We start from the raw sequence: 144179 nt of genomic DNA on the forward strand, positions 1-144179 counted from the left end.
GGTACCGCCCTGAGATCAAACCCCCCCACACCCCCGCACTTTAGGGGACCCCATCCCAACACTCCCCGTAAGATGAGGAATCGGTGAGGCCCCTTCCTAGACCATGCTCCAGGTACCAGAGATCCTGGTGCTCTGCATGGGCTTCTTCCCTGCATCCTTTTTGGACCGTGCTTGTCAGGGTGTATACCCCAGGTCCAGGATGCGATGGAGGGAAGCTTCTCAAGGTGTGGGAGGGCGCCTAGGAGGGGACGAGGAGGGCTGGACACAGGCCGGGAACCTTGAGGAGGCCAAGATTTCTAAATATGAGCCCGGCTTTCCAGGCTTACGTTTCTCTAAGGCACCTGAAAGGGTGATGTTGGTGAAGTAGGAGGCTGGGGACATGTGAGCAAAGATGGCCTGACTCAGACCGTGTGGCATCTCAGATGGAGAGGGTGCAGGTGGGTAAAGAGCTGTCCCTACACCCCCTCTAAGAAGAGAAAGATGGTGCACCTGGATGGTTTAGTAGGTAGAGTGTGCAATTCTTGATCTCGAGATTCTGAATTCAAGCCCCATGTTGGGCAGAGTTTACTGAAAAAAATAAATAGATAAAATAAGAGGAGAAAGCCGATACTTATTCTGTGGATCTCCCCAGGGACTGCAAGAAGCCAGGACTGGCCAACCAGCACCCCAGGGAGAAAGCTTTGCACACGGTGCACTCTGTTCCAGGCCAGCAACCACCACTGCCAGATGGTGGCCTAGGGTGGAAAATGAAGTTAATTATGGATTTGTGTTATTCACAGTTATTTGTATGACCTGTTTTTCCAAATCTGTCATTATGTGTATTTGTCAACCAGGAAGACCCATCATCCTTTTCTAGTTTGACGTGTAACTCTTAGATATTCACACATGGGGTAATGGGGTGGCCTTGTGACCTGCTTCTCTAGGCATAGCCTCCAAGAGGCCGAGTCCTAGAAGAAACACACTTAGCTTAGCTCCACGTCCAGCACCGAAGTGGGAGGGGAGGTAGCTAAATAATACCAAATGGAGACAGAGATTTGGGCATACAGATCTAGGACTGGCCTAAGAGCCAAGAGGCCCCGGTGCTGGGACAGTGTAATCAGAGGCAAATGGCAGTAACCCACCTGGAATGGATGCATCAGACCGGCAGATGCTCAGTGGGTACCAGGTGAGAGACCAGGTGAGAGCAGCAACCTGCAAGAGAGACCTCATCAACCGCCAGGAGGCACATACATCGGGGATAGCAAGGAGCAGGAGAAGCGGCCACTGATCCCGGCCAAGACTGAAACGGTCAGTTGACGTAATTTAAATGGCCCCACCCCTGAGCCTGCCCTACCCGGAGAGCCAAAGTTACCGGCAAATGAAGCCCGGGTCCGTTTGAGAAAATGCATGTTTTCTTTGCACATCTGAGCATTGACTGCATTTGCAACCCTATTACTACACACAAAGACAGTATCAACTTTTGGGGCTGGGAGTGAAGATCACATTGTTGAAACATGCTGAGCTTACTGTCGACTCAAACCCCTATCTTTTTTAGGGGCACCTGGCGGGCTCAGTCAGAGGAGCATGTGACTCTTGACCTCAGGGTTGTGAGTTTGAGCCCCGCGTTGAGTGTAGAGATTACTTCAATTAAAAACAAAAACAAAAACCTGTCTTTTAAAAATGATATTTGCCATTACTTATGGGGTTCTCATTTGCTTCTCCTGCCCAAGCTGCTGATTCTGCATCAGTGACTGGTTCTCAAACTTGACAGCGCAGCAGAACCACTCAGAGGGCTTGTTAAAAGAGAGAGAGCCACTCCTCCCCACCCCACCCCCCTTCTGATGCTGTAGGTCTCAAGTGGGACCAGAGGATTCGCATTTCTAAAAGTTCCTAGATGATGCCAATGCTCCTGTCTGTAGGCCACACACTTTTAAAACTATTGCTAAAAGCCTACGTTAATGGAGAAACATTATTCTGATTTCACTCTCAAAGACATGAAAAATTAGCCTTGACTGATACAGCACAAATCAACCTCCCCCAGACTTGGCAGGGCTTGTTGACTACACGTGTTGTTTATCAACAAGGGAACGCCAATTTTTTTCATATGCAGAATGGGAAAACTTTAATACTGATAATATCCAGTGTTGCAGAGGATATGAGGAAGAGGTATTCCAATCTCCTGTGGGTGAGCTTATGAATGGCTACCCTCTTCTTGGATCCAATTAAATAGTAACTACCAGTACTATTTTTTTTTTCTTTGGTGCCGGAACCTGGCAACTACCAATACTTTTCAAGTACACATCCTTTAATCCAGAAATTGCCTGCTAGAAATCCCACAGGAAAACATATATGATGTTCACAGCAACACTTGTAAGTTGGAAATAATCAAATGTCCCTGAATGAGAAATATTAAAATCGGTACCAAGAGTCATAAAAGTAAAAGGTATTACCTGAATGATTCTTCTTCTATGCATGTCTCTATAATTTAACCACTGAATAATTTTCTACAGTATGTTCTGTAGCAGAAAGGAAAATACTCTGTAGCAGAGTATCACTTGTGGATATTCTCGTGTGGAAGTCAGCTGCTGAAATTCAAATGCAAGATGAAAATCCATTAACATTCGAGCGAGTGACTTCTGTACTTTATCAAATTGATTCCTTCAGTGATTTTCTTTCACTCCTCAGGGACTTCATAAAGCCCTACCCAACTCCTGGCTTGCACATCTGGTTTACAGGAAAGCAAAAGGGGCTTGGCGTTCCTCTAGTGAATTTTACATGCCTTTCATGTTCCCACAGACGCTTTTAAAAACTTTTTGAAATGTTTAGGGACTCACAGTAGGTTGTGAGTGAACTATGAAGAGGCCCCGTGCACCCATCACCCAGCTTCGTCAATGGTGTAGAACGGCAGTGCCTCATATCAGTTCAGGGAATCCCACGTACACTTTTAATGGCAACCCTTAGTCAAAGCCTTGGGAGCCTCAATGAAAAGTTATTAGAACTGAACATCTGGAAAAATGTGACAATGGGCAAGAGGACGCATACCTCCGTCAAAGGAATGCCACGGGTTGGAGGGGGTGGGCAGAATCCCTGTCCTGGAGATGGAAAGCTCCGCCACAAACTTTATGTATGTTAGAAACTACACCTATCTCTGTCTTACGTGGATATAGGATACGTTCTAGAGATAGATACATTCCTATCTAAGAATATGGTATGTCTATGATCTTGCATGAGATCTTTCATCTTGGGCCTCAGATTTATAGTTTGTAAAATGAGGGTGAGGAATGAAGCCACTAAGGTCTTCTCCAATGCCACAGTTCTGAATTACGAGAGGTATTTTATAATCAGAAGATTATTTTCTGATACTTAAAATCTCAGTGTCAAGGTAGAAGCATGTCCCAGCACAATCTCTGAAAGACATGTCTTTTTCGGAAAAGCTATCAGAATTTAAAATGTGCATACTCTGCCCCAGCCATTCCACATCCATAAATTTAGCTTCAAGAGTCACCCAAGTAGGCGATGATACATTTCAAGGATCTTGCAACAGTATTTTTGTAATTGTGAGAAATAAGATACTCATCATGATACATTTATGCCACATAATGCTAATATTGGTTATTAGCAATTACTACTATAACACCACCGCTGAAAACAAAGCATGGATATTGAAAGACATTTATAATGTATCACTGAATGGAAATAAGTTGCAATACCCAATACATACCTCATGTTTATATGTCGATCCATATGTAACTCTGTAAGTATGTATGTAGTGTTGGAATGACCAGTGCTTAAATATACAGATACATAAACATACACGTGTATGGAGAGAGATGAAAGGATTGAGGATTTACACAACAGTGGTGATTATTAACTTCAGGAATTATAGGATCGGGGGTGGGGTGGGGTGAGGACTACCACTGTTTTTCGTATTTTTTAAATTAAAAGAATAAATGTTCATTGTAACAAAGAAAAAAAAGTTCGAAATGAAAGAAGCTATAAATTCTTTAACAATATATGTAGATATCCAAGTAATCAATCACTGGTCAGTCCCATACCATTTACTTTAAAATTTATCTTCTCGGGGTGCCCGGCTGGCTTAGTGGGTAGAGCGTGCGAACTCTTGATCTTGGGGTTTTGAGTTTGAGCCCCACATTGGGTGTAGAGATTACTTAAAAATAAAATCTTTTAAAAAATAAGAAAAAAATTTCATCTTCTCATTGAATTGAGACGCTGCCTTTACAGTATGACTACCATTGGGTCTATTCCTGTAATTTCTCCTCTGTCCTGCCTATTCATGTGCCAATACCAAACTTTTAATTATGGAGGATTTAATAAGAGTGTGTTTTAATGTCTGCTAGGGCTAGTCCCTCTCTTTTTTTTCAGTTTCCATAGCTTTTCTGGGATGTTCTCTCAAACAGAAGCAAACATGATCATTTTTATTGGGAGAAAAACATGTTTTCATGTTGAGTCTTCTTAAGAATAGGATACATCTTTTTAAATTGTTGAAGTCTAATTTTCGATCAAAAGTGTATTTTTTAGTTTTCCTCATAGGGGCACCTGGCTGGCTCAGTTGGGAGAACGTGTGACTGCTGACCTCGGGTTCGTGAGTTTGAGCCCCACGTTGGGCGTAGAGATTGAAAATAAACTTTAAAAAAGGTTTACACGTTTCTTTTTGTAATCACAAAAGGGGTCTTCTCTTCAACGGCACCTTCTAACTAGGTTTGTATATTTATAAAGTCTTTTATCCTTTTTAGTAAACATTTTTATTGAACTGTGATTATACATACAGAAAAGTGCACAAACCGGCAAGTATACAGCTTGGTAAGTAGTCATAGAATGAAGGCACCGATGTAACCAGCACCACGGAAGCTGCCTTGCACTCTTCCCGGGCTTGTTGAGCTAAAGAAGCCAGATGAAAAATACCGTACATGATTCCACTTATATAAAGTTTAAAAACAGACAAAACGATGGTGATTTAGTCATGATAGTGCTTACCTTTGTGGAGGGGGTAGTGACTGAAAGGGGATGCTGATTTTTGACACCTATAAAGTTTGCCTGTTCTGAACTTCATTTAAATGGAATCAGAGTTATATACACTCCTTTATGCCTGCTGAGTGCTGAAACTTATATCCAAGTATGATATTTGAATGTAGATTTGTAATTGCCACTTTAGTAAGTTCTCTTATAGTTTTTCAACAAATTTCTTCAGGTTTTCCAAATGTAAATGTGTATCTGCAAATAACCTCCTCCTGTCCATGAAATTCACATGGCTTTGTTTTGTCAAACTGCATTGGCTAAAACCAACACAATGTAAGTGGTAGAGAGAGATAGGGGCATGTCTTGTTTCACTTTGTGGAAGCCTCTTTTGTTTTGACATTAAGATGCTGGCGTTTGGGCTGAGGTACAATGTGAATGAATTACTCATCAGTTTCTGTTTTCCGAGTACATTCAGCATGAACTGAATGCTCAATTCCATCAAATGTCTTTTCTGAAAAATGGAATGAGTTTCTCCTTAACTCTTTTAATATGATGGATTGTCAACGATAGAATTATCCTTGCATTCCTATAATAAACCCAACTTTGTCATGATTTATTACCTTTTAAAAGTGCTGTTGGGAGTGTTTGCTAATAAACTGTTAAGGTTTTTGCATTGATATTTGTGAGTGGTCTATAATTTTCTCTTTGCTACAATCTTTTTTTCAGTTTTGGAAATGCTAATGTATTCACTTTATAAAATCAATTCAGAAGTCTTAAAAAAATTTTTTTTGGCACTTTGAGGTTCAGGATTCTTTTTCTAGCTTCTGGAATTGTATCAACATTGGGATTATTTAATCCTAAAGGTTTAGCAGAAATCCCCTGAAATCATCAAGGCCTGACACTTTTTTGGTAAGAAGTCCTTTATTAGTTTCTTCTATGGTAATTGGTTTGTTCTAAATTTCTGTGTCTATGAGGGTAAATCCTGGCAATCTGCATATTTCTAATTATATAAAATTAGTCTTATAATTTTGAAAAATTTCCTGTTTTGTGGTTATTTCTCCAGTTGTCATTTCAATGTGTATTTCTGCATCCTCCCTTTTTTCTTGGAAGGGGTTCGCTGGTGGTTTGTGTTTTTAAGTTCCCTCCCGCTCTCCCTTTTTACGAATTCCTTCCTTCAGTTTTCTTCTGGTTTGCTTTTTTCCTCCAGTTTTTAAGGCTTGGTTGTATAATTTTCAGCTTCTCCCATTTTTAATGATACAGTTCTAAATACTATAAATTTCCTGTCATAACTGTTTTTTAAAAAAATATTGAGGCCTTCATCAGTCTTGTGGTCGTATCTTTTTGGTGTGCTCTCACCATCTTTGGGGATGCTGGCTTGCTGCTTCTCTTAATTCTTCTAACTTCTCAATGAGATTTGATTGTAATCCTTCTCACAGCTTTGTTTTGTTTTTTTCTTTGGAAGAGCGTTTTCCTGTACTTTTTTAGGAGGGGCGTGTTCTACGATGACTTTTTTTAGCTCCACTGCCCTAAAGCTCCATTTTCATTTTGACAGTGGTTGACAGGACATCACTACTGACCTTCCTTCCCAGCCTTTACCTGGACTTTCTCTTCTCTTTGCCCTACCATACCTGTCCTGTCAAGCTGGAATCCTAATTCTAGCAGTTTCTCCTCAGTGCTAGGCTCTGGACACATACAGCACTGGGCCCAGACTACGTACGTTAGCACACTCGGCAGACCTTGGTGCATTGCTGTGACACTCACCTGCAAATGGAACCTGTCGAAGCCTGCACAGTTGCAGCTTCTGTTGACTGGCCCCCTGCCAGGCGGCTGAGAAACGGGGGGCTGTCAGAAACACAGCTGCCTGCTCTCCCCGTTCCCACAGATGCTGAAACTACGTCGGCCAGTCGTCTTCCTTCCTTCCTTACTTGCACTTTGAAGTTCATGAGGACAACGGTCATCTAGTTTTGTAGAACAGGGTCTGGGGCTACCCTGGTTACTCTGTATTCTTACTGGAAGGTTCAGAAAGTACACTATTGCCGTCATCATCCCCGAGCTTAACCCCTGTGGGATCTCTATTACAGAAGAGAGATTTTAATAATCATTTTTATGATGGTTAGGACAGAAATTATAATTAGGAATTTACTGTATTTCAGGTACTATGTCAAGTGCTTTATATGCATTATCTCATTTCATCCTTGAATAACCTCAGGAGTTAGCCCTCCCTCCCTGATTTTATGGATGGGGAAGTTAGGGTCCAAGATTACAGTGCTGAACTTGCAGACCTGGGATTTAAACTCAAGTCCTCAGACTCCAGAGCACCTCCTTACTTAACAGACTCTCAAATACTAGCAGGTCCGACCGTTTCCAAACCTCTATGTGAACTGAAATGAAATATTAACTATTTAAAGATCTGATAAAAATGTATACATATTACAGGTCAAATCTAAAAATACTGTAGATGATGAATACACTGAACTGTGTTGTATGACCTGATTAATCTTGTTTTCAGGCAGATGCTCAAAAAAAAGCTTCTCGTACTAACTTCTGAAAAATACCATAATGAGGGTGGGGGCAGAACACAGAGTTATTTGAGATTTTGGACTTCCCACTTCCCTGCTCATTATAATATCACTGCCAAAGAATAAGTATGTGAAATATTACTTATAATTTAGTTTATTAATAAATACTGCTCTTGTAAATAACTGTTTAGAAACAAGAGTCGTCTCTCTGCAGGTCCCTGGCCTGTGTTTTGGTCAGCACGTCACGATGGAAGGTGAACACTCACTGGGCCACAAGATTTCATAAAAAGGGCCCTCACACGTGTACTGTTTAGAATCATATTGTAATTTATAATTTTATGCTATTAAATTATACAAGTGAGTTAGGAAATATTTCTTAATAGTTTTATGAAATACTTTTAAACTTGGAGTTCTCTTCCACTTACGGATACGGTTACTATTATTACTAACTTTCTTACCTTCTAACTGCTAGTGGCAATTCAGGAAAAACAATCTGGGTTTTTTATAATCGCTCTAAAGCCATTCCATATATGCTATTTTAACTCCTGATGTCTAGGAAGTGACTTAGTTTGAGATAGGGATGTCTTAATTTGCCAGGATTTAAATAGAAGCAACTAAAATAACTCATTGAAAGATAACATCTGCTTTTAAGCTTGTATTTTCCCCCACAATCAGAAAACGGATTTTATTTCTAATTAAAAAAATAATAAAGTTGACTTGGGCAAGAGGAGTTTTAAAACTAAGGATGCCAACAACAAATGAATCATTTCTCCAAGCACATACCAGATTTCCCTTTGGAAGGACCATCATTTAAGGGCATTTTCTCCTCAAATTTAGGAAATTAAAATTTAAATATTATAATTCCTAAACAGTAATACTAGTAATTTTTTATACTGATAGTTGTGTAGAATAATTCAACATTTATTATCACCAAGACTTTAACTTTAACCTATCTCCTTCAGTGAAGAGATTTTCTTCTCCATTTCAGTACTTGTCTCACATCTTTGAACGTCATTCCAACAACAGTGATGGATGTGATTTATTGATAAATTGGTTACTAATGAAGATGAGTTTTTACACGATTTCCTTTACAGTTAGCTAGTTCACAGAATGAACAAAACAAGAAGAACAAAAGCGACACCCCAGTCTTTAACCCCTAAACAGAACATTTCCCTTCCACTTACCTGAAAATATAAAAATATAAATGACCATGTATGGAGCTGCACCATTAAATTTACTTTAGTGGTTCTGGTTTTTTACTGAGAGTTTTACTTATTTACTTTGAAAAAATTAGAAAATTGTCATTTTGAAATCAGAACCACTAACACACTCTGGAGGCAACAAACTAAAAAAAAACCAATAGCTAAAAATAACTCCCTTATAAAAGTACAATTTACAGTATCACATATTTCAGAAAAATAAACCAAACCACTCAATGTCTTTCCTTCTAGATGACTATTTTCTCCCCAGAAAGAAGAAAAAGCAACTAATGAAATTAAAATCAAACACAACTGTTATTCACCCTCACAACATCTAAATAAGTGACCCACACAGCACAAAACTTTCTCATTCACAATCACATACAGTTAAATTATTTTTCCCTCAATTACATAATAGTCTTCTTAAATCAATGTCCCTTTAGAAAATTACTGTATTAGTTAAGCCTAGTCATCCTTGCTATGAAGTTAATTTCATTTATGTAGGCCTCATAAGTTTAACTGGCACACTTAATAAGACAAAGTAAGTCATTCTTCTGTTTAAAAATTATGGAATCATCTGTTTTCAAAGAAGAATCCTAAATACTTAATTCATTAAAGCAATTTCCTACCATCAGCTATCAAGCTTTTTAAATGATCACTAAGTGTTCACCCAAGGATTATCGATGCTATGTGAACTGTAAACTTGTTTTGAAGATTTGTGTCCATTTTACAGTATGATACAATTCGTAGAGTTTTTTAAAAATATAACCTACATACATATAGTTAATTTGCCCCAAAGAACTTCTTAGAAATACAGTAGAAACATTTAAGAACCACAACAGAGTCCACTGTGGTTCAGACTTCAACAAAGATTTTCTTGAAACCCAGTACAAAGGTTACTGGCTCAAGACCATATTCCAAAGTGACATCGGCACGAGATTTGATTGTGAGACTACCTCTTAAAAAAAGAGCACATTGGTTATACATGGCTTTTAACCTTGAGCTACAGTTATGCTACAAACCCCCCCCCCGCCCCCGACCTAAGTGAAGTCAGTCATGTGGAGATGTGCACATTCTCTGGGCACTGTTTAGAGTCCTTGGTTTTCCAGCTCTGATGGAGATCTCGAAGGCGTTCAGAAGTCCGTGTGCTTACATTCAGGGCAGGATGAACTTTACAAATTCCACTTTCCTCCATTAGTGACAGGCCACAGATCCCAAAGTATGCATGCAAAGCATCTGAAAACGAGGTATTTTTTTTTTTTTTATCATAACAGGCATTCTTATTTGTACATGCTGCAAAGTACTATAGCTACATATCTATTAGTCCAGCACATTAAAATTAAATTTAGAAAAATGTTAAATACAGGTTTTGAAACATGTGCTTTCTCAAAAAGTCTTTGTCAAAACACCAATTAAAAAAACCCAGATGATCAAAATCAGGTATTTTATCAAAGAAAATATCATTAACAAAGGAAAACAGTTCTCAAATGAAAAGGTGACATTCCCAACATCCTCTGTGATTAAAAAAACAAAGTAGAGTAGCAGTAATACAAGACCTCTCACTTAGGGGGTTTCCCCTTTGCTTCCCACCGAATACAGAAATAAGGGGCTTTAGCTCTGTATCATAAAAGGAAAAATTTTCCTGAAAAATGAAAATAAACCTCTGACTCTAAGTAGCAATACCCCTCCCCACTAAGTTTTACCTCTGACATTTCCGTAACCAATACTACCACAGTACTGTGTTCAGTGAAAGATGCCTAAACAGAATAATCTGCTGTGGAATGCTGTACCAAATTTAGTTTTCCTATTTAGGGGAATGTCAATCATCCAAAAAATGTCTGACCTGACAGTAAAAACAAACTCACATTCTCTGTGGCTATAAATACCATAACCTTTCTTCTATACTGGCCTCCCTACTATTTCCCGTCTTTTGGGGGCAGCGACCCTCTTCCATTCAAGTGGCCACAGGAATCACATGGCTGTTGCCTGCTGGACAGCCTTATACGGACTCTGAAGAGCTCAGAGATCTGCAGTTATGGGCATACTACAAAAAAACAGATTTTGTAGCCATCAGGCATTTTTCCTATTTTTGTACTGGCCATCATTTATGGCCTCAAGAGCTACTGAAGTTCAGAACACCTTACTGACTCAAACTTTTTCAGAAGTATTAGAAAGTTTTACTTACATGAGTATCAACTACTTTTCAAAACAGAGGGACAGATAGTTGTGCTTACTCAAGATTATTTCTGAAAATGTTATCTCACTAGTGGAGGCCCATGTCAATCTCCTTTCATGTCTTCTCAAGAGAATGCTTAGGTTTCTTCTGGCTCACTTTTCTCTCATTTTCAGACCACAAAAAATAAATTTAATTTCCCCTGTACTATGAAATTTTCCTTGTAGTTATTCTAAAATTACAGAAAGCACAAACCAACATTATATTTTATTGACTAGAAATTAGGAAACTTTTCTAGGAAAAAATGCAACTGAAAGAGACATAAAATCCATCCAGGATAACATAAAATAGGATCTTCTACTTTCCACGTAATGGAAAAATAAAACATTTTTTTCTCAGCTTTCTGTAAAAGTCAATGAACCAGAACTTAATTGTTTCAAACCTCAAAGCTTTTTTTAAAAACTTATCTGTAGGTATATTCAAGCATATCAAATGCTGAAATATATAGTTTCTTCATAATAAAAGTTCATTAGTTTCTTAAGTTTCTTCTGTAAATGTATATAAAAATGCTTTGTGTCAAATCTGCTACTAAATTAACCAAGAATATGCTAATTTTAAAGACTCTTTTTTTTTTTTAAAGATTTATTTATTTGAGAGAGCGAGAATGAGAGAGAGAGTACATGAGAGGGGGGGAGGGTTAGAGGGAGAAGCAGGCTCCTCGCTGATCAGGGAGCCCGATGCGGGACTCGATCCAGGGACTCCAGGATCATGACCTGAGCCGAAGGCAGTCGCTTAACCAACTGAGCCACCCAGGTGCCCCTAATTTTAAAGACTCTTAAAAAATGATTTTCCCAAAGGCCCTATTAAACAGGTCTTTCCACATAAATTCAATTTATGATACACAGATTTTTCTATGCTCTGCAGTTTACAGGTTCTGAAGACATTTTACCATATCTGTAAAAAGTATTATATCCAAGTATTTACCCAAATATTAAAGTTAGCAACTAAGTGCTAGAAAATACCTTCAAGAATTAAAAAAAAAAAAATCTATTCTGGGGCGCCTAGGTGGCTCAGTTGGTTAAGCATCCAACTCTTGATTTTGGCTCAGGTCATAGTCTCAGGGGTTGTGAGATCGAGCCCCTGGCGAGCTCCACACTCAGCGGGGAGTCTGCTTGAAGAGTCTCTCCCTCTGCCCTCCCCCCATTCACGCTTGCTCACTAAGGCAAATAAATAGATCTTAAAAAAAAAAATCTACTGTAAATACTCAAAATGTATTTCAAGTATGTTTATGCCAGACATGCTTTCCAAGATATTGTCATTTCCTTATTCCCATTTGTTAAAATGTACATTTGTTAAAATAGTACAAGCTCTGATGAAAAATAATGTCATCAAGACAATTCTCAGTTTTCTTGAGGTACTGCTCTAACATTTATAGCTATGGTTACACATACCAAAATTTTAAAATATTATTTTGCTTTAGAAATTAGAACATAAAAAAAAAACCAGAAAGAACTCCAACAACTCAACAGAAAAAACAACAAGCAACCCAACTGAAAAAGGGGCAAAGGATCTGAATAGCTCTTTCTCCAAAGAAGATATACAAAAGGCCAACCAGTGCATGAAAAGATGCTTGACATCAATAACCATGAGGGAAATGCAAATTAAAGCCATAGTGAGATACTATGTCACTCTTGCTAGAATGGCCATAATCAAAAGAATAAGCGATAACAAACGCCGGCGTGTAAGTGGAAAAGGGAACCCTTGTACACGGCTGGTGGGAATGTAAACTGGCACAGCCCTTATGGAAAAAAGTATGGAGAAGCCTCAAAAAATTAAAAATGGAACTACCATACGATCCAGTAATATCCCCAAAGGAAACGAAAACACTACCTTGGTATCTATACCTCCATGTTCACAGAATTATGTACAATAGCCAAGATACAGACACAACCTAAATGTCCACCGATGGATGAATGGATAAAGAATCTGTGGTATCTGCATACACAATGGAACATGATTCGGCCATAAAGATGAGGAAATCCTACTATTTGCAACAACATGGATGGACCTTGAAGGTGTAATGCTAAGTGAAGTAAGTCAGGCAAAGACAAATACTGTGTGATCTCACTTACATGTGGAATCTAAAAAACAAAAACAAAAAACCAAACTCATAGAAAAAAAGAGATTGGACCTGTGCTTAGGAGGGACAGGGGTGGGCAGGGGAGGGGGAATTGGAAGAAGGGGGTCAAAAGGAACAAACTGCCACTAATAAGTAAGTACTGGAGATGTAAGACACAACACAAGGACTTCAGCTCACCCTGCTGTACGACATACAGGAAACGTGTTCAGACAGTTCACCCTAAGACTGCTCATCACAAACATAAATTGTTTGCCCTTTACCATCTTCTTTTCTTCTGTATCTCTATGAGAAGGTGGGTGCTAGCTGAGCCTACTCTGGCAGTCATTTCATTATAGATGTGCACCAAACCATCACGCCGTATGCCTTCAACTTACACAGTGATGTAGGGTCAATGATTTCTCAATAAAACTAGAAAAAATATTCTTTGGCTTTAGAAATTAAAAGCATTAAAGAGGAGAAAATACATTTACAGTACAATACAATATTTATCGAAAAAATCCATTTACAAGTGGACAGGCACAGTTCAAACCTGTGTGGTTCAAGGATCAACTGTACTTACTAAATCCAAGAATCTTTTGTTCTTTACTTCTCTGCCACTCCTGAGTTTGGAAAACAATGAATATCACATTGTCTGAATCTATGTGGCTCCTGAGTTTTAGACAGTGAATGTTAAGAGTTCAGATAGCAAAGTACCCATCTAAAAAAATTAACCTGAATCTGATGAAATTCAGAGAACAAGGGTATGGACAGTGAGGGACAGCTACCTTCAGAACTAGAGATATTTGATGTAATGGCTTCTGAACACAGTAAGAACAGGTCCCTTCTGGACTTGGTAATTCATTCTACTTGGCTCTAGCGACAGCTAATAATCCTAAAGATTCTGGATGGACCAAATGATTCTCTATTTTGGACAGGGCCCATTGAGACCATCTGCCTCACTGCCTCAAATGAAATAAAACACTGGTAAGTGAAATATATGGAAAACAAGGCATACTATAGCAATACATCTTGATAATCCAACCCTTCCTTTATACCCCTCAACATGCTAAATTTCCCCTAAACTTAAACAATTTACCTTTTTAAAAAACATATTAAGTTTACAACTGTAGCCGAATTTCCTCCTATGCCCTTTCTGACAAAGATGCCTAAGGGTCTACTCAAGAAATAGAGTTGTTCTAGATTCATACAAAAAATAAATTACCTGGATGACTATCTGGCCACTTGGCAAATCCCCCTACTAGGCGATCTTGAGTTGATAAGATGTAATTTCTATTTTTCTCAAAGTTGGTGTATTGAAAAATTTTCAGAAGCTGAAATGACAGGACAAATATAAATTTACTGACATCAAACTTTCATATTGACCTTTGGCTCAATTTTCAGATATACATCAATTAAATATGCTTTTCTGTAGCTAAGGCTCTCAAAGCAAGCCTCTGGAGACCTGAGCACTTAGAATCAGTCAACCACATTATTATCATTTTTGTCATCTGATCACAACTACTCTCCTTTCCTTGACCTACTCACTACTTCCCTCTTCTGAACCACGCCCAACTAATCTCTTTGCATCACATTTAGCTAGGTTCAAAACACAACTCTGCCAATCTGTTCAACTTAATCAGTCATTTTTAAAAAGGACAATTTTATCTATCTATATTCTAATTCTTATTATAGGCTTTTGAACTATTACTTACAAACCGTTAGTAACTTGAACCAAAAATATTTCAAAAAAAAAAACCAACAAAAATTATTAACCAGATGACAGTTTTGAGACTAGTAAAAAAAATTGTAGCTCTTTAATCAGGAAAGGTAAAAGGTGAGACAAGTATACTTTTAGCATAAAAAACTATGTAGCTTTAAGATTTAGGACATATGTTTATTCTCTCTCTCAAGATCCCATTAAATAGAAAAAATAAAGAATAACTCAAACTATGAAAGGGTGTTGGGGAGGGGTGGAGCAGCAGACAAGAGAGTTCAAAAAATTTCTGTTAAGACACAAAGCAGTGGAAAGTATGTTAATGAATCAAAGAGCCATAGAAGATATGAGTGATTAAAGAACCATTATTTCTCAAAAAGAGAAACAAAGCCTAAAAGAATTATGATACAAATAAGAAACACATTCATTCATTTTAATTTAGTCAATACAATAAAAAGGAAAGAGACTCATTAGAATCCACCAGCTAGAAACATTTTCCATCAAGTGTCTGATGGGTCATTACATAAGGAGAAACTATAATCTTAAGATGTACTTGGTTCAGCAATAAACAATATTTACATGATCATAGTAAGTGCTGATTCTCGGTTTTTAAATTTTAGAATCAACCTACAGGCAAAACATAAAATATGTGAATACTGTTACTAAATAAAATATGAATGTTACTTAACTCGACATTATAAAAGTAAAGGTAATATGACAGAATTAGAAGGTGCAAGAGGAAAAGTTTCAGGACTAAAAAATATATAACCAGTAATAATCTGCTTGAAAAAAGGGAGGCTAAATCTTCATTCTTCATAGTTGGGAATCAAAGATAATGTCTAAAGAGAAATTAAGATATCATTTAAAGTTGGGGTGCCTGGTGGGCTTAGTCAGTAGAGCATGTGACTCTTGATCTCAGTATCATGAGTTCATGCCTGACAGTGGGTGGAAAACTTACTTAAAAAAATAAAACAGGAAAATATTTCTAAAAATAAAAAAAATCAGTTACTTGTGATATTCGTAAGAATTAAGAATCTTTAAAATGTTTAAAAATGGTTGCTTTCAGAAAATTGTCAAAGACTACCAAGGTCATATCGAAAAGACTCAAGAGCCTACTTGAAGGATCTCTGGCTAAAAATGGGATGTTTTGAGCATCAAAAAGAACAATATAATGGATTAAAACATACGTTAACCTCAATGGCTGCTAAAACGATTCTGTAAAAAAAAAAAACCAATGAGGTTTTTATACAACAGCAACACACAACCCAAAAAGAAATTAGAAAGCAATTCCACTTAAAACAGCGTATAAAATAATTAAATATTTAGGAATAAATCTGATCAAGGACGTGAGAGACGTGTATGCTGGAAACTACAAAATACTGCTGAAAGAAATTAAAGATCTAAATAAATGAAAAGACATCCCATGCTCACTGTAGGAGAACTTAAGCTATTAAAAGTCAATACTACCCAAAGTGATCTTCAGATTCAATGCAATAGCCTTTTTTGTAAAAAATGGAAAAACCAATTTTCAAATTCCTACGAAACTGCAAGGGGCCCAAACAGCCCCAACAATGATGAAAAAGAACAAAGTTGGACTCACACTTCCTGGCTCGGAAACTTACTACAAAAGCTGTAGGGATTAAAACAGTACGGTACTGGCACAGGGAGAGACACATGGACTAATGGGACAGAATAGAGAGCCCATAGAACAAACAAACAAACCCACATGTATGTGTTCAGTTGGTTTTCCACAAAGGGCCAAGGCCATTTAATGGAGCAAAGAACAGCTTTTCAACAAACGAACCTGGGAAAGCAGGATATCCACATGCAAAATAATGAAGTTGAACCCTTAGTTTATGCCATATATAAAAATTACCTCAAAATGAATCAAAGACCTAAACTCAAGGGCTAAAACTACAAAAATTGTTGGAAGAAAATACCGGGGAAAATCCTTATGACATTGGCTTTGGCAATGATTTCATGAAAAACAGATAAACTGGACTTGATCACAATGAAAAACTTTGGTACATCAAAGGACATTACCAACAGAGTGAAAGGCAACCATAGAATGGGAAAAAATTATCTGCATACCATATATCTTGATAAGGGATTAATATCCCAAACACTTGAGAACAAAAAACATGATTAAAAAATGGGTGAAGGACCTGAATTGACACTTCTCCAAAGAAGATACAGAAATGGCCAATGAGCACATCAGAAGATGCTCAATATCACTAATCATTAGGAAAATGCAAATCAAAACCACAATGAGACAGCACTTCACACCCACTGGGATGGCTATTTATAAAAACCAAAACCAAACAGAAAAATCAAGTGTTATTGAGGGTATAGAGAAACTGGAACCCTGGTACGCTGCTAGCAGGAATGTAAAATGGTGCACACCCTCATTGTGGAAAGCATGGCGGTACCTCACAAAGTTCAACAGAGAACTACCATATGATCCAGCAATTCCACTCCTAGGTAAATACACAAAAGAAATGAAAACATAAACTCAGTTATTTGTACATCTATGTTCAGAGTTGCCTTATTCCCAACAGCTAAAACATGGAAATAACCCAAGTGTCCATCAGCGGATAAATGGGTAAACAAAATGTGATAGAAACATACAACAGCACATTACTCAGCCATAAAAAGGAACGAAATTTTGATATATGCTACAACATGGATGGACCTTGAAAGTATTATGCTAAGCAAAATAAGCCAGACATAGAAGGACACATATTGTGTGATTCCATTTATGTGATGTACCAAGAATAGGCAAATTCATAAAGACAGAGAGAAGAGAGATGACCCAGGGCCAGTGGGAGAGGAGAATGGTAATGAGTACAGAGTATATACTGCGGATAATGAAAGTTTTGGGTATACATACTGGTGAGGGTTATAGAACATTGTGAATGTAATTAGTACCACTGAATTATATACTTACAAATAGTTAAACTAATAAATATTGTATTATGTATATTTTGCCATCATAAAATAAAAAGCTGATGGGGGACTTTATAGAGGATAAATCCAGTTTGACGGCTCTGGAGCCCTTTGATCAAAAGGAGATGACCGAAGATTATGTGCTTCTTGATGTGATGCAAAAGGAAATATACATAGTCAATGACTAGATACCTAAAGGTATCAAGGAATTAGGGCTTTTTCAGATGTGACAATGACACTACAGTTCTGTTACTTAGAAAGTTATTTTTGGTTAGGAACTATACTGAAAAATTTCCAGATAATATAAAAAATGTTATCTGGGATCCACCCTCACATAATACAGTGAGGCGAAGGGCAAGGGGTTGGAATATGGATAAGACTGGGGCTGGCTTTGGGATAAAAGCTGATGCGTCTAGCTGTGGACTTACAGGGGTTCATTACACTATTCTACTTCAGAATATGTCTGGAATTTTCCATAATTAAAAAAATATTAAAGCGGTACACCCGAGGAATGGCACTAGGAGTGAGCGGAGAGAGGGAGATATACTGCCTTCATGTTAATCATTCTGTTTTCAGCATTTCAGAATTTAAGAGAAAAAATTAGGATATTATATAAAAGATGAACACGGACTTTTGTTAGATTTCAGAATATCAGAATTAGGTGAAACATTTTAAAGGGGAAAGGCAATTTTAAGACAGAGCAAACGAGGGTATTTAGTGGTTAATAAGCTTATGAAATTAGGCATGTCAAAAAGGTAACAAATGGAGAGAAACGTGCAAAAGTGTCAATCAGTAAGTTATTCAGAAGGGTTAGGCAAATAAATCAATAAAAAATTAAAAACCACAAACTGTTTTCAAGGGAATGACCCATGGTTTATCTTTTAAGATTCGTAACTTCCCATAAAGCCTTTACTGCTACCATGTTCAGACAGATCCCTGCTCCAGACAGACTACCGGTCCGTCAGTTTTGGTAACAGGATTTTTACAACCTTTATACCTTATACCTTATCCTTTCTCATCTATGTTCTGGGCCACTTAAGTTTTATAAGAATGGCAATTTTCAAGCAGCACAACAGATACCTGAATTCTACAGAAAAACCGTACAGAGATGAGCTTTGCCGGAGCAAGAGAAAAAACTCGGCAGCCTAAATTTAATGGTATTTAGTGACCATTACAAAGACCAAAACTTTTAAAGCACAGTTTGTATCAACACAGAGTACAGGTTTCTCAATTTTATTCTTTCTCTTACCTTTAGAGTTGCTCCTACCCAAAAAGAGTAACAGGTGTCTACGGGCTTATTAGGTCTTCCATGGTAACCATTTTGTTGCCTCATTATACACCACCTTTTTATCCGGTTCAATTCTTTTTCTGAAAAAACTTCTTCTAGTTTACCCATCAGACACAGTGACGCGATGCCACAAAAAGTCGATCCTCCTGTTAATCGAAACCACACAATACTTCAAACGTCACATCAGATACCTAGGAAAATAACATGAAATGGCTGGAGAAAAAAAAACAATGGTTATACAATTCTGGAAATCAGTAAAATAAAGTAAATTTAGAAGACAATTATACCTTTAAAATAACCAGAAGGTGTTGGAGTCTTCAATATTAATTTGATGAAACAGGCAGGAATTTAAAATAATTTAAAGCTCGGGCGCCTGGGTGGCTCAGTTGGTTGAGCGACTGCCTTCAGCTCAGGTCATGATCCTGGAGTCCCGGGATCGAGTCCCGCATCGGGCTCCCTGCTCGGCAGGGAGTCTGCTTCTCCCTCTGACCCTCCCCCCTCTCATGCTCTATCTCATTCTCTCTCTCAAATAAATAAATAAAATCTTAAAAATAAATAAATAAATAAATAAATAAAATAATTTAAAGCTCTAAGAAATATTTTACTTATGGGGGAAAAAAAAAAAGACTTCGGAGGTTAAGGAACATGTTCAAAATTACATGGTTTAATGGAAGAGTTGACACTAAAACCTAGGACTCCTCCTCCCTGTCGCCCCAGTCTGATTCCTTTCCCTTAAAACCACACAGTGCTCATGAACTGCGGTTCCATCTGCCTGAGCCCACAGACTAATTTTCACATATAACACAGACAAGCTAGAAGCAGATATGCAGATATGATACCTACTCAGCTTAAAAAATTTAAGGAAGACAAGTCTGAGTGAGGGATGAGGGAGAGACCGTGTTAGGGGCGGGGAGAGAAGAAGGGCCTATGAGGAAGGAGACACGTGGGGATAATCCATTCCCTGTGATAGACTGAATAATGACCCGCAAAGATTCAGAGGTCCAGGTCCTAACCCCTGGAACACGGCAACGTTTCCTCCTACGACAAAAGAGACTTTGGGTGAATGTGACTACGGATTTTGAGACGGAGAGATATCCCTGGATAAATGCAACCACAAGTGTCCTTATGAAGGGGGCAGAAGGGGATGACAGAAAGAGGCGGCGATGAAACTATGAAGCAGAGACTGGAGTGACTCGGCAACATGTCGGGAATGTCGGAAGCCACCAGAAGTTGGCAGAGGCAAAGGAACAGACTCTCCCTTGGAGCCTCCAGAAGGAAGCAGCCCTGTAAAGTGCAGCTCAGACTTCTGCCTTCCAGAACTGTAAGAGAATAGACTTGTGTCGTTTTATACCACTAACTCCGAGGCAACAGGAAACCAGTACACTCACAAAAGTGATTCCTTTCCTCAGGAACTGAAAAGTCCTTATTTTTCCAGAAAGGAAAAGAAACAACACTTTACACTACTGATTAATTTCAGCTATGGAAATGGAGGGCTTATAAAACGCTTCATCCTACAACTTCCCTTTTACTGTTACATGACTTGGATGCATTCTCTGGCAAAAGAAAAGTGAGCATTCCCTCTAGAAAACTCCAGACAGGCAGCACATTAAAAAGGTCACTGTCAGTAAGAACTATTTAATCTTCAGAATTTTTCCCAGTGATTCCGGAGATCTATGTCAGTCATGAGTTAATGAAAAGAGAAAAGTAAAACAAATTTATAGTAACCTTTTAGAATAATTCCTATTAAGCAACTACCAATCTTATTTCCTCTTCAGTGACCCACCAATTTCAATTTCTCTTTCATGACAACCTGGCCATGACTTCAGGTATTATTACATCATTAAATATAAAATCTCCCAACAGATAATATGTACTCATTAACTACCAAAAAGTAGGGGTGCCTGGCTGGCTCACTCGGAAGAGCATGCAACTCTTGATCTCAGGGTTGTGAGTTCGAACCCCACACTGGGTTTAGAGATTACTTAAATAAATCAAACTTAGAAAAGAAAAAAAAAAAAAAAACCTACCAAAAGGTAAAAAGAGGCATTTAATTGTTACTCTCCAAATTACTTGTTAGGATTCTTTAAAGCAAACTGGCACAATTCAAAGTAAAAATACTCTCTACTTTGCCCAAATCACCAGCTTTGCACAATGATAACTTCTGAAGTAAGTTTGAGCTCTGAGTAGCCAAAAACACTTACTGCAAAATCTGTGCTTTAAGCTAAAATTCATTTACCAACATTTACCCCTGAGAGGTTCAAATATTTTATACAAAATTCTTAAAAACTAATTCTAAAAACCTGAGCTAACAGTATTAACTTAGAGTGTTAGACGCAGATAGAGAGAGCAAGAAAAGACAGGTAACATCTTAATAAATAAGTCAATTAAGAAATATAAAAAAGTGGGCACAGGAACTCATATTCTATTTAGCACCAAAAGGGGCTAAATAAGGTTACATCAATGATTCCTACAAGCTTCAAAACATTTCAAGAATATTACATAATTACAGGGGCACCCGGGCGCCTCAGCTGGTTGAGCATCTGACTAGGCTCAGGTTATGATCTCAGGGTCAGGAAGTCAAGCCCCACCGCGGGCTTCTGCGCTCAGGGGGGAGTCTGCTTGTCTCTCTCCCTCTGCTCCTCCCCCCACTTGATCATGCTCTCTCTCAAATAAAATCTTAAAAAAAAAAAAGAATATTACATCATTACATTAAAGTACAATACAAAACTGCTTCTCATAGTTTTCTGAATTCATCAAGAGAAGGTTGTGTTCATTATGCCTTGGCTGAAGAAGGTATGAAAAGAATCTTCTGTACTGAAGGCTCTTACAGTAAGACATATTAAGGCATGTGCAAACAAGAGAAAGACTGCACCTGCTGCGTTTGTCACCTGAAGTGAGATGCTTCGGTCATATGGATCATTTCGGTGTGGTGCAGAATACCATAGTCATGGACACCACAGATGGAAGGGACCACCGAGGTTGGTTCTAACAACCGACCTCAGTGCTCCTGGGGGCAGGGTGAAGGAGGTGTTCCTGCCTCTAGTCCTGGATGCTAGGACTGACTTACATTTTAACAGTGTTTTAACAGGTGTAAGCTAACTGCTCCCATAAGGTTTTAAAGCCCAATTTTAAGCATTCTCTTCTATTTATTTGCATGTACCAAATTATCTGAAGGAGTCCATGTCCTCTGAAATACATAATTTAAGGTTAACAATCATATAGCTAGAGATGAAGTAGGAAGCTAAAAATAGGTATAAAAATAAAAGTACACCATTTCACACTTAAAATACCCCATGGAAAAGGTAAAGTAAGGAAAATTCAAGAAGCTGAATGCTTACATGAAATTAGGCCAAAGAGTTGAAAATTTCTCTTCTGGATTAAGGAGTAGAGAGATTTTTGAAGAACCATGGAATCAAATTAATTTATGTGAACTATTACTTTTATATCATGAATCCTGAGAGGAAAAAATAGCTTTAATTCTAGCAGAGCAGGAAAACCCAATTCTTCCAAACACACGAACACTTTACCCTACAACTGTGCTAGTGCTTAAGAGACTCACAAGGATAAAAAGGAATACCCGCATCTGATGATCACAGCCTAGAAGGTTTGCAGGACAAATGGGCTCTCAGCTAAGCAGTTGTGGGAGAAGAGCCGATGAACTGCAGCAGAAGGACGCGCAGCCCACACACAGCCTCCCGCACTTCGGGATGCCGAGGGGGAGAGGGGACAGCCAATTCAAATACTTGCTGGACAAGTGCATGGTATGAGGGCAAGTGGAGTTGGACACGAATGAGACCTACTGGCTCACAACGTAGCAGGGACGCTAAGGCAAATGGGGAGGTGCCATGAAGATGGTATGAGCCCAGTATGGCTGGAATACAGAAAAGGGAGGCATTGCTTAGGGCCAGGGGATGAGAGACGATGACGAGTTTGAGAGAGAATGGAACCAGCCACAGGAAGATTGGCAAAACTCAGAAGGTTAGGAAAAGGGGAAAGAGGAGAAGCAGGTGGGAGGGGAAGCATTTCGGGCAAGGGAAGAATGTTGGCCCCGTCCCTCGGGGAAAAGGCCCGTGAGAACATGGGGGGAGCACACGTTCTCTGCAGCCCGGGATGCACGGAAGGGGTGGCCTACGGGCGCGTCTACAAAGCGAGGCTGGAAGCGGACACGGAGAACTAAAATGAGGGGCGCTGCTGAGCACGCACAGGGTTTCCAGTGGGCTACGTTACATGCCCGACGATATATGAGCCTACTGGGGAAGTCACAACTCTGAGAAAAATGACAATGGCTACTGCAGTGGTTTGGTTCCGCGTCCACCTGCCTGGGCCAGAGGTGCTTCCCTGTATGGTCTGCAGCCCACGAAGTCTGCGTGGGATCCGCTGGAAGGAGAGAAGCAGCACCCACTATCCCAGCTGCGGTTCAAGGAGCTGAGAGACAAAGGCAGAGGTGCCAGGAGATTGCACCTTGCCCTTATTCTCCCACATACCTGGAATGCAAGTCCGCTTTACTTCTTGCCCTGGTGACCCAAGACCCACAGTCAGATGCTGGAGCAACGGCCCCCGCCAGACTCCTCTACCATAGCCCTGCTCTGGTCGCTGGATGCACCTGACCTGCCAAGTCTCGCTGTCCACCTGGGCCGGGGCCGCAGGACGCCTTGTCAGTGACTTCCCCCCAGTCCACCAACTTGCCCTTCAGGCCCTTCCTTCTCCATATTCCTCCACAGTCTTATTCCTACGATAAGTCCCAGTTCTTTACTACTCATGGTGGTCTCGCTCTCTGACGGAATCCAAGTCACACACAGATGCCCACTCCCAGAGGGCTGGTGTGAGAATTAAATGAGACTAACTGGTAGCTGGCACAGGGCAGCTGCTTCATCATAAATTCCAGTCCTTTCAGTCTGGAGATCAAGGATTATAAACAGGCGACCTACAGGAGAACACTGGTGTAAGTGCAAATAAAACAACAAAACAAAACAGAACATGAGATCAAACGCCCCGAATTCTGGACTTCTGGCTTCTATGGACTGAAAAACCAGTAGGTCCGGAAGTAGCAGCTCCACATTCCTGAGGAGCAGCACATTGAGGCGTGGGAGAAAGGAATGAAAACACGATGGCTCCACAAACGCGCAGCCTGCGGCGCTGAAGGACCAGCACAGAGGGACTAATAAAACCATCCATTCGCTCATCTCAGCACATGCCACATGTGCCAGGTGTGGGGGACGCAAGAGTGACTGAAACGGGTAAAGATCTCCGTTCCCATGTGCGGACAGACAGATAACACACACATGATAAAACAGAATACAGAGAAAACCAAGGGCAGGAAAGGGGATAGGGAATGGAGTGTGTGTGGGTGATCTGCAATCTCAAAAATGGTAATTAAAAGCAATCATTGGAGCCAAGACCTAGGGATATGAAACAGAGCCAAGTGTAAGCCAGAGGTGAGGGTGGAGGGTTTTCCGTACACAGAACAGCAAGTACAAGAAGAGCCCTGAGATTCAGAAAGAGGAACCACCCGAAGGCAAGGAAAAGGTGGGTCCAGGTAAGGGGGCGAGAGGAAGACACAAGCATAGTGAAGGAGCCAGAAACAACTGGTGAGGAAGCGGGGCAAGAGGAACCTGACGCTTCCAGAAAGCAGGGGAGAGGCTAACAGCTTCCAGTGCTTCAGGAAACACAGGGCGAGAAGTGAGAAGGCAACAATGGACTTGAAATGTCGATCACTGGTGACTTTTACAAGAGAAACTCCCGAAGCTGCTGAGGCTTATACAGAAGGCTGAAGAATAAGCCACTTGTGGAGAAGGGCCAAGAGTATATCTGGACTGCTTCTCTGAAAAGATTAACCAGAGAAAGAAGAAGGGAGAAGACAAAAGCCTGCAGGGGCGGCCAAACTGCAGGCTGACTTCTGAGGAGGAGGTCTCGCCTGGCAGCGCTGAGAGGAGAGAAGGCGTGGACGAAGGGCCTCCAGAGCAGTCTCCTCAGCCTATCTAGCCTCACAGCACCCGGACGATAGGATGCCTGACCTGCGTGCACACTCTGTGGCACCCTGAGCGGGGGCTCCAGACCCACAGCTTTGCTTGGCTGCCCCCAAGGTGGAGGGAGCTGGTATCTAAGCATTCCTGGAGCCCACTGGCAGGACACCAGCCCACTGTGGCACCCTGAGTAGGACGCGCTTTTCTAGAGCTTTGGGTCTCAAGCCCACCAAACAAATTCAAAGAGAAAAGGAAGATAGATCTAAGCTTTCTGCATGAACCACAGTCCATGACTGATGATCTCAATGGGTGTAATCCTACTCAAGTCATACAGACTTAAAATCACTACTAAGTGTGGCTCAGCAAGATGCTTTCCTGACAGGAGCTGTCAGAGAGACTCATGTTTGAGCAGCCCTCTGTTTCATGTTCCGGCAAATGCAATCCCAATTTCCTGGGACCCACGGCATCTGTATCACAGGTCTCCCGTACTGGTAATGTGTCGCCTCAGCCAGAGTGCCTGTTAACACCCTCTCCAACACCTAGCACGAGGCCCTGGCTTCTCGGAAATTCTCAGACACCAGATTTCCTCTCTGTGCACCCACGAGTACATATCCCTCCTCACCAAGTGGTGATGACAAGTGACAGAACTGCGACTGCAGCTTGCCCCAAGCCCAATCTCATCCAAATGTAGGCACACATAGGAATTATGGTGTCCTGATTATAGTATGGCTTCAGAGGAAACACAGAGACAGTCTTCTACGTGGCCCTTCGTGATACGCACTCTCCAAATATCTACATTGAAGGAGGGAGTGAAGATGTGTGAGAGGGAGAAGACCAGCAGGACAAGGTCTCAGGGGAAGTACAAGGAGATGGGGTCAAGGAGTAGATGTTAAAAATATCTTTTTATACATGTTTTATAGTTTACAAACCACCTTCCCCCTACCTCTTATAATCCTGGCAACAATTTTAAAATTAAAGGAAGGTCCAATTATTTCTTGTCGGTCAACGAGGAAACCCTCAGAGCGATTAAGTGAGGGGCCAGGCCCCAAGCAGGTATCAGGGCTGAGACCTGTTCTTTCTGAGATCTGTCATGCTGCCAGAGGGCGAGCACAAAGAGACTGCCATAATAAAGAGGAAACCTCAGGAGTTCACTCAGAGAGCCTCCTTGATCTAGGCTCTTTCTTTTTAAAAAAAGAACACTGCTGGGGAGCCTGGCTGGCTCAGTCAGTAGAGCATGCAACTCTTGATTGGGAGTCGAGCCTATGCTAGTTGTAGAGATTACTTAAAAACGAAATCTAAAAAAAAAAAAAGGAAGAAATTAAAAAAAATTAAAAAGTAGCAAGGCGCTTACTTACTCTTACATGGAAATACTCAATTTGAAAAACTTCAGGCTACTGATGTGCTGACAGACTAAGTATATCACTTCCCTATTCTGATTCTGCCCCAAGTGGGGAAAAGGGTGAAAGGAGAAACGCTATTAATTTATACACTGAACATATGCTGTGCAGCAAAATGTTTTATGGCAATGACTAAGGATTATTATATTGAGAAAGACATTTTCATTTCTTCACAAGTTCATTGATTCATGCTTAATATTCTGCATCTAGCTTTTCAGTGTTATGCCAAAAAAGAAAACTTGCTGTCTTCTGGCGCTATCTTAAGAAATCACCCCAGGATATTATCATACAGCTGACAGTCAAATAGGTAACCTGAAAATACTAGAAAAGTATGAAAATCTTAGTCTGAACATTCTCTGACCTATTACTGACCTAGAAGACATTCAAAGTGGCATAAAGTGTCAAAAGAGAGAAGTAGGAAAGACAACAACCACGGGCTGAGGCAAACTTCCAGGGTTCTCCATGTCGCAGATGCCATTGTTAATTAAAGGAATAAAAGAAACTACATGTTCATTTACTTTAAGATGTCTTACCATGAGATTCAAGTCCGGCTCCCTGTGCCAGCCCATTGTCATAGGACTGAAAAAGAAAAACATTATTCAGTTTAATAGGGAAATGATAATAAGTAAGTCCTCGTTATGCTAATTTTTGGTCTCTTGATCCATTTTGGTTTTTCCCTCATATCTCCAAAACACTCCTTCCTACAAAGGAGTAGTTGTAGGCATTTCCAAGTACCTGGTCTTGGCTTATTCATCAAGTCAAATCACTAAATGCAAAAGCAGGCACATTCTGAGACAGATTGTTCAAAGATGGCATCTATATATTTGATTTCCACCCAATAAAAAGCCCCAACCCTTATTCTTTTCCTACTTGCAAGACTATACAAGTTTAAGGAAAATGTAAAGATGCTGTACTAATAAAATATTATAAACATGGAACAAGTCTATTTTGAGGCTTGTGGGTAGCTAAGGGTAACAGCACCTGCCCAAATGTGGATCTCCCCATATAGCCCACAAAATCAAAACAGAACAATACAACTATATAAAGCCGAAACCTTAGCAAAGCTGGAAGACGTGCGTAAGCTTTAAATTACCTGTCTATAGAAAAAGAAACCTCAAATCCCAGCAAGCTGCCTCTCCCACTCCTGTCACCCTTTTGCAGAGAGCAAGGGAAGTTTGTGGAAAATCGGGGGCCGGTGGGGGGAGCCAATGGTAGGCATGAGACAGATCTAAAATCACCGCTGGAGGGAGAAGGTCCACCCTAAGAGCGAAATATAGGTAGTCCTTCTTTTGTGCAGTTCTGATACGCACAAATTCCACATACCATCCTTCAGCTAAACAACACAATATGGTTCCAATTTCCGCAACCACGGTATATTAACTATGAGCAACTGCACAGAGTACAAACTTGCTGCTAGCATCTCAGTTCACAAGTCACTACATAAACGACAGATGTGCATCATAATCAGTAACTAGTCCCACCACCTTTTTCAGAGTCTGTTAGTAACTGGTCACTGCACATATTGTTCAGTTCATGCACAGACAGCAAAATGTATGGTTGTGTTGTCTCTTCCTTTGTCTTAGTAGTAAACCCACGTGATGGTCTCTGAAAAGGCAGAACCAAAAGAACAGACTGGCCACCAAATCAAGAAATGAGAAGCGGCACCACTAGAAGTGAAACTGAGCTCAAACACAGAATTAGAAAAAAACGGCTAGTCCCGGGAAGGCTGCTGGTGCTGCCGTCGGAAGAACTAAGTGAAGGCAGGGGCCTGCATGAGTGAGGACCACGGCTGTGACACAAAGGATGAAGAAAGGAATCCTTGGAGATGTTTCACAACGATGGAAACACAAAGGAGAAAGTGCTGGAAGCTGCTATGAACTTAGGAAGGAGTCTGATCATTTACCGAGACAGAAACGATGCTCCCTCCCTGTCCTAAGTTACGTAAGGAAACAAGGCAAACACTGTCCAAACTACTTCATTCTTTTATATATATATATATATATATATATATATATAGCTTTTTTTTTTTTTTTACAAAGAAAACACTTTAACTCTCAATATTTCTAATGTTTTAATATTACAATGTACTAAATAAATACTGGTTTTACCGCTTAAAACTTCTCTGTATGCACACTTACGACTCCCGAAGAGTTTGTGATGTGATGGCAAAAAGCTGCACAGGCCCCAGAGCAGTGGTGATCTCCCCCTGACGACTCAGATCCCTGGGCCTCACTCAGCCCATGTGGTCACAATCCCTACCACGGGCCGGCCCACCATGCCAGGCGAGCGCTGCCGGGACTGCGTGAGTTCTGGAACAGTAGCGCGCTGACCACTGGGAAGGGACTTCAGAGGGTGCAGTGCTTAGAGGGAATGACTTTGATGAATCAAGTTAACAAGGAAGAGAGATGGACCCGCCGAAGATCAGGTCATAAAAGACACCAAAGGACCAACATTTAGAGACATGAGAAACAAGAGAATCTCTCTTCTACCAGGAAATCATGAAACACATACTTTCCCCAACATGAAAACAAACAAACAAAATCAAACCCCACAAAAACTCATTAAAGAAATCACACTTTGTTGACTGAAAAGAGTGTACTCTTAAATAGAAATTTTTCTAAGAAAGAACATCTGCAAAATGACTAAACAAGGAGACAAATCTATATAAAATAACTCTGAAAACACAGCAAATGGAATGGAAACATCTCGGTGTATGAAAATCTGCCCCTGCCTCCCCAAAATGGACATAAAGCAGAGGAAAACTGTAATACAGCAGCCCAAACTCAACTGTGATTATCAAGCAAGCACCTGGGAGTATGAAAAGGAAACTAAAAGTTAAAAACAGAAAGGACAAACAGTAGGAAGAAATAAACAGAGTTCGGTGACTTCAGGAAAGAAATGGAAGAAAATAAGGAATAATAAGACCAAGGAATAACAGTCCCAAAAGAAAAGACAGTAAGGGACACTGACGAAAGGCAGAAAACAGCCAAGAGACTAAAACTAAGACACAGCAGTAAAAAGGGTCAGAGAAAAAGTGACTGAAATCAAAGATAAGCAAAGAAGAAAGAGCATACACAAAACTGGAGTTCCTACAGGAGAGCAAACTAATTATGGACTGGAACTCGGGTTAGCAAACTGCAGGCTACCGGTGTTTCTGTGTGGCCTGGTGCTCTATCGTCCTGGAGTGAAGAAAGGGGTCAAGCTCACTCATAATAAAAGCAATACAAATTAAAAATAAACACACTGAAAGATCATTCTTCACCCACCAGACTGATAAAAATTAAAGAGGATGACGACACATTGCTTTGGCGAGCTGGTATGCAAACAGGCACTCTCCTACACTGGTGGGAAAAGAAACTGGTCTGCCCTTTTCGGAGAGAAAATGGGCAACATCTAGTAAAATTACATATGCATTTACCTTTTGATCAAGCAAGTGCACTACTAGGAATTCACTCTGAAGATCTATCTCCAAAAATACATAAATGCATATGCACATGGTTATTAATTTCAACATTGTTCGCCTTTGGAAAATACGTGTTCCATGTTCAGAACCGTTCAAAAAACTAGGTACATGCACACAAGGAGTACTATGAAACTAAGTGTCTGTGGTGTGCTACCTTGTGAGGAAGAAAGGAGGAGAAACGAAAATGTACATATCTGCTCATCAAATACGGGAAGGACAAAGCAAATGCTAATGAGATTGGTCCCCTACAGTGTAAACGGAACAAGGTGGCAACTACGGGAGTGAGCAAGGGGGCGAGACAGAAGGGGCAGGAGGTAAGGAGTAGCACATCTTGGAATATCCCTTTTTGTACAGTTCTGACTTTCAGAACCAGGTCAATATTTCACATATTAAGTAAATCTTTAAAAATTAACAACATTGGGGGAAAACCCTAAAATGAAGCCCAAACACCAACAAACTTAGCTGTATTTTAACTAAATAACATAACCATACTAAAGGGGGGGGGGATAACAGAAGTAACTCAAGCACTTTTTTTTAAAGATTTAATATTAATCTCTATACCCAATGTGGGGCTCGAACCCATGACCACAGGATCAAGAGGGGCATGCTCTACCAACTGAGCCAGCCAGGAGCCCCTCAAGTATTTCTTAAATATGGTATTTTGACTATATACCTTCAGGTTCAAACAAAAAGAGCAATGTATCTTGGATAATGGGAACCAGGCTGGTGACTGTCTGAGAAGGGAGTTACAAAAAGAAAGGAGGAAGATAAAAAAGAACTGTGGTGCTGGACTGAAATTTGAGGTATCAATAGGACTCATGGTTTTTATTACACACATAGATAAGGAAATGGAGGTGAGTGGGTGCGTATAAATGGGGGGCGGGGGGGGGGGGGAAGGATTCTGTGCATAGACACACGCATACATACATTTCCTAGCTCGGCCTGCTGAGAGAGGGACTAGAAGCCATGATATCCCAATGCCAGTGAACACAGCGATCGTGCCCAAATCCTCGTTTCTACACACCATCCTCCAGTAGGAACCAGGGCTCCTTGTCAAAATGACGGATTCCAGGGCTATGGCTCGGAAAGTACAAGATGAACCTGGAAAATCTTGTGCCAGAAGGCCAACTGCTGCTCAAAGAATGAAGGAGGTGAGACAAAAAAGGGCACAAGCGTCCACGTGGTGGGGCTCGCTGAATCCGGGACAATCTGACCATCAAAATAAGTAACGACAGTAACAGGTAATAGCCCACTGGATAAAACAAGAATCTGGAGTTCAAAGTGATACAGACAGATGTAAAGAGAAAGCTTTTTCTAAAAGCAGAATTTCAACTGAAAAATCACAGGAGGAATGACAGAGCTGGAAAATCCTCAACTGCATACCACCACCAGCGGATAAAAGTTTGATGAGGAACAGGTTATTTAACAGTCTCCAAATCCCTCACCACAAGATAATGAATAATGATAAGCAGAGAAATGCTAACCTAACCGACGCTCCAAAGTCACCGTCACTGGTAGCAGGGCAAATCAATACGCTGTATTTCCACACACAACACACGAAGGAGAACACAGCGTTGCCGCCGTAGCAGTTACGCCAAAACACACGTCACCCATCCTTCTACTGAATATAAATCTCCTTTCCCTCTGAAGCTCCCTGAAGGGCCTGTTCTTTCTGCTCCACGGGCTCTCCGAAGTTTGGACTAGTGCCGATTCTACAAAATCTGATCCATATTCACACATTTAGTTAAAAAAAATTTCACTCCTCTAAGAACTTAATTTTCATTTTGAAACACTGACGAGTAAAAGTTGAATTAATCCTAAAAGAGTCTAGTCTATGAAACGAAAACTTCAGATTTGGGAAGTAATAAACCTGGGAAGCAACATTTCTATGTCTCAGTTTCATACAAAAGACAAAAAAGTAGAGCAAAGGATAATTCTGGCTGAGACGAAGCTTTCCTTACTACTGCCAATGAAAAGATTAAGTTGTATTGTGAAAGAATAGCACTTCTATTTGATACTTGCCTTAAAATAAACCTTAGATTAAAAAAAAGGGGGCACGGGGCGCCTGGGTGGCTCAGTCGTTAAGCGTCTGCCTTCGGCTCGGGTCATGATCCCAGGGTCCTGGGATCGAGCCCCACATCGGGCTCCCTGCTCAGAGGAGAGCCTGCTTCTCCCTCTCCCACTCCCCCTGCTTGTGTTCCCTCTCTTGCTGTCTCTCTGTCAAATAAATAAAAAAATCTTTAAAAAGGGGGGGGAGGGGCACACACAAGTATTAACAAAAAGATCCAAAAATCTATTGTTAGCCCAGTCAATCTTGTTGTATGTGGTTCTTGCTAATCAAATGACTTACGGAACTCCCACCTCACACCAAATATAGAAATAGTCTCACCTAAGAAACCATAATTTTCCATTATGCTTGGCCAGGGCTCCGCACTAACCCCTGCTAGCAAAGGCTATCAAACATGTGCCTGTGAGATTTTACTTCATTTTTTTTTTTCCTTCTAAGGCTGACCAATCTCTTTCTAGTAAAGACATTTGTTTCCTTAGATACAATCAAATGACGTTTGAATTTTAACGGCCAATGAATCAATCTGTCCTTCACAATTATTTCTATATGGCCGTTCTGATTACACAACATATCCAAAAAGCAACCTTACTGCCCTTATTTCCAGATTCTTGGTGGAGGAGAGATGAGACGTGCATTATAGTGCAGTCCCCATATAGCAACAATAATAACCTAAAATAGTCATTTATCAACATAACTCACCATACTTCTTCTAATATAATTGATGGCTTTTTTCATATCCATGCCCGACCAGTTGTTGAGCATGTAGCAAATACAGGAGGCACAGTATACAAATCGCATATCATTTTCACTGCCTTCAGGGACTGCACAGAAGCTGAAAGAAATAACACTATGATTTACGATTCCATCGCACTATAATTTAGTTTTTATTTTTTTTGCGGGGGAGGGAGGGGTGAGAAACACCTACTTCATGTCTTTACTCGCAGAAAAATCTATGATTAAATATGGATTTAAAAACCATATACTACTTATATTCGTCAATAAAGAACAGGACTATTAACTTGAATAATATAAAATGATCTCTAAATCACCGCTCCATTTCAAAGTTCTGATTTCTGGGTAGCTTTATACACTGCCAGTTAATCCTTCCCAGATGGCACCACTTGAAGTTTCTTTGCTCCCTAGCCCGGACAATCGTGGCACGCTAGCTTGAGAATTAATGGAGGGAAAAGCACCTGGGACCCACTGGGCAGTAAGAAATTTCCAAACCCAAGTTTTGACATGTGAAATTTCTCCTAAATGTATATGTAGATAACCACTAACTAACACAATATTGTGTGGTAATTTTTTTTATCTATTCCATTAGTTTTAGAGAGGTAACAGTCTGAGTCTGATATCTAGTCCTTTATTTATAAACAAGGAAAAGGTGGCAGTAATCAAAGACTATATGGAAACTTTGAGATATTAGTCACATACACTGGCTGAGGTAAAGATTAAGTTCTACAGTATTTCCAATTAATGATAATTTATCTTACAAGTCTAAATTAATTTTCTCCTCATCAAGAGCAGTGTTTTTTAAACACTGAAGGGAAAACAGAGGTATCAGCTGATGGAGCACTAACGTAACAATACAGCAGAATTGGTTTGCAAACTTTTTTCTCTAGATGGTATCACTTTGCCACTTCCTAGATTTGGGGCAGGGTGGGGGGAGGTTTCACCTTAAAACTCTAGGAAGATTCCTTAAACATACCATACAGACCACCAAATATTACTGAACTAAGTTCTTTTTCTATCCTTTACAAACATCACTGAATCTACCTTCACTAGAATGTAATAGTCAATGTTCATTCCTTTCTGCCCCAGTCACTATGTCTTAAGGAACAGAAGTACAGACTAGTGTATGCTTACTTCAAAATATCTTTTTTGTCACCCAGAAGGTAAATTAAAGTCCATCCTAATATTAAAACCATTCAACCACTTACTTATGAATGTATTCACTGTCTCAGTTTAGACAAGAGAAAAAAACAAGGAGCTCTGCTATTATGATTTTTTACTGAAATAAGAAATCTTGGATTATTTTTTGATTAGGGATTGTACATAGAGTGAACATTAAAGGATTCTAAAAGGGTTTATAATAAACCCTAAAGTTCTAGTATAGTATTATACCCATTTTTCAGCTCTATAAAATTTTTCCAAAAAAGAAAAAAAAGAAAAGGGAAAACACCAGAGTGATCCGTACCTTCCATCTTCCAGCTGAAGGGCTCTCAAGCCTGCTAAGCAAGCTTCCTTATTGACTCGGCTTAGGTCATCTCCAAGAATAACTAAGCATGAAAGGCCAGTGTAGGTCATTGCTATGTGGCCACTATCGTAAGGATGAGCTGTTCCAGGATTCTAAATTCAAAATTAACATAATGTTAATTAACTAGTAAACTGAAAACTTATTTCATTAAGTAATCTGACACCAGGTTTCAGGAACTAGTAAAATTAAATGTTTGTACTGACTTATACCAACACCTGATTGAAAAAAACAAACCTCCATTTTGTAGGTCTCAATGTAAATACAACTGCATGCTTTCCAGGCTACACAGTTTTTATTTTTATTTTTTTTTAAAGATTTTATTTATTTCACAGAGAGACACAGCGAGAGAGGGAACACAAGCAGGGGGAGTGGGAGAGGGAGAAGCAGGCTTCCCGCGGAGCAGGGAGCCCAATGTGGGGCTCGAACCCAGGACCCTGGGATCCTGACCTGAGCTGAAGGCAGACACTTAACGACTGAGCCACCCAGGCGCCCTGAGGCTACACAATTTTTAAATGTATCCCGCAAACCTCAAGCTTTCTGGAAGCAGTTCTGATACAAAAATAAACCAAATTATTTGAACTCCATATGTAGCCAACCGCATTAATTATAACTTAAGTCTCAATGAAGTTAGAAAAGCATACAGCCTTTCAATCAAAAAAGATCTTTAAAAGAAATAAAAATTCTTTTACTGTACAAATTCAATACCACAGTAATCACCATATAAAAATATTATACAGTTGAAAAACCTTATTATGCTCTCATATACAATTAAATTATTTGAGCTTCTAAGAAACATTAGCACTTAGAATAACCATCAACACATTGTGTGTTGGATTAGTTTCACCGACCTGACGGTTTTAACAAAAGATAACTACAGTTATCAAAGATCTCTTACGTTACAAAATACGTGACAAAGTAGGAAATCCTATAAAGAATCTAGGCGCTGACACCGGCAATGATAAAACTGGATATAAAAAGTGTTTATTATGCCAAGTAACTTGACGTTCCACAATATACAAAGCATTTAGAGTTTTATAATTAATTTCAAATAATCAGCCAATCCTATGAATCAATTATTTTTTAAAAAAGATTTCACTTGAAAAATGTAAAATTTCACATTGTACAAATTTGTCAGTTTAAAAATGTTTTAAGTTTTGGGGCACCAGGGTGGCTCAGTTGGTTAAATGGCCAACTCATGATTTCGGCTCAGGTCATGATCCCAGGGTCCTGGGATTGAGCCCCACGTTGGGCTCCCTGCTCAGCGGTAGTGTGCTTCAGGATTCTCTCTCTTCCTCTGTCCCTCCCCCCTCTTTTTCCCTCCCCCCTCTCTCTCATAAATAAAGAAATCTTTTTTTTAAGATTTTATTTATTTATGAGAGAGAGAGAGAGTACAAGCAGGGGGAGCAGCAGAGGCAGAGGGAGAAGCAGGCTCCCCGCTGAGATGGGAGCCCAATGCAGGACTTGATCCCAGGACCCTGGTGATCACAACCTGAGCCAAAGGCAGACACTTAACGGACTGAGCCACCCAGGCATTCTCAAATAAATAAATCTTTAAAATCTTTAAAAAAAAAAAAGTTTTTAAGGTTTTTGTTTTTTTTTTTTTAAAGATTTTATTTATTTATTTGACAGAGAAACACAGCGAGAGAGGGAACACAAGCAGGGGGAGTGGGAGAGGGAGAAGCAGGCTTCCCGCAGAGCAGGGAGCCCGATGTGGGACTTGATCCCAGGACCCTGGGATCATGACCTGAGCCGAAGGCAGTTGCTTAACCAACTGAGCCACCCAGGCGCCCGGTTTTTTTTTTTTTAATTGAAGTACAGTTGACACACAATGAAGAACGTTTTAATTTTGACAGAATACAAGCATATTTTAAAATTCATCTCTGTCATAGGTTTCCCTTCTATTTTAGTTTGGATTAATCAGTAATTGCTTCAAATCCTAGAATAATACTCATCATACTAGAAGGTCAAAGTGAAACTTGTACCAAGGTTTTGGTTTAAGCAGACTCCTCTACCCACTCTAATAAATGTTAACTTCTATAACCACTGAAATGCATCAAATCCTGCTTCTACTACTCATTGGCTTGCTTCACTTCCTCCTTCTGGAAAATGGATATTAATACCTCCCTCAATGGGGTTATTGTGAGGATTAAATAAAATTACCATGACAAAGATGCTAGTTATCCTGATGATGATGATGGAAGTACAAGGCAAATATCCAAAGGGCCACTACTTCTTGGGAGTCTTGAACTAGGTTCCTGGACCCACCAGGGAGTGAATCACATTATTTTCCTGCTCACCCACCTTCTGTGGTTCCTCACAGAACAAGTTTGCAAGGTGTTCAATACCTTCTATAATCAGAACCCACCCCACCCATCTGGCCTTACATACACGATTCTTTTGTGGTCTCACAAACATGCCAAACAAATTTTCATCTTGCTAACCCTTTCATTCTGAGTTCCTCCCTAGAGCTCAAACTCTGGTACTCCTGGCTATTCTATTCCACATTTGTAATAGCCTGCCTAGAACTCCTAGAGCATATTTCAGTTTTTGGTACTTAAACTAAACATCTACTATGTTAAAAGCACCGTGGGGAATCCAAACAGAAATCAAATGTGGAGCTTAACCTTAAGGGCAGAAGAAAGGGTCTGGTCAAGTAATTACAATACAAAGTAGAATGTAATAAGCGTCATGAGGGAGATACATTAACACAAAGATTTACCTTTTTTTTGTTTTTTTAAAAGATTTTATTTATTTGACAGACAGAGTGCACAAGCAGGGGGTGTGGCAGACAGAGTGAAAGGGAGAAACAGGCTCCCCGCTGAGCAGGGAGCCCGATGTGGGGCTCGATCCCAGAACCCTGGGATCATGACCTGAGCCGAAGGCAGACGCTTAACTGAGTCACCAAGGTGCCCCAAGATTTATTTTTTTAAATTGTCATCTTATCTTCTGTTAGTCAAATCTGAAGACTGTTTCACTTTTTTTTTTTTTAAGTAGGCTCCATGCCCAGTGTGGGGCTTGAACTCACCACCCTGAGATCAAGATTTGCATGCTCTACTGACTCAGCCAGCCAGGCACCCCAGTAACACAAAGACTTAAATAAGGGATTTTTTTCTGCAGCAGAAGAGGAGCTTGGTGGGTGGAAAGGAGAGAAGGCTTTATAGGTAGAAGAAAAAGTAAAAGCGAAGTGGAGAAAGAAAATTCTGGGTGTCTAGCATGCATTAGAGACAACACATAATTTAACAGAGAATATAGCATTTGTGAAGGAAAACAGTGAGAAAAGTGGGTTGAGAGGATCCATCAGTGTTTCTCAAAAAGTACTCTATGGCCATGGAAGGCCCTGGGCATTTATCAGGTAAGGCAATGGCCCACAGGTGGTTTGGTGGTTTTGGAAGAAAAACTGATGACACTACTGTATTTATATACTTCATCGGACAATCCTATGAGCCTCCTCAGATTCTTGCGGACTCTCAGCCAACCACTCTCAGTGACAACCCCTGGGAGGCCGATATGAGTCCCCCTGGCATCTCTTGCTCCTTCCACCACTCAAATTCAGATGAACACAATGTGGCATAGAGTGGGACCTGGCCTCCCCAGAAGATGCCAGGCGTCTAGGTGAATGTCACCAAAAATGGGTGTCAGGAGACTCTGCCAACCAAGGCAAAAATGGTTTCTTCTTCAATTTTATTCCTGTTTAAAAATGTCTTGGGGTGGGGGAGACAAGAGGAAGGGGATTGTCAAAATGTATCAAAGCCCTGTTTTATTTCAATCAGGGTGGGTACACACAAGGTATGGCACTAGAGAATGGTCATCATGGCCACTCGTCATGGCACCCAGATAGCCTGTCCACTAGGAGTAAAGGGAGAGCTATCTTCTTCAGGACCAGCATCAGCTGGAAAAGACTGTATGTGTAGGAAAAAGGGAACATAGTTTACGAATCCTGTTTGCAGACTCCCTGCTAAAAGCAATGGGCACACATGATTGGAGACATCTTGGCAAATTCACATGACCTCGACACAGGCAGGTGGATCTAGAGCCTAAGACAGAGGAAGAAAGCTGAAGCAGTGCCTCCATGAAATCATGCTGCCTTCTCCCAAATCACTGCTATTTATTCTAAAATGTTGAAGCAGAGCATGAAAAAATGGGCAATATGCCATTTACATTCAGATTGCAACTGGATATAAATCCTGACATACTCAATGTTGCTAGACACTAGCTTATAACCAATATATAAGCAGAGTGACCCCATCAGAGGAAAAGTTTCTATGCTGTGTGGCCCTCTTTTGAAAAAAATGAGGAAGTTTCTCTCTGCTTCTACTATAGAAAAATAGTTATTTTGTGCTGAGATGCAAACACCTTCAGAGCTGGCTCTGGATCTGATGCTTTGAAGAAGACAGAAGTTCCTCCCTCTGTGAGGAGTCCCTGCTTTCTACACGGTGTGTGCTGGTACCAAAGCCTCTGGCCGTAACCCTGAAGACAGCCTGCTTGTTGCCACAAATGTCCTCAAATTCATCACTGCTCAGGTCTTCAATCACTGCCTTGGCAAGAGCTTTTTCTTTTATTCCTAAGAAACGTGAGTCGAATGTAGTCTTTCACTAACAGAGAAGTTCTCTGGCTTCCTAGAGAGCAAGCACCAAGCACAAGTGCTTTATTTCCAATTCTCCAGGAAATCACCAATAATTTTTATACAAACGACAGGAGGAGAGTCACGATACTTGGGACAGCAGGGATCTCTGCACGCGTATGGGCTGTGCATTCTGCCAGGAAGTGAGGTGCGGACCACACTCCTTCCAGGAGCTGCAGGTATAATGTACATTAGTAGACAGTACCCAGCTATATCAAAACATGGAAGCTTGGTTCCGTCTGGGTAATTTCTTAGTTTTCTGTCTCACTAATTTTATCAGCCACCTCCCTTCTTCTTCCTCCTGACCCAGACAGTAACTCACCTTTGATGGATTGAATGGAATACCCAGGTATGAAGAGCCTCGGAAACCACAGCGGTTTAGATTTGATCCTAGAAAATAAATACATGTACTTATTTAGAGTATACTTTATTTTTGTTCGGACTCTACAGCAGTTCAATTAAACATTCTTTCAGAAACTGAGCATTTTAGTATGAAAGCTTTGTCACTGTGTCCATTTTCATTCTAGCTAACGGTTTAGTACCAAAGCTTTGTTACTGTGTCCATTTTCATTGGTTAATGCTCACCATGAGCCAAGGCTGTTCTCTTTTTGTGGGAATTTCCTCATTTAATTTTCAAAAAAATTTTTAAGTTTATTTATTTTAAAACAATCTCCACACCCAACATAGGGCTCGAACTTACAACCCTGAGATCAACAGTTGCACACTCCTCCGACTGAGCCAGCCAGACGCCCTTCTCATTTTCAAACCAGAGACAAAATAATGATTTCCTACCATGTACCTTCAGTTTATAGCCTACCTCACTGCATACAAAATGCTTCCATATCTTTTCCGTATGATCATTTTTCATGTGATCAACATATTTAACCCCATGCTAAAGGAGAGAAAGCAGAAGCCCAGAGGTTAAGTGACATGTTCAAGGTAACGCATCAGAATCTGGAATCCTAATTTCCCATGCAGTGTCTTTTTACTTTAACTCATTGCTTCTTTACATGTGAGCAAACTAAAGGTATAAGCTGCTCTAGTTGCAAAAAATATATGTACTTAGTATTTTAGTATTGGACAAATCTTCGTTCTGAGTCTAATAACGTACTTTGCTTTGAAGTACTGGGAACTTAATAAGCCAGAAACTTGAGTCACAGCCATGAAAAGGGAGCCCTGTGCCCTGGTGGTGGGAATATAAATTGGCACAGCCATTATGGAAAACAGTATGGAGGTTCTTCAAAAAATTGTAACTAGAACTACCATATGATCCAGCAATCCACTACTGGGTATATATCCAAAGGAAACAGGATCGCGATCTTGAAGATATGTCTGCAACCCTGTGATCACTGCAACATAATTTATAATAGCCAAGACATGGAAACAACCTAAGTGTCCAACGACAGATGAGTGGATAAAGAAAATTTCTCTCTCTCTCTCTGTTCCTCACATAGACACAACACCAGAATGTTATTCATCCATAAAAGAGGAAATTCTGCCTTATGTGACAATACATGGAACTTGAGGGCATTATGCCACATGAAGTAGGTCAGAGAGAGAAACAAATACTATAATACTTTATGTCCTCACTTATATGTGGAATTTAAAAAGGCTGAACTCACAGAAACAGAGTAGAATAGTCGTTGTCAGGGGCTGAGAGAAATGGGGAGATGTTGGTCAAAAGTACAAACGTCTACCTGTAAGATGAGTAAATTCTGGGGATCTAATGTACAGCATGATGGCTATAATTCATAGGACTGTATTATATCCTTGAAAGTTATAAGGAGAGTGGGGCGCCTGGGTGGCTCAGTTGTTGGGCGTATGCCTTCAGCTCAGGTCATGATCCCGGGGTCCCGGGATCGAGCCCCACATCGGCTCCCTGCTCGGCCGGGAGTCTGCTTCTCCCTCTCCTGCTCCCCCTGCTTGTATGCTCTTTCTCTCTCTGTCAAATAAATAAATAAAATCTTTAAAAAAAAAAGTTATAAGGAGAAATCTTAAATGTTGTCACACCACACACACACACACACACACACACACACAAGGAAATTATGTGAGGGGATTGTGGTAATCATTTTGCAATATATTCATGTAACAAATCATCATGTTGTACACCTTACACTCATATATATGTCAATAATACCTCTATAAAGCTGGAAAAAAATAAGAAAACTATAAATGAAAAATTAGTTACACCCACAATGAGAACGTAATTATGGTTTTGATAGCTATTAGAAAATCAGCATGACAGATGTAGAGGACAGAAGTGAAGTATCCACAGAATGTACATGCATTTTAATAAAAAGTCAAGTAGATGTGGAGTGCCTTGGTGGTGCAGTCAGTTGATCGCTTGACTCTTGGTCTCAGCTAACGTGTGATCTCAGGGTCATGAGATCGAGCCCCACGTCCGGCTCCACGCTCAGCACAGAGTCTGCTTGTGTTTCTCTCACCGTCTCCCTCTGCCCCTCTCCCTGTACTTTCTCACTCTAAAAATAAATAAATCTTAAAAAAAAATCAAGTAGATGTATAAATAGTTTTTTTTTTTTTAAGATTTTATTTATTTATTTGACAGAGAGAGACCGCAAGAGAGGGAACACAAGCAGGGGGAATGGGAGAGGGAGAAGCAGGCTTCCCACCGAACAGGGGGCCCGATGTGGGGCTTGATCCCAGGACCCTGCGATCATGACCCGAGATGAAGGCAGACGCTTAACAACTGAGCCACCCAGGTGCCCCTATAAATAGGTTTTGAGGTGCGAAACTAGTTTCATATCTCTTACAACTGGAACATGACTAATTCATACTAATTAGTTTTCACTCTTCTATTTCTTCACATCAGGTACTCTATTTAGCTTTATATCTCCAATAGTACTTAGAATAGTAACTTAAACATTAATTTCTTGAACAATTTAGGGAACTTTACCCACTAAATGTAAAACTTTCCACTAACCACCTTCCCCCTTTAACAAAAAAATTTACATGAAAAAGGGTATTGTCTAATGGTGAAGATACTAAGGAACACAGTTCTCCCATCTTTGCTAAAGATTTTGCTAAAAAATGGGTAAGCCACTTAAGACTTGTCAATATACAGTAAGAGTAATAAAAAGGCTCAGACTCTGACTGGATAATGATACATCTGAGAATTTACTCCAGTAACTTCCAATACAAGAAAGGTCACATGCACAGAAATACGCAATGTAGTATTACACTGGTAAAATCCGGAAGCAAACAGAAGTCCAACAGGTTAATGTGACACTCTATCTCCTCAAAGGAACACTAAACTGCTGCTAAAATACTTAGGGAAAACTATGTAGCAACATGGAGAAATGATCAAAAGTAGGACACAAACATTTATGTGATTATGTTTATAATTAAGCAAAGGATGCTTATCAACAAAACCCAGAAGGGAATAAACAAAAGAAAATTGTGTGGTATGACAGGAGAGTGAATTTTGTTCTTTGTATGAGTCATTTTTGCCGTAACAAATTATCACAAACTTACTACCTGAAACCACACCCACTTATTGTCGCACACTTCTGTACGTTCCGAAGTCCATGAGGTCCACCAGGCTGGACCGGGGTGCTGGTAGGGGTTGCACTCCCTGCTGGAGGCTCTGGGGAACAATGCCCCTCAAGCTCCTTCAGCTTGTTTGGCGGGTGTGGGACTGAGGGCTCCAAGTGTTTGCTCACTCCTGGAGGCCACTCCTGCCACTGCTTGCATCTGGCCCCTGTACCGCCTTCTATAAAGGGCTCATGTGGTTATACTGGGCAACACCTAGCACCCCCCCACCCCTGTACATGAAACACCTGCACATAATCTCCCTATTTTGACGTCAGCTGATTAGTAACCTTAACTTCATCTTCAAAGTCCACAGTGCCTAGTGTCTGAACAACCACTAAAACCAATAAAACTTACGCCACATCAACAATATGATGGTTTTGCTTTCTTAACATTCGTGTGTTCACTGGAGTATCACTTTTTTTTTTAAGTTTTATTTTTATTTAAGTAATCTCTACACCCAACATGGGGCTCAAACTCACAACCCTGAGATCAAGAGTTGCATGCTTTTCCAACTGAGCCAGCCAGGCACCCCTGGAGTAGCACTTTTAATTTCCTTCAAGAACTTTTACTTTGCATACACAACGTGGCCAACCGGCATAAGAGGCCTAGCTTTCAGCCTATTTAGGCTTTTGACATGCTTTCTTCACCAAGCTTAATCATTTCTAGCTTATGATGTAGAGCGAGAGATGTGCGACTCTTCCTTTCACTTGAACACGCAGAGGTCACTGTGGGGTTACTAACTGGCCTAATTTCAGTACTGCTGTGTCTCAGGAATTAAGGAGCCCCAAGGAGAGGGATGAAGGGGAACAGCTGCTCAGTGGAGCAGTCACAACCCACACGTTTATCAATTAAGCGCACCATCCTATATGGGCACAGTTTGTCGTGCCCCGAAACAATCAGAATAATAACATCAAAGATCACAGATCACCATAGTAAATATAATGAAAAAGTATGAATTATTGCGAAAATTACCAAAATGTAAAACAGAGACCTGAAGTGAGCAAATGCTGTTAGAAAAATGGCACCAATAGACTTGCACGACACAGAATTGCCACAAACCTTCCATCTGTAAAAAAATGCACTATCTGCAAGGCATATTAAAGTGAAGTGCAATTAGGGTGCCTGGGTGGCTCAGTTGGTTAAGCGACTGCCTTCGGCTCAGGTCATGATCCCGGGGTCCCGGGATCGAGTCCCGCATCGGGCTCCCTGCTCAGCAGGGAGCCTGCTTCTCCCTCTCCCACTCCCCCTGCTTGTGTTCCCTCTCTCGCTGTGTTTCTCTCTGTCAAATAAATAAATAAAATCTTTAAAAAAAAAAAAAGTGAAGTGCAATTAAATGAGGAACACCTGCTAGTCAGGGTTTGAAAAAATCTTTCTCAATGAAATATCATTTCCTTACAGGTAAATGACTAAACAGTATTTCTATTTGTTCATTTCTATGTTTTTAGCTTATTTACATCAATAACTTTTCTGAAAATTTCAGCATCAAAAATACTGATGTTCAAAAACATCACCAAAGGTTAGGAGACTGTGGCATGGCCATGTGGAGTCAAACCCAAGATCCTATTCTTACTAGCTCTGTGTTCTACAGGCAAATAACACCCTCTCTGAGCTAGTTTTCCTCCATTTCTGAACAAGGAACAGTAATGTATAGCAAGCAGTATTTTGCAGGGTTCTTGTAAGGTTTAAAGGACACGGGCAGATTACGCTCAGCACAGTGACCAAGACACAGTCAACAGTAACCAGTTCCAACGGATTCATTAGCTTTTTACAAAAGTGAAATAGGAGGAAAGTAACAGCTTCTGTGTAATTGATCAAGAAAAGTTTGGTTTTTTTAAAAAAAGATTTCATTCATTCATTCATTCATTCATTTATTTATTTATTTATTAAGAGAGAGAGTGCACGCGAACACTGAGGAGAAACAGAGGGAGAGGCAGAGGGAGAAGCACGCTCTCTGCTGAGCAGGGAGCTGAGTACAGAGTCCGCGTGGGGCTCACATGACCTGAGCCGAAGGCAGACGCTTAACTGACTGAGCCACCGAGGCAACCCCAAGAAAAGTTTCTTTAAAATCAAAATGCCTTCAGGGCGCCTGGGTGGCTCAGTCGTTAAGCGTCTGCCTTCGGCTCAGGTCATGATCCCAGGGTCCTGGGATCGAGCCCAACATCGGGCTCCCTGCTCCGAGAGAAGCCTGCTTCTCCCTCTCCCACTCCCCCTGCTTGTGTTTCCTCTCTCACTGTGTCTCTCTCTGTCAAATAAATAAAATCTTTAAAAAAAAAAAAAATCAAAACGCCTTCTCTTCCCCTTTTTCAAGTGTATACTGTCACTAAAAAAAAGTTCATTAGGCAATCCTTTCTGATTCTTGTCAATATTTGTCTGCTATTGTGCGTTCCTTCATAATTCTAGTTAGCTTCCCTATTCATGATAATTATTAAGTATAAATGCACAATTCATTCCAAATTTACAACGGGATGCATACTCCCGATAGCCTAAGCTTCCTTGGAGGTTGCTGGATGGCGCCACCTAGTGTTCTTATTCAGTAGCAGCAAAATAAACCGGAAGGGTGGGTCTGGGTCCCAACAGGATCTATTGCATAGTCTGAAAAAAATATACAGGCTTCTTGGGTCCTATCTCAGGCCCACATCAAAACCTTCAGAGTAGGGCCTGGACAATCATACATAAAAATAAAAACAATCCCTGTTGGACAGACAAGTCAGAATCGAGAGCCACTGATATGGTGAATGTATCCTCTACTATCAGAGGCACAGAGTCAAACTAGTTTATCTTGTTACGGGGAAGTCGTTCAGATAGCAATATATCATATGCATCTAGGTACACCTCTTTGTTTCAGACTGTCAAGAGACCTAGACAAGGTAAACAAAACATTCTAGAGCCTACAAAATGGGTTTGTATACCTATTTTCTAAATTTCACAGATTGGTTTCAGAGTCAGACCTAGGCCAACTAAGGAAAAGGCAGGTGGGAGACTTCTTTTCATAGATGGAGACTTAATAGTTTCATGCAACAAAACAGTAAATGGAGAACTGAGAATTGCAGTTGGACTGTGACAAGATCTGTGGTGTGGCCTACCAGACACACGGTGAGGGACAGTTGGGCACATAATCACTGCGGGGCTATCTCTGCAAAAATTCTTGATCTATAATTCTTCCAAAACAGACATGCTATAATTTTTGAAATGTGCAACATGCCCAGTTTAGGCACATGCAACTATACTTACACTTGTAGGCATGTTATTTTAAAAAGGCAGCAATGGGACTTAAAAATCTACTTTAAAAAAATCTCACAGGAGGGGCGCCTGGGTGGCTCAGTCGTTAAGCGTCTGCCTTCAGCTCAGGTCATGAACCCGGGGTCCTGGGATCAAGCCCCACATCAGGCTCCCTGCTCCGCAGGAAGCCTGCTTCTCCCTCTCCCACTCCCTCTGCTTGTGTTCCCTCTCTCGCTGTCTCTCTCTCTGTCAAATAAATAAATAAAATCTTAAAAAAAAAAAAAAATACTCACAGGAAAACACACATGATGAACAGAGCACCTATTGTACGGAATCAGTACTGGAAATCTCCAGGAATGGGAATCTCAAAGGACTAGAAAACAGAAAACTGTACTCTAATTTTGCCTCTAGCATTAATGAGCTATATTATCGTGGACATATTATTCGTCTCTTTGGATCTTAATATCCTCATGTGTACAATGACAGACTATAATATTCCTTGCTCTGTTCTAGCTCCAAAATTCTCTGGCTGTATCCTTGATGAGATAAGGGAACACACAACTCCCAGCCCGATCCCGTGTTTCCTAAACACTTACAGGAAGGGCCCCAACCCTCCAATGGTCTGACCACACACTTATAGTAAGATACCACTGGGGTCTTTACAACCCTGGGGTCAACTGAAAAGCCAGAGTTAACTCTGATTAAATATTCATGATGTACTTAAGTGTCACACATGACAGTCTCCACCAGGGACCTATATACTTCACCAGTAAAGCAGCACTGGGGCCTGGGAGTCAGAAGCCTGGGATTTCAGTTTGACTCTATCACTTAATAGCTATGCGTGGCCTCAGGCAGGTCTTTTTTTTTTTTTTTTAAACAAGCTGTGGCCAGTTTTATTAAAGAAAAATTTTGCGTGATTTACTTTTCACCAGTCTGTTCTGGCATGCTTCGAGTGATATCAGAATCACCTGGATCAGTGAGAGCCAGTGTGCATACTCTGTAGTATTTCCCACACGCTGTGCCCAATTCAGTATTATTGCCACTACAGGGATGGGCACCAGTTTTGGCCAACATGGCACAGTATTCTATTTCAGATTTCCTCAAGGCTGGGCAGTTGTTGGCGAGGATGACCAGTTTCGCTCTGCCATGTCTGATCATTTTCAGAGTCTGCTTGTACCCCAGCACGTACTTTCCACTTTTCATAACAAGCTGGAGCCTGGAGTTGATCGACTCCAGCGACTTTTTCGTCTTCTTTGCGGCCACCATCTTCCTGCCTTAGATGCGGGACGGCCCCAACCAAAACCAGCCGCCAAAATGCTCAGGCAGGTCTCTTAATCACTGTCTCTCATTTTCCTCTTCTGGAGAAGGCAGATTAGGGGAAGAACAAACTTGACAATGTATTTGACAGTGCCTTAAAAATCATAAAATTTTAATTAACGTACAGCATTATTTCTGCATTAGCAAAATATCAATATTTGTGTATAATAACCCTGTCATATTAAATTTATTTTTTTTATTTTTGTTGTGTTTTGAGGAGAGGTTCAAGGTTTTTCTAACTTCAATATTTAAACATGGAAACCTACTGTGAATACACAAACAATGCAGGTATAAAGATTAAAATTAAAGTACTACCTTATCCTGCCATCCCCCCAAGTCTGTTCCCAACCCCCCCCACAAAGATTTTCTTTCAGAATTTTCACTGTATGTTGATAGCCAAAGATTGTTGAAACATCTCTGTAGATGTTGGTATTTATAATTTAACCATATATGAACATTTTCATGTTGGTATATACATAGATCTACCTCGATCACTTTAATACTGCATAGTACTCTTGGTGGACCATAGTTTAGTTAACTGTTTCACTCTCTTTCTACTTGGTCAGTGTAACGAATAATGCCAAAACATGTTCTACACAGATTTTTTTGCACACGTTATTAGTTTCCTGAGGTATCAAATTCTCACAAATCCGGAGGATTTCAACAATGGAAATTTATTCGCTTGGAGTTCTGGAAACCAGAAGTCCAAAATCAAGGTGTTGGCAGGACTGGTTCCTTCCGGAGGTTCTGAGGGAGAAACCGTCTCATGCTTTTCTCTCAACTTCTGGTGGCTCTGGACAATCCTGGCATTCCTCTGTGTAGTAAGCATCACTCTAACCTCCACCTCTGCCCTCACAGGGCCTTCCCCTCAGGGTCTGGAATCTCCCTCTTCCCTTCTCCTAGAAGGACACCAGTCACTGATCTGGAGATGCTTACCTTAATTACATCCGCAAAAGCCCTTCTTCCAACTAAGGTCATATTCTGAGGTTCTGAGCGGACCTATCTTTTCGGGGCCATTATTCAACCCACTACAACACACACGAGAATATGTCAGATGCGATAAAAGATTATACTCAAAAATGACTCTCAAAAGGTTACAATGATTTTCACTTTCACCAAAATGATATTAGGGTGCTCTTTCAGGACGCCTGGGTGGCTCAGTCAGTTAAGCGTCTGCCTTCGGCTCAGGTCATGATCCCAGATCCTGGGATCGAGTCCTTGCTCAGGGGGGAGCCTGATTCTCCCTCGGCCTCTGCCTGCCGCTCCTCCTGCTTGTGCTCTCTCTCTCTCTGACAAATAAATAAGTAAAATCTTAAAAAAAAAAAAAATAATAATAAGGCGCTCTTTCCCCTGTATTCTTGCCAACTTTCCAAACTTCCGGCTAAATTGATGAGTTAGATAAAAAATAATGCACCATTGTTTCTACTGTATCTCCCTGACTTTTCTCGTAAGGTTAATCCTCTTTCATGTAGTTATTGACTTCTTTTGAGATCCTCCTATTCTTAAATTTTGTCATTTTCTAAACAGTGATGTGTTATTTTCCTCTCAATCTTTAAGAATTCTTCACAGTCTGGATATTAATATTTTATTATATATATCACCACAATTTCCAAGCCTGTTACTTATTCAACCTTACCTCTTACTAAACAACATTTAAAAGTGTTTATTTAATCAAACTTACCAAGCTTTTCTTTTATGGTCCTGGGTTTTTAATATTTATAGATTTTTAAATTCCCTAAGATTTTTTAAGATTTTATTTTTTATTTTTCATTTTATTGTTATGTTAATCACCATACATTACATCATTAGGTTTAGATGTAGTGTTCCATGATTCATTGTTTGTGCATAACACCCAGTGCTCCATGCAGAACGTGCCCTCTTTAATACCCATCACCAGGCTAACCCATCCTCCCACCCCCCTCCCCTCTAGAACCTTCAGTTTGTTTTTCAGAGTCCATCGTCTCTCATGGTTCATCTCCCCCTCCGATTTCCCCTAAATTCCCTAAGATTTTATGTGATATCACAAAGTAGGACAAATACAGACCTATGAGTTACAGAAAGCACCTTCTACTCAGTCTGCAAATGCCTTATGAATGAGAAAATATTTGAGGAGTCAGAGGATGCTTAAATTAGGTGTCCTGAGATGAAATTTCCAACAAGCAATTCTTAGAACACGAGCCATTCATTCAACTCAACTGAATACAACTCAATGTCATCAACTCAATTCTGACACTATGCACAGATAGCCATCGGATTGCACAGGCTGAGGGCTCAGTCCGTCAGGACTCCAAACCATCCCCCCACCCCCACTTCAGGCACCAGATGCAAGCCCCATTAGCTGTGCTGCTTCTGACCGACTGGCGATGGACTGTAGGTTCTCATGAGCCCCTCTCCTTGGGTACAATTAATTTCCCATAGCAGCTCACAGAACTCAGAGAAACTTATTACTTGACAATAAAAGAATGTAACTCAGAAACAGCCAGATGGAAGAGATGCTTAGGGCAAGGTATGGGGAAGGGGCAGGGAGCCACATTCTCTCCAGGAGCCCCGCTCTCCCGGCACCTCCACGTTTGCCAACCAGGAAGCGCTCTGAACCCCGTCCTTCTGGGTTTTTATGTAGGTTCCACGACATAGGCAAGAATGCTTAAATCACTGGCCACTGGCAATTGCTTCAACCTCTGGCCCCTCTCCACTCCCCAGAGGTCAGGTGGTGGGACTGAAAGTTCCAACCATCTAATCACTGGCTGGCTCCAAGGACCAAAAGCCCCTCAACCTTAGGTGCTTTCCAAAAGTTACCTCATTAACATAACAAAAGATATCTTTTAACACTCTCAATGCTTAGGAAATGCCAAGGGTTTTGGGAGCTGTGAGCCAGGAACTGTGATTGAAGACCAAATATACATTTTTTTCTTATAAATCACAATATCATGATGCTGTAGACCAAATGTGAAAATAAAGAGAAGAGGAACAGTTAAGTTGGAAGAGGTATGGATGATTTAATAGTCCAACACCTCCTGAGACACAACAAAGCTTTAGGCACTGAAAGAAAAATCTAAGATGGACACATTCTCTCCCCCGCTAGAAGTTTACAATTCAGATGCAAGCAAAAATATTTTAAGTAACAGTTAAGCAGTGACAAATGAAAAAAAAAAGCAATGGGCTTCAAATCAATGAAATCCATGGAGTTCACAGTACAATGCGAAAGAGAATCCTGATGGGTCTCAAAAGAGATGGAGAGTACCAATATGAATTCAAAGAAAAATTTTAAAACTTCCATCAAACTATAATAAACATAAGAAAAGCATATTATCATAATGAAACAACTCAATGAACTTTGCAAAGTAAACTTATCCATATAACCAGTGGTCCGCTCAAGAAAAGTACATGACAGCACCCTAGACGTCCCCCTCCTACTTTGCTCCTACCTTCTTTTCTTCATACTTCCTTCACTCCCCAAAAGTTCCCATTGGTTTGGTCTATTTTTATACTTTGTATAAAGAGAATAATACACTAGGTACTTCTTTCTCTCAAAACATGTTTGTGACATTCATCAAAATTTTTGTTTTATAGTTATAGACTGTTCTTTCTCATTTTCCACTGTATAGTATTCCATTGTGTGAATATTTTAATACATCATTCATCTATTACACCAATGATGGGTAGTTTTTATGGTTCCTACTTCTGGACTCCTGTGAAAAACACTGCTATGAACATTCTAGTACGTATCTTCTGGTGAACACGTTTTCACTTCTGTTGGGTATGAACTAGGAAGCAGAAGTGCTAGGTCATGGACTGCACGGATGTTCAGCTTTAGTAAGTACTGCCAGTTTTCCAACTCTTGGACAGTTTTCCTTCAGCTCCCCGTGAGAGTTCCAGTTGTGCTACATTCTCGCCAACAACTGTTATTTTCTACCTTCTCCATTTTAGCCATTCTAGTGAGTATGTAGCAAATGCAATTATTACGGGCACCTGGGTGGCTCAGTTGGTTAAGCGACTGCCTTCGGCTCAGGTCATGATCCTGGAGTCCCAGGATCGAGTCCCGCATCGGGCTCCCTGCTCGGCGGGGAGCCTGCTTCTCCCTCTGACCCTCCCCCCTCTCATGTGCTCTCTGTCTCTCTCATTCTCTCTGTCTCAAATGGATAAATAAAATCTTTAAAAAAAAAATGCAATTATTACGAATAATATGAAAGTTCAGGCAACAGCAAATCTCTCACAACAAAGCAGTCTTTAGAGAGAATATGGATTTTTAAAAAAGATTATTTAGGGGCGCCTGGGCTGCTCAGTCGTTAAGCATCTGCCTTCGGCTCAGGTCATGATCCCAGGGTCCTGGAATAGAGCTCCCAGGTGATCCCCGCATCGGGCTCCTTGCTCAGCAGGGAGCCTGCTTCTCCCTCTCCCCCTGCTTGTGTTCCCACTCTCGCTGCCTCTCTCTGTGTCAAATAAATAAATAAAAAATCTTTTAAAAAAACTTAAAATAATAAAAAAGATTATTTGAGAGTGAGAGAACATGTGTGCAAGCGCGTGTGAACAGGAGGGGGGAGGCAGAGGGAGAGAATCTCCAGCAGATTTCCCCATGGAGCGCAGAGCTGATCGCATGCTTCATGCGATCATGACCTGAGCCAAAACCAAGAGCTGGACGCCCAACCGACTGAGCGACCCAGATGCCCCAAGAATACGGGTTTTAATTAAACTAACTGCACAAAAAAAGTTCATGGACTTGTTTAGTCACACACCCAAGGGATAACAAGATGACATGTATAAAGTCCACATTTAAGAGCATAAAAACAGGAGCCTATTATTTAGTGGCACTGCTTTTCCAATGGGAGAAGAATTAACCAGTTATTTTAACCATTCAGTAAGTTGCATTTAAAAAAGAATACATGTATTAATGGGTATCAAGCGGTTGTGAAAATCTTACAATAAAATGGTAGAAGAAAATAAACATATTTTAAGAGAAGACAATAGCACAGCTCAATCACAGAGGCCAGCAAAGAATCCTCAAGAGTGGGGAGAAATATGAAGACAGAAAGTAGAAAGCATAGTGAATACATGACAAATTACTGCTAACCAAAACCTGACTTCTCTCACTCAAATGTTATGATCCATATTTTTCTAGAGTAGCAATGGCTATTTTATTTCAGGGAAATGAGTTATCAATAAATTCTTTCTAAAAATAATATAAAATATATTTTAGCAAAAAACATACAGAATAGCTTTCCTATGACTAACACTATAATTTCCTATGCGTACTATGTGAGATACATCCCTTTAAGAAACTACAGTGTATAATTTAATCAGGATATGTATTTTTAATAATCAATCAAAAATTAGAATCTATAATAATACTACATCTAATATTTAACTTTTATAGTTTAAGAAAAAATCCCAGACCTACTTAAATTAGTAAAAAAAAAAAATCTAGTAAAAAGGGGAAACAAATTACTTCCACTTTGCAGGTGTCTAGAACTGTGACCTCACCTCAGCCACAAGCTCCAAGAGAATAAGCAGCATATCTTGTAATTATCACAGCCCTTCTCCACACGTTTAGCAGGGCATTCAATAAATCCTACTCACCAACATGCTAGAATCTCTACTGACCAGAATATCACATACGCTGCTTCATGCAGCTGGTGAAAAGTGAGTAGATATTTATGTGCAACAGACCTAGTTCAAAATGCTTAATCATTTTTTTTTTTTTTTTAAAGATTTTACTTATTTGACAGAGAGAGACACAGCAAGAGAGGGAACACAAGCAGGGGGAGTGGAAGAGTGAGAAGCAGGCTTCCCGCTGAGCAGGGAGCCCAATGTGGGGCTTGATCCCAGAACCCTGGGATCATGACCTGAGCCGAAGGCAGACGCTTAATTACGGAGCCACCCAGGTGCCCCAAAATGCTTATCATTTTTAAACAAGAATTCAACAGGCAGATTTTAAAAATTATAAACACAAACACTATGAAATCCAAGAACAATAAAGTAGAAAGACAAAATTATGTCCAAGAACATCTGCTAATAGATCAAACCTCTTTCTTTCTAAACAAAGCTTTAGCTTATTATTTCCCTAAAGTTCATCTAAGTGAGACATTTATAAATGTTTACTCCAACCAATAAAACACACGGTCATTTTATAAATATTGGCTCTTAGAAGCCAGGTAAGTGGTGACCATGATAAAAACTGTGTCATTTCCCAGGAGTTTATCTGCTTCTCTTTTCAAGGTTAGAATTTCTAACACCTACAAGTTAAATCAATGTTAGGTATGTTACACTTAACAGAGTGAACAATAAGGCGTATAAAGCTTGTGTGCATTTAGTTGATCAGGTAACATATAAATTTTGAAAACTAATTAAAAAAAAAAGAAAAATAACTGACCAAAATTTATAAAGTTTATAAGCATGAAAAGGACTGCAATGCTAGTAAGAGTTCTAAGAAACCATCAGAGAAAGGCTAATGAAACCCGAGAAGGAAAACCGACAGGAGACTGAAATGAAACTTTTTGATGACAAAGAGTTCGCTGAAAAGACAAAAAGAACGGCTGGGAATGCAAAATACAGCAAAGGCTACAAAACTAATTCAACAAAAATACCAAGTACAAATAACTGACAAGTAGTCATCCACACGGAAGTGCAGAACATAACATGTGGCTACAACTGCAAATCTCGAATCCCAGACAACTGCATAGTGGTTCTCTCAAGAGATTAACGATTAGACTTTTTAATTTTTTATTTATTTTCTTTTTTTTTTTTTTTAAGTAATCTCTACCCTCAACGTGGGGCTCGAACTCACGACCCTGAGATCAAGAGTTCCACGCTCCACTGACTGAGCCAGCCAGGTGCCCCAATGATTAGACTTTTCAAGTGTCGTATTTGAAAGGGATAGGAGTGTAGCATTGCAAGGAAAACATGGATGAATAAAATATGGTAATAGTTTATGAATTAATACTGAGATTTGCTAGTCTGACACATGTTATGCCAAGTACAACTAACTAGCCACACTAAAAATAAAATGCTAAAAACTCACTCACTGTCTTCTGTGGGAAGGACCTGCAGGGAGTAAATCCACTCTATTATATCATCTTTGTTCACCACATCTAAGGAATCCAACATATCCAGCCCGGAGAGCGCAAAAAATGCAATTGTCAGCCTAAAAGAAAAAAAAAAAAAAGTAAAATTCCATCTCAACTGTCAAAACACTGAAGTCTTTCTGGTTCAAAAAATAATAAAGTCTTTCTAATTTTAAACTTAATTCAAACAGTAATCTCATTTTACAAAAGCCAAAAAGCCCTGTTTATACTTAGAGTTTATATCGATCAAACCTTTGTTTCATTTGTAAAAAGGAACATTTAGGGGTTAAAAAACCAGTCCTACTCATCTGATACATGCGTGGATTCACTAAAGCAACCTGAAGGCTAAAGCAGATTTAAAAAAGAATTGCCTGCACCTAATTAGTACAAGCAAATTCAAAAGGCTGAAAATATATAAAATCCCTATTTCCACTTATTTGCCAAGAGCAACTATACTTACAGTTTGTGCATAATTCTTAAGGAACGTTAGAATAAGTCCATCTGTATTCAAATTTGTTTACAAATAATGTGACCGGAAAAAACTTAAAATGAATTTTGGGAAATAATACTTTAAAAAATACATATGCATTTCAACTCCATTTTCCCAGAGAGGATTCTTCGATGGAATGAAAAACTGTAAGGCAACACACCCCCCTCCAAGACTATACACTAAATGAGAAATGTAAACTTTGTTTTCATATAAAAACTAGTACTTTAGTGATTACTTTTTACATAAAGAATTTGTTATATATAATTCTTTTCAGGTTGAGATGCATTCTGCTGTCTGAGCATGGTTATCTCATTTCTGTATTCTAACAATTCCTATAACTAATATAACAAATTAATATTTTAAATCATCTGGTCTAAAATCTGACAGCAAAGCCACTGGACACATTCTGTAACCTTTTCAACTAAGATTCCAAAAGAGAAATAAACCTTAACGCCCTAAAGCATCCACTGCGTGTAATAAATTAACTTCTTTCCCATGCCATCTAGAAAAATACTACCAACTTAAGGAAAAATGAGAAAAGTCACTTTTTTCTTTTTTAAGGGTATAATTCTCCTTGATTCCTGGTTGAAAAAGACTGGCATACATTAGATAACAGAAGGACAAATCAAAGAGTAATTCTAACCAAAGCTTAAGGCAAAAACTAAAAATAATGCGATACTGGTACACTTAAGAAAAACAGATTTTGGGAAACTTACATTACTGAGAGACTATTACTATGTACTAGACACTGAGCTAGAAAATTTCTTATATACTATCTCAGTTTAATTCTAACAAACCACTGAGATCCACCAGAATTAGGGAGGTGATTTATCTGAGCACGATCAGGACTAAATTAAGGGCAGTGGAACCCCTTCATGTGGGAGGCTACAGTTCAGAGTTCAGACTTTGCCGTCAAATGAGCTAGGTTCAAATCCTAGGCTGGCTGATTTACAGCCATCTATAACCTGGGCAGGCCCTTTTCTAAATCTTTTCTAAGTCCACTTCCTTATCTATAAATTATTACACCTCACATTACTGCCCTCCCTGCCCACAAGCAAGCACTCAACAAACAGAAGCTATCATTACTGGTCATCTCCCTGATTTGACAGGAGTCAACGACCACCTCAGGATCTACACATGCTGTCACACTACAGGCCTCTTCTCAGGTCACTGGTTGGCAACCTTCTCCCCCGCCCCCCCAGACAACCCTGCTCTTTCCCAAAACAAAATGATACTTTAGAAATGGGAAGACCTTCTATCTAACAGCAGACATGTTTGAGAATCACTGCTCTTCATGACAATTATGTCTCAGGAGGTAAGTCTGCCTTGTGGTGATACATACTCAAATATTTATTGAAGTCACCAACAGATAAAAGGCCTGCAATACTTCACCTAACCCCCCTGGAGAGCTCTCACTAGGGTTTTTGGTTTTGCTATAAATGGTTATAGTCAGACATAATTAATTAAAATTATCTAGTAATTTAGTTTATTAAAGCGTTATTATAGAAAAAAAACAAAAGGAAGACAAAGACAAAAGTGGAGGACAACATGAGGTTGTCGATAAGACAACCTACAGAGGCTGGATAAATCAAAGATCTTCCTGTCAATAAAAAACATACATGATTAGAAAACATTGAAAGGGCTATAAAGATAAGCTGGTATTCTTTTCTAAGTATTCTCTTAAATTTTTTTTAGCTCAAGACCATGAAGTCCAAAGAACTCAAGTAATTTGCTTGAGATTTCAATGCTAGATAACCAATGAAAACTACTTAGGAACTGGGAGTTGCAGGGTGGTGTTCTCCACAGGGATGTTTCTCAAACCTGGCTACATTGTTAGAATCAGCTTAAAAACAAACACTTAAAACACCACCAATAAAACACAGAGAGGCCCAGGCCTTACTCTATGATAATGAAATGGAAATTCTAGGTGGAAGGTGGGGTCTGCATAACTGGTATTGGGGGGGGGGGGTGCGGTGTGGGAAGCTTCCCAGGTGAGGATAATGTGCAGCCAGGCTTTAGAAGCACTGCTCTAGGGGAGGCTGGATGGTTCAGTCATTTAAGCGTATGACTCTTGATCTCAGCTCAGGTCTTGATCTCAATGAGTTCAAGCCCTATGTTGGGCTCCATGCTGGGCATGGAGCCTGTTTTAAAAAAAGAGTGGGGGGGGCGCCTGGGTGGCTCAGATGGTTAAGCATCTGCCTTTAGCTCAGGTCATGATCCCAGGGTCCTGGGATCAAGTCCCACATCGGGATCCCTGCTCAGTGCAGAGCCTGCTTCTCCCTCTCCCTCTGTCATTCCCTCTGCTTGTGCTCCGGGCTCTATCTCTCTGTCAAATAAATAAATAAAATCTTTAAAAATAAAAAAAAAGTGCACCGCTTTAGAGCAGTGATGCCCCAGGGGACATTCTAAAGACATTTCTGGTTGTCGTAGAGGAGGGTGCCAGTGGCAGCTAGCTGGTAAACGCCAAGGATGCCGCTAAATGTCCCACCTACAACACATAGGACTGCGCCATTCAACAGAATGTCAACAGTGCTAAGGTTAAGTAACCCTGCTCCAAAGTCATACTGTTACCTACATATAAGTGTTATATGAATGATGTTTTTCATTTTATTTGCTTCTGAATATGGATGCAAATACCAGAAATCAAGTCAGTTGCTGGTAAACTACTTTAAAATCTTGCCTACTTAATTTTAAAGGCTTCTGAGAGTCCGGTATTTTCAACTCCTAGCAGGTGAGACCAAGGTTTTAGGATTAACACAGCTCTAGTGAAAAGCTTATGCTTATGAAGTGAGGCGCCCAGCAGCGGCTAGCAGACAGAACCAAGAAGTCAATTTGGAGCAAATGTCTGGCCTCCCCTCTAAGATAGGCTGGGAAAATACTCCTTTCTTAGCACACCAGAGTTCTTAAGCAGTCCTAAAACTCTGAGAGGGAGAGAATTAAATAAGTCATAAGAAAAAAAAAGCAGTTTTGGGCTGTGGGCCTCTGAGGGAAATAATGGAGGGTTTTACGGTGCCCCAGTGAGGGCTACTTGGGGTATGGACTGCTGGCAACCCACCTGGGGGCAGGTGTCTAGAGGGGAAGTCACGCAAACACACAAGCCTAAAATCAGGCTGGTGAAGGTATTTCGACTTTGTTGCTTTGGAGAGCATTTGTTTGTTCTCTTCCTTTCTTCTCTTCCCTAGAATTGAACTCTGAAACTATAACCTGAAAAAGCAAAGCAAGCCAGCCACATCTTCCTGCCCCTTCTTCCACTCTGAACAACACATATGAAAGTGTATCTTACATGGATGAAGTAGTAAAGTTCGTCTCCTCTAAATCAAGTTGCTGCCCCATTGGATGAATTCACAGATGGGAGGCATCAACTAAATGATGTCTCCAGAAGATCTCCAATTTTTCAGGCTTAAGAAGAACATTTTCAGGCTTAAAAAACAGCACCCCCCAAAAAACCCCCAAGGATTAAATAGGGGGGAAAAAAAAAGGAAAACCAGTCTGGGCAGTGGAAAAAAGAATTGAGCAATAGTAATAACTTTCCTGTGCTAATAAAGGAGTAGTGTACCGTTAGGCTAGAGCAGGTAAGTGACCATTTGCGAGTATACTGGAAACACTGATACATGGGCACTGACTAGATTCCCAAACTTTGGATCACCTGCTCTGCCCCTTTCCGCCAGTACAGTCTCTTTACCGGCATCTCCAAGTGTCTTTAACAGGTAACTGCATTCCTGCCTAGATCTCAGGTGGGGCAATAACTAAATCATACTGCAAAAAGTTCTAAAATTATGAACAAGCATTTACAAACAGGAAATATTTAGAAATAGGAACACAGTTGTTCAATAAAATTGGTAACAGTGGAAATGATGAGAGAGCCTTAGAGGACAGATGGAAATTAATCATGAAGTTAAAATACACAGCACACAGCGGCCCCAAAAACACTCTGGAATTAATGACTGAAACGCTGCAGGAATGCTAGAATTTTAAGCCTTACTCTTTTTTTTTTTTTTTAAAGATTTTATTTATTTATTTGACAGAGAGAGACACAGCGAGAGAAAGAACACAAGCAGGGGGAGTGGGAGAGGGAGAAGCAGGCTTCCCACTGAGCAGGGAGACCGATGCGGGGCTCGATCCCAGGACCCTGGGATCATGACCTGAGCCGAAGGCAGACACTTAACGACTGAGCCACCCAGGCGCCCTAAGCCTTACTCTTATCTTTAATATTTTTCAGTAGCTGGCTTGATGGTAAGTATTTTTAAGTACAGTCACACATCTTTGGAATTACTTTACATGCAAAATAATTTTTCAATAAGAAATGTTTACTAAACATCTACTACAGACTAGATGTCATGACAAAAACGAATAAAACAAGCCTCCTAATCTTAAGCAGGTTAAATTATGGGAAAAAATAAGTAGCTATATAATAAGTACTATTACAGAAATCATCTTCAGGGCACCTGGGTGGCTCAGTTGGTTAAGTGTCAGGGTCGTGAGATCCAGCCCTGCCTCGCCTGGTGCTGGGCGTGGAGCTTGCTTAAGATTCTCTCTCTCCCTTCTCCCCTCCACCTTTCCACCTTCCCTCCCCAAGCCACTAGTGCTCTCGCTGTCAAAAAAAAAAAAAAAAGAAAGAAATCATCTTCCTTTCTAAACCTACTCCTTTAGCCCCTTGTTCTCTAGACCAGATGGCAGTTCCAATCCTAGAATCCTGGAACTCCTCCTTTTTCCTATACCCCTTCATCCTATCCATTCTGCCCCAGCATCTGGCTCCCTAACTGGTCTACAACAGCTCCCTAACTGGTCTTCCTGGTTCTGGTCTGGTCCAACTTACTACTACAACAACCAATCTCAAATTCAACGATCACTCTGAAATGCGTATCTAACCAGGAAGATCCACTGCTTGGCAACGTTCCATCACTTATGTGATATCAAATTCAAGTTTCTTGACCTGGCACACAAAGCCTTCTGTAATCTGGCCCATGTCTGCCCGCCAGACTAAATTCCTACCACACCTGCCTTACATTTTGAACCACTGTTAAACAAATGATTGCAGTGTCTCTGCTCAACATTCACTTATCTACCTTTATTGTCTTTTCCATTTGCCTATAATCCATCCCCCATCCCCCCAAACTAAACACATTCTTTAGTATTTAGCTCCAGGGTTACTTCTTCCAAGAAGCCATCTCTGAGACATGTCTCTCTTCAGGTTGAGCTAAGGTGCTCCCATAATATTCTGTGAATCCACAATCATTGTGCAAACAAATTCAAGTGTGGTCAGGGGATCAGCAACATCAGCATCACCTGGGAACCTGTTAGACCTGCAGGGCCTTAGACCCCTCCCAGACCTATGCAATCAGAATCTGCATTTTAAGATGATCCCCAGGTAATTTATATGCATAGTAGAGTTGGGAGGCACTGTTTTTTTTTTTTTTTTTTTTTTTAAGATTTTATTTATTTATTTGACAGAGAGAGAGACACAGCGAGAGAGGGAACACAAGCAGGGGGAGTGGGAGAGGGAGAAGCAGGCTTCCCATGGAGCAGGGAGCCCGATGTGGGGCTCGATCCCAGGACCCGGAATCATGACCTGAGCCGAAGGCAGACGCTTAACGACTGAGCCACCCAGGCGCCCCGGGAGGCACTGTTTTAAGAATCTGTTTGTACATCTGTTTCTCCTATCAGGCAAACAGTCTCAAACGTTAGGGTGCATGAGTACTATATGGGATGCTTGTCACAATGCACACTGGCAGGCCCACAAAGAGTCTGATGCAGAACTGGGGAGGGGCTCAGGTACTTGCATTCTTTTTTTTTTTTTTAAGATTTTATTTATTTATTTGAGAGAGAGAGAGAGAAGGATAGCGAGAGAGTACAAGCAGGGAGGAGAGGGAGAAGCAGGCTCCCTGCTGAGCAAGGAGTCTGACACTGGGCTTGATCCCAGGACCCTGGGATCATGACCTGAGTCAAAGGCAGACGCTTAACTGACGAGCCACCCAGGTGCCCCAGGTACTTGCATCTTATAAGCATGTGAGGATGTCACTGATTTAGAGCCTCCCGTCGTCGCCATCATGCTTTGAGAAACACACTGCTGGACTGCAATATATTTCAGGTAAGGGAGGGAATGAAAGAGCAGAGTAGTTGCTAGACGGTAGTCAGCTGAGCAGTTACAACACAGGCTATACAGAGGAATATGGAAGGACTAGGAAAGACTAGGTAGATTGTGATGTCCTGTAAAATAAAAACCAAACATCTAAACCCTTCTTTGAGAGCAGCTGGATCTGTAAAAGTAACATAGAAAATGGTCAGTATTTCGTTCTCCGATTAAAAAAACCTATTTTAGGGGCGCCTGGGTGGCTCAGTCGTTAAGCGTCTGCCTTCGGCTCAGGTCATGATCCCAGGGTCCTGGGATCGAGTCCCACATCGGGCTCCCTCCTCGGCGGGAAGCCTGCTCTCCCTCTCCCACTCCTGCTGCTTGTGTTCCTGCTCTCGCTATCTCTGTCTCTGTCAAATAAATAAATAAATAAAATCTTTAAAAACAAAAAACAAAAACCTATTTTAACTCCCATTACCCAAATACAAATGGCAATAACAACTTATGACCAAAAAACTCTCTAAACCACTCACAAAAAAGAAGCCTGTTAATGCACAAAGCTCACAACCCAAGGTTTAATATTCACATGAGGTTAACTAATAACTACCACCTTTCAGAAGTTAATATGAAAAAAAAGCCACAGGTGAAACAACACTTTATTTTCATAAAGCCATTGTTATTAGAAAAATAAAAATTATTCAGTCCTATTTGTCAAACTAAAAGCAAAAGGGAAATGAAAGTAATTTTGCCAAAACGGTGGGTCAAAAAATAAGTATCTAAATGTTTAGTCCGTTATCAGCCTTCCTGAGAGTCTCCTTTGTCACATCTATCAGCAAGAAGAAAGGCACACCAAAAATCACCGGTTTTGCACTGCATCCCTCCCTGTACCCAAACAGTAGGCACTCAACAAATGTCTATGGAATTAAATAGCAATACCAGGTTAAGAACTGTGACTTAGCAAACACATCGTTTTATCTGAAAACTCTTGGCATCAGTAGAAATTTTGTGATCAGTCGCCTTTGCTTAAAAGCTCAGAGCTCCTTCATAAGCATACAATTATAAATCACATACACCACAAAAGGACTTAACGCTAAACTAAGGAAAGCAAAGACTCAGGAAAGAGAAAAACTGAAAAACTTGAAAATATCACTACAAAAACTGCTATGTGCACATTAGTTTAAATGTGGTTATTAAGTGTGCCATAAGAAAACAAGAAATAAAAAATATTCTACTCAAGTGATAAGCATCAGGCATAAAAAGGACATAATATTTCTTAACTAATGCACCATGACATTATACATTATCATCTACTATATAATGCCTGGTGTAGATTCTAAGATTATACTGAAGTTATGAAATCAGTTGTTCAATCAGACAATTTTTGCAGTTTTACTTACGCTATGAGCACCATTACACAGTTTACCAACACGCATTAGTATATATGGTTTTGTCCATGCTGGAATTTTAAATAGAGCACACACTGGCACTTTGAAAATACAGCCACAGACCTAAAATGACAGCTACGAGCAAAGTTCAACTGTTTAACAAGCACAAGATGGAAGTTTTTTTTTATCTAAACGCTTCAAATTCACATAAAATTAATCCCCATAAAATGTGTGATCTATTAACATCCTTTGTTTCATAGCATATTGTTCTACTCAGTGGGGTAAGTTTTGGAAACCTTAATTTAGGTCTAGGGATGTGCTCTGATGATCAATCAACACCTATGGATAGAGAAAGGACTATAAATAATGCTTCACTCTTCCTTTAGCAAGAATGTGTTCATTATTCAGGGCTCTGCTCACATTATTTAACAAATACTTACTTCGTGCCTCTTATACGCCAGATACTTTTCAAGGTCCTAGTGCAGTACTGCCCAAAAGACTTTCTGGGATGATGGAAATGTTGAAATAGCAACAAAAGCTATGAAATGCAGTGGCGACTGCAAACAGAAGAACTGAATTTTTCATGTGATTTAATTTTAATTAATCCAAATTTAAACAGCCAAATGTGGCTAGCGACTACTACATCGGACAGGGCAGCTCTAGTATCATAGAGGTAAACTAGACAAAGATCTTTCGTGAAGTTTACAATCCCGCGTGAAAGAAAAATATTAAACAAATAAACCAATAAATATATCATTTCAGGTGGTGACTGGAAAGGATGGATCTCTTTTGGGAAGGCCTCTCTAAAGAAGTCTGGGCTAGATATCTGCCCTTCCTACACGCTCCCATTAACCCCATGCTAACACACATTAACCCTATGCTGCATAGAACTCTATTGAAACCACTTGTCTTGTTCAGCTGTACTCCAGCTCCTCTCATACTAAATTTCTAGAGCACTAGGCAGAAGTAATCTATAAAACTTACAAATCTGACCCAGCCATGAAATGTTCAAAATACACCAGAGAATCAGAGTTCAAAAAACACGGAGAGATTAGAGCAAAACCAATCGGCTCTCTCCTTATCCAGTCCCACGCGGCGTTGGAGCCTCACTCAAAACACAGCACTGCAGAGCAAGGACCGCCTCCTTCCTCTCATCCCCAGACTTTTACTCTGAATGACTAATTCACAGTTTTTTAGCCGCAGCCAAATCACACTCCTCAGCCAACTCCAACTCACAAGGCTACAGCAAATACACTTTTAACAGGCTGCTTCACGGAACACTGCACCTCTTCGCCAACCTTCTCCTACCCTTAGATTTACAATTCCTGGAAAGTTAATTTCTACTCAAACCTTACAGGCTCTGCGCCGCTCCTATACGTAACACACCATACAGATACTCAATTCAGGGTTAATAACGTGTTGGAGGAAAGGGTAGCACAGGCGAGGCTATTTACCTACAATGATTGGTCTTTTTCCTTCTATACTCGGAAGTAACGAGGCCAAGTGATTCACAGCCTCGTAGTGGGAATAAAGACGAAGCTCAGAGTTGACAGGAAAAATGGTTGGGAAGTGATAAAGGCAGAAACTGGAGGTTCCACAAGCCCTCGACTTACTGCTGCCCCAATCCTCCCCCCATAGCTCGGGGGAGTGAGGGTGACTGCAGACCCGCCCGAGAGGAGAGGAACCCGGCAGGGCCGGGTGGGCGGCGGCGCAGGGCCTGCAGGCGCCGGGTCAGCCGGCCGGCTCCGCGGTGCCTTTCCGCTGGGGCCGGGGCCCCGTGCCCACCCCCGTTGACCGTGACCACCAGTTACCTGCTGGTCTCGAGCGAAGAATAACGCTCGGGCAAGACCTGGAGGCAGCGCTGGAAGAACCGCACGTGCCGGTCTCGCAGGAAATCCAGCCGCTCTCCCTCGCCGCTCCCCGCCGGCCGCTCATCCTCCGTGGCCGCCATGCTGCTGCGGAAGCGACGTCCGCCGCGACCCGGAAGCAGTTGGCGCGCGGCGTGAAGGAGCCCCGAGGGGCGACACTGGCGCGCGGGGATGGCGCGCGGGGATGGCGCGCGGGGATGGCGCGCGGGGATGGCGCGCGGGGATGGCGCGCGGGGATGGCGCGCGGGGATGGCGCGCGGGGATGGGCAGTGCGCCGGCCGCGCGTCCGTCGGTAGTTGAAACTACTCGCTGTGAGCGGTCTTACGCAGCGCTTTATGCCTCGGATTTCTCTCTAGACCCCACCTTTTCTATTCTGAGCCCCGCAGGCTTGGACACCCCTCTCGAGCCTTGTAAAATTCAGCCCACAAATCCCTCCAGAACTTTTTATCCTCGTTAGATATTTGAGAGGAAGTGCAAGATCAAAAGCTTCTAGTTCGCTTTGAGACAATCACGGCCCTAAACGATGGTATATGTGAAAATGGATGCATCAGAATAAATCCTTTTTGGAAGGCCCCGGTTTTAAACTGAATGGATAGGGAGGCTAGACCTTCAAATCAAGCCGTGGAGATAAATGTTTATTAAATAATTATTGACGCTTCCTAAGTTCAGAGGCGTTCCTAGTCCTCTCTAGGATACCAGCAATCACTTAAAATAGATATGTATATTGTATATATACACAATATACATATATACACACAATATAGACTTATTCGTATGTGTGACTGCATCATTTTCAAGTCTTAAAAGATTGAATTCTTAATGCTTGAGTCTGTGTGTTCATCAATGTTGCATCAATTTACCAAGCAAACAAGCTCAAATGTTCACCAACTACCCGTATATTAAAAAATGAAACAACATGCTTCTGGCTATTTTTTTTTTTTTTTTTTTAAAGAGGAACTTAATTTGCGTCACGAGGCAGTCTTTGGGGAAAAAATCCACCCAAAGATGAGGCTCAAACCTAAGTTCTCTATAGTCAGCTAGGCTAAGTTTGAGTATGATTTTGTTAGCTTTCTTAGAAAAATCTACTTAAAATACATACTGTGTGGGCTGGAGTTATCTTCTACCTGTTCAGTAATCCAGAGCGCCTAATTTTAGGTACTAGTAACTACTTATTCACAGGTATTCCTGTATGTCTTTAACAAATACCGCATTACCAAAGGGCTGGGTATGGGCGGAGGGCTGTTCTTGGGGCTTCCTTACAAACAGGGAGGCCACACTCCTTGCTTTTCAGGTATGCCCCAGTCTAGAGTTTTCGTTCTGTTATTACAGTTAAGATCTTACTCTCACAAACATGCACCACCAAAGGTCTGAGCATGTTCAAAGTGCAGTCATATCACATATTTAATTTATTAGGATGAACAATGCAGTCTATATATGCTCAGAAAGACAATCCTATTCAACTGGGCCACTAAAGAGAACCCAAATATTTTCATCTGATTCTCAGCTCAGGAATTAGCAATCTGATCCAAATTCTATGATGGACTCACTGAGAAATAATGTAATATGCCTCCTAGGTAAGTAAAAGGATTTTCATGGGTGACTTTGACCACAAAAGATTACTGACATATGCATGACAGAATCCAACCCCCATGTAAAAAGTATTGGAATGATAAAACATCTATATAATTGAATATTATTTAGCCATTAAACAATAATGTTTGAATTCTATAGAAACATAGGAAAGTATGTATAATGTGATTTAGTATCGTAAATAAAATGACTATAGCTATTTTAAAATATGTAGGCATATTTTTGGAAAAAGTTACCCTGGAGTAATGGAATTATGGGTGCTTTATTAACATTTTCCTTTTAGGGATTTTTTCTAAATTTCTTACTCATATCCTTTTTAAATCAGTATGAGAAATGTTTATCTCTTCTATGAGCCTATAACTGAAGATACTATTAATTATTGCTTATTCTATACCTTATATAGAGGATCCATATAATAAATCCCTCATTTATTTTAGATTCAGTTAGAAGGACTGGTTTTGTCAAAGAAAACTCCATACTTTTATTAAGAAACAAACCAAAAAACAGACAAAAAGCCATAAAATCACACTACCCAGTATGCTTCCCTTAGATGCAGGAAATGGATAGCTGCCTTTCTGTGCAATAAAAAACAACATGTTCAAAATCTATTATGTAAGAAACCTTTTTTCTATCTTGTAGTAGTTCCATTCTGTGTTTAAAATGTGTTGTCCAATTCAATATTTTATTTCTTAAACTGCCTCCAATCATTTAAAAAAAAGTTATAGAGAACAAGGACTACAAATAAAACACACATTCCTGATTAAGGATGTTTTATGTTATTTCTCTCATTTTGCACCAGTAATTGTGTAATCAGAATTCGGTTTACAAAATTTGGAAGCCATCTGCTTTGATGATTAACTGTGAAATAAGTAAAGGTTACTACTAGTAGTAAATTTCTGAGTCATTTGGCCTAGATGTATCAAGTTATAAATTAAAGATATTCTAAGATAAAAGTTAAAAGAAACGAGTTTTCTATATTTATTACATATATGGTATCTTTCCTGTAAGATGGGAAATGATTAAAGTTAGGAACTAAGATTTTATAATATGAAAAGTTGAGTCAAATTAAGTTAAATTGTGTTTTCACGTACAAAAGTTTGGAAATTTTAAAGTTAACTCTTTTGACCAAATATTTTGAGTCAAACAGAAGCAGTAAAGAAAACTGCACCAGCTAGGAAGATGTGATAGACACAAAGGCTTTATAAATGTGTGACATCCAGAAAGGCTAAAGGGAAATTGGGAATAGCTAAAGGAAACCAAAAAGATATCGGTAATACAAATAATAGGATATATATGAGGTGAGGCATATTTTTAAAATAAATATTCTCTATATAAAACAAAGCATGCTTCCAACAAATACAAAATATTTATTACACAAAAATGTAACAACTGACAAACTACCAATTTGTTAAACTTAGAAAAGTACTAACTTACTTCCCCCAAAAAAGGAAAACCTTTACATTTTTGTTACTTGAGCTAATTCACCTCCAAGTTATAAATGTTAAAAAATGTTTGTTTAAAAAAAAAGTTAGTCTATGATTGTCCCAATTTATTTTGCTATGCCATGACAAAAACAAAATATCTTTGAAATGTTCTGAGTATTTAAATGAAATCATGTTTGTAACATACACTTATTCAAAAAACATTTACATCAATAATAGGCCAACATACACATTAAATACCCTCTGAGTATGAACACGAGCTACAACAATGCCGCATGAAACTCAGTACCTGTCGATTCACATATAACACAGTTCTCAATCTGACTGGGGCTAGTACTATTTAAAGAACATAGTTATTGACTCTCTCCTGGTATGAAAATGCTGACATTCTCATCAACTGAATACCAACTTCATTATCTCATATTCTTTTGTCAAGTCCTTGTCTCCAGGTTGGAATAGCCCTAGGGAGAAGAAGAAGGGCAATTATAAATACAAAGGGAATTTAAAAAAAATCCTAATTAAATTCTACGGTGGACTCACTGAGAGATAATATGCCTCCTATATAAGTAAAAGGCTTTTCATGGGTGACTTTGACCATACAAGATTGTTGACATATGCATGTCAGAATCTAACCACCATGTAAAATGCCACTCTATGTCATTAGGTACGAAGTGTAAATAGCTCAAGTTTTCAATGTATAGGAATGATAGAACATCTATATAATTGAACACTATTTAGCAACTTTTACCAGCTTTTTACTGTAAAATCTAGCATGCATGTAGAAATTGTATAAAATATAAATATGTAGTTATTAAGTTGTTATAAAGTGGACACCCACTCTAACTCCTTTTTACCTGTGTGGGATACGCAGAAGTGGCCCAGAGCCTGTGGGTCCCGTCTTCTTGGTCCGTTCCTCCCAACCTTTGGTAGGTCTGTAAAGCCTAGAGGGATCTCTACTAACATTGTTTTCAACCTGTAATCAGAATGAAAATGAGTGCCAGTTACTTTATATGAACTATTAAGTTTGGACTAGTGAGTGAGATCTTTAGTAACAACAGCAAGCAGTTATAAGAAACATCCTTGACATTCGCTAAACAGAAAAAGAACTGTTAACCTTTTCAGCAAACTTCTGGTTGTGCTCCAAGAGCTAACCTAAAATCTGGACTCCATCAATCTATTAATAAACTGTTAATTTAGCTTCTTTTTTCTAGTTCAATTACTTTATTCTGCTTCCACTGTTTTTCTATTTTTTGTTTCTGTTCTGAGGGAAATGTAATGCCCCCAAGTGTGATAGTGGAATAGCCAGACAATAAATTTAGGCTAAATAACCACCAGAAGTCCTTCGTTCCTTCCGTTCCCATGAGAGTCCCCAACATCTGTAGTCCGTGTACTCCCAGGGAGACTAAGCAATGCTCCTAGCTGCCATAGGTCTAAAACAGAGGCATATACAGAAAAAAAATGAAAAACAGAATGAAGAGTAGGAAGAGAAAATTAATTCAGGGTAAAAGAAAATAAGGTGCTTAGAATGTGAAATGGCAGAATTCCAACAACAGTTGCTTAAGTTGTACTAAACTGTGCTTTGTAATATGTAAATCCGTTAAGTACGAAATCTAGAGGAAGTGATACAGAAATAGAGCTCTGGATATAAAGAAAATGGATTTTATGCTTGTCTCCTTACAAATCAAGGAGTTAGGATAGTAACAATAAAAATAAATCTTAGCACACAGCACCTTTTCTTTTAATTTTGCCAGTTTCCTTTGTTTTTCTGCCTTTTCATCTTCCTTTAACTGTCGATCTAGAATTTTCAATTCAAGTTTATGTAAATCCTAAAAAAATACATCAACAAAAGAAGAGTAACATTAAGAAAATAAAATTCAGTGGAATTTGTTTCAAAGGTCACTTGCTTGCAAGTAAAATTAAATTACCCTAAATATCAAGACTTCAATATTAACCTTTTCCAACAAAGGCTAAGAGCTGTATTTATCCTGAATATAAATGTAACACATGCACATCCTTTCTGAATCACTTTCTTTAGCTATCTCTTGTTTTATTTTATAGTTCAATCTAAAACTCCTTTTAATAGTTGAGCTAAGCCTATTTTCACTTATTGATACAGGTATGTCCGGTTTTAGATCTCTCACATATTTTTTGTTTTACATGATTTTTTTTTCCTAGGTCTTTTATTGTGCGGCCTGCTTGCCTTTTTTGGTGGGCGGTGGGAAGAATGCATGGGATCTTTTGTTATTTAGGAAGATTTTTACATATGGGCTAAGGGAAGTTCCATTAATGTGCTTTTGTCTATTATTTTTCTTTGCATTTCCCTTATTTTTTGCTTTATGACAGTTGCTTATATGTCTTTTGATGCATATAACAATTCATAAGAATTATTTCATAACAGGTATATCTCATTTTTTAAAAAAGATTTTATTTATGTATTTGACAGAGAGAGAGAGTGCACAAGAGGTGGAGTGGCAGGCAGAGGGAGAAGCAGGCTCCCTGCTGAGCAGAGAGCCTGACTGGAGGCTTGATCCCAGGACCCTAGGATCATTACCTGAGTCGAAGGCAGACACTTAACTGACTGAGCCACCCAGCCGCCCCTAGTTCTATCTCATTTGAACCCTTTTTCATTTTAAAGTATCCTTCCTGGGGTGCCTGGGTGGTAGAGCTGGTTAAGTGCCCGACTCCTGGTTTCAGGTCATGATCTCAGGGCCGTGAGACTGAGCCCTGCACTGGGCTCCACGCTCAGCACGGAGTCTGCTGGAAATTCTCTCTGCCTGCCCCCCCCCATGCGCACATGCACACGCCCTCAACCCTCTCTCTCTAATAAATAAATCTTGAAAAAACAGTCTTCCTCGCTGTGAATTGTGCAAGACTGTTGAATCTCAGATCTGTACCTCCGAAACAAATAATGCAATATATGTTAAGGAAAAAAAAACAAAGAAGAAGATAGCAGGAGGGGAAGACTGAAGGGGGGGAAATCGGAGGGGTAGACGAACCATGAGAGACGATGGACTCTGAAAAACAAACTGAGGGTTCTAGAGGGGAGGGGGTGGGAGGATGGGCTAGCCTGGTGATGGGTATTGAGGAGGGCACGTTCTGCATGGAGCATTGGGTGTTATGCACAAACAATGAATCATGGAACACTACATCTAAAACTAATGATGTAATGTATGGGTATTAACATAAGAATAAAAAAAAAAAAGAAAAAAGTCTTCCTTATCTTTTTAAATACTTTTTGGACTGAATTCCACTTTAATAGTAAAACTGTAAACTCTTTCTTCTATTAGCATTTTTCTTGTATATGTTTTTTTAAACTCCCCTATTATCCCCTACCTCTCTGCAGTAACCTTGATTCCCTTAAGTCCATACTGAGTTTCTATACTGTACCAGACCCTAGGGTACAAGGATGAACAAAAAGGACAAACCCTCTGCTCTCATGGAGCTTTCACGATGGTGGGGAGATGGACAGTGAACAAGTAAGCAAATCACCTGTGGGGTAGAGACCGGTGGTCTGGCAGAGAAGACAGGACATGTGTGGCCCAGTCCATGGCCACCTTTCCGGCCTCGTCCCCTGCTGCTTCCCAGCTCCTGGGTGGTGCCCTAACATTTCTGCAGTTCTTACAGGTTTCCCCCCAAACCACACCATCACCTTCCTGCGAGCTGCCCTTCATGCTGTTCCCTCTGCCAGGAAGGATCCACCCCCCCCACCCCTCTTCTTCAAGCCTCCACCCCAGCATCCCCTTCGGTTTGCCACCCGCAGCTCTGGAAGGCTTCCCTCACTGCCTGCCCGCCTCCTGAAGACCCCAGCCCACCACCTCCATCACCCCACTTCTGCGCGGTCTCCCGTTTTCGCTGACCTCAGTCTGGAGGCAACACCCCTACGGGGGGCCCTGAAGACTACCCAGGAACTGTTATTGACTCACTCGTTCCTGAAACCTGGAGATCTCCTCGGCAGCGGTTTTCCTCTTTTCGGCCTTTTCCGCCTTTTCCCTCATCTCCTTTTCATGCCTCAGAAATGCTTCCTGCTCCTTCTTCTGCTGGGCATAACTCTCCAGGAGCACTTTTAGTTTAAACTGGCGACAGCGCTCTTTCTGCTGATGCTTCTCTTTCTCTGCTTCTTCTTTCACCTGGGAGGCACGCCTCATTGACCTTTCGAGACTCTTCTGCTTCTTCCACGCTTCCACGGCCAGTTTCTGCTTCTTTCTTTGCTCCTCTTCTCGCTTCTGGTTATCTTCTTTTTTATTGTGCAGGAGCAGAGAGATGTTCTCTGCCTTTTCCTTCAACTTGAAAATTTCCTCCTTCTTTTGCAGCTTTTTGGTTTTCCAGTTCTGAATAGACTGATAAAAAAAAAAAAAAAAGGACAGCAAGAGAAAAACATTTTTAATAACCAAAAGCGCTCAAAAAGGCAACCTCAAATCCATCTTTCTAGAAAGAATATTGTTTGCAGGATGCTGGTTGCTTAGGTTTTAAAGCATTTTTTTTCCCTAAACCAATGCAATTTTTTTCCTACTTCATTTTTTTTTAAAATAATGGACCTTTTATTTTTTTAAAGATTTTATTTATTTATTTGACAGAGAGAGACACAGCGAGAGAGGGAACACAAGCAGGGGGAGTGGGAGAGGGAGAAGCAGGCTTCCCGCTGAGCAGGGAGCCCGATGTGGGGCTTGATACCAGGACCCTGGGATCATGACCTGAGCCGAAGGCAGACGCTTAACGACTGAGCCACCCAGGTGCCCCAATAATGTACCTTTTAAACACTGAGTATTGGTTTATCCTTTTGGCCTTCTTCCTCTCTTAATCCCCAGGTTCACAAAGACTGCACCTCATCAAGTGGCCTCCTCTCCTTTACCCGCTTCGTTTGTGTTCATAGGGAACATCTCTTTCTTCTGATCAACTCACTCTGCTTCCAAACCCTCTGTCTAGGCTTAGAATACTTTGAGTGACTTTTTCTCTGTCAAATATCAGAAGAGGAATTACAAGTGGGCTGCTTGAGAGCATGGGTCTGAAGCCAGCCGTCTGGGACCAAATCCTGGCTCTGCCATTTAGTAGGTGTGCTCTTGGATGAGTCACGAAGCTTCTCTGACCTCATTTTGCTCATCTGTAAAGGCAGTGGGTAGTACCTCTCAAACAGGGTTGTTGTGAAGATGCAGTGAGTCAGTGCCTGGCACATACTGATTCACAAGTGTGAAAAAAAAAGTAAAATTGCTATATTGCATTTACGGGTATATAAATATTATTTAAAATTCTAGCAGCCTGCTAGCAGCCATAAAGGATACATCTATTGAATGACTTTCCCCTCCAGTCAGGACACTGTTTCTTCATCTTTTCTCATGGTGTATCATACATTCATGAGACAAATCCCTGTGGTACGTATACTATACGCAAGGTGGTGTGATAGGAGCCACAGATAATTAAAACAGTACCAAGTGCCATCTAGAACAGAGTCTCTCAAAGTGCAGGTCCACAAAAATATCAGCAGTTTACACCAGAATGTAAATCAGTGTACTGCTTCCTTCAATGAGAAAGTTTTCTACAGGAAAAAAAAAAAAAAAGTGAACTTAACTAAACAGTGTGCTGAGTAGCTGATTCTGGTGCAGTCGATTTATCCTACTGGAAACCAGCAACAGCTTACAAACTAACATCTAGTCCATGGACCAAGTTTGAGTAGCACAGCTCCAGGTGAGATAAGATACATACATAAACACTAGCACATATATGTGCCCCAGCATGTCAAAGAAGACATATAAACAAGGGGCACTTGGGTGGCTCAGTTGCTTAAGTGTCCAATTCTTGATTTTGGCTCCGGTCATGATCTCCGGGTAGTGGGATTGAGCCTGGGGCGGGCTCAGTGCTGGGTATGGAGACTGCTTGAGATTCTCTCTCTCCCTCTCCCTCTGCCCTCCCTCTGCCCCCTGCTCACACTCTATCTCAAAAAAAAAAAAAAAAGAGGTATACACGAGGTGTCTGTGAATTCTGAGGGGACTTCCTGTGTCTCAGTGGGCAAGCAGGAAGTAGCATCTGATCTGGGCAGATTTTGATGGGCTGGCACTGAAGGCGGGGAAGAAAGAATGGAGGCTCCAGAAAGACGGAACAAGACAAGCAAGGGTGCTCGGGCCAGAAAGTTCAGAGCACGTCTGAAAATCATCATCTTCAGTTGGGCAAAACACAGGACATGTTAAGGGGAGTGGGAGATAAAAATGGAAAATCACCTACTCATCATCTTTTTTTTTTTTAAAGATTTTATTTTTAGGTAATCTCTAGACCCAACGTGAGGTTCAAACTCCCAACCCTGAGATGAGGAGTCGCACATTCCACTCACTAGCCAGCCAGGCACCTTCCTACTCATCATCTTAAACTCAGTAGAGTTAAAACTATGTTCCTGAGGCTCTCCCCCAAAATTCCCTCTTCTCCAACATGTCCTACTTCAGTAAACAGCCCCACAACCTCACACCCCACCTACCTTACTCCTACATTCAATCATGTGTCAAACAACAGGAAATAGACTGAGAAGAAGAGTGAGCTAGAATCTAGGTGGTTCACCTTTATTACAAGAAGCACTGTGCCTGCTCCTTTTCCCTAGAGAGGTGGCTCTCAAACTTGAGCTCGTAACAGAATAACCCAGTGGCCTTGTGAAAACATAGATTTCTCCCCACACCCAGAGTTCAGATTAGGTCTGGGGTTAGGGCCCAGAAAGTTTTAACAAGTCCTAGGTGATGCTGACTTTGCTGGTCCAGGGACTCCATGTTTTCAGTATCCTGGGAAAAAAAGCCCAAATAATTCTTAACAGCTCATTATTTTGAATTTTTAAAAATGACTTGTTTCGAGGTGCTTGGGTGGCTCAGTCGGTTAAGCGTCTGATTCTTGATTTTGGCTCAGGTCACGGTCTCAGGGTCATGAGATTGAGCCCCATGATGGGCTTCGTGCTGGATGTGGAGCCTGCTTAAGATCCTCCCTTTCCCTCTGCTCCTCCTGCCCTCCCCACCCCCTCCATGAGTGCACATTTGCACACTCTCTCTCTCTAAAAAACAACAAAAAAAGACTTATTTAAAAAAATTTTCTTAAAGTCCCAAATGTCAATTTTCCTACATTCAACTTATTTTGAAGGGAAGAAAAAACAACAAATGAACCCTAGTTATTTTCTCTAAAATTTTAAATTAAATGTGGAATCGACATTTCTTTAATGCTCCTTAGGTACGTCATCTGTTGAACAATCATACTTCTGCTGTCAAACCAAGCTAGCTGATGTTTATTATAGTGAAAGTCTACAAAAAAGGGATTCAGCCCCACATCGGGCTCCCTGCTCGGCGGAAAGCCTGCTTCTCCCTCTCCCACTCCCCCTGCTTGTGTTCCCTCTCTAACTGTCTCTCTCTCTCTCTGTCAAATAAATAAAATCTTAAAAAAAAAAAAAAAGGGGGGGACTCAGACTCAGACTATCTAAACCCATGGTACTCAACCAGGGGCAATTCTTGCCATCCAGGGGGCACTGGGTAATGCATGGAGACATCGTTGATGATCACAACTAAGGGGGTGTTACTGGCATTTAGAGGGTTGAGGTTAGGGATGCTGCTAACCATCTACAGTGCACAGGACAGCAAAGAAGTCTCCAGCCCAAACAGTTCACGGTGCCAAGGTTGAGAAGTCCTGATTTAAACCAAAGCCAGAGTAATATTATTGTGAAAATGGAACCTGTTAGGTATTTGCTACCAGTAAGAGTTAGTCTTTCCTCTGGGGTAGCCAACACCTTGAGTCTTTTAAAATAAACAATGAGGCTTAAGCTCCAAAACTCCAAGAAACATTTAAGAATCAAAGAGTCTTTCCCTACCGCCTTTTTATTTTCTCTTGAAAACAATCAGGCCTTGGTGGTAAGATGACTTTTACCAAAAGCCTAAGTAGCTCTGGATTTCCCACACTTCAGGCGGACACAGGGGGGTTTTGCCCACCATGAGAAGTTTTCTGGCCCGTTGTATTTCTTAGGGTAGAAATGTTTGGCCTTGAGGAAGTTCAACTGGTGCTCCCTTAGTTGGGTAAGATTACTTAACTTCTCACTGCTTCAGTTTCTCTTTTATAGGACAGTGGGGTGGGGGATTATAAACACACTTCACGAGTGGTTGTAAAGTTAATGATCCATGTTAAAGAGTCTAGCACTGTGCCTGGAAGACAGAAACATACAACAAGTAATAGCTATTGTTGTGATTATTACCTCTTTTTTTCTTTCTTCCAGGGCCAGAAATTTTTGATACCATTTCTCATGCTGCTGAACTTCCTCCTGTGTTCTTCCAGGAAGGTTTTCTAGAACTTCTCCCATGAACGTTGGCTTCCCTTTATGTTTGTTTCTCACCTTCACAAAGTTCTGGTGGTCATAGTCATCCCAGCCCCCTTGTCGCCCTCCTGTTTGCTGAAGGAATTTTTCGAAATCTACCACTTCTTCTGGAAGAGTGCTCAGCACTTCTTTGTCTACAGGAAGCTTGCCTGACATGGCTCTGAAAGCCGCCTCTGCTCCTGAGTTACCCAAAGCCCACGTGTCGATTTTTCTTGATATGGCACTCAACTCATTATTGGTGGTTTTCTCTTCTTTAAGAAGCTCTTCATAACTGAAATTTTAAAGGTAAACTTTGAAAAATAAGATACAAACCAATCCATATCAACCTTGCCTTTTTTTCCCTCAAATTTCATTATTCCTGACTCTTTACGTGTCATCTTCTCGACTTAACAATTATTAACATTATAAAGAGGGGAAAAAAAAACATCTTTCAAATTCTTATTTGGGTTTTCTATCTTGTCCAAATATAAGTGAAAATTCACTTGAAACGTGAAAAGCAATCTGGAACCTAAAATAAAAGGAGAGGTGCTATATTGCTCTTGTGTAAGACTAATATTAAATACAGAACAATAAAATGGCTTGTGTACAACAACCTAGTGGAGAGGTAATGAAAAATAAAGGTCAATAATTTTATATCAAAATGAACTTAAAACATACATCAACCTCTGCTCTTCCTTAAAAGTGTTAATCGCATTTTCAATTTCTTCCATCATTTCTCTGAGCTTTTCAACAACTGTAAAAAAAAATAACATGGAAAGACGGTTATGTCGTATTTTAGTAGGACCAAGAATAAAATGATAGGAGAAAACGGAATGTTGCCTTAATTTATCAACATTTCTTAACCTAAAGGATAAGACAGTTGTGCTTTTATAAAGTTAATGTTTATGACTGCAGTTTTTTTCTGATTATAGATTTATTCCTGTGCACACGTATTAAACCATACTAGCGTTATTTTTCCCACAGAAATGTTTTATACTATACATACTGCCTTGTGAGAAGCAGTTTTCATTTAACAAAATGTGGTTAAATACATGTGGTTAAGTTTCCATGTCAATATATATATGTCCCCCCTCATTTTTTTCATGGCTTCATGGTATTTCTTTTTTTTTTTTTTTTTTTTTTAAGATTTTGTTTATTTATTTGACAGAGAGAGACACAGCGAGAGAGGGAACACAAGCAGGGGGAGTGGGAGAGGGAGAAGCAGGCTTCCCGCTGAGCAGGGGGCCCGATGCGGGGCTCAATCCCAGGACCCAGGGATCATGACCTGAGCCAAAGGCAGACGCTTAATGACTGAGCCACCCAGGCACCCCATGGCTTCATGATATTTCATTGTCTACATTTACCCTAAGTCATTTCATTAATTCTCCAAGTGATGAACCTTTCAGTAGATACAATGCTGTGGTAAATACTTTTGTGTAGTGATTTTGCATGCTCAAGTGTTTTCAGACAATAATTGAAAAATTTGAATGCCAAATCAAAAAGTGTATGTGCTTTACAGTATGGTCAACAATGGTGCACTGTCCTGCTGGTGCTTGGAGGCTCTACTCACTTACGGTGCCTGAGCGTCCCCTTCCCGTGCACCTTGAACCATTTCCAAAATGAGAGGCAAAATGGATCATGACTGATTTCACTGACATTTTTGTGATCATTAATGAGCCTGAGCATTTTTTTCATATGTGTTTTGTATTTCTTTTGCTATCAACGAGCCCCTGATAATCTTTACCCATCTTTCAATTAGGTTACTTACCTTTGTTGCTCCAATTTGTCGGTACTCTTTATATGTTATGGTCATTAGTTTTTTAAGTTACATATGTATTGCTGATATTTTCCTAATTTGTTTGTCAACTTTATGTTTTTGGGTTTTTGTGTGTGTGTGTGAAGTAGTCAATTATGTCTATTTTTGGCTTTATGGCTTCTGATTGTCATTCTTGTAAACTAGAATACAATTATAAAAATATGAACTCATGTTCTTTTCTAGGATTTTTATGGCTTCATGTATTAATTTAATAAATAATAATTAGGATAGTCATAGTTACCATTTTTTAGTGCTTCCTAAGTTATAAACATTAGACAGGTGCTTTATATGCATTGTCTCACTTCATCTCCCCAAGAATCCTGAGGGAGGTCCTATGATTATCTCCATTTTACAGTCAAGGAAATAAAAGCTCAGAGAGACCAAGTAATTTGCCTAAAATCACATAACTAATAAGTGATTTGATCCTTCAGGAATGAATGTTGGTGTGCGCAGGGAGGTAAGGACGCCATTTCCTTTTTTTCCAAATGGCTAGCATTTGTCCCAATACTATTAACCTTTTCCTTATGTATTCGAAATGCAATTATTTGAAAGGCAATTATTTCAAAAAGCAAATGGTAGGAAAAGCACAAGGCTAGGAATCAGGAAATTCCCTCTTTTCTTCTTCGTTAGCTGAATCTGAACTCCTCCATACCTGAGGTTCCATCCTGTACATGACACTATTTTCTGTTCAATCAACTTCATAATTTGTGAGGATGTGATATCATTTTAAAGGTAAAGCAACTACATAAATACCACCTGTCACAGTTAATTATTAATGTATCTTTCCTGATCCCTAACCAATACATTATGGCCTGGCTCCATTAAGGCCAAAGGGAAAAAAAAGCACTTATTAGGAGAGTATATAAATATTTCTAATGAGCAATAGCAAATACTAATACATAAGACAGAAGACAAATCTAAATTCACTCACAATCAGGTGTAGGCTTCACATCTTTTAACTGGTGCTGAAGTTTCTTTACATTGTTATGTATTTTGGCCAATTGTTGCTGGATTTTTGCTCCTACAAGGAAGAAGTATGTACTTTTAAATAACTCTATGACAAAGGTGGTTACAGCTCAGGGTTCTACACGTAAGACTGATCACTATCACTTAGTAAAAGATAGCCAAGAGCAATTAAAGGACAAAAGATGGTCAAAAAAATATCACAAAAGATATTTGTGTCAAAACAGCCTGAACATTTTAAGTAACCTTGCTTAACTAAAGCATCTCCCAGTTTCCTCCAATATTTAAAAGCACAATGGGTTAAGTCTTACTATAAAAGGAAATGTTCATTCTTTCTCTCTCTCTATCCGTTTTTTAACTCTTTGGAGTTTGAATGATTGGACAATGTTCTAAATACATGGAACAGGAGCTCAGATGTAGTCATGTTTTATTCTTCTTTTTTTTTTTTTTTTAAAGATTTTATTTATTTATTTGCCAGAGAGAGACACAGCGAGAGAGGGAACACAAGCAGTGGGAGTGGGAGAGGGAGAAACAGGCCTCCTGCCGAGCACGGAGCCCGATGTGGGGCTCGATCCCAGGACCTGGAATCATGACCTGAGCCAAAGGTAGACACTTAACGACTGAGCCACCCAAGCGCCCCAGTCATGTTTTATTCTTAAAAAGTTTTTTTTTTTTTTCGGGCGCCTCGGTGGCTCAGTTGGTTAAGCGACTGCCTTCGGCTCAGGTCATGATCCTGGAGTCCCGGGATCGAGTCCCACATTGGGCTCCCTGCTCAGCAGGGAGTCTGCTTCTCCCTCTGACCCTCCTCCCTCTCATGCTCTCTATCTCTCATTCTCTCTCTCGCAAATAAATAAAATCTTAAAAAAAGGTTTTTTTTCTTTTTGTTATAATTTATGGAAACAGAATTTGATCTCTACCGTCGGAATATTAAAACTGTCTACCCAATATTAATTCTATGCATACCGACAACCTCCTGATGAGAATTAATGTCATCTAAACACATCCTCCATGACAGGGGTCAGTGAGACCCACTGGTGTCACGGTCATGGCCTTGTGGAGGTGCCCAGCTGCCATGTAGTGGTACCTATATGCTACAGGTTGCCAAGCTCAACCAATGGGCTAGTCTGAAGTAACACGCTAGGCCCACAGTAAAAGCCAGATGAAGGTCTCAAAGACATTTTCAGACGTTCTGTATCAGCAGCAGAAAGTCTGGATTCTTTTCTTGTATTTTCTTTCTGAAGTAATAACCTTACTTTAATGTTTATTTAAATTATTAAGCTAGTATCATATATTCATATATATATTCATATGATAATATTATTTTATCATTGTTGGGTACTTTATGTGCCCCCTCTTCCTTTATTGCAAGTTTTCCACAAATAAGCATGAAGTACCAAACAGCTGTCCCAAAGTCCTTAAAACCAATTAATTTTTTAAAAGATTTATTTATTTATCTATCAGAGAGAAAGAGAGAGAGCGCGAGAGCACAAGCAGGGGGAGTGGCAGGCAGTGGGAGAGGGAGAAGCAGGCTCCCCGCTGAGCAAGGAGCCCGATGTAGGACTCGATCCCAGGACCCTGAGATCACTGCCTGAGCCAAAGGTAGATGCTTAACCGACTAAGCCACCCAGGCGCCCCTTAAAACCAGTTATTTTTTTTTTAAGTTTACCTATAGGCCCAGAGCCAGTGCTAATATCCAAAACAAACCTCACACATGTATATGTGACTTTGGTTTGTTCTATTTTTTCTTAAAAGTAATTTATTTATTTATTTAAGCAATCTCTACACCCAATGTGGGACTTGAACTCACAGCCCTGAGATCAAGAGTTGCATGCTCTTCCGAATGAGCCAGCCAGATGCCCCAGGATTTGTTCTGCTTTCTATTAAAATTCAAGAGTTCCATAAAAGCAGAAACATGTCCAATGTATTTTATAGGATTTCATTCATTCACTGTTGGAAATGTAGGTTGGGCAACTTCTCTAGCGAAGTGTAGTAAGTAGGAAACAGTTCTGTTATTTTGTTTTTGTCACAGTTTGATCAACTGCAGTGATACTGCGATAGGGCAAATGATCCCTTAATTATTCATTTGGAACTGACAGTATGTATGGGCCAACCTTTAAGTACAGTATTACATAAACACAGGCCAAAATTGTGGTATGATATTTGAGGCAAGGAAAAGGTATTTACTACTTCTAAGTTGTAATATGGCAAGAAGAAACGTCTAAAAACTTATACTGGGACAGCGCATTCCTTCCTCTCCTAGATAAGATGAACACCAAGTGTGAATAAAGAGAGGCGAAACTGTACAATAATGGGAAATGAAAAGACAGAAATAAAGTTGCCTTACAAAAGGGAATGCACAGAAGGGAGACACCCCGACAACGGCATGATCAAGAGATAGAAAGATCAGTCTCGGGGCGCCTGGGTGGCTCAGTCAGTTAAGGGTCTGACTCTTGATTCTGGCTCAGCGGAGAGTCTGCTTGAGATTCTTTCTCTCCCTCCTCCCCTCCCCCTGCTCACACTCTTGCTCTCTCTCTAAAATAAATAAATAAACAAATAAATAAAATCTTTTAAAAAAAAGAGATCAGTTTCTTAGTCATCTATTAAAGAACTGAGAGAAAGTAAAAAATATTAAACTAGGGATCTTTAGATGTCTCCATAAAGCAAAGAGGAGAACTGGACATTTGGTAATTATATTAGGTCCTGCTGTCATCCCAACAGAAGAGGAAGAATGATTCTTGCCACTACCTGACAGAAGATGACTTTTTACAATACTACAGTCGTATATTCTGAAAGAAGGCATTTATTAAGAATTTCTTTTAACTGACTATAAAGGAGTAGAGGCAGTGTAATTTTTATATAAGTCTTAACAGTTCATAAGGCTTAGCTGATAACCATTATTTTTCCTTTATGTAATGCTAAGCAGTTTTTTTTCATTCTAACATAAAAATTTTGCAACATATAAAATCTACAACAAAACAATATATTTTTACAGAATCCTTTTCTTAAGGGCAACATTTAGTACACTGTTAACAATGATGAATATCTGTAACCAACAACAGAACATATTCATTGTGCACTTTATAGGGTACTTTCACATATATTACCTCACTGGATGCACAGACCGCTCCCCTGAGGCGGAAATGGTAGGTTTTCTATCACAGACAAGTGAACTCAGGTTTGAGCAGCTGTGTGCCTTCCCCACTTCATACCACTACGAAATCTAGCTTCTGCATCCACTGATGTTGACCTATTCAGTCAACAATACCAGGGTGTTGAGCTAAGACTAGAAAGCCCAGGAACCGATTTCCCTTCATTTTAAGAAATTTTAATAGCATTAATTGGTTTGGCAACCAAAAAACAAAACCCTCTTTTTCCTCTTAAAGACAAAGAAATGTACATAGAAAACAATCCAGTTCGAATGATCAAATAGTGACCTGAAAAAAGAGATACAAATCCCTAAAAGACAGACTTATTACCAACTAGAAAGTATTTTGATGGAGAATATAACACAGTCAAAGCACAAAGACAAAGCAAAACAACTACAACTTGATGTCACTCAACAGTTTGTAGCTCATCATGAACTCAACTTACTTTCTGTTTTCCTGCTGTTAATCAATTTATTTTCCAATTCTTCCAGCATACTATGCTCACTTCTGAAGTCACTTTTTTGGTTGCAGAAATGACTGTGTTTATCTTTTTCTATGTTAATAACTCTTTAGGAAAAGAAACAAATGGCATCAATGTGATTTAAATATATTTTTAATTGTTTAAAATATGAAGACACTCATTATAATCAGTATTTATGGATGGATTAATTCATCTAAAGAGCCCAAATATAATTACGAGAATTAATAAGGCTAAGGAGTCAAAGTAGTAGTTAGAAAAGAGTCAAGTTCAACTATAATCATGAGTAATTTGAATTGCTGTTTAAATTACAAAATGTGAGTTTCAGAAAAGGCAGTCATGCACTGGCTTTGAAAATACAATAGCAATTTGGCCCTTGATTCCAACTCAGTCTCATTGTAGCCTCAAAGTGGCCACCATTGCTGACGGCTGCCTTCCATAGGAGATACAGTTAGTCTGTAAACGGAGCCAAGACCTTTCCCCTCTCCTGGGGTGAACCTCCTCCTCACTAAAATGTGAGTAATGGCAGCTCTCTACTACCTAAGCAGGGCTGTGATTAAATTATATGAGGGCACACCTCCACGTAGTAACTATGTACTACAGAAATGTGTATTAACGTAATTAATAAAACTAAAATTTCAAGAAGCAAACGATCTACATAGACAGGAATTTTGGTATAATTAGGGATATCATCTACAAGGACTTCAAAGCTTCTTCTGTGTCATTTTTGCTCCTTGGATCTAGTCCATCTACCAGTAAGGAGTTCTAATGTTAGCTTGAACCCTGGGTTAAGACAAAACAGATACTAGCAAGAAGAGTTTCTGGTTGGACAAAGAAATTTATTTTCTTCTTCCAGAAATCAACACAAATTCTTCTCCAGGAATCCTGTATTTAATGAATGGTGGAACGTCTCGGGCCATTGACTTAATTTCATACAACCTGAGGGGTGACTATCTAAGAGAGAGTTTCCCAATATTTTCCAATTTGCCATCCATAAAAAAAAGTCAGTATTTATAAAGTTCAGTGGGGTAAACAGATGGGACTGCCCTGGGCCCTACCTGGCTGCCTCAAAGGCTAAGAAGATCATACCATAGGATGTGGGCTTGGGAGAGGAAGCAAAGGGTAGGACAGAGCTGTCAAATAGATCTCAGTCTACATATCAAGTCTTAAGGACTGAGCATGGCTACTGGAGTCCTGTGCTGAGGACTGGGAAGCCCATCTAGGCTCTGGTTGCAGGTGAGGGAAATTATAGGGTCAGACAGAAATGTCTACATGTACAGGGGATATGCTAGGACGGTAAGTTATGCTTTGTGATTCCTGGATTAGAAATATTCACCTGTAAAGACATTCAAAATGTACTAATGGAGACAAATAGCTAAACACAGGAAAAGATGCTCAACCTCACTCATAATAGGAGAAATGCAAAGTAAAACTAGACCACAGTAACATCGTACACCTATCAGACTGGCAAAAATCACAAGTGTAAATACATATTCTGTTGACAAAACTGTGGGGAAATAGGTCCTCTCACACATTATTCGTGGAATTGCAAATTGCCTGTGGAGCACTGTTTGGCAATATTTATTACATCTGCAAACCCATGTGCCTTTGACTGAGCATTTCTACCTCTAGGAATTTTTCCTAAAGATGCACCACCACATACACAAAATGACGTGGACCTATGTAGGTACTGTGATTCATTATGGCCAAAGATTGACTATAACCTAAATGTCCATCACTACGGGGCAGGTTACATAAATTACGGTGCATTCATGCCCTGGAATACAGTGAAGCAGTACCAGGTTCTGGGTGCTGACAGGGAAAGAGCTCCCGAGATACACTCTTCTTCTAACAAAGGTTTTATATGAAGATGTTAGTCACACAACCAAAAGTAGAGAGTGATCGAGTGACTCCCCTTATGTACCCTCACACCACTCTTGCTTGACAATTAGACGTCTCTCGGTTCACCTAGCTCTTCTCCTTTTTAATCTCTCTTTCTCTCTCCCTTTTACTAAAGCATTCTAAAGTAAATCCACTACATTATATAATTTCACCCCAGCATACCTGAGTGTGCATCTCTGGAGATTATGGATACTTAACGATAATGCCATGATCCTGTCTGACAAAATCAACAATTCCTCGGTATACTCTTAAGTTAAAAATAAAACAAAACAAAGCAAGATGCAGAGTAGTGTGTACAGTATGCTCCCATTTATATAAAAAAGGAAAAATCTGAATATGTATTTTTCTTTCCTCCTAGCATATAAAAATCCTGTGGAAGGATACAAAAGAAACTAAAAATAGCGGCTATCTGAAGGGAAGAGAAGTGGGTGGCGGGGGCCCGGGGTGAAACAGAGACTTTCCACTGTGTACCCCTCAATGTGTGTTGATTTTTGAACCATGTGAACATATTATTACCTATACTGAAAAAAACCCAGAATTATATTCTGAACTGTGATTTTTTGTATTCAATGAAAATTGTTGGCCAGAGACACTCTATTAACGGGTTTTTCTAATACTCTTTCCATGAGTTTTTCCAAAATTTTATAACAAAATGAAGAAAGCCTAATCAGAGCTGTAAAACCAATATATACTGGTAAAGAAAGTCTCTACACCACCATAATCTACTGGTTTGCTATAGACATGGCCATTAACCACTTGGCTGATTACCTATCTAGGGACAAACATAAGCCAGAACCCTAACCTACAGTCCAGTCCTACCTAAAGTCATGCATTTTTGAAATAAAAAATAAAATAAAATTGTATTTTCCCAAATTCTGAGTATTAAAAATATAAGTATTATATCAATGCGGAGAGCATTCAATCTCCCAAAGCTACAGTATGGTATAACGTTTCACAATTTAAACAGTATACTTTTTTGTTGGCAGAATTTCTAAACAGAACTGCCACTAATCCAGGGCCTGAGACCATTCCTTACAACAGGCTCCATTTCTCCTGATTTCTTTAGCAAATTGATATTGTACAAATTCAAAGCAGTGTTTGTAAAAAGCTCTCAGCTGCAGGGTAGGGTCGGGTGGTATGAGTTCTAATGCTTTTGATCATCCTGCACAATATTTATCATATCATGGTGCTGCTGACAATGTTGAACATTCAACAGATATCACTGGCTATTAAAAGGAAAAAAATACACATACACTAAAAGTTAAAATAAATGGCAACTTCTCAGTTACTCTAGTCATGATGTGCAAGACAGATCTGAAAGGGGAGACCAAGGGAGGGAGATCAATTAAAACGCCATTTTAAGAAAAATAACTTGAGGATACAGACTCTTCATTAAAACTACTGACGCCCTCAAAAATAGTTACCAAGTGCTTACGTTGGGCAGTGAAAATGTACTGATGTATGCGATCTAAAGAAATAACTGTTTTGTTTCCCTTAAAACACAGATTCAAAATAATATGTGAAAATAACTCTACTTAAAACTTTATATTAAATAGTCTGTTATCATTTGTCTTTTTCATACCCCTGCCTTTCTCATTCATCTCGGGAAAGCCAGTGACTAGAATTTTGTAACTTAATGTGGACTGGAGAGGGTAGAGTAGAATTAACTCCATACTGTCCACAAAAACACGGCTAGTAATGTTAATTGAAGATAATGTTCTTATACTTACTGATTTTTTAATTTTTCTGCTGTGCGTATGAACTCTGCTTTCTTTGTCCGACTAACTTTCTGCTTCCAGTTTTGAAGGTGAAAAGGACGAATCCCACCTGAAGTACCGAAACAGCTATCATTCTACACAGAGAACAAAAACAAATTTACCATCAATAATAAAAATGGCAAGAGATGAAGGCAGAATTTTTCTCAGAGAGAAAGCATCAGTAATAATAATGAAGTCTCTTGGGGGACAATCTAGGGGCCTGTCTTATTTAATTTTTAAAAATATATTTGTGGAAGAAGGAATATCTACCTTAAAATGCTAAATTAAGAAATATTAAGTCTCTGGGGATTTTTACAAAAAGATCTAATTCTTTCAGTCATTTAGCAATACGTATCGAACACTTATGACATGTGGTGTACTAGACACCACAGAAACAATGATGACCCACATCAATATGGCCCCAGGCTGAAAGTCTGGTGAGGGAAACAGATTTACCATGAAAAGGGTAAACAAACATTAATTAAAAAAACACCAATTGCAATAAGTGCTACTTAAGAAATAAACAGGACTGAGATGGAGATAATGGGTTAAAGGACTGTTTTTTTCAGTAAGAACGGCCACAGAGGTTCTATTGAGGGGATGACGCTTAAGGAAGACTGGAGCCAGCCATGTCAAAAATAGTAGGGGAAGGGGTCCCAGGCAGAGGGCCCAGAGTGTGCAGAAGTCGCAGGGCAGGAAAGACCTTGGCTGGTTTAAGCAGAGAAAGAGCTAAGGTGACATGATGTTAGTAAAGGTGGGGAGCTTGGTAGGAGATGAAGGTAGACAGGCAGGTACGTGGCCTATCACACTGGCATTTTAAGTCACTTAGGGGGTCTGGATTTTACTCAAGAGTTTTGAGCAGGAGAATACCATGACACACGTAATTTTTGAAGAAATTCTTTCTGGTCATTTTCGGAGAATAAATTGGTGGGAGGTGGGGGAGGAGGTAAAGCAGGACTGGAAGCAGAAGGATCAAGGAAGTAGCTGGAACAGATGAGGAATGATGGTGTCTAGGACCACTGGGGTGGCGCGGATAGAAAAAGAAGGATCTCCGGGTCCTAGGATTGAGTCCCACGTCTGGCTCCACGCTCAGGGCGGAATCTGCTTGTCCCTCTCCCTCCCCTTCTGCTCCTCCCCCTGTTCTCTCTCTCTCTCAAATAAATAAAATCTTTAAAAAAAAAAATGAAGTAGGGGCACCTGGGTGGCTCAGTCATTAAGCGTCTGCCTTTGGCTCAGGTCGTGATCCCAGGGTCCTGGGATCGAGTCCCACATCGGGCTCCCTGCTCCGCGGGAAGCCTGCTTCTCCCTCTCCCACTCCCCCTGCTTGTGTTCCCTCTCTCGCTGTGTCTTTCTCTGTCAAATAAATAAATAAAATCTTTGAAAAAAAAAAGAAGTAAGACTAAATAGATTTTGCATCTATAACCAAGAGGAATCGCTGACAGATTGATGTAGATGAGACAGAAAGGAAACAAGGCTTTACATTTCTAGGCGCAAGCTAAAAAAAAAAAAAAAGTAATGATTAAATTCAGGAAATATTTTTTTCACTGAGATACAATTCACATTACCATATAGTATATCCATCTAAAGTGTACAATTCAATGGTTTTTAAGATATTCACAAATGTGTGCAAAATCACTACTAATTCTGGAAAATTTCCATCATACCAAAAAGAAATCCCATACCCATCATACTTCCACCCCTCTTCCCTACAAGCCTCTGGCAATCATTTAATCTATTTTTGACTCCATGGATTTGCCTGTTCTGGACAATTAACATAAATGGGATCACACAATGTGTAACCTTTTATGTCTGGCTTCTTTCACTTAGCACAATGTTTTCAATATTCATCTACATTGTACCATAAATCTGTACTTCATTTCTTTTTATATCTGAATAATATTCTATTGTATGGATCTACTGTATTTGGTTTATCCATTCATCAGTTGATGGACAATGGGTTATTTGCACTATTTGGCCAATATGAATAATGCTACTATGAACATTTGTGTACAAGTTTTAGTATGAATATACTTTCTCTTGAGCATACAATTCACAGTGGAATTTTTGGATCATAGGTTAACTCTATGTTTTATTTTCTCATTTTAAATATTGGGTTGTTGGGGCGCCTGGGTGGCTCAGTTGGTTAAGCATCTGCCTTTGGCTCAGGTCATGATCCCAGGGTCATGGGATCGAGCCCCAAGTCAGGCTCCCTGCTCAGCACTCTCCCAGCTCATGCACACTCTCTCTCAAGTAAATAAAATCTTTAAAAAATAAAAATAAAAAAATAAAAATCGGGTTGTCTTTTTATTGTCGAGTTGGAAGCATTCTTTATATATTGGGGATATAACTCCCTTATCAGATAAAAGACCTGCAAATACCTTCCCAATTTCCCTGAGCCGTCTTTCCATTTTCTTGATAATATCCTTCAAAGCACAAATATTTTCAATTTTGATAAAGCCCAATCTATCCATTTTATCTTGGGCTGCTTGTGCATTAGATATCCTACAGAAGAAACATTCAAAGGTCATGAAGACTCACATCTACATTTCTTCTAAGAATTTTATAGTTTTATCTCTTATATTTAGGTCTCCATCCATTTAGGGTTAATGTTTATATGTGGTGTGTGGCAGGAGTCCAACTTCACTGTTTTGTATGTACATACCCAGTTATTCCAACGCCACCTGTTGAAAAGAATCTTCTTTCCTTATTGAATTATCTTGGCTCCCTTGTTGAAAATCAACTGCCCTTAAACATAGGGTTTACCTCTTAACTCTCACTGATCTGTATGTCTATTCTTATGCCAGTACCACACAGTTGATTACTATAGCTTCGTAGTAAGCTTTGAAATTAGGAAGTATGAGTCCTCCAACTTTGTTCTTCAAGATTGTTTTGGCTATTTTGGGACCCTTGCATTTCCCATGTGAATTTTAGGATCAGTTTATCAATGTATGCACAAAAAGACAACTTAGATTTTCACAGGGATTTTAACCCTGTAAATCAATCTGGGGAGTATTGCTGTCTTAACTCTTCATATTCATAAACCTCAAATATCCAATGATGTAAGTCTTCCTTCCTTTCTTTCAATGATGTTTTGGAATTTTTAGAGTATAAGCTTTGTACTTCTTTTGTAATTTAACAATGAATTTACATTCCTATGTACTTTATTCTTGTGATACTACTGTAAACAGAATTATTTTCTTAATTCCATTTTTGAATTGTCCATTGCTAGTATATAGAATTAAAACTGATTTTTATTGACTGCTTTTTTATCCTTCAATCTTGCTGAATTTATTTGCTCTAGTAATTTCTACATGGATCCTTTGAATTTTTTATACACAAATCATGCCACTTGCAAATAAGGATAGTTTTACTTCTTTTCCAATTTGTTTCTCTTGCCTAATTGCCTTTGCTAGAATCTCCAGTGAATAAGTGGTGAGAATGGACATTCTTGTCTTGTTCCTTATCTTATGTGGGAAGCTTTTAAAAAAATTTTTTTAAATTTTTTATTATTTATTTTTTTATTTTGAGAGTGAGAGAGCACACAAGCAGGGAGGAGGGTCAGGGAGAGAGGGAGAAGCAGATCCTCCACTGAGCTGGGAGCCCGACGTGGGGCTCAATCCCAGGATCCTGAGATCATGACCTGAGCCAAAGGCAGATGCTTAACTGACTGAGCCACCCAGGTGCCCCTGTGGAAAGCTTTTAATCCTTTGCCATTAAATCAGCTGTGGGCATTTTACAGATGCCTGTATCAGATTGAGGAGTTCCCTTATATTGCTAGTTTGTTGAATGTTTGTTTTAATCACACAAAGGTGTTGGATCTTGTAAATTGCTCTTTCTACATCTATTGAGATGATCATGTAGTTTGTCCTTTATTCTATTAATAAGTTGTATTACACTGATTGATTTTCATGTGCTGAACTAACCTTGCATGTCTGGAACAAATCCCAACTGATCATGGTATGTAATCCTTTTCATATGTTGTTAGATTTGGGTTGCTAGTATTTTGTTGGGAAATTTGCATCTATATTCATAAGAAATACTAGTTTGTTATTTTCTTTCTTGTGTTTTCTTTGTCTGATTGTGGTATCAGGGTAAAAATAATGAGTTGAAAAATGTTCCCTCCTTTATATTCTGAAAAAAGTTTGTTAGGAAACAAAAAAATATATTTATACTGACTTCTATATTTACCTCCCTGTTTACTTACCAGTACTCTTTATTCATCCTCTTCTTCGTGTGGATTTGAATTTTTATGTAGTCTTTTTATTTCAGTTTAAAGGACTTCCTTTAATACTTCCTGTAAGGCATATATGCTGGCATATGTTAGTGTTTGTCTGGAAATGTCTTAATTTTTCCATTTTTAAAGAATAATTTTGGTGGGCATAGAATTCTTGGTTGACAGTCCTCTTCTTTCAGCACTTTGACTATGTCATCCCACTGCCTTCTGGAATCCAAGGTTTCTGTTTTTTGTTTTTTTTCTTTTAAAGATTTTATTTATTTATTTGACGGAGAGAGACACAGCGAGAGAGGGAACACAAGCAGGGGGAGTCGGAGAGGGAGAAGCAGGCTTCCCGCCAAGCAGGGAGCCCAATGTAGGGCTGGAGCCCAATGTAGGGCTCGATCCCAGGACCCTGGGATCATGACCTGAGCCGAAGGCAGACGCTTAACGACTGAGCCACCCAGGCGCCCCTGGAATCCAAGGTTTCTGATGAGAAAGTCTGCTGTTAATCTTATTGAAGACTCCTTGTATGTGCCGAATTGCTTCTCTTTTGGTGCTTTCAAGTTTTTTGTTGTTTTTGTCTTCCAACAGTTTGATTATGAAGTGTCCAGGTATGATCTCTTGAGTTTACTCTACTTGGAGTTCATCAAGCTCTAACAATATGTAGATTAATATTTTTCATCAAATTTGGGAAGTTTTCAGGGCACCTGGGTCGCTCACTCGGTTAAGCCTCTGACTCTGAATCTCAGCTCAGGTCTTGATCTCAGGGTCGTTGTGAGTTCAAGCCCCACCTTGGGCTCCACACTGGCTGTGGAGCCTACTTAAAAAAAAATTAGGGATGTTTTCAGCCATTATTTCTTCTAATATTCTGCCCCTCCCCATTTCTCTTTCCTCTCCTTCTGAGACTCTCGGTATGTATGACCTTCATGATGTCTCACAGGACTCTGAGGCTCTGTTCATTTTTCTTTTTTTCTTTCTGTTCCTCAGTGTGGATAATCTGAATTGGCCTATCTTCAAGTTTCCTTGAATCTTGAAGCTCAAATCAGATGCTGAGGCCCTCTAATGAACTTTTCATTTGAGTTCTTGTACTTTTTAACTCCAGAATTTCTATTTGATTTTTTAAAACAATTTAAATCTCCTTATAGGTATTTTTAATTTGGTGAGAAACTATCCTCATGCTTTTAGTTCTGTAGCCATGGTTTCCTTTAGTTTTTTGAATGAATTTAAAACAGCTTATTTAAAGTTTTTGTCTATTATTTCCAATATCTAGTCTTCTTTTGAGATAGCTTCTTTTTACCACTTAAAAAAAAAATTCTCTTGTGTGTGAACCATACTTCCCTCATTTTTTGCATGTCTCATTTTTTTGTTAAAAACTTGATGTTTAAAAACTATAATTTGGTTAATATAATTAAATATTATATTGCTATATAATTATTATATTATATTATAAATATAACAATTATATTAAGAAAATATAATTTAACTCTGAAACTGAGATTCTCTTCCAACCCCAAGCTTTGTTGTTGTTGCCGTTTGTTTAGTCAACTTCCTGCACTGATTCTGCAAAGTCTCTATTGTTTGTTTGTGTGGCACTGAAACCTCTGCTTGGTTAGCTCAGTTGTCACCTAATGGTTGACTGGTCAGAGGTCTTCCTAGCTGCCGTGAACCAATACATCTCCCAGCCCTTGCTGAGGGGGTCTGTGTGCATACCAGGACATGAAGCTTCGACACGGAGGCAGGCAGTTTGCAAGTCAACCTTAGCCTTCATCACTTGCACAGAGCTTCAAGGCCAGCCAAAGATGAAGGCTTAGGGCTTTCTCAGACCCTCCCTGGCGTACTGGTTTCCTCCTGCTACTGCAACAACTTACTACAGGTTAGTTCAACACAACCTTGCTGGCTTAAACAACACAAATTTATTCTCTTACAGTTCTGGAGGCCCAGTTACGATTAAGGTGTTGGCAGGTTTGTGCTCCTTCTGGAGACTTCACAGGAGCATCTACTTCCACACTTTTTTCCAGCTCTTAGAAGCTACCTTCATCCTTGGCTCGTGCCCCTTCCTCACATCACTGCATCCTCTTGCTTCCCTTGTCACATCTCCTACCACTGGCTCTGATCCTTCTGCCTTCCTCTTATAAGGACCTTTGTGAATACATTAGGCTTACACAGATAATCCAGGATAATCTCCCCATTTTAAGATACCTAATTCAATCACATCTGCAAAGTCCCTTTTAACCATGCAAGGGCACAGGGTCACAGGTGCTGGGGATTAGAATGTGAATATGCTTGAGGGGGCCATTATTCAGCCTACCACGCCTAAACATGGACATAACCCTACACATGTGTGTGATCTTCTAGAGGAAATTCCTTGTGAATAATCATGTCAAGTCAGAGAAGGAATGTAGTTATTACTGAAGGACTACTCTAAGCAGCCAAGGGCCCTAACATGTAGGCCATCAGAGGGAAGTTCACTTAACAAACAAAACAAAACAGAAGACACAGCCCTATCATGGTTTAAAGCAGAGCCATACATTAGTGTGACACTGTTAGAAATACCTTTAAAAACTCATAATTCAAGTATTAAAATGATTAAGAGGGAAATGGCATTTGAGAGGAAGGTAGAGAGATTTGTGGTCTTCAGTCTTGAAAGGCAATAGTGAGGGGGATTATCAACAAATAATATACTTGGGGCACCTGGGTGGCTCAGTCATTTAAGCGTCTGCCTTCGGCTCAGGTCATGATTCCGGGGTCCTGGGACTGAGCCCCACACCAGGCTCCCTGCTCAGCGGGGAGCCTGCTTCTCCCTCTCCTCCCCGCTCGTGCTCTCTATCTCTGTCTCTCTCTCAAGTAAATAAATAAATCTTAAAAAGAAAACACAACAAAACAAAACAAGTAGTATGCAAATATTAGAAAGGACAGACAGGGCATGGTATTACTTTTCAATGTGGGTAAGAAATTTATAGGGTTCCACACCCTAAGGACGTTGTAGAATAAAATAAAATAGAAAATGTTTCTAAAACCTCAAAGATAATTTCCCCAAAATAACTTAAAAGAACTGTTATAGACTAATTTATGTCCCCCCCCCAATTCATACATTGAGGCCCTAACCCCCCTTTGTGATTATATTTGGAGATACGGCCTTTGAAAAGGTAATAAAGTTAAATGAGGTCATAAGGGTGAGGTCCTATTCCAACAGGACTAGTGTCCTTATAAGAGGAGGAGACATCGGTGATCTCTCTCTCTACGCGTGCACAGAGGAAAGGCCACCTGAGGACACATGAGAAGGCAGCTATCTACACGCCAAGGAGAGACCTTACACCACCAAACAATCCTGGCAGCACCTTGATTTTGGACTTCTAGCCTCCAGAACTGTGAGGAAATTAACTTCTATTGTGTAAGCCACCCAGTCTGTGGTATTTTGTTATGTATACCCTAACAGACTAATACAGGACTTTCAAGTATTTTAGTGAACATCTCTTACATCATGAGGTTGTCATCAGGAAAATCTCTCCTCAAGAAAACATTAGTTGGTTTCACTATTAGGGTCAGTGGGAATATTCATTCACTCAATCATACGACAAATATTCAAGTTCAACGGTAGGCTGAGAATTTGAGTGTGTAGGTATGTGTGTGGTATACTGAGGGAAGTCCAAAGATGGATAACATATAGTTAAAATCCTCAAAAACCTCAGTATGGTACAGCTGTGATTCTAATTCCTTGTTTAAAGTCCAAACACCCTTGAGAGTCTACTCTGTTACTGTTGTCGTCATCAACTACAAGGCTCCGCCTTCCCTAAAATGATGAGAGCACAGAAAGCAGGGTGTCAACCTCAACACGCCTGACATTTTGGACTAGATAATTTTTTTTGTGGTGGGGGGCTGTCCTTCGGCTTCTACTCGCTAGATGCTAGTAGCCCACACAACCCACCCCTGCCCCAGTCCTGACAACCAAAAACATCTCCAGACTTTGCTAAACGTCAGGAACAGATAAAACATTTGAAACAGCTCCACAGGTGATTTTGGTCCATGCCCTGGAAAGGCAAACCTCTGAGGATCACCAGAAGGGAGTGATGAAAAGGTTCATCAATAACAATATTATGCGACTTGTGAGAAATGCAAACCAGGAGGCAAAACACGGTTATAAGAATTTGAACCAGAGTAAGCCAGAAAGGTTTCATGGAGAAAGCCAGAAAGATGGCTAAACCACTAGGATCATACATTAAACAAAATGTTAAAAATTATCTTTAAAATATTTTATGCATTATGGGGCGCCTGGGTGGCTCAGTTGGTTAAGCGACTGCCTTCGGCTCAGGTCATGGTCTCGGAGTCCCGGGATCGAGTCCCACATCGGGCTCCCGGCTCGGCGGGGAGCCTGCTTCTCCCTCTGACCCTATCCCCTCTCATGCTGTTTCTCTCTCTCTCTCTCTCTCTCAAATAAATAAATAAATAAAATCTTAAAAAAAAAAAAGTTTTTAAAATATTTTATGCATTATGTATTTTTATATATTTTACTTCCCCCCCCCCCCCCGAGACATTTGGGCAGAGTTAGAATAATAAAGAGAATTACAGAGGATGTGTGAAAACATTTGCCTGAGGTGGAATTTCCTGAGCTCATAGAAGTAAAGACAGAAAATCGCTATACTCCCTTAGAGGAAGAAAAGGATGGAACCTGTCCTCAGCTCACAACGGCCTTCCTTTAGGTTTGGATTGGTCCTCAAATATTTAGCGAGTGCTTACTATGTTCCAGGACTAAACTCAAGAGTGGAACTGGGAACACAATAGTGAATAAGACTTCCAAACGTTTCTGCCTTCCTACAGCTTACATTCCCATGGTGGGGGCAGAGGTGTGGAGAAAAATAAAAATATGTAATTGAGCATATAATAATAAATGATATGGAGCAAAATAAAACCAGAAAAGGGAACAGGGCACGCTCGGTAAGGGGATTCAGTTTAGGGAGGTCATGAAAAGAATCACTGAGCTGATGGCATTTGAACAAAGTTAAGTGAAAGAAACACAACTAGCCATAGAACCAGGAGGGAAGAGCATTTCAAGCAAAGGGAACAGCAATTACAAAGCTTATAAGGTAGGAGAGAACTAGGCCTCTCTGAGGGTCAACCAGGAGGCGGGTATGGTTGCAGCCGACTTAGAGCAGGGGACTGGAGAAGAGCTAACAGGGAGATGGTGGGGGTAGCTCACAGGCCCTGTAGACCATGGACACTGGCTTTGACTATGAGGGTTCTGAGCAGAAGAGTGTCATTATTGGACTGAATCACCCTGGCTGTTGTGAATACTTTAGGAAGACAAGAGTGTTAGAACAGAAACCAAGTATTTCGGCCCGGGAGAAATGATGGCGTGGACAAAGACAGTGGCACTGGGAAGTGTGAAGAGTGGGATTCCCGATTTACTCTGCAGGTAGAACATGGAGGAATTGCCCACGCTTTGGGTGTGGGCTGTGAGACAATGAGAGCAGTGAAGGTCTTGGCTTAAGCAACTGGATCCAACCATTCTTGAGGATCCTGTGGTCCACGCTGCCAGACAAAGGGGTCCGAGGCAGATCTCTGGAAACACATCTGCCTCGGACCACCCCGTATTTATTCCTCCTTGTGTTCCCAACGCAGGTACAATAACAAAGCAGCCAATTCCTGGCACCGAATCTCTCTCCAACCAAGCACTGTGCCAGGGCCTTCCCAGACACAAGGACCGCGGCTCCGTAAGGTGCAGTTACCGGATCCAGTTTTTGCAGAAGGCACTGAGTCGCGGAGAGGATATGTTCTCATCACAAGGCTAAGAAGCGGCAGAGCCCGGGTTTCCACCCAGATCTTTCCTCGATTCCAAAACCACATGGAGGTGGCTCTGGAGAAGCAGTTAAACGCACAAGCCAACAAAGCACAACGCCGGGCGTGGGCCAGGCCGCGAGCAAAGGGAGGCGAGCACCGCGCCTCCCGCCTGCGGAACCGCGCTGCAGAGGACACCTGTTCGGCGAGGGCCGGGACCCCGTCCCGCCCCCGGCACCCACAGCCCCCTCAGTCAGGCCCACGCCCGCTGCCTGAGAGGCTTCTGGCCCGTCTCGATTTACCTGTTGCGGCACCTGCGCTGCTCCCACTCCGCTCCCGGTGGCCGCGCCCGCCCCCGCCACAGCCCCGGCTACCGCGGTGGCCGCTGCCGCCACCACGACCGTCGTCAGGGCGGCCATCTTTCCTCGCCAAGCTGCTCGGGCCGCAGCGGCCACCCGGGGCCAGAGGGTTCCGGCCGCGGGAGCTCCTGGTCCTGCAGACCGTTCCGGGCACCGTGGAGCTCCGCGGGACGCAGAGCACGGCAGAATCAAGGCGCAGGGCGGGGCCGATATGGGGCGGGGCCGGGGCGCGGGGCGGGGCTCTGCCAAGTTGCCGGCCGCCGCCGAGCCGGAGTTCAGGGCGGGCAGGGCGGGGCTCTGCCGGAATGTAGGGCGGGGCCGGGGGACAGGGCGGGGCTCTGCCGGGATGCAAAGCAGGGCCGGAACGCTGGGCGGGGCCGGGGCTCTGGGCGACGCGGGAGCGCAGGCAGGGTGGAGATGTCTGTGTGCAGGGTGGGTCAGGGAGGGGCAGGGCCAAGATGTGGGGCAGGGCCGAAGTGTGGGGCGGGGCTGGGCGGCCCGGAGCACGGGGCGGGGCCGAGATGTGGGGCGGGGCCGGGGCGGAGGAGGGCCGAAGTGCAAGGCGGCCGAGGGATGGGGTGGGGTCGGGAGACAGAGCGGGGCTCTGCGGGGACGCTAGGCAGGGCCAGAGTGCTGGGCGGGGCGGGAGCAAGGAACGAGTCCGGGGTTCAGGACGAGGCGGGAGCGCTGGAGGGGTCGAGATGTGGGGCAGGGCCTGAGTGCAGGGTGGGTCAGGGAGGGGCGGGGCCAAGATGTGGGGCGGGGCCGGAACGAGCTCTGAGCTGGGCCAGAGCGCGGGCAGGGCGGGGCCGGGGCACAGAAAAGGGCGGGGCCGGGGTGCGGAGCGGGGCGATCGGCCAGAGCCTCACTGCGCCGCTGCGGGTTTGTGTAAACTTTTCCCGTGCACTTGTCTACTTTTATTCAGCAACATCTTTCTAGACCCCTCATTCACCTCCGCTCCCCTACCCACCTTTTACTGTCAAACTTGTTTGTGTCATGGGGCACCTGGGTGGCTCAGTTGGTTGAGCGGCTGCCTTTAGCTCAGGTCATGATCCCAGAGTCCTGGAATCGAGCCCCGCATCGGGCTCCCTGCTTGGCGGGAAGCCTGTTTCTCCCTCTCCCACTCCACCTGCTTGTGTTCTTTCTCTAGCTGTCTCTCTCTGTCAGTTAAATAAATAAATAAAACTTGTTTGTGTCATATATAGATAGAGCTCTATAGATACATAGAGCTATTTTACGTAATAGAACTTCTTTCTAGGTTCCTACTAAGCGCTGGTGAAACTGAGTCTAAGTGAAAAAGCATTTATTTATGGGCTTGAACAGTTAACTATATTTCACACTTTCAAAGAAACGAAACAGGGCATGCCCCACACTGTCAGATACCAGAGGCAGAAATGCCACACTTGGTCAATAAGAAGAGAGATTTCAAAGAGAACTGTGTCGGGAGGTTGGAAAAAAGCCATAGATGACTCCTGTAGTTAAAACACAGGCAACCAGCGGCAATTCGCCTGGTTCCCGGGCGCACCGCCTTTTCCTCTTCTAAAGAAATGGATTCATTCATTCATCCCTTTGCTCATTCAATCAATACCCAGTTCCTACTAGATGCCAGGCACTGTTCTAGGCCTTTAGAATTCATTGTAGAGTTAGACACGCATGCACATGCACGGACACACACACAACACAGGTTCCTTCTTTCTAACTTCTAGGGAATTTAAACAAGTAAACAAATAGGGTATTTACTGAGCACTTACTGTGTTTGCACTGTTCTAAGTAACCCAGTGAAGTAGGTACTGCAATTATCTCCTTTTCACAGAAGGATACAAACCTAGGCAGCCTGACTCCAGAGACCATCCTGGCAGAGAAGTTGAACAGGCAGCTGGATAAAATGCTTCTGGAGCCAGGAGAGAGACTGGAGCTAAAGATGTGACTTTGGTCTTCATCTGCATGCAGAAAATATTTCATTTTATTTTTAAAGATTTATTTATTTATTTGAGAGAGACAGAGTTCGAGCAAGGGGAGGGGCAGAGGGAGAAGGAGAGAGAACCTGCAGCAGACTCCCCACCCTACCTGGGGCTCGATCTCATAACCCCTAGTTCGTGACCTGAGCCGAAATCAAGAGTCGGATGCTTAACCAACTGAGCCACCCATGTGCCCCTGCGTGTAGACAATATTTTACATAACTCTGAATGAGCTCACACAGGCGGAGGAGAAATTGAAATGTGAGACCTGAGTCCTAGGGCCTTCCAACATAGGTACACGGACAGGAGGAGGAGGAGGAGGAGGGAGACTCCAAAGGAGGGGTCCCAGAGAAGAGAGGAAAACCAGAAGTCTATGGAAGAAAAAAGTGTTTGGAAGAGAGAATGATCACAGACCTGGTGTGGTCTGCCGCCTGGAGGCTGAGTGAGATGAAAACAGAAATGCTGGTTGGGTTTGGCAACAGGGAAGCCTCGGCCACCCCCAGCAAGAGCCCTGGCAGTGGGATGGTGAGGACCAAAGCCTCGCTGAGAGGACTGAGATGTCGAAGGTGAGGAATAGAAACGACAGGGATTTCCATGGTTCTGCGATACAGGTGATCAGACAAATGAGGCGGTCGCTGGAAGATGTGTCGGGTTTCAAGGTGAAGACGAGTGGAGGGTGTCTGTGTCCTGGAGTCCAGGACACAAGGGGAAATGTCCGTCTTTGATAGGGGCGTGGGCTCTTCCTGACTGGAGAGTTGCAGCACAAGGTCATTGGCAGATGTGGAGACAGAAGATGGGCTCCCTCTCCTCTCCCCACTAAGTAGGAGGAAGTAGGCAGCGTGGGTGTACTGCGAAGGTAAAACCTCCCTATAGATGCACATTTTGTCCAAAATGAGGTCTGTTGCTATAGCACCACCTGAGCCCCTGTAACTGGTAGTCTGGAAACATCTGGCAGCCTCAGGGGAAATCAGGCCATCAAGAACTTCAGTTCAGGGGTCTCCGCAGGGGCAGCAGCAGCATGGATACTCTAAGGGAACGCATGCACAAGCAAGACACCTGCTGTTGCAGACTCTCAGCGATTTGTTACAATGGGAAGTTCCGAGAAGGGATTGAGAATCCCACCAACAGAAAACCAGAGCAGACCTCTGCAATGAGGTCAGGCAGCTGCCTGGGTCCTCACGTCCAGGCCCTTTCAGAGATCAGAGCTACAAAATATATTCGTATTGTACGGTTTCATTTCTTACATTTTGTACCAATTCTAATTTAATATCAGAGGTTTGCCTTTCCTTAACCCCTTTTGTATTTGCATTTCTTTTCTCTTGCACTGAAAATCTTGGCTCCTTACACTATCAACATAGTACTTGTTTGCGTTTTCTTGCAACAATTGCGTACTTTCAAATTATAGTTCTAATATGTCCACTAACGGTAAACCTACTGAGTGAAATTTTAAAACCATTTTTGTGTTCTTTTTGCCCTTAGACTATGTCCTGCACTAGACAGCCGATCAGAGTATTTACTGTATTTGACAGTTTTGTGAGCCACCCAGGTGCCCAAATTTTCCTCTTCTTATAAGCAGTCACTGGATTAGGGTTCATCCCAATCCAGTAGGACCTTACCTTGACTACAACTGCAAAAATCCTATTTCCAAATAAGTTCACATTTGCAGGTACTCGGCGTTAGGACTTCAGCATCTCTTTGAAAGACACAATTCAGCTCATAACACATATTACATATAATCCTCCACACTTTAAGTTTTTCACCTAACAGTATCTCCTGGAACTCACTTGGTATCAGTTCACAGAAATCGTCCTCATTTTTTTTTTTTAATGCATCATACTCCATTGTTTTATTCAACCAGTCCTCTACTGATTGATGTATGGGTTATTTACAATCTTTTGCTGTTAAAAGTAATGATTCATCAGTATTTCATATCGGGGAAGCATATCTTTAGTAGAATTGCTGAGTCAAAAGATGAATGAAAACACAACACAGGTATTGCTAAATTCCTTTCCATAGAAGTTGTATTATTTTGCACTCCCACTAGCAAAGCCTGAGGATGCCTGTTTCTTTATCACTTTATTTTTTCAACTTTTTGGATTTTTGACAATCAGAATAGGTGGAAAATGATCTCTCTCAGTAATTTTATTTTATTTTATTTTATTTTATTTTATTTGAGAGAGAGAGAGAAAGAAACAGCATGAGAGGGGAGAGGGTCAGGGGGAGAAGCAGGCTCCCCGCCGAGCAGGGAGCCTGATGTGGGACTCGATCCCAGGATTCTGGGACCATGACCTGAGCCGAAGGCAGTCGCTTAACCAACTGAGCCACCCAGGCACCCTCTCTCAGTAATTTTAATATGCCTTTTTCTTAGGAGTGAAGGTCAGCCTTTTTTCACAAGTGGAAGGATATCGACTTTCCTTTTCTTTGAACTCTCTATTTACATTCTCTCCCCATTGGCATTTGGGCTTCTCTTTCCTTTTTTTTTTAAAAAGCTCTTTATCAATTAGGTGATTCTGATATAATTTTGTGATATAAGTTGCAAATATTTTCTTCTAGGTTTTTGTTTTGTGATTTTTGCTTTTTTTTTTTTTTTGCTTTGAACAAGTTCTTTTTATTTTTATGTAGTCAAATTTGTCAATATTTTAGAATTGTCTTTGATGCTTCTGGATTTATAATCATAGTTGGAAAGGCTTTTCTCACTCCAAGTTTGTAAAGAAATGAATTCTTGCTTTTTGTGTGGTTTCACTTTTTACATGTAGATATCTAGATTATTTGGATTTCATTTTGATATCCAGTGTGAGATACAGATCCAATTTTGCTTTTTCCCAAATGGCTATCTAGTTATGCCAACAACATTTATTAAAAACAGTATATTTTCACCACTGATTTTAGGTGTCACTTAACTTTTCACATATAATTGTCCTATTCTGAATTTTCTTTTCTTTTTAAAGATTTATTTATTTACTTAAGAGAGAGTGAGTACAAGTGGAGGTAGGGGCAGAGGGAGAGGGAATCTCTAGCAGACTCCTCACCCCTGCTGAGCACAGTGCCTGATGCAGGCCCCAGTCTCATAACCCTAAGATCAGGACCTGAGCCGAAATCAAGAGTTGGACCCTTAACCAACTCAGCCACCCAGGTGCTCCTATTCTGAATTTTCTATGCTATCATTCTGTGTCTATTTATGCACCAATGAATATACACTTTTAAAATTATAGAGTCTTTATAAAATGTTTTAGTATATTATAGGTCTAATTCCTCTCATTTAGAATTAATAGTCTACTTTGGGGGAAAATAAATCCAGGTATTTATTGAAATCACATTAAATTTATTAACTTGGGAAGAATTAACATATGTATTATATAAGTTATCTTAACCATGAACAAGGTATGCTTTTACATTTGTTCATGTCTACTTTCACATCTTTGAAGAGTAAATATTTTCCTTTAAGTTTATTCCTAAGTTTCTTATTGCAACTATAAGCATGATTTCCCCTCCCTTCATATCATTTCACTAGTTATTCTTTGAATATATGAAGATAGTAGATTTTTGTTAATTTTTTATATTGCTACTTTAATCAACTCTCTTAGTTTTGGTACTATTTTTATAGTGATTCTCTGAGTTTCCACTTGTGCTATTATATTATCTACAATCATGGTATATCTTCCCTTCTAATTCTCATGACTATATTCCAACTACGAAGAAGGAAGAAGACTGAGTTTAGGTTTCCCTGAAATCAGATCATGAGTCAAGGACTTGGGTAGTGGAGGGGCTTATTTGGGAGGTGGTCCCAAGAAGCCAAGTGAGAGGGTGGAGAAAGTAAGGGAAGGGAGAAAAGCCTATAATGAGGCTTTAGTGGTTATTGCTGGGGACACATAGATTCACTCTACCTAGGGACCTCCTAAGGAAGCTGACAGAACGTTCCTCACAATTGCTCCACCAAGGGATAGAGAAGCTGAGATAACTAACAAATCCCCAAACTCTGGTTGAAGACTTCTCTGTGGGTATTAAACTTCAGTATTTACAGGCTGCCACACACAAGGACCAAACAAGCTCCCAGAGAAAGCCATTAAGCCAAGAAGCAGAGGGGCATGGGCCCAAGTGGGAACTGTCAGTGTAGATGGGTTAACTCAGAGGTGCGACCCCTACAATGTCTGCTACAGAGGCAAAAAGCAAAAGGAGCATGACAGTGAATCCATTCCTCTTTATTTTTTTAAATCTTTCTTTTTTTCCCTAAAGATTTCATTTATTTATTTGAGAGAGAGCACGTGCGCACACACGCACACTCAAGTTATTACTATTATATATTATATTATATATATACTATTATATATTATATAGGTATTATTATTATAACAGTAAATAGTGAAAATAATAGTTTATCTTACAGTCGATTTTGCTCCACATCATTGTATTCCCTACCAATCCTTACTTAAGTTTTTCTTTTCTTTTTTTTCTTTTAAAGATTTAATTTATTTATTTGACAGAGATAGAGAGAGAGAGCACAAGCAGGGGAGAGGCAGAGAGGGAGAGGGAGAAGCAGGCTTCCCGCTGAGCAGAGAGCCTGACACAGGGCTCGATCCCAGGACCCCGGAATCATGACCTGAACCAAAGGCAGAGGCTTAACGACTGAGCCACCCAGGCGCCCCAGTTAACAAACTTTTAAAGACAATATGGCTTTGAATATAGCAGAGTCGACCACGAAACCTGGACCTGCCTTTATGATTAATACTTAATTTTGTAAACCACTATAACCTCCAAGTCTATTTTTCTTCTTTTGAAGATCAGTTTTTTCCTGGCAGCTGGTAAACAATAAAGATCATCAGTCGGGTTTGAAGGGGGTCCTGGCATCCCTCACATCAGCCTCAGGGAAATGAAAAATCTTCAGTGTGGTTGATAGATAGTTCGATGGCTGCAACACTTAGTCCCCAAAGAACACTTTTCCCTGAGAATTTCAACCCATGGGATGATCATAAACTTATCATTTCTGAAAAAAAATGAATTTCAGAAAATGTTATCGCAGGGTCATTCTTTTACAGGTCGCTAGAAAATGAAACTCATGTGTCATCTCTGTATTTCCTTGGACATATAGGAAATTTTTCAGAAACTTCTAGCTCATAGGAACAAAATAACTTTTCAGTTAAGTATTTACTCTTGCTTGAGAATTTTCAGTAAAAAGCATCTCCCTATACATAAGTGTGGAAGTTAAGAAATTGTACATCAAGAAAATAATAAAGAAAGTATCAAGTAGTAGTTGGGACTTCCGTAATGTTGGAAATTTTTTATAATTATCATGTATTAATTTGAGCAGGTATACTGGGCTTCTTTTTATGGGAGAAAAACAATCATGTATTTTTAAAACCACGGCTTTTTTTTTTTTTAAATACCATTGTGTTTTTTTTGGATTTTTATTACACAGGCTGAGATAATCCTGATGCCGCCAATTTAACATTAACTGGTGCCTATAAAATATAACAAAAAGTAAACATCTAGTGATGTGCATAATTCGGTGCACAGAAGCATTTTATGGCTTGTTCACGCTGGAAGGAGAATCTATAAATGTTAGGGCCATTATCAAGGCAAGACTGTAGACACCAAGACATGGCACCAAGGACAGGGAGATACATGGAAGTGGACATCCCACCCCGATTTGGGCAAGAAAATAAGTTGTACTGAGTGACTGCTCAGAGGGTGTTATATGGATCAGTCTGTGTGAAGTAGCTGGTGGAAACCTTGGTACAATCAAAAGAAAAAGAAAGAAAAAAAGTAAAGCTTTCTTTTTTTAAAAAAGATTTGATTTATTTACTTACTTTAGAGAGAGAGAATCTCAAGCTGACTCTACACCAAGCATGGAGCCCAATGTGGGGCTCGATCCCATGATCCTGAGATCGTGACCTGGGCTAAAACCAAGAGTCAGACGCTTAGCAGAGGGAGCCACTCAAGCGCCACAAGGTTTTGGTTTTGTATAAATATGGAAATCCTAGTGTTTGCTTGAGCTGGCTGCTGGTCAGTATAAATGAATGGCTGGTTCTTATAGGTTTGTTTCCTCTGCCTATCAACACCTCCGCTAACGATTGGCTTTTAGCTTGGGAGGCAGGGATGTTCACTCTCTTAGGATCATAGCTGTGAAACACCTATAGCAAAACCTCTCTCCTCATTTAAGGCTGCCAAGCCATGGGAAGACTACCTGGAGAACACAGAGAAGGGGCTTTCGATACAGAGTGGACTAAATGATATATTTTATAAGCTAGATCTGACATATATTGAACTCTGTTCACTGAAAAAAGAGGTAATACTTTTTCTTTACATTTTTATTTATTTATTTGAGAGAGAGAGCATGCGCGTGCACGAGTGGGGGGAGGAAGAAACAGACTTCCTGCTGAGCAGGGAGCCCCACATGGGGCTCGATCCCAGGACCCCCAGATCATGACCTGAGTCGAAGTCAGATGCTTAACCAACTGAGCCACCCAGGCATCCCGACAGTACTTTCTTTTTTAACGCTCAAGAAACATTCACAAAAACTGACCACATATTTAGGCCACAAAAACCTCAATAAATGCCAAAAAAGCAGAAATAAAGCAGAAATTCTCTGATCACTAAGCAAATGGATTGAGAAGACAAAAAGACCCCGTTACCTGAAACTTTAAAATTCTCATAAAACTCTAGAGCCAACGAGGATATCAAAACTAAAAATTCTGGTAACGCTGCATATTAGTGTCCATGGAATACAGCTATAGCAATCATCAGAAGCAAATTCGTGGTGCCAAAAGTTATATTAGTAAATAAGAAAGAATAAAAGTAAATTAATTAACCAAGAAGACAGGGGAAAAATCAACAGCCAAAAAAGGAAAGAAGGAAAAATGAATTGAGAAATGTGAAAGCAGAAAATAATAAAATTTAAAATGGAGAAATGATCTCAATGAATAAATTTAACCAATTAAGGTATGCCTGGTGGCTCAAATGGTTAAGCGGCTGCCTTCAGCTCAGGTCATGAGCCCAGGGTCCTGGGATCAAGCCCCACTTTGGGCTCCCTGCTCAGTGAGGAGCCTGTTTCTCCCTCTCTCAAATAAATAAATAAATAAAATCTTAAAAAAATTTTTTTAACCAATTAAGATAGGTAAACTACTAGCTAATCTGACTGGGAATTAAGAAAGCACAAATATACATAATATAAAATGCAAAGGAAAGTAAAAGAATCATAGGAGATGATTTTGCTCAATTGCCTGCAAATAAATTTGAAAACCGAGATGAAATGAATGATTTTTCTAAGAAAATACAATTTACGAAAATTGGTAAGAGAAACATCTAAACATTAACTATGAGAAACCCAAGAAAAAGGAAAAAATGTGGGACGCCTGGGTGGTTCAGTGGGTTAAGCATCTGCCTTTGGCTCAGGTCATGATCTCAGGGTCCTGGGATCGAGTCCCATTTTGGGCTTCTTGCTCAGTGGGGAGTCTGCTTCTCCCTCTGCCTGCCACTCCCCCTGCTTGTGCATGCGCTCTCTCTGACAAATAAATAAATAAAATCTTAAAAAAAAGAAGAAAAAGAAAAAAATGTTAAATTGGTAGACTCCCAAAGAACACAGGGCCCAGAGGACGTCAGAGGCTAATCTTAACCAAATATTAGGAAACAAATAGGTTCTGATGCGTTTTAAAAATTGTTCCAGAACAGGGCGCCTAGGTGGCTCAGTTGGTTAAGCGACTGCCTTCGGCTCAGGTCATGATCCTGGAGTCCCGGGATCGAGTCCCGCATCGGGCTCCCTGCTCGGCAGGGAGTCTGCTTCTCCCTCTGACCCTCCTCCCTCTCATGCTCTCTGTCTCTCATTCTCTCTCTCGCAAATAAATACAATCTTAAAAAAAAAAAAAAATTGTTCCAAAACAGAGACAAAAGAGAAAATCTTCCAAATTCTAGTAGTAAAAGTACCATATGATTGTTACTAACAATGGACAGCAAAAGCACAAAGCAAACTGCTGATGAAAATCAATTATGAACACTGATGCAAAAAATGTTGAGCAGAGTTTTAGCGAACGGAATCCAGAGGTACCTTAGAAGAATTAAGAGAAAAATAGATTTTTCCCCCTTAGGATTTCAAGAATGATGCAACATAATTCACTATGTTGGAAATGGTTGGGTGCAGCCTGCTGGCTCATTCAGCATCTCTTTCGAGTGCTTTTGAAAAGCAAACACAAAATCAAATCTAGCTATTAATTGTTAGGTTTGAGCAGGACTGAAATCCAAATCCAGTGGAGCACTACCATTCTCTCCATCACATCTCCTACCATAACGCCTACTCGCTGTGGATCATACAATGCCAAAAATTTAAGCAAAATTAATCTTCAGCCAATTCAACTCAAACTCTTTAATGATTTCCTACTCAAATTTGAGAACCTCACTTAACTACATAAAACTGCATTTCACTTTTCAACCACCAGATGTCACCTGAGAAACATTAAGCAAGAGTCTACACTTGAATTTGCAAAAGAAAAATATTTTCATCCTCTAGGCATCAAAATTAGAATATCCTTAGTAGGATATATCTATCACTCATAGGGGCAGGAAGGTGCATGCCAGTTGAAGCATAGCAGATAAATAAAAACATTTACACATATTCAGATTCTCAAATATAGTCAACTGACGTTTCACTTAAATAGATTTCAGTTTCCCAAACATTATACTAAATGTAAGAGTTCTTTTTAGTGGAAGTCACTGGTATAGTTTTTAATGCCACCAATTTCCATATGATCTAAAAAAGACAAAACTCACCTACTTACACCAGAAGGTAAAACAAAAGAATAGAGATGAGAAACTTTGAAGTTCATGAACTAATTTTTACCAGCAACCCCAGTCCCCCTTCTGTAATCTATTATTTTCCTCCGTGTGTGACCACACTCCTTCCATGACCTGTCAAACCCTGCATGATCTGGCCCAGGCCACCTTTCCTGCTTCCCTCTCTTTCTCCCCTGGCTCTCCAGCTGCCCTGGGCATCTTTCAGATCCCAGAATATGCCAGCATCCCTTTGCATATATTAGGGGCTCAGTCTGGAATGAGCCTCAACCCCTTCCTTTATCTTATTAGTCATGAACCTTCTGGACACAGTTTGAATGTCAGCTCCCAAGGAAGCCTTCCTTGGCCACCTCCAGCGCCATTTAGATTTGGAGTCTCTCGGATCTGCTTTTCCTTCATAACAGATGCCGCCATTGGTTATGACCTATTTGTGTGATGATGTGATCTACAGGGGAACCTCCTCCATGGGGCACCCTGGTATCTCTGCCATGTCGGCCACAGGAGAGTTAAATCAACAGCACTTAAGAAATATCTGTTGAAAGAAAGAATTACTGAATACAGATTTCAATGTTTGTGTGCCTTGCCCATTAGAATGCAAGCTCCAGGAAGGATGATCTTTGCTCTGTGCACTGTTGCAACTCTAGGCCTCATAGAGACGCACTATTAGCGTCAATGTTGCTAAATGGATCCACGAATAAATGAATGAGTATATAACAATGCAGTGTGACTATTTCACACCCAGGTGGAAGGGTGGAGCAGCTCTTCTACTGGGAGGAGGGCTCAGAAAGGGGATTTTTCCAGGCACCACCATGACACTGCATAGGGACTCCCAAGTGGGACTACTGCGCCAGTTATCCCATAAACTGTATGCATTCATTGAGCAGCTTTTTCCTGAATAACCATTATGTGCCTGTTAACGCTGCTTGAAGCTGGGGCTACAAAGCCAAATGAGACATGGTCCTGGCCCCAAAGAACCTGATCATCTTTGAGGGAAGACACACCAGGAGAACCATCACTGAAGTCCCCTATGGCCCACATAAATATGCTGCACAGTGCCTTATAGGAATACACAGCTCAACAGAAAGTAGAGTAGTTGTAGAAATAAGAGAAGAGGAAGCAGAGCTTTTTAGAGAACAACTTGAGGAAGGGCACAATGGTTGGTTTAGGGAACCTAAAGAAAGTCAGCATGTCTCTAACAAAGCAAGAGGCTGTTTCAACCACGAGCTAGGAGATTCTCAGGGACCCTGAGAGAGTAGGCAAGCGAATTCCTCTATTCCCACTCTCCCAACCCCAATCTCCCAATGAGAAATTCTCTTTTTGCACATAAGGCAACACTAAGTGAGAGAGAGTAGAAGGGAAGCCTCCAGCATGAGCGACAGCTGTGGCGAATGCCGGTGTATACATCAGCATGAGCATCTATTACTAGTTTTCTTTTTTTAAAAAAGATTTTATTTATTCATTTATTTGAGAGAGTGAGAGAGAGCACATGAGAGGGGGGAGGGTCAGAGGGAGAAGCAGACTCCCTGCCGAGCAGGGAGCCCGATGCGGGACTCGATCCCGGGACTCCAGGACCATGACCTGAGCCGAAGGCAGTCGCTTAACCAACTGAGCCACCCAGGCGCCCCTATTACAAGTTTTCTAGGGAAAATAATTAAAGCTGGTCATGGAGACCCAGCTAGGAGTAGGGAGAATGCGTTGCACCTGCCGTAAGCAGCTCTAGTAGCGTGGGTTCCCTGAGAAACCAGAGCCTAAGGGAAAAGCTTAGGAGCTGCCCTTTGTAGGGAGATGCAAGCCCAGGGAAGCCAGAGTGAAGGAAAAGGGAAGGAGTGCCAGGCAAATGCGAGAGAGGCTGGTCAGCGTGTTATTTGTTGCAAGAGGTGAATGCTCCCTCTCCCGGGATGGGTTCAGCAAAACCAAAGAAACTACAGTATCTCAAGGCAGCCCCTCAAGGGACAGGAAGGGAAAAGAATCTCTTTTCTTAAGATTTTATTTATCTATTTGAGAGAGAGAGAGAGTGAGAGAATGAGTGGGGGGGGGGGGAGCAACAGAGGGAGAAGCAGACTCCTTGCAAGGAGCCCGACATGGGACTCGATCCCAGGACCCTGGGATCATGACCTGAGCTGAAGGCAGACGCTTAACTGACTGAGCCACCCAGGCGCCCAAGGGAAGAAAAAATTTTCTCCGCCGGCTCTTTCCCATTGCCTATGTCCCATGGGTCGAGAGTCTGCCCCGTGGGTCATTAACCCGCCCAGCAAGGCATGCCTCAGCCCCTCCAGGCACCTAAGCAGAAGCCGGAGTGATGCTACTTTACCAGAGTGAGCATTTGACATGGTTTTTTGGGTTTTTTTTTTTTTGGCCACCCATTGCTTTTCAGCCCATTTTATGTTTGGAGAATGTCCTGATTTCATAGCGTTTGCTCTCCAAAGAAGTTGGAAACCCTCTTGACATCTTCGATCTGAGGATAGACGGGCCGGGTTCTGCCGATCAGACCCAGCTCATGGGGACCTATATGCAGAAGCCATTGTGGCAGGTAGAGGGAGAGGCCGCTGCCTCCTGGGACCACGGCCAGGGGTTCTAGCAGGTTCTATGGCCCTCACTGAGATCCTGACGGCTACTTTAAACCTGTAACGACATTATTTTTCTGCTTCGACTAGCTAGAGCGGGTTTTGTTTCTGAAATCGAGAACCTTGGAAGATTCGCAGAACCTAAAAATAAGTCTGAGGCTGTCTTCGAGCTCCGACAGACCTCTCATTCTCGGTCTGCTCATTTGCGGGGAGTAGATCTCACTGAATTCCATTCCCCATGCTACAATCATAGGATTCTGGGGTCTCAGAGGCAGAGGGATCCTTTTAGAGACTATTGTATTTTATCACTCACCTTTGGCTTTGAGCAGATTTTCATATCACCACCCCTCAGCCCCGCACTTGAGAGAACCGAGTTTCTGCTGAAACAGACAAACAGGGTAATTTATTCCAGCTGAAATATTTTTGTGCCAGTCATCCAATGTGTAGGGCCGAAAGGGCACTCTTAGGAAATTTTATTTGTACGAGAGACAGGTGAAGGACCTGCAGGCCTTAATCTAATTTAGTTAGCCACTTCTGGTAGGGGAAAAAAAAAAAACCAACAGTGACCTATAAATCTGTAATTTTCCTGCAATATCTAGAGAAACCAGGTCACTATTTCCAGCCCCAAGTCTGTTCCCTGGTCTCAAAATGAATTTCCTTTTGATAAGGTTGATTAGTAAGTTTGTGGGAAAACAAAAATGTAAGGCAAAACCCACCAGAACCTTTGGAGAGCATAACTCCTTAAAGTAACCACTTACATCCCAGCTGTACTGTCCTAGGATCACAAATTATTAAAACCATTGTGGTATTTTTTCCCCTTATTGCCCATTAAGAAGAAGATGGTGAAATTTACTTTTGATTTGGTTTAACTTCCTTCTTGAGTGGAAGGTTATCATGACCAATGGCCGCCAGCCATCTTTGATTTAGAGTTATTGATTCCTCAAGGATGGCTGAGTGAGTGAGTGTGGGTGTTAGGTTGGGGTGTGTTTCAGAATCACCAAAGGACCCACTCTCCTTCCCCGTGGGTCATCCTTTAGGTTAGGATGGCAAAGAAACAGAGTACTCTATTAGGTTTAGGTCAGGCTACTCAGAAACTTTTATTTTAAGAGAGAGAGTGTGTGTGCATGAGTGGGGATGGGAGAGGGTAGGGGCAGAGGGGGAGGGAAAGGGACAGAATCTCCTGTAGACTCCCTGCTGAACGCAAAGCCTCCTGTGGGGCTCGATCTCACGACCCGAGATCATGACCTGAGCTGAAATCAAGAGTCCAATGCTCAACCAACTGAGCTACCCAGGTGCCCCTACTCAGAAACATTGTAATGCATTAGCTGGCCAGATGGCCCTATGCCAGAGAACTCTGCCCCAAACAGAACACATAGACATATTTAAAAAAATAATAAACTGGTCACAAGAGGGGATACAAACGAATCATTCTTGCAAGAGTATGTTTAATAAATTCATAAAGAGGTGCTTCTCTAAAGGAAACCATTCTGTGATCACATTTCTGGGAATAGTCTGCTCCTCCATTCCTCTTTGCCCGTGCCCCTTTGAATAAATTCGAGGCTACCTGTCCTGGCCCTGCGGGGTGTATAGCCCTCTGAGAATCACTTTCAGGAGGAGTGGCTGTTCTTTAATGGCGAGGATCGTATCCTCAGTGTGTTGGGCCAAAACCAGACCGAGCAGAATTAACTTAGGAAAAATAGAGGATAGGTCTTGTCATATGTGCCTTCCCTTTCCTCTTAATTTCAAATGACAGTTACTAAGTTTACTTGCATTGGATTCTAATCCTGCATATGAAACACCATGCTCAGTAGGCAGTGGGTCAATATTTTCTGGCCAGCTTGCAGGCAGGTGCACTGGTGCTCACCAGTGGAAGGTAAGTAGAAGTCAGGTATGTACTATCCGGACCAAAGAGGGTAAAGAGCTCGTGTACTTTCCCCACTCCTTCCCTTTCTCTGTCTTCTGGCTGGATGCTGACAAACAGGCAGAACGTCCTGCAGCCTGGTCTTGGAATGGTTCTGTTGGAACAGAATTCTCTCCTCCCTTCCTCACTCCCACCTCGGACTTGGGACTTCACATAAGCAAGAAACAAACTTCCCTTATGTTACATCATCGAGATTTCAGGGTGTGTCTGTTAAATCATCCAGCGTGTGTCAACTCAGAGAGGTAACTGCCCTTAGAAAATCTCTTGTGCCCAGAAACAGATAATGTATCAGTGATAGCATTTCAGGGGCTCCCCTCTGCTGCCTGACGCCTGAATCAATTAATAAAGCCAATTAGATCTGCAAATTAAAACAAACTGTAGCATTGTTCACTCTGAGGAAAATAAGTGGGAGAACACAACTTCAGTTTACTCATACAATGAAACACGAAACGAAGAGGTCTCCATGTATATCGATAGGGAAAAATCTCAAAACCAATAATGACCAGAAGAGGCAAGTTACAAAAGAATGTGCACAGGATGATATCATCTGACAAAATTTTAAGGCACACGAAACAACATAATATTGTTTACAGACATATGCCAATATAGTAAAAATACCAAAAACCTGTATGGGAAGGGAGCATTCCGGTTAGGGGTCAGCACCAGGAAAGGAAGGAAAGGCAAATGAGGTGGGTGGAGAGCTTTAGCTGTAACTGTAATTGTTATTCTTTTTTTTTTAAGATTTACTTATTTCAGGGCAGAGGGAGAAAGAGAATCTCCAGTAGACTCCCCGCTGAGCGAGGAGCACGACGCGGGGCTCAATCCCAAGACCCTGAGACCATGACCTGAGCCGAAATCAAGAGTCGGATGCTCAACAAACTGAGCTACCCAGGTGCCTGTAACCGTTACTCATTTTAAGAAGGTGGGCTCTTAGCATGGCTAGATACTAATGCTGCGGATTGAGGGGTCCCTCAAAACAGCACCCCTCTTCCCACCAAAGTTCTGAGTCAAATAAAAGAAAGGTGAAGAGTCAGATCAATCAACAACAAAAGATCACATTTATGACTAAAGTAAACAAATGATGGAAATGTGGAATTCTGGAATTCTAAATACTGAGCCCCAGAAATAGAAGTGTTGATCCAATCACCAACAGGGCTGGACCCCCAAAGGGACCCCCACATGGGCGCCTTTGAAACTTGGCTTGTTACCTGGCAGAAAGCCATGGAGAGCTTATGCTCTCGGTGGGCAAGCATGCTCTCAAGAGGAAGGAGGGAGCAAGGAACAACCCTGAGCATGAGTAGTCCCCGTTCGCAAACCTGCCAGTGAGGGCAGACCCTCCACCTCCCATGGGCCAGAGACCAGGAGTGTGTCAGTATGTCGGCATCCTTCACAGAGAAGGAAATTTTAGGACTGCATAAGAATGCACCCACTCTCTCCCCAGCAGTTAGCATCTCCTTAATCCTGGAGGTGGTTACACAGGTATCTGTTATATTATTTTCTATACTCTTCTGTGTATTTGAAATATTTCATAATTAAAATTTTAAGTTTGAAGACTCCTTAGTGTAGGGGCATCTGGGTGGCTCAGTCGGTTGAGCATCTGCCTTCAGCTCAGGTCATGATCCCAGGGTCCTGGGATCGAGCCCTGGATCAGGCTCCCTGCTCAGCGGGGAGTCTGCTTCTCCCTCTCCCTTTGCCTGCTGCCCTGCCTACTTGTGCTCTCTCTCTCACTAATAAGTGAATTAAAAAAAAAAAAAAGAATCCTTAGTGTCAATGCCTCATTCCTCTGCCCAGAAGCCCTCTTCTGATGCAGAGCATTCTTCGATGACAACGCTTCATTTGCATTATGACCCACAGTGAGGAACCAAGGCACGAAGACCAAACACCTTTGCTGGGCATTGTCAAAACGGGCCCTTCAAAGGCCCTAGGGTTTTGTCCAGTGGCTCTGAGCACTTTGCTTTAAAGAAACAGCCAAATGAACCATAACATCCCCTTGATTCAGATTCAAGTTTAATGGACATTTCTCAACTAAGAGGGAGACCCCAGGAAAGTGGCTGAGTGCTTACTGACCCCAGAGGCAGGTCTAAACGTGCTGACCTACTAGCTGTTGCAACCATGGGCAAATTGCTTAACTCTGTTTCCCTCCCTTTCCCCACCTGCCTGGTCAAGTTGTTTGTCAGGTTTATTTATGTATTAAAAATTTCTTTATTGGGGTGCCTGGGTGACTCAGTTAAGTGTCCAACTCTTGATTCCAGCTCAGGTCATGATCTCAGGGTCATAGGATGGAGCCCTGCATTGAGCTCTGTGCTCAGTGGGGAGTCTGCTTGAGAGTCTCTCTCTCTCCCTCCCTCTCCCTCTGCCCCTCCCCCTACTTGTGCACACGCTCGCACTCTCTCAAATAAATAAATCTTAAAATTTTTTTTAAACTGAAGTATAATCATCACACAATATCCTATTAGTTTCAGGTGTCCATCATAGTGATTCAGTATTTTTGCACATTACAAAATGATCCCCATGGTAAGTGTAGTCGCCATCTGTCACCTTACAAAGTTATTATGATATTATTGACTATATTCCCTAGGTTGTACTTTTCATTCCCATGCCTTGGTTATTTTATAACTGGAAGGTTTGAACCTCTTAATCCCCTTTGCATATTTTGCCTGCTCCCCAAACCCTCTCCATCTGGTAATCAGCCCCTTGTTTCCCGTATCCATGGTTTAAGTGAGGTCAAGGTGTGACTAAGGTCCCCGCACCTAGCAGAGACCGAGCAATCTGCAAACAAGGCCCCACGTTTTCCCGTACAGGTGGGCTCTCCTTCAGTGTGCGTTCTGTGGAGAACACAAAATGTCCCACTCCATGAAACACTAATCTTTCTATTGCACCAAATACATAAAAAGCCATTTTATTTGATAAACTCCATTTAGAAAATACCTTTCGTTCCATGTTGAGAATGAATGCCCTACATTTAATTTGCTTCTGTAAAATCTGAGCCCAATCCTTTCGGTGCAATAAAAATGTAATCCCCCCAGAAGACACACGTCTCGCCTGCCCTGCTTTGAAATTCTCACTCAAATCTGTGTCTGTGCGAAATTCAGAATTCTCGCCAGAGTTAATATTCCCTAGGTCTGTCCAGAGAGATGTTAAATTTACCTGAAGAATATTAAAGATTAGTCAAGACTATAATTCTTTCAGATATTTTGCTTGACATTCAGAACTTCCATTTTAAAATCTGGAATTAATTTTTTTTTTTTTTTTGCCTATTTGATAATTGCCTGTCTTGCTTCACTAGTACGTAAGTTCTGTGAGAGCCTAGAATTTCACCTGGTACATAATCGGTAGTTAAGAAGTCATTGTTAGGGGGTGGGAGGGGTGGCTAGGTGATGGACATTGGGGAGGGTAGGTGCTATGGTGAGCACTGTGAATTGTGTAAGACTGATGAATCACAGACCTGTACCCCTGAAACAAATAATATGTTATGTTAATACAAAAATTAATTAATTAAAAAAAAGAAGAATCCTTAGTGTCAATGCCTCATACCTCTGCCCAGAAGTCCTCCTCTGATGCAGAGCATTCTTCAATGATCATGCTTCATTTGCATTATGAATAAAATAAAATGAAAAAAAAAGAAGTCATTGTTAAGGGTGGCTCAGTCGTTAAGCATCTGCCTTCAGCTTGGGTCATGATCCCGGGGTCCTGGGATCAATCCCCACATCGAGGGATTGAGCCTGCTTCTCCCTCTCCCTCTGCTGCTCTCTCTCTCTCAAATAAATAAATAAAATCTTAAAAAAAAAGTCATTGTTTAATGAATGAATGAATGAATGAATGAATGAAGCAGCAAGGTTTTTTACTGCACAACTGAAAAAACAATGTATGAACTAGAAATGAAGGTCTCTACTTAGGAGCTTCTTACATCAAAATGCGTTTTTTCCTCCAAATCCAATGAATTATCTTAAATTTTCCCCTTCCTTTAATTTCTGAAGCTCATCTAGAGCTTTCCACATGTATGAACCTGTGCATTTTATGTTGTATGTTAATTTAAATACATTTTCAATATGATATCCATGTATGGTTGGTCCAATGCACTGGACATACTTGGTCCTCAGAGTGGATCCTACAGGGCCCCATGCCTGTTTTCACGGCAGCCTAGTGTAGGTAATTTAAGGGGCTGTTTAGAACTCTCATTCTGTGTGGAATGTTTATCTAATTTTAGTACTAGTGAAAAAAAAAAACTCTGGGGGTACCTGGCTGGCTCTGTCAGAAGAGTGTGCGACTCTGGATCTCGGGGTCATGAGTTCAAGCCCCACGTTGGGTGTAGAGATTCCTTAAATAAATAAAACTTAAAAAAAATAGAACTTTCTTAGAGGGCTTTCCAAGGGCTAACGACATCATTTCTTTCCTACGACAAGCCTACTTTTACTTTTTGTGAAAATACTGAAGAACTACTCTGAGGTGCAAGGTTATTTTCCTTAATGGTCTTCTTCCTATTTTAATAACTTTACATATATTTTTAAAAGATTTTATTTATTTGACAGCAAGCGAGCAAGTGAGAGAGAGAGCACAAGCAAGGGGAACAGCAGAGGGAGAGGGAGAAGCAGGCTCCCCACTGAGCAGGGAGCCCGACGTGGGGCTCAATCCAGGGACCCCGGGATCATGACCTGAGCCGAAGGCAGATACTCAACCGACTGAGCCACCCAGGTGCCCCAACTTTACATATGTTTTTTTTAAATACAGGAAATGGAGCCATAAACAAAAAGTTTAAAGAGTGTTCATAAATGATTTGTGTTTGCTTCTGAAGGAGGGACTTGGCTTTTGGAGCATGATCCCAGAGACACTGAAGGGAATGATGACCTGCAGGCACTTAGGGGACTCAGTGCTCAGGGCAACTGCATCCATCTGCGGGTTTTATGGGCAGTTTGAGGAAGATTAACAAGGAGGAGTATAATTGCTGGTTAAAACACATTTCCGCAGACTTTCCAAGTACACTGCCTAAACGGCAGGAGAGAGGAAGCGTGTATCAGAAGAAGACATTTCGAAAGCCCATTCCAAATAGTTCTGACACAGTCTTCTGTCCCTTGATTGTGCTCCAACCACATACTGCTCCTTGACCTAAATAAATGTTCCCTGAAGCATTCTTATCTTCTATCTCAGCCAGTTTTGTTTTTTTTTAAGTTGTGCGGTTAAAAACCTCACCAGTTCACTCATTCACTTAACAACTATTTATCAAGTATCGATTTTGTAAGAGAAATTCCAGGCTCCCCGAGAGCTTAGGTGCTAGTGCAGAAAGACAGACCGTCAGGGAGTCAGCAAGCAAATCAACGAGATCCTTTCTGCTGGTGATGAGGGTGACGAATGACCTCAAATGGGAAGGAGTGCTGGAAAATGTGAGTGGGTGATCTCCAGAGAAAGTTGGCTGGGGCTGAGACCCAAAAATATGAGCAGGAACCGGGGAGAAGAAGGGGAAAAGCAGGCACAAGGGTTAGCAACCAAAGAAGGCCTCCGTGGTCAGCCCAGGGGAGCAAGTGGGAGAGAGCAGTGGCAGACTAAGGTCAGAGAAGGAGTTGGAGCAGGGTCATGGAATTTGGATCCTATGCTAAAATGAGAATTCGGTGGGTGACTCAAGGGGTTTACTCAAGGGAGGGACAGGGGAGTCCTACAGGGAGGACTGCCTAAACAGCAGGGCCTTTTAGGTAATGATGCTTCCCCTCCGCAGAGAACGTGACCCTGGGGACCCAGCAGGTGGCAGGGAGGCCGGGGCAGCAGGGGGGCCGCAGTCCACTGTCTCATGCTCTCTTGCAAATGCACTGGTTGGTGGGACCTGGAAAAGTCATGCTGCAACTATGCTCCAAACCGATTTTTTGACAAGACAAAAAAACAAAACAAAAACCCCAAAGATTAACTAAAGTGACTCAGCAGTTTTTTCAGTAACGAGAAACCTGTTCTACCAGGAGGCTGCCCTCATAACACAGGCCTAAGACACAGCCGGCTGTATGGGGTTTTAGTGAATTATGATAGGAACACACATCACTTGACGTATGAACTGTGCCTGGGCCCTCAGTGGATGCGGGAGTCTGTCCTCCAAGCCTTCGGTGTGAATGTTAACAGCAACAGGGACAAAATGCTAACGCTTACTGAACACTTAACTTTTGCTACGTAGTCAACTAAATCAGGTGATGGCAAACTTTTTCTGGGAAGGACCAGCTAGCAAATGTCCTGGGCGCTCTGGGCCATGATCTCTGTCACCACTGCTCAATGTCGCTGTTGGAGTGAGAAAGCAGCCACAGGTAACACATAAGGAATGAGTGTGGGCCTGTTCCAATAAAACTCAATTTCCCAAAACAGGCAGCAGGCTATTGCTTGTCCATAGCCGTGGACAAGCTTGATGACTCCTGACTAAGTGATTTATATACATGAAGTTCTTTGATCCTCAAAATCGCCCTTAATTTACAGATGAGGGACCTGTGGCACAGAGAGGTCATGTAACCGGCCTGGGCAGCACAGCTCACGTGTGGCGGAGCTGAGATTCACACCCACGCAGTGTGGCTCCAGAAGCTGACAGCCGAGTCACCGCGAGTGTGGCTGGGCCAGGACGAGCCCCAGACTCAGTCACCTCTAGGCTTCACTTGCAAATTTATGAGTGATGTGGTTTCTTTACCTATCAGATGCCTAGCTCACAGGAAAATAAGAAGAATAAAATGTTGGGGAATGGAATGGACCAAACAGTACAACGTTTACATCAGCACAGTGCTTTGGAGGAGTTGTCAAGTCATTTCACATTTTTGTGGACTTTTGGTGTCATATATGAGGGATACCCAGGAGGCGGTCTCTGAGTTACTGGGGACACCTGCGTCTGGCTATGTGTGATCATCTCGGCAGTTCATAGAAGAATGGTGGTATTAGCAGCCTAGGATTTTTCTGCGTCTGTCCTTTCCTCTACATACTTCATGCAATTATTACAAGGATCAAAAAGAAGAGAAAGGAATACAGAGGATTCTGGAGAATAAGGAATTTTAACAGCAAATCTGTAGTATGTAGAACGCATACAGGGAGAAACTTTATGCTTCGTTTTCTTCCTCTGAAAATATGGACAAGTGTGTGTGTTCTTTAACAGCTATGCTGAGAGCTCTCTTGGATTTTTAAAAGATCAATCAAAACGGGGCACCTGCGTGGCTCAGTTGTTAAGCGTCTGCCTTCGGCTCAGGTCATGATGCCAGGGTCCTGGGATCAAGCCCCACATCGGGCTCCCTGCTCTGCGGGAAGCCTGCATCTCCCTCTCCCACTCCGCCAGCTTGTGTTCCCTCTCTCGCTGTGTCTCTCTCTGTCAAAAAATAAATAAAAATCTTTAAAAAAAAAAAAAAAGATCAATCAAAACCCTTGGGAGTTCAAATTTAGTTGTTATTTTGGAGAGTGAAGTTTTTATGGTCAAATCGACTCCCATCTGTGTTCACAAGCTAAGTCAAAGAGAAAGTTTGTTGGGTTACATTTTTGAGCCCCAAAGCTCACTTTCTTTTTTTTTTTTTAAAAGATTGTATTTATTTATTTGAGAGAGAGAGGGAGCGCACACAAGCATATGAGGAGGGGGAGGGGCAGATGGAAAGGGAGAGAAGCTCAAGCACACTCTGCGCTGAGCACAGAGCCAGACGTGGGGCTCGATCTCACAACCCTGAGATCACGACCTGAGCTGAAATCAAGAGTCAAAAGCTTAACCGACTGAGCCACCCAGGCGCCCCCAAGGCTCACGTTCTATATATCATTTCTAATACCACACGGCTCCCTTTTTAGATATGTCTACGGAGAAAAACTAATGTCTGCAGTGGAAATTTATTTTGCACAGAACTCCTACTTTTCCTTTTCGTATTTTTGTTTTAAATTTTTATTTTTGGAAGAATTACAGATTTACAAGAAGTTGCAAAATATCTATGCAGGGAGGTATCACCTTGCAGAGTTAGAGTTCAACATCAAAACCAGGACACTGATGTTGGCCGAGGACACAGAGCTTATTCAGGTGTTACCAGTGTTATATGCTGTTATGTGTGTGTGTGTATAGTTCTATGCAATTTCATCACAGGTGTGGAGGAATGTCACCACCACCACAATCAGAATATAGAACTGCTTCATCAACCCAAGCTTCCCTTGTGCTATCCTTTTATAGCTAAGACCTCCCTCCTTCCCGTTTGGCAACCAGTGATTTGTTCTCCATCTCTGTAATTTTCTTCCTTCAAGAATGTTACATAAATAAAGTCAGGCGGTATGTAACCTTTTGAGACTGATTTCTTTCCTCCACAAAATTCCTGATGCATCTATCTGGAATTCATCCTTTCTATAGCTAAGGAGTGGTCCACAGTATGGACGTAGCAATAAGCAACAATTTGTTCAACCGTTCCCCAAGGAAAGACATTTGGATTATTTCCAGTTTGGGAATACTATGAATAAAGCTACAACGAGTATGCATGGGTAAGTTTTTGTATAAACATAAATTTTCATTTTTTCTGGAATAAATACCCACAAGTACAATTGCTAGATGATACAAAGTGCATGTTTCGTTTTCAGGAAACTCACACACGGTATTCCCAAGTGACTGTACTATTTCATTTTTATTTATTTTTAAGGTATATGTTAAACTGGGGCTCCTGCATGGCTCAGTGGGTTAAGCATCCAACTCTTGGTTTAAGCTCAGGTCGTGATCTCAGGGTCGTGAGATCAAGCCCCACATCAGGCTCAACGCTCAGCAGGGAGTCTGCTTAGGTTTCTTTCTCTCCTCCTCCCTCTGTCCCTCCCCCCTCAAATAAATAAATAAATCTTAAAAAAAATAAAGTATATGTTAAACAAGAAAACTCCTTTGTGAGTTCAACATTAACTAATATCTATTATGCATATTTTAAGATTTAATTCAATGATTTCTTTTGCTATCTGACAGAGTACAAAATTCATCTTATATCAGATCTACCTTTAACTTAAAATTCACCCAGTAGTGGAGGAGAATGTAATCTTCTTCATGTCCCTACTATTGAATACACTTTATGGGGTGTCTCTTTATTGATACCATCTTATAAAAACAAGACAATCGCCACTGCATTCAAAAACGTGTTTTTCTCCCTTTTTTTCCAAGTAGAGAATATAAAGCAAAGTGAAACCAAATTTTCTTTCCCCTAATATCCTATAGTTTAAGAGCAGAAAAAAACAAGCTCTTACTGGGTTGACTCAAAAGGCACACTTAAATTGATTAACTTGATTAACTTGATTTTTCTCCTTTCTTTTCCTTTACCTCACATAGACCAAAAGATCAAATCACAGAAACACCTTTTTCTAAAAAAAAACAAAAACAAAAACAAAAACCAGAAAGTGCTTAGAAGCAGGTAGCATTCTCTATAAAAGAGCAAAGAGAAACAAGGGCAGGTGGAGCCACAGGATCTCAGGGGCTGCAGAGGAAAGGGGGTGCCTGAGCTCCTCTGCAGAGCTTAGGAGTCAATGGACAAGTATCTGTTGAGAACTCACTACCCGCCCGACACCGTGCTGGCTGGAGAGATGGGAGGACATAGGCTGAGAAGAATAATGCTCTCCAAGCACTTCCTGTCCAGCTGGGCACCACGTGGTTCCCCCATGAAGACAAAGGAGATGGACACAGGCCAGCATATGCTTAGTGACAATGGCCCACATGTGCGTTGACCGTGGGCCAAACACTGGGCAAAGAGCTTTGCATATATTACTTGTTCAACTGTCCCCACAGCCCTGTAAGGGGCCTATCCTCATTCCCATTTGACAGATGAGGACACTGAGGCTCAGGGCGTTGGTTAAAATACAACATGTCCTTTGCCACAGTCTGATTTTCCATGGTCACTGAAAATGTCTCTCATCTACATTATCTTTCCTGCCCCCGAGGCCCCCTCCCTACAAATGTGCAGCTTGAGCTGGGGGATGGCTGTAGGCCACAATCTCCTTCGGCCTGATGTGACTTTTGCCCAAAGTCTTTTTTTTTTTTTTAATTTTTAATTTTTTTTGAAGATTTTATTTATTTATTTGACAGAGGCAGAGAGCCAGAGAGCACAAGCAGAGGGAATGGCAGGGGGAGAAGGAGAAGCAGACTCCTCACTGAGCAGGGAGCCCAACGGGGGGCTCGATCCCAGGACCCCGGGATCATGACCAGAGTCGAAGGCAGATGCTTAGTCATGTGAGCCACCCAGGGCCCCCAAAGTCTTCTTTGACCGAGACTTATTTCATCTTGGCCACTGTATACTGAACTCACCTGAGCTCCAGAAAGCAGGAAGCAGGGCCCTTTTCCATTCCAGAGAACGTGATCACCTTCACTATTGCTTTCCATCTTTATTTGGGACACAGAACTCCCTGCTTCAACATTTTACACTGGAAAAAAAAAAGGACAAACAAGGGATTGTTTTGGTTGAAGAAGAAGGTAGAGGAGAGGGGCACCTGGGTGGCTCAGTCGATTGAGTGTCTGCCTCCAGCTCAGGTCATGATCTCAGGGTCCTGGGATCAAGTCCCGCATCAGGCTCCCTTTTCAGCAGGGAGCCTGCTTCTCCCTCTCCCACTCCCCCTGCTTGTGTTCCCTCTCTCGCTGTCTCTTAAATAAATAATAAACAAACAAACAAACAAATATTTTTTAAAAAGAAGGAAGAGGAGGGGTCAAGGTCCCACCTGTTCTCACCACTTTCCTTCCCTGGAGGCATCTGAGAGGCTCATCTCTGAGCAGTTACTGCTCAAAGCCCAGCTGACTCCTACCTCGTCCCTGAACCTAAGAGGCACAAAAGTATCACCCTGTTTTGGCCACAACTGGATGAAAGTTCTGGTGAGACACTGGAAGTGGCACCCAGGGGTGCAGATGAAGGAGGCACTCCTCACCTGCTTGCCCACTTGGAATGTTCTGGTGCCCATAGTCCTGCCCCACCTGCTCCACACCTGCTCGCTCACCCCAGGCTTCCAAAATTATAGCATGTATGTTAACAAGCAGGTATTTTCCAAGCAGTAAAAAGCTGAAGCTAATGCCAGTCATTTGCACCTAAATCTTTATTAATAAAGAATCTGAACGTTTTTAAGGGCTGGGAGACAGAAGAAAACACAAAGAAGAAAAAGATTGCCCAAACTGGGAAACCAGGGTGCTAAAAAAAAAAAAAAAAAAATCTCTCTGCTTCACAGCCTTGCTGAGATCCAACCTTGAGGGTGGGGTTTGTGGCCAGAAACCTCCTGTTGATTTGAGCAGATGAAATCCTGTGGTAGCTCAAGGTATAACAGTAGCAGGACAAAGCTTTTGCTGGGAATCTTGTACAGGACTTTAAATAGAAATCAGAATGCCTGTGTCCAGATTTGAGAATTTTGTATGGAACATGAGGTCATTTCGCTGCTCTTTAAAACAAGCAGAACTTCCAAGGGATATTTTATTGCTTCCAAAATGATTTTTTATTCTTTGGAGGCTTTTTTCCCTCGGCACCGTGGGGTTTTCTTTGGGATTCTTAGATTAAAAGAACATGATAAATATACTCAGCGTTTAAAAAAAAAACAAACAAGCTCAAAATTCTACACTTTCAAGAGAGAGAACTTTTACCCTTGCGTTTCTGATGTGAGTCTTTGATACTCGGCCAGGATTTGATTTTGAGCCATTAATCCATTAGGGTGATATAAAAATCTCCATCCTCTGCTCCATGACCCACAGCTGGAGGCATTCTCCAGAAAAGCTAACAGTACAGATGGTGTTTCACAGAGCCCACAGGCGGATTTCAGGGTCAGAGATTTCCAGAAGAGGAGAATTTCCTAGAGAGTTTCTAGGTACAAATTCAGAGCCAGTGCCTCTGTTTTGACGATTCTGAACCACTCACCTTCCGTTTGGGAGAGGTGCAGGATGAGAACATGATGTCAGACCGAGCCCATGTGCCCACCTCCCCAAATCCTTTCAATGAACAGGATATAGATTTTAAAAATAAGTAATACTTGGGGCGCCTGGGTGGCTCAGTTGGTTGAGCGACTGCCTTTGGCTCAGGTCATGATCCTGGAGTCCCGGGATCGAGTCCCGCATCGGGCTCCCTGCTCAGCAGGGAGTCTGCTTCTCCCTCTGCCCCTCCCCCCCTCATGCTCTCTCTCTCTCTCTCTCTGTCTCTCTCTCAAATAAATAAATAAATAAAATCTTAAAAAAAAAAAAGTAATACAGCAATGCTAGAAGACAAGAGTTACCATGACGTGGAGGACGTGCTGCGGACTGCCCGGAAGGCAGAAAGAAGACAGGACTGGACTGACAGAGGACATTGCTGGAGAGGGTTGCTGCAGGGGTGGGTGGGAGCTGTTCTGGCCAGTGCTCTCAGTTCAGAGATGCTGGGTTCCCCATGTGGGGACAGGGACACACACAACTGGGAGGATACATCAGTCCACGCTCCACTGACAATCATGTGGCAGAACAGATCGACACTTTATTTTTTTTAATCTTTTTTTTTTAAAGATTTTATTTATTTATTTGACAGAGAGAGACACAGCGAGAGAGGGAACACAAGCAGGGGGAGTGGGAGAGAGAGAAGCAGGCTTCCCGCAGAGCAGGGAGCCCGATGCGGGGCTCGATCCCAGGACCCTGGGATCATGACCTGAGCCGAAGGCAGACGCTTAACGACTGAGCCACCCAGGCGCCCCTTTATCTTTTTTTTTTTTTAAAGATTTATTTATTTGAGAGAGAAAGAGAGCATGAGCAGGGGGAAGGGCAGAGGAGAAGCAGACTCCCTGCTGAGCAAGAAGCCCCATGCGGGACTCGATTCCAGGACCTCAGGAGCACGCCCAGAGCTGAAGGCTGACACTTAATTGACTGAGCCACACAGCACCCCCAGGATCAACACTTTAAAGGTGCATGATTTTCAATCAGGAAATTTCCATTCTAGATATTGTCCCCAGAAAAATAGTTGTACACGTGTATAAAGAGTATGAACAGGGCGCCTGGGTGGCTCAGATGGTTAAGCGTCTGCCTTCGGCTCAGGTCCTGATCGAGCCCCGCATCGGGCTCCCTGCTCGGCGGGGAGCCTGCTTCTCCCTCTCCCTCTGCTGTTCCCCCTGCTTGTGCTCTCTCGCTCTATCAAATAAATAAATAAAATCTTAAAAAAAAAAAGAGTATGAACAATATGTCCCTTAAGAGAGTGATTGATTTATGATATAATTGTGTGACATATTCATAACAGTGGGGAAAGAAACTGTACTGACTGTAAATATCATGTATGAGCATGTAGAAGCATGATAATGTGTTTTTTAACGCTCAGTCGGTTGAGCGTCTGCCTTCCGCTCAGGTCATGGTCCCAGGGTCTTGGCATCAAGTCCTGCGTTGGGCTGTCTGCTCAGCGGGGAGCCTGCTTCTCCCTCTCCCTCTGCTGTTCCCCCTGCTTGTACTCGTGCTCTTTCTCTCAAATCAATCAATCAATCAAGTCTTTAAAAAAAAAGGTAGTAGAACCATCCATAGAAGCTGATGCCACTTATATTTTAAAAAATTTCAATGGCTAGTTTTCTAAATGTAGATCTATAAATATGTATGTATTTATATAAATTGACATAAAATTGTCTGGAAGGATGCATATCAAACTAAACGGATGTTAGCCATGATTGCCTTCTTCTACATATTTCTATAGATTTTGAACTTTTATTTTTATTTTTTTTAAGATTTTATTTATGTATTGGACAGAGAGAGAGAGAGAGCACAAGCAGGGGGAGCGGCAGAGGGAGAGGGAGAAGCAGGCTCCCCACTGAGCAGGGAGCCCAATGTGGGGCTCAATCCAGGGACTGCGGGATCATGACCTGAGCCGAAGGCAGACGCTTAACCCACTGAGCCACCCAGGTGCCCCAAGTTTGAACTTTTAAAACAGATTAGAATACACTCATGTATTGAGCAAATTTTTTTTTAAATTAAAGCTTTTAATAGTATGGAGTTTCCTCAGAAACTTAAAAATAGAAGTACCCTACAATCCAGTAATTGCACTACTGGGTCTTTATCCCCAAAACACAAAAATACTAATTCAAAGGGATACATCCCCCCATGTTGATTGCAGCATTATCTACAGTAGACAAATTACGGAAGCAGCCCAAGTGTCCATCAGTTGATGAATGGGTAAAGAAGAGGTGGTGTGTATCTACAATGGAATATTACTTAGCCATAAAAAAAGAGTGAAAACTCACCATTTCAGTTTGGAAATCACTGGAAGCACTATGATTACAAACACCATGGAGGGGAGTCTCCACCACCTTCTTATAGCCTAGGGAAGGCAGAAGGCCTCACTCAACCTTTGCTGGGCTGGCCCAGTTTTCTCCGTGGTGTATGGCTGGGTTAAAATGGTAAAGTTCTGTCAAAGTTCTCTGCCTTGCTAGGCTGCCCTTTTCCCCGTCCTCTGGCTACAGAGAGCAGGCTTTGCTTGGGCCTCTGTGTGTCTGTCCCTGCGAGTTTTCCTGGCGGGACGGCATCTTCAGCTCCGAGGGAGGGATACAGGAGGGCGGGGAAAAAACCCAGGAAATCCAATGCCAAGTTGTTCCAGGGATCCCTGCTGCTCAGAGACCGTCCGTCCGCCTTCTCTCGCCACCTTTCAGAGTCTTTTATCTTTGTTTTATATATAATGTCTAGAGTTTTTAGTTGTATTTAGTGAGAAGGATAGGGAAAAGCATATCTGTTCCAGCTTCCTAGACGTGGAAGTCCACTTATTCCTTTTAAAATGTTCTCTATTTTGGGGCACCTGGGTGGCTCCATCAGTTGAGCGTCTGCCTTCGGCTCAGGTCATGATCCCAGGGTCCTGGGATCGAGCCCCATGTCGGGCTCCCTGCTCAGCGGGGAGCCTGCTTCTCCCTCTCCCTCTGCCCCTCTCCCCTGCTCTCTCTCTCTCAAATAAATGAATAAAATCTTTAAAAAAAAGTTCTTGATTTGGATTTAATTTACAAAATAATACCTGTTTACCCTGACAAGTGAAACGATAAAAAGAAGCATACAGAAAACCTAAATAATATGCATGCACCCTTCACCTCTGCTGTTTCTCTGTTTTCACCCCCCCTCCGAGGTAACCATGGTTCGTCACCTGGTGTGTTCTTGTCGCCCCGCTCCTCCACATTAATGCAAATGTACTAAAAAACATAAACAGGCACTTTATCTTCGGTTCCGTTTCTGCGAAACTGCCTTTTCTCCTTGTCCCAAATAAGCAAGCTTTGCCTTGTGTTCAGTTTGGAAACTACTGGAAGCGCTATGGTGACAAACACCGTGGAGGGGGTGAACTGCGATGGCACAGAGCGGAGGGCGCCCAGCGCTTTGCTTGTGCGGGAGAAGAAAAGACAGAGACAAGCAACCACGAAGTAGTGATTTTTTTTCTGAGCGTTTATCTCTATCTGAAGTAACTTAGAGCCTGTGTGTTCCTCTGCACTTGGAATCTGATCCCGGGACATATTAACAAAGGGGAACCTGGGGGCCAGGAGGTGCGCCCTGAGCGTGGGGAGCCCCCTCCCACTGCCACACCGGGCCTGGGGGCAGCGCGTGTGCTCACAGGAGGAAAAGTCCCCCCTGCAGCTCCTCCTCCCAGCTCCGGACCACTGCCCAGCCAGAGGGGCCCTGGGGGGGGGTGCGGATTTCCAGCACCTCTGCTTTGGGGAATGAAGCTGAGCAGGTGCAGGACATAAGATGGTGACCTTCCTCCCCCCCAACACGTGACGGGGGTCCTGACCCTTCCTTCCAAGGGAAATGGAACCTTCTCCGTAGAGGCAGGTTTGCTCAGTGCAGTGAAAATTGCTCTTCTAAGAGCCTTGTGTGTTCTGGAAAGAAGGACGTCTATTTGCCAGACCCCCGGGTCCGCTTCCTCGGCGGGGCTTCTCAGGTGGGAGCCAAGCCAGTCCTCTTGCCTCTAAGAAGCAGCCACAGTGCTCTCTTTCCCCTACTTTTTTTTTTTTTTTCTTTTTTCAAGTCACACGGTCCACGTCAGGTCTGGCCAGGAGAACGCGGGCTGAGCGAGCCTTGTCGGTTCATCTCGTTTCGAAAGCGGTTAAAGGCTCAGACTCTATCACCACACTGCCTAGAATCCAGGCTGGGCTCCGAGCCTTGCAAACTGGGGCCCTGGGCAAGCGACGTCCCCTCTCCCTTCCCTGCTTTACTTCTCTAGAAAATGGATCTAAGAAACGCAGGCCTGGGGCGCCTGGGTGGCTCAGTCGGTTCAGCGGCTGCCTTCGGCTCAGGTCATGATCCCAGGGTCCTGGGATCGAGTCCCGCATCGGGCTCCTTGCTCAGCAGGTAGCCTGCTTCTCCCTGTCCCCCTGCTGCTCCCCCTGCTTGCGCTCTCTCTCTCTCTGACCAATAAAAAGTAAATAAAAATCTTTAATAAAAAAAAAAGAAAGAAAGAAACGCAGGCCTGATGCGAGGATTAAATACATTAGGACAAGGGGGGCACATGACAAGCATTCCTAACTTATCAACTGGTGATAATCGCTTGATTTCCCAACACCGGGGCTTTTCACAAACACACACAGAGATGCAGGTGTCCACAAGCTCCCTGGGCTTCCTCACTCTCCTTTGGTAAGTTTTGGACAGAGGGAACAGGAAGCTAGACCTGTTAGTGACCCTGGGGAAAGGGCGGGGAGCGAGATCTCGGGACAGCGAGGCTGAGTGGGCCGGAGGAGGAGATGGACGGACAGCTGGACAGCTGCATCTAAATAAGGACGAGGGCAAAGTAGTATGTAGGGAAAGTCAGGGTTGTTCCAGAGATTGAAAATGCCTGGCAGACAGCGTTCTGTTTCCAGCACCGCGCATACACTGTCTGTCCCCTGAGATGGAATTTGGGAAGGTGCTGGAGGAAGGCGTTTCTCCCCTCGGACGGCAGGGGGGTGTGAGATTGTCTACTTCAGAGACCGAGGAGCAAAGTGCTTCTCCCCTCGGCGCTGTGAAGGAAAGCAGTCCCTCCACATCACCGTGTCCACGTTCGCTCGCAAATTTAGGATGGCCCGGAGATGTCACACTTCTCCCCAGGTCCGCCGCTCCTGTCCAAAGCCGACTTCATCAACATTGTTTTTCCGTTTTGTGTTTCTGAGTGTTGCCTTCTTCGTTGACTTGATGATCCTCCCCTGCCTCCTTTAAATACAGCCAGGTTAACTGGGCGGACTGGTGGAAGCTAGGCTCAAAATAGGAGCAATTAAATTCATTAGACCTTGGAGGGATGAATTAAAGTCATTTTTTCCCCCAAGAAACAGTACAACGGCTTGAAACCTGCTTCACAGCTACATTCCAGTGCCTTCAATATTATGAGATAATATGGGCACTCAATCCTACAGAACTATTTATACCTCACCATCCTAAAGCAAGGATCTTCTGTTGCTGAACCCATTCCAGGGAGGTGTATGGATTTGAATAATGAATAGGGAGCTTCCCTTAGGAACGGAGTCTCTGTCACAGAAATACTTCATTGCTTAGAAATAGCCAGCTGGGACTAGACCACGATACCCCATTTATCCCAGGGCCCGTGTTATAGGGAAGGAGTGACAGCCATTCCCCACCAGGCATTTCACGTGCAATATTATATCTTGAAAGAGGGCGGGGCATTTCTTACCAATTTTATCTGCATACGAGTTTTCTCAAGTACAGAAAGTATCAGCGTTGTAAATGAACAGAGTAAGAAGCTGAGGCTCTAATTCCCAAAAAATTATAAACACCACTTCTGAATTCATCTGTATAATAACCTGAATACTCATTGACCACATTAGTGGATTGTGTTCTTCTTCTTCTTCTTCTTTTCTTCTTCTTCTTCTCCTTCTTTTTTTTTAAAGTAGGCTTCACGCCCAGCAACAGACCCAACGCAGGGCTTGAACTCATGACCCTGAGATCCAGACCTAAGCAAGATCAAGAGTCCAATGCTTAACTGACTGAGCTGCCCAGGCGCCCCCAGATTGTGTTCTTCTTGTTTCATAAAGTCCTTTCCATTATTCTTGGACAAGCCCTTACTTTTGTGTGTTTCGGTGCTCTTACAGTGAGAACACTCCTCCACAGCTCTTCTCTCCAACCACGATGGAGTCTCCTAATCATGGGAAAATTCACTTTTTATCTACAGGGTCACCTCTAGGTCCCGGAGGAGCAAACAAAGATTCTCAAATAGAAATGCGGAGCTGCCTTCCCGGACCCTGGTGGATCCCCTCTGCCACTGCTCTACATTTCACTTTGAAAAGCCAATTTTCATTGTGTAATATGGTTAAAAAAAAAAAATAGACACTAGCCATACTAGATAGATCGCTGAGCCCAGCACAGTCTGGTACATCGGAGACAGCATTTCTCCAAGTGTGGTCCACACATCCCCGACACCCAAACGATCCCCTGGAGAGTTTGCTAAAAATGCAGACTGCTGGGCACCGCCCCAGATTTATTCGTGCAACATCTCTGTGCATTGGGCCTGGGGAAATGCATTTTTAACTAGCTTCCCAAGTGATTCTGCTGCTGTCATTTAAAGAGTTAAGATTCGCTGAAATGGTTGGTCCTTTCTAGCCACCCAAAGTGACAGCTTGACAAGCTCTTGGAAAAAAACATCTGTTCTATTTTAATAGGGATGGGAAGAAAGGCATAAGTAATTATTGAGTGCGTAAAATGTGCCAGAAACAGCGCTAGTTAAAAATAAATGTGTTTTCAGGGCGCCTGGGTGGTGCCCTCAGTTGAGTGTCGGACTCCCGGTTTTGGCTCAGGTCGGGATTTCAGGGTCATGAGACCAAGTCCCTCTTCAGGTTCTGCGCTCAGTGGGGAGTCTGCTTAAGATTCTCTCCCTTTCCCACCACCAACATGTGCACATGCATGCGCTCTCTGTCTCTCAAATACATAAAATCTTTTTATAAAAAGAAAACAAGTGTGTTTTATTTAAGCACTACAAATCCTTGTTGAGGTGATCCATTTACAGTAAAAAACATGCGGAGCCAGGATGCATGCCCAACGTTCTAGAATTTGATCACTCCCAGAGCTGGGAGCTGGCTCTGCGGACGCACAGTCCAGGAAATGGAGAGATGCATGACCCGAAGAGACCTTATGGTGGTGCACAGGGAGCGCTGAGTCTCTGGGATGCCTCATCATGTTGATGACCAGTCTAAGCTCCCCGTGGGAGGTGCTTTACGAAATGGCCTTTTTGTCCTACATGTGTCTGATGAGAAACACAGACGGAAGACACAGCACATTTTGGGGAACATATTATTAAGACTGTCATCAGTTTTTTTTAAAGATTTATTTATTTATTTGAGAGAGAAAGAGAGAGAGAAAGACAGCACGAGTGAGGGAGAGGGAGAGAGAATCCTCAAGCTGATTCCCCACTGAGCACGGAGCTGGACGTAGGTCTCGATCTCAGGACCCTGAGATCATGACCTGAGCCGAAACCAAGAGTCGGATGCCCAACCGATGGTGCCACCCGGGCACCCTCATCAGTAAAGTTTTTTAAGCAAGCATCTCACCCACCATTTACTGACAATGTGTGCTGGGCTTTATGCTCCGCTTAGTTTCAGAATTTACTCTTCAAAATGGCCTATGAGGTGGATGCTATTAGTTCTGTGTTTTAGTGAAGGAACAGAAACGTTCCTCAGTGCAAAACCCGCGTACGCTCACACGGCTAGCATGCTGCAGAGGCTGGGGCGTCTGTTGGGCTCCAAAGTCCACTGCAGTCCTAAGAAGTAGGGTCAATGCAGCAAAGTTCATTGTGATACTTGAGTAGAGGTCTGGTGCTGTTGTATGTTTACAGAAAACCTTCTGTCTCTTTGTCTATTGTTAAATAATAGTTTTGCATAGCTATGGATCTCTCCTGTTGAACATTCTCTGTCTTGCTCTTTTCCCAGACAAGCCAATCCTCCTCTCTCCAGATGCAACCAGCCTCTTCAGTGTCCATTTAATTTAAGGGGAGGAGACATTATCTGGTTGTGGATGAGTGTTGTGTTGGGTTTTCCACGTACATGCTAGAGTTTCTACTAGCTTGTGTCATTTGTAAGACATGCCAGTGAGAGTTGTGTACATGGATACTGATTATACATAATAAGTTCAACTCATCTATTAAGACTTCTGAGGGGCGGGGCGCCTGGGTGGCTCAGTCGTTAAGTGTCTGCCTTCAGCTCAGGTCATGATCCTGGGGTCCCGGGATCGAGTCCCACATCGGGCTCCCTGCTCGGCGGGAGGCCTGCTTCTCCCTCTCCCACTCCCCCTGCTTGTGTTCCCTCTCTCGCTGTCTCTCTCTGTCAAATAAATAAAATCTTAAAAAAAAAAAAAAAAGACTTCTGAGGGGCGCCTGGGTGGCTCAGTGGGTTAAGCGTCTGCCTTTGGCTCAGATCATGATCCCAGGGTCCTGGGATTGAGTCCTGCGTCGGGCTCCCTGCTGAGCGGGGAGCCTGCTTCTCCCTCTGCCCCTTGCCCTGCTCATGCTCTCTCTCTTTCTCAAATAAATAAATAAAATCTTAAAAAAAAAAAAAAAAGACTTCTGCTATATGGGCCCAGGAACATTTGGTCCCCCACCAACATACCATACACAGGGCAATTCTTTCTCTAACAGAGGACTAGTCAAATGCTCCAAGTAAGAAACATTAAATTTTCCTGCTACAGAGAAATAGTTTAACTTTTCTACTCACTTATAGCCCAACGACATCTACTGGGAGATAATTCTCCCTGGGGTCTCTCAAAATGCTGCATGCCTCGTGAAAAGAGGCACCAGCTGCCTTTGTTCTGGAAATAGCTTTTCAAGGATGTTTGTACAGAGAACAGCCTTGGAGAACAGAGATCCTGTCTCCCTCCAGAGCAAAGGGCAGGCATGTTTCTCGCACTGTGTATAAAGCATTGGGCTTTCTTAAGCTCAGGGTTCCTCTCTTGTAATGCAACTCACTGCACACGGAGGGGTCATCGGGCCTTCTTGGAATCATCCTGTGGGGCTTGGGCCTCAAGGACCTGACACAGGAAAATGCTGCCAGGAGTGAGGTTCTGGGTCTCTGACCCACAAGCATGGTGTCCTTTGCCAAGATCCGTTAAACGATGGCAGGCTAACTTGTTAGGTTTGCAAGTGGTGTGAAATCTCAGACCCTTCACAGTTCTTGACAACAATAAGGGCACTATGACTGTTTTGAACGTTGCTAACCGCCGTCTGTCAAGCACCTAGTGTGAGCGCACCAGACTCTCTTCTAGTAACGGACCATGTGATTTCATCAGGTCCTCACCAGATTGTTGTTTCCGAGAGAACACTGACAACGAGCATATTCTGACTTTTGTTCTAATATCCACCCCTCTCTGACCCAGCAAGGAAGTTCTCCCTCCCACTCACCTTAGGGGTGAGCCTATCCCCTTTGCGGATGATCAGCTTTTGAACTTTATTCTAAACCAAAGAGGCTGTGGGGCGCCTGGGTGGCTCAGTCGGTGAAGCGTCTGCCTTTGGCTCAGGTCATGATCCCAGGGTCCTGGGATCGAGTCCTGCATCGGGCTCCCTGCTCAGCGGGGAGCCTGCTTCTCCCTCTCCCTCTGCTGCTTCCCCTGCTTGTGCTCTCTCTCTCTGACAAATAAATAAAATAAAATCTTTTAAAAAGATAATAAGGTCATAGTGAAAGACAGGCTCTCCTCCTCCAAACGTTAACGTATGTTGAATTGATGCATATTTATCATGATGGACACTGGATATAACCAAAGCAGGGTCTGGAGTTCCCTGTGGTGCTGTAGATCGCCCTGTTAGTGCTGGACCGTGGGGAAGTCCTGGGGGATTGAGAGCTATAGCAGCTGATCTGGGAGCACTCAGTGGGCTCAGAGCAATAGCTACTTATCAACTGGTACCGAGGTATTTTACTATGCTAATAAGCGGTATATCACAGAGGGATGGCAAGACGCCATCGGACCGAGAGGACCCCGAAAGCCGCCCTCCCTCGAGACTTTTCTCGATGAGTAGACTACACATTCCCTGTCTGTGGAAGCTAGCTTGGGTTTGGGTCTCAGTTACCTGCGGTCAGAAGCATCCTCTGAAGCATGAAGTAACTAGTCCAGGAACTCAGAGCGTGTAAACGCCCACACTAGAATTGAAAGTCAAGTCCCTCTGGCTTCAATGCCGCCTGCTCTTTCCGCTGCACCATGGTGCTCCTAAGGATCAAATGAACATGAAAAAGTTATTTGCAAAACCATAAAGGCCATGTTCAAATTTTAGTCACTGAGACTAAGAACTCCCGGAAAAACACAAAGCGGACACTGTTACCTTCCTGTATCTCACTGAGAGTTCTCCCCACCCCTACTAGAAACATCTAGCTTAATAACAATACCATCATAGAGAGAGGAAAATATATTAAAATATATCTGATGTTTGGAGCTGACTAGTTATTATTTTCTTCATCTGACAGCTGAAGTCAAACCAGATGACCAGAAACCCGTTCCGGGAAAGGCCTCTCACATTATCACCATCTTGAGAGCTACACAGGAGCAAGTTCTGGATTCATCCCAGGAGTATTTTGAACACTGTCATCAGCATGTCCACTTTATCATAACACGTCCTAGATGCCTGCACAGGGAGAATTTGCTTCTTTTTCATCTCACGGTCATGCCAAAGTCCAAAAAGTAACCACTGTTCCAGGAAAAAGAAAAAACTAGAGCTCTTCATATTGCTTTGCCCAATCAGGAATCCATGTGAATGAAGACTATACATTTGCATGGAGTTTAATTAATGGCCTCTGACAGTGTTTTCTGGTAATCTAATCTATATGCCTTTAAAAAACAAATTGTTCATTTTTTTGGGTAGGTGACGTCAAGTAAAAGTTTGCTTTCAAAATGAGAAAAACCTTGGCTATTGAAGTTTACCAACTTAGATTTGCTTTTTATATATGTTACAGGAAAATAAAAATGACTGGCTGTGGTATAATTAGAAATACAACTCTGGAAAGTGAAGTGATGGGTAAATTCTTTCCTTCCTGACCATTTTACCACTCAGAGAATAAGGTCAGTTCATAAATGCAGGTGATATGCAGGTATCTCTTGGGTATGCCTAAATATTTGAACGTTTGGAATTACCGCTCCTTTAATTTTCAAACAGCATGCTTGGAATGACCATCCCAGGCTTCCCCAGATATTTCCAAGGCTTCTCAAAAGCTGACACATCTCTGGCCATCAATGGTTCAATTATTTCCTTCCACTGAATTCTTAATTTCTGTTTCACTCTCTCACCTGTGACAGACAGAGACCCTTCCCAAGAAACACTGCCTCATGCTGGCCATTAACAAACCCTCCAAGGCACTGCTAACAAAGTTATGCATCCGAGTTTACTGACCATCTCCACATTTTAGAATACAACGATGTCCACCACTACTTTCAACCTGTACTTTGAATATAACTCTTTCTGGAATCTAAGGCAAAAAAGTTAAACCCTTTGCAGGTGTGTCCAGCTTCCCAGCCTTTCTGCCTGCATCAAGGTCCACCCTGCTCTCATTTGTGGGAGAGAACACCCTTTATAAATATTCCACTCTACTTTAAGAATGTTCCACTCAGGGCGCCTGGGTAGCTCAGTTGGTTAAGCGTCTGCCTTTGGCTCAGGTCATGATCCCAGTGTCCTGGGGTAGAGCCCCGCATCGGGCTCCTTACTCAGCAGGGAGCCTGCTTCTCCCTCTCCCTCTGCTGCTCCCCCTGCATGTGCTCTCTCTATAATAAATAAATAAAAATCTTAAAAAAAAAAGAATGTTCCACTCACTACCTATAGGACTACCTACAGGAGTCTGTTCCCCTCTGGGACTCATTAGACCTAACCTTCAGACACAGAGCATATTTCCAAAGTCTGAGCTGTGGCAGAAGCAGTGATATAGTAGTTCACACCTACAACGGGATGTCTGTTGGCATGATAAATGCAGTCTGTGTGGAAGTTTCTGGACCTCAACCTAAAAGTGACTATAAAGTGTAAGGAAGCTCTATATGGTATCCTACAGCTGAGAGAGTTCTCAGAGGGGGAAAGACAAACATGAGAGGAGTTTGGACCTCATTGGAGAAGGTGTAGTTCAGCCCAGTTGATAGGAGAGAAGCTCACTGGTTTGCCCCAGCTGGAGCCAGCTTGTAGTCACTGGGTAAGCAGGAAGCAACCCTTTGGAGTTCCCGTGGCAGCAGGGGATCAGCAACTGGTGGTGTGGGTGCACAGAGGGAGTGAGACCTCAATGGCAGCCCTCCATCCCGAGGGTGAGCTGGGGTTGGGAGGTCTGCAGAGTGAGTTAGGGTGCCAGTGTGGGCAGGAGGCCCTGAAGGGGCTCGTTTCCATATTGAGAGGCAGGAAGCTCAATACCTACATTTCTGTGCATCTGTCTGAAATAATTTTCCCTTTGCCTGAAAAACTTCGTTTAGCATTTCTTAGTTCAGGTCTGTTGGTGACAGATTTTTCTCAGAGTTGATTTATCTGGAAATTACAATTTTGCCCTCATTGTTGAGGAATATGCTCGCCTGTATAGATTTCTAGGTTGGCAACTGTTTTCTTGTAGTACTTTAAAGACGCATCTTCTGACTTCCAACGTATCTCTTGGGAACCAATTTGTCATTCTTCTTCTTGTTCTTCTGAAGGTAGTGCCTATTTTTCTAGCTTCCTTTTCTTCCCTTTTCCTTCTTTCTTTCTCCTCCTTCTGTTTTTAAAGATTCCCACTTTGTCATTTTAAGCAGCATGACTATAATGGGCCCAACTGTGGTTTCCTTTGTAGGTATCCCATCTGGGGATTGGAGAGCCTATTGAATTTGTGGCTGAATGTATTTTATTACTTTTGGAAAATTCCTAGCCATTATCTCTGCAAACACCCCATTTCTTCTCTGCCTTGCGCTCATCTTATGGGTCCAATTGCACTCACATTAGGCCTTTTCACCATACTGCATCTGTACCTTCATCATGTGCCATATGTTCAGTCCATTTTCTTAAACATATTAATTACACTCAACACAGAGTTTGTGCCTCATAATTTCAATAACTGGGTCATCCGTGGGTCTCTTTCTGTTGTCTGTTTTTTCTCCTTTTGATCTTGTTACTTGATATGCTTGGAATAATTTTTTAAATTAAATGCTGGGCATTGGGTCTAAAAAATCGTGGAGGCTTTGGACGACATCATATTCCTCCGGAGAAAGATTTACAGTATTCTCTACGGCAGGTAGTAGGTTAGGCTTTGGGAAAACAAAAGTGAATGAAGCAGATAAAATCCCTGCCTTCATGGAGTTTACATCCAGTGCGGGCACTACACGACAACAAATGAATAAATAATAAAACAAACAGTGATAATGGATATCAAGTAAATCATGTAAGGGGGTAGAGGTTAAAGGGTGGTGCATTTAGATAGAATCATCAGAGGCAATGTTTGAGCTAAGGCTGAATAAAAGTGAGGGAGAGAGACATAGAAATATTTAGGGAAAAGGTGGTCCAGGGAGAGAGAAAAACAAACACAAAGGCCCTAAGGCAATGAAGTGTTTGACTTGGTAAAGAAATGGCTACCATGGAGTGATGAGTGGGGACAGTGGCAGACGTGAGCAGGGGCTGTATACACGGACCCCAGAGCCTAGAGGAAGGACTGGATTTTATTCTGTGTGGGATGGATAGCCATGAAGGGTTTGGGGGAGAGGGCTGATGTAACTGGATTTCGATTTAAAAGGATCATTGTGCCTGACGTGTTTGGAACAGACAGAAGTAGCTGAGCAAGGGAGGAAGAGTTGCTAGGGGGAGAGTTAGGGGACAGAAGTGTAAGCATCTGCGCCATAGCTGGTGGTGGCTTGGTCTGGGGAGGGAGTGGTGGATGTCAGGAGGAGCAGTTGAACTTGGGACATATTTTTGAAGACAGACGCCATGGACACCAAGGATGGCTTTGGTAGAGGGTCTGCAGAGGTGGACTCCCTGCCACTGGCACCAGCCCATCCAAAATAAATATTCACTTGTGCCCTTAGTTCTATAGTCTTTTTCTTTAAGAGAACCCTCCCTGTCCACCAATGTGTGAGATTCATTCCCACAAAACCGGACCTGTCCCTGGGGTCTGAGAGAAAAACAAAATGAAAGGTGCTGGCTCCTAGGTTTGGGCCAGAGTGACAGGAGGGATGGGAGGGCCACTTGTGAGCCACAGGACCCTGGGAAAAGAACAGTTAGGAGGGGATCTAGAATGTTATTCTGGACGTACTCGGTGAAGTCTACATGACTCTCACTGGTACTCAAGACCTCATCCTACTCACAGAGGCCTCTCCTACAGCAACCTGGGCTTCTGTTGGCGAAAATGTTCAGGTGACAATGTCTTTTCCTGCTCTTACTCTTTTTTAAAAAATTATTCTTCTGTTTTGGAAATTTTACACACTCTTCAAGGTTTACTTCAAACAAAAGCTTTTCCAGAAGAGTTGACTTCCTCCTCATGTTGCAGGGATGGAAAAATGGAAGCCCACAGCAGGCCATGGGTGATTTTTTTTCCCAATTAAACGTGGATGTTTTAGACAGAGCAAGCATCCTCCTGTTTGCCTGCTCATCCCTCCTGCCTTGGTCACAGCCACACATTTGTGTGACCTGCGTTGGTCCTGGAGCCATCTGAGTTTGTGATGCGTGACCTCCTCAAATCACCTCGCATGTGTCTCCTGCTTAGGAGTTACCCACTGGGTACTTTATAAATATCTCATAAGCCAACGGAAGGCAAAAATGCTGCATTTTCCACACACATACACTCGCCACCAACAGCAATTTCGCCAAGGCCTCTTTTATATTTTCATCATATTCTGCTGTTCTTATGCTTTTCTTATCATTTCCCTCTTTCGTTCTTTTTCCTCTGTGGCTACATTTTTTCCCCCTGATGGAATATTTAAGGCTGGTGGGAAAGGAGGCAAAGGTAGAGGAAAAGACCTATTACCCAACCTGACTGCTGATTTTATCTGACCTGATTTGAAACTGCTCTCTGAGTTTATTTTGTGATGGAGCTAACAGTTCCTACTCATGCCACTAAGAATAGAAGGTAAACTTTATCTTTTATGAGGCTGGGGCTATGTGAAATAGGTCAGTTTATTTTACATTAGAAATGAAGACGAGGGCGCCTGGGTGGCTCAGTCGTTAAGCGTCTGCCTTCGGCTCAGGTCATGATCCCGGGATCCTGGGGTCGAGCCCCGCATCGGGCTCCCTGCTCGGCGGGAAGCCTGCTTCTCCCTCTCCCACTCCCCCTGCTTGTGTTCCCTCTCTCGCTGTCTCTCTCTCTGGCAAATAAATAAAATCTTAAAAAAAAAAAAAAGAAATGAAGATGAATGAAATAAATATTCCAATCGTGAAGTCTCTGAACAGTTTTTATGAGTACAATCTACTCCTGGGACGCCCGGCTGGTTCCGTCCGAGGAGCACGCAACTCTTGATGTCGGGGTCATGAGTACGAGCCCCACGTTTGGGTGTAGAGATTACTTAAAAGTAAAATCTTTAAAAAAATAAAAAATAATAAAATCCATTCCCAAGTTTACCTCTTAGGTCAGCCCTTGAGGGGGGACAAGAATGAAGTCAATCCACCCTTTATCAGAATAATGTCTTTGAACCTATTTGCAGTGGACAAATACAAGTAGGCGGTGAAGTCCATGGGCGGCTTTCACAGAGAAGGGCTTGGCGAAGCCTGATGATTCAGTGTTTGTTTGATTTAGCAGTTGGAATACATACCCTTGCCAGTTTGTTTTGTTCCCACTTAATTCCCAACTTCCTATTTCCTTTCTAATGAAAAATCAAGTCTGAAACAGGGCTCACCAAACTGCTTTTGGCGTGTCAAAATCTCATCATGTACCCTGATTGATGAAGCCCCTTGAATGCTGGCTATTTGCTAAGTTACCTTCGGGAATTGATCAGGGGGGAGAAGTGTGGAAGGAAAACAGGCACAGGGATATTAACTGACAGGACAGACCCTTTCTTTTCAGCATGTTCTAGAACCAGAGTGAGGCTGTAACAATGATGCTTTGATTTTCCTCTGGTCTCTTTTTGGAGATTTCTTTTCAGAAATTCTCTATGAGGAAGGGTTTTGAGGTGTCCGGATGAAAAGCATTATGTAAACTCAAGGTGTCCAGCTCATCTCTGGTCTGTGCCTCAGGGAGAAGGAGGGTTATTCTGTAGGCTTCACAGACAAAAGAAGAGGAGCCTTCTAACCCTACCTACCCCGCCCGCATAGCTGACTGGGGGCGGGGGGATGGCTGCCCTTTCACAGAGTCTCTGGGCTCTCCGCTGCTTGCAGCCATGGCCAAGTGCACAGAAGGCGCCATCTATCTCTGTCCAGTAGCTCTGATACCTGTAACTTTGTCAGAAGACTCATGGGTCTCTCTATATGTTTCTCCAGAGCTCTTATTCCAGGCACTGAAGGTAGATACATGGAAGGAATCTTTTCATGGCCAAATGACAATATAGTAAGCAGTGACAAAGCCATTACTCATATTTAACCTCGTGCAGAATGGAGGGAGCCTCTTCCCCGCTCCAAGGGCCACCATCTTGGTCAGGAAGAAGGCGGCAGGTAGGGTGCTTCTCCATGAGATTCACCTGGTTCTCCTCCCTGAGGTGTGGAGAACCCACCACAGCCACCAAGGCACAGGGCACCCCCAAGATGCTGTCGATGGGAAAAACACCTGCCCCTCCCAGTGAAGACCTAAAGAGCCCAATGATGGGGTCAGGGCCCAAGCGTGAAGCTGCTTATAATGCCAATTTCTGTTCACACTGGGCTAGGATGCTTCCCAGCACAATGCCTGACATTTCCAAGGGGGAGTCATGAGGACTGAGGGAGGGTTTTCTCATCTTTGCACACAAGAGGTTGCACTTCCTTCCGCATTTCTTCCTGCCCAAAGTTAAAAAAAAAATGTGTGTGTGTCTACACACCATATGTACATGCACACACATACATATTGAAATATATAGTCTATATTGGACATTGAACAGAGATGTTACATATATTAAACACAATACGTATTGTACAAATATATATCTTCTACACATACAGACACGTGCATCCGTGTGTGTATTCAGAAGACCTTGAATTGCATTCCTGTCCACGGTCAGACATGTGCTTAACCTTCTTTTCTTCAACAGACAGTAGGGTAACCAAATCAAACAAGACGATGATGCATCAAGATCCAGCTCAGCCCCTCGTAACTCTAATTCTGCTGGGAGAATTACTCCTTACCACCCTAAGACGTGCATCATATGCAATGAATGAACTCTGCTCTGTGCATACACCCCAGTGCTAGTGATGGCTCATCTGGTCTGCGCATCTAGAATGGTCCGTGCCACTCTGAGCACCACCCGTTCCTGTCCTCTCCCAAAAGACTGGGCCCTGGAGAGGGATGAGCTGCTTCTTACCCGCTTAGAGGGTGGAAGTGGACAGCAGGGTGGGAAAGAGGCAACAGAAAGAATACGTCCCCTCTGCACTGCTGGAGTTGTCTTGGCACGTTCTTCCCCTAACACCCCCATCCCCCGGGGGGGGCTGCGGGAAGACTCTCCGCTCAGACAGTAAGGCACCAGCATGGAGGGGCATCTGTAACATCTGAAAGTGCATTCTGGAAGCATTCCAGTCGGGCTAAGAGTAAAGTAGGTCAGATTCGCTGGCTCGCCTAGGGAGAGACTTAAAACCATCCATTTATATGGCAACATAAAACATACTTCACTCGATAACAGGAGCAAGCATTGTCTGTGCAGTCAAAACAATCGAATAATAAAGATCCGAAGAACGGCTTTAAACGCCGATGTATTATTAATGCTTCAACGCAGTGAAGTTTTCCGTGTTTTATGCACCAGACTCTTGGCAGTTGAGCGGACGGAACTAATGTTCACCCTAAGTAAAAAGCTCCTTGCTTCAACATGCATTATGCAGCTACTATGTGCCAAGCGCTATAGGTTAAATGGCTTCATATAAATAACGGCAGCTTAAAAATAATTAGGATGGTAATAAGAACCCTCATAGTTGTTCGCCACTCAGAGCTTTTGCTTGTCATGCATATAGAGCTTTTGGCTCACTTGCTCAGCCAAATGGAATTCACTTTGGCCTCCTGGTGGGGAGGGGGGAAGCGGTACAGGAACCAAAAAGGATCCACAATACCCTAGACCCCAGACCCCTGAGGCTCCAGAAGAACAAGACACTTTCCTGGTCAAGTATGGAAGAGCTCCAGAAAGAAACAGATTTTTAAAATTTTTAATTAATTAATTTTTAAAGATTTTATTTATTTGAGAGAAGCACAAACGGTGGGGAGGGGCAGAGATGGAGGGAGGGCCAAGCAGGGGGCCCAACCGACCTGGGGCTCGATCCCAGGACCCTGAGATCATCACCTGAGCTGAAGGCAGACGCTTAATCCACTGAGCCACCCCGGCGCCCCAGAACAGATTTTTTTTTTTATTTTAAAAAGCTAGAGCCAGAAACTTTGTGAAACCAAGAGAGGTCCTTCTGTCAGGTACTTGCTATCAAGAGCGCAGGCAGCCCTAAGCAATAAGGTCCAAATGATAAGTAAGAAAAACGGTCTTTCAGAGTCCGAGGTCTGGGAGATCAGAGACAAAGTACACTTTTCTGCCTCCCTGAAGGACAGCCACAAGAAAGGATTGCTTTGTGGGAAGGTAAACAGACTCCTATTTGGGCAACCACTGTGTTAAATCAAGTTGTGTTCAGACATCGTTAGTTTTAACCGCCAAAATCAAATTGAGGAACACTGTCCCAGTCCTTTATGGTGTTCTCTTGTCTCATCTCGTGCATCTCAGGGAAAGGCCCGCAGCTCAGCAGTGCATTTACTATCTTTTTTGTTTATTTATTTATTTATTTAAACATTTGATTCCAAAGCTTTGCTAGCTAGGATGCTGCTAATCATTTTCTTGGCTTGGTAGATTTTCACAAGAATTTAAAAAAAGAAAAAGAAAGAAAGAAAAGTCACTCCCTGGGAAAGAACTTTTCCTTTGGATTCTAAAACTCTCAGAGAAGTCCCAAATTGCACTGCATTATTCGCCACAAAGCAGAGATGAGGACCCTGGGTCAAGGGGGCGATGGAGCCTCTCCCATGAGAAGCTGATGCCTCCCTTTAGAAACCACTCGGCTGCATATTCTGTGTATGATTCCAGGGGCAGCCGATCTTGTCCCTTAAGGATGGGCATTCTGCTCTTTAAAAACCAGACTGCTTGAATGTTTTCTGTTATCCTCTGGATAGTACCTATCCCCTGAAGGAGGGTGCAGCCGACTGCATTTTCCAGAGATGACCACAAAAATGTCTCTGGAGGTGGCAACCGGACGTTAGCTCTCCCACTTCAAGGACTAGAGGTCATGCCTCCTTTCCCCCACTGCCCTCACCCTGGGGCAGGCCCTGTGACCTCTTTGACCCATGGCACACTGAAGTGGACCCTGTGGTCCTTAAGTGCCCCCTTCCTGCCTCTTGGAACCCAGCTATCATCTGTGCCCAATCTGTGGCCCGCATGTTGTGAAAGGCCCTGAGCCACATGGCGGGGCCTGGAGGTTGGGACATCATGAGGAAAGAGAGAGAAGAGAGAGAAGACAAGGAGCCAGACAGGTCAGGGAAGGAACCATGCCAGGTGACCAGCTTCCAGATGATTCCAGCCAGCCACTACCGAACGGCAACTGCGTAAGACACCTGTCAACCCCTGGAACCAGGATAATAATAAATTGCTGTTCTAAGCTACTAATATTTGGGGGTGGCTTGGTAGATGCAGCCGTAGATATCTGGGATAGACAGGTAATTTGCCAATCCAGGGATCCCTTAAAGTGGAGTGGATGAGGTCAGACTTAAAAAAAAATGAAATGAAATGAAAAAAAGAACAAATTTATGATAATAACGACTCCCATATCAGCTGGAGTTCTTTCTTTTTTTTTTTTTTTAAAGATCTTACTTATTTATTTGCCAGAGAGAGACACAGCGAGAGAGGGAACACAAGCAGGGGGAGTGGGAGAGGGAGAAGCAGGCTTCCCGCGGAGCAGGGAGCCCGATGTGTGGCTCGAACCCAGGACCCTGGGATCATGACCTGAGCCGAAGGCAGACGCTTAACGACCTGAGCCACCCAGGCGCCCCGGGAGTTCTTCACAACAAGCTGCAGAAGCTCATTCCAGTAGAGTTAAGCAAACAAGCTTTTGGGAAGGAGAGTGGGTAACTCGTGAATCATAGGAAGACTGACAGATGCTAGATCCAGGCGAGGCAGGAAGGAAGCACAGCAGAGCTATGGCCTGAAACCACGCTGGGGAGGAAAGCATGGACACCAGCACCACAGAAATGACGGACAGTTCCTGGCCCTCAGGTTTAGTGTTGCTAGCTCCCATGGCGGAGTCTTGGCGTGGGTGGCCCTGGGAGGCAGAGCAGATGCACAGACCTCTGCCCTTGCTGCAAGGGGTGGGGGTGGGCAAATGGGTGTCCAGCATTTCCAGACTCTGTATTGAGAGGTAATCTTTGTCCCCATGGAAGTTCTAAGGGCGAGGATGAGTCCTCCAAGGACAGAAGTTTAGAAGCTGGGAGATCAAGGTGAATGACAAGAGTCTACCACTGCTACCAAGAATCAAAATATGCGTAGGGGGGGTATACATATGTATGCATGTGTGTATATGTGTACATGTGCGTATGTCTGTGTATATATGTATGTATATATATGCATATATCTGTGTATATGTGCGTATACAGGTATGTGTATACATGCGTATATGTGTGAATGCGTTATGTGTACGTGTATTGTGTACACATATGCATATGTATCCATATGTGTACATGTGTGAATGTGTTATGTGTGTACACATATGCATATGTATCCATGTGTATATGTGTGTATACATATGTGTATATTGTGCACGTGTGTATACACATACATACATATGTATTTTTTTGCATCATGCAATTTCTGCTTCACTACAATATTTGTCTTTCTGATCAACCTAGCATTCTACACGATTCACACTAAAATGAGCATTCACCCTTAAACCAGCAGGGCTTCTGGGAAAATAATAGTAGGAGTGTACCTCTTAAAATCTATAAAAATTTGTAGCCAGGGCACCACCAAAATAATCATCTTAATAAAAACATGAGTACAGTAAAAAAAAAAAAATCACATTCCTAACAAAGAGATGCTACACTAAACCTTAAATTTTTACTTAAAAAAATTAGGAAGTGAATGCATCTTGATTGGAGGGGTGTAAAAAGGAAAGTGGGGTTGCTGAGTTATGGTGGTAACAGCAACACACCCCAAGATTGGGGGAAACCACGCGGTGAATACTTTCCGAGAGCAGTGGGTTGAACTGAGCCAAAAAAAAAAAAACAACAGGCAGTACTGTGCTCCTTACACTTGCCAGATTCAAGCTGCGTAGACGTACCCCGTGGTCAGCTGCTGCTACTCAAGGGGGAAGCATTAGCAGGCTGGGGAAGCTCATCAGGACCTCCATGTAATACTGCCATTATTCCACGATTTGACAATCACGTATGAGCTAAGTCGTGCTTACAGAAGCATGAGTGCAGCAGAACAGAATGTTCTGTGCATGTGTGTGCATGTATGTGTGCACATGCATGTATCAGTTCAAATAACCTTTGTAAGCTAGGTGTTATTCTCATTTCATAAACGAGGACATGGAGGCTCACAGAATAACAAGTCTGATCTAGTTCAAACAGATGTAAGTGTTCAGCTGAGATTTGAAACTTGTACTGTTAGGTTTTCAGATCAATGCTCTTTACATTTAC

The 144179-nt window shown here is 41.9% G+C and overlaps 3 protein-coding genes across 5 annotated transcripts; all 3 read right to left on the bottom strand.

Annotated features, from left to right (window-relative positions):
- Positions 1 to 8496: 8496 nt before the first annotated feature.
- PGGT1B (protein geranylgeranyltransferase type I subunit beta) lies at positions 8497 to 63728 on the bottom strand. Its single transcript, XM_021701857.2, has 9 exons — positions 63589 to 63728; positions 53794 to 53912; positions 39006 to 39073; positions 34003 to 34154; positions 32505 to 32637; positions 26808 to 26853; positions 18876 to 19060; positions 14189 to 14297; positions 8497 to 9910 (listed from the first exon to the last, which is right to left on the bottom strand). The coding sequence occupies exons 1-9, from the start codon at positions 63726 to 63728 to the stop codon at positions 9729 to 9731; spliced, it is 1134 nt and encodes a 377-aa protein (XP_021557532.1). The 3' UTR covers positions 8497 to 9728.
- On the bottom strand, positions 46326 to 46774 carry LOC110590976 (60S ribosomal protein L30-like). 2 transcript variants are annotated; one of them, XM_044916758.1, is made up of 2 exons: positions 46516 to 46774; positions 46326 to 46425 (listed from the first exon to the last, which is right to left on the bottom strand). In XM_044916758.1, exons 1-2 carry the CDS (start codon positions 46721 to 46723, stop codon positions 46376 to 46378), a joined length of 258 nt encoding a protein of 85 aa, XP_044772693.1. In that variant the 5' UTR covers positions 46724 to 46774; the 3' UTR covers positions 46326 to 46375. The 2 variants fall into 2 exon arrangements, with proteins under 2 accessions (XP_044772693.1, XP_021557533.1); XM_021701858.2 differs by having other exon boundaries at positions 46328 to 46758.
- Positions 63729 to 66430: 2702 nt separating the features above from the next.
- CCDC112 (coiled-coil domain containing 112) lies at positions 66431 to 95671 on the bottom strand. Of its 2 annotated transcripts, XM_021701851.1 has the most exons (10): positions 95329 to 95671; positions 85012 to 85133; positions 81347 to 81468; positions 77724 to 77813; positions 75655 to 75730; positions 74878 to 75268; positions 70601 to 71014; positions 68408 to 68503; positions 67532 to 67650; positions 66435 to 67138 (listed from the first exon to the last, which is right to left on the bottom strand). In XM_021701851.1, exons 1-10 carry the CDS (start codon positions 95443 to 95445, stop codon positions 67096 to 67098), a joined length of 1590 nt encoding a protein of 529 aa, XP_021557526.1. In that variant the 5' UTR covers positions 95446 to 95671; the 3' UTR covers positions 66435 to 67095. The 2 variants fall into 2 exon arrangements, with proteins under 2 accessions (XP_021557525.1, XP_021557526.1); XM_021701850.1 differs by lacking the exon at positions 68408 to 68503 and having other exon boundaries at positions 66431 to 67138; positions 95329 to 95563.
- Positions 95672 to 144179: the final 48508 nt, after the last annotated feature.

This window comes from Neomonachus schauinslandi, chromosome 7, assembly GCF_002201575.2.
Source record: "Neomonachus schauinslandi chromosome 7, ASM220157v2, whole genome shotgun sequence".
Classification (NCBI taxonomy): Eukaryota; Metazoa; Chordata; class Mammalia; order Carnivora; family Phocidae; genus Neomonachus; species Neomonachus schauinslandi.

Excerpts from the sequence above, each read along its gene's own strand:
- LOC110590976 (XM_021701858.2), bottom strand. The coding sequence starts at position 46,723 with ATGGTGGCCGCAAAGAAGACGAAAAAGTCGCTGGAGTCGATCAACTCC.
- PGGT1B (XM_021701857.2), bottom strand. The coding sequence starts at position 63,728 with ATGGCGGCCACGGAGGATGAGCGGCCGGCGGGGAGCGGCGAGGGAGAG. Across the intron at positions 53,913-63,588 it reads TCTTCGCTCGAGACCAGCAG|GCTGACAATTGCATTTTTTG; the intron begins GTAACTGGTGGT and ends TTTTTCTTTTAG. Across the intron at positions 19,061-26,807 it reads AGCCGGACTTGAATCTCATG|GAGGATCGACTTTTTGTGGC; the intron begins GTAAGACATCTT and ends TTCGATTAACAG.
- CCDC112 (XM_021701851.1), bottom strand. The coding sequence starts at position 95,445 with ATGGCCGCCCTGACGACGGTCGTGGTGGCGGCAGCGGCCACCGCGGTA. Across the intron at positions 75,269-75,654 it reads AAGGAAGAGCAGAGGTTGAT|TTATGAAGAGCTTCTTAAAG; the intron begins GTATGTTTTAAG and ends TTAAAATTTCAG. Across the intron at positions 67,651-68,407 it reads TGGCAAAATTAAAAGAAAAG|GTTGAAAACAATGTTAGTAG; the intron begins GTGCTGTGTGCT and ends TTCTGATTACAG.